Raw genomic sequence first — 122,281 nt, 5'->3', positions numbered from 1 at the left:
TCCTGGAAGTACGGAGAAGCTTTGGAGGGTATAAGAGGACTTTGCTTATAGATGGAGTCATGCATCTTTTAAAACTGTATAACAAATTATTTTATTTGGTCCTTTTAGATATTAAGACAGTAATAGTATATAGGTGGTTTCTATAAATGATTTAATTTAATCCTCATTTCAACTTTGAGCAGTATTCTTATTCCTCTTTTATAAATGGGGCTTGGAAGGTTTATTTAATTTGTCCAAGATCATACAGCTAGCAGGGGCAGATTCATACTGCTGCTATCTGATTCTACTTTTGGTGCATTTTTACATTTCCCCTAGAATGTGCCTGTCCACATAGAGTTGTGTGACACATGTGTCTTTCCATCACGTGTCATGAGTCCTACTATTTCTCTCTTATGAGGCTAAAACAACCCCTGCTGTCCAGTGGGATTAAGAAGGAAACTGAACTGTTCTGTTCAGGGAAGGCTGCTGGCCAAATGGCAGGGTGACCCAGTAAAAGCTGCTTATTGTTCTAGGTGAACAGAGAAAGTGGGACAGTCTCCCAAGGCAGAACCTGAGGGTTCTGCCTAGACATCCTTCTGACTGTGATCACATGGGAAAGCCCTCAGATGTTGGTCCAAAGAATGTACCCACATACTCCACAATAAGGAAAGAGGCCAGTGGGGCCCTAAGAAGGTGACCTGGGATGGAGTGTCTGGCCCAGTTGTTAAGAAGTAACTTCAAAAAAATCATGCCTGTCACTTCTGAAACTCATTTTGAATAGTGGTCGTGACCCCTCTTCAGTTCTGGGGTTTATGTTGAATAAAGCTCTGTGTGTGTATGTGTGTGCACATGTCCTTGCATACTTACAGGGGGCTTCGCCTGGTGAAAGAATTTGAGAATCAACCTCCTACATCAAGATAAGCCAGGACAGGGTGCAGTCTCGCTGGTGCACTGGTCACACTTTCTGGGACAGATGCCTTGTTCCAGTTGGCACTTTTGGGTTCTCCATTGGTTGAAGGAGTTTCCATGGTTTTCAAAGTGCCCCCAGTTCCCTCGAGGGAATCTGCTGAGAGACTTGGCTCAAAGGCCATGGGAGTAATGTGTTTTGTCATCTTTCTGTGTTCTTCCTATGCAACTCCAAATGGTTATACATTCTTTTAAAAACATTTTCCTTTTGGGTTCTAATTCTAAAAATTATATGAAAGAAAAATAAGATGGGAACATCTCAAAAAAAGGAAGAGTGAAGTGGCAGATCCAGCATTATCAGATATTAGGACATATAGCCACCACCATAACAAAAAAAACTAAAAAGCTAAAGGTTGGAGTTATTAAGTGTACAAAAGAAATAGACCTGGAGGACCACAATGTGAGCCAAGGAACACTCAGTGCTATATAATGGGGGACGCATGGCAATCAGTCTCAATGTGGGGTAGGGAGCCCAACTTCATAGATTGAACTAAGACAGATGGAAAAGATGACTTAGATTCAAAAGTCACGTCATCTACTAAAATTACATACAGCTTGATTAAATAAAAAAGCATAGGAAAACTGGTAGAAAATATATTATAGTTTTATCAGATCTACAGAGGAGTAATAACTTCCTCTGGCTGCCAGCAATTGACAGAGTATAACAAAGAAGAACTACAGTGTTGACAATATTGAAAAAGTTAAAACTTCTGTATAGTAACAGTGACAAAATTAATGTAAAAATAGGAGCAGTGGGGTTTCCGTGTACCTCTGGGACCGTGGTCGCTGCCCTGCGGGGAGCCTCAGGACATCATGGGCTCCCAGTTTTTCAACCTTGAAGTCTTCTACAATCAAAGCAAAGAGAAGATTTGTGGATGTTGAATATGCAAGGAGCTAAAGAGAGAGAGATTGAAAGAGAGATTTGTCCAGGTTGGGTGAACAAGCCTGCTCCAGAGCAGGATGGCTCTGAAATTGATTTGCCAGGGATTGCATCAAAGAGATCCCAAGAGGATGAATACCAGGATTCTACATTTGAAGAAAAATATGTATGTAAGAGCATGAAGGAAAACCCTCCCAGAGAGGTTCCTGGACCATGCCTTTTCCAAGAAGGTTTTGGGGGAATAACTTTCATCCACAAGGAAGCACCTCCAGAAATGACTAGACAAGAATATAATTTTGAGAGAAGCCCGCTTTTGACCTCAAGTCTTGTTACACATCTCAGGGTTTCTACAGAAGAGAGCCTACATCAGTGGGAGACAAGTAGCATACACACCAATGAGATTTCAGACCAAAGTAAATGTCAGACCCACTCTACACAGAAAAAATCTTGGAAATGTAGTGAATGTGGAAAAACCTTTAATCAGAGCTCATCCTTTACCCAGCATCAGAGAACTCATATGAGACCCTACACATGTGAGGAATGTGGGAAAACTTTTAGTCGTAGTTCATTCCTTGTTTGACATCAAAGAATTCATACCGGAGTGAAACCATATGGATGTGAGCAGTGTGGGAAAACATTTCGATGTCGATCATTTCTTACTCAGCATCAGAGAATCCATACTGGAGAGAAACCGTATAAAGGTAATGACTGTGAGAATTCCTTCTGCAATCATTCACATCTCACTGAACACCAGAGAATTCACACTGGAGAGAAACCTTATAAATGTAATAGATGTGGGAAGGTGTTCAGTCAGAACACACACCTCATTCATCATCAGAGAATTCACACTGGTGAGAAACCTTATTTATGCAACGAATGTGGCTCTTCTTTTCACAAACACCCAAATCTTACACAACATCAGACAATTCACACCGGGGAAAAACCCTATAAATGTGATGAATGTGAGGACTTTCCATACAAAGTCAAACCTCTCTCAGCATCAGAGAATTCATACTGGAGAGAAACCCTATAAATGTAAGGAATGTAGGAAAGCGTTTTGTCAGAGCCCATCCCTTATTAAACACCAGAGAATTCATACTGGAGAAAAACCCTATAAGTGTAAGGAATGTGGCAAAACTTTTGCTCAGAGCACCCCACTCACTAACCGTCAGAGAATTCATACAGGGGAAAGACCCTACAAATGCAGTGAATGTGGTAAAGCTTTCATTCAAAGCATTTGTCTTATTTGGCATCAGAGAAGTCACACCGGAGAAAAACCCTATAAATGCAATGAATGTGGGAAGTGCTTTAACCAGAATACCTGCCTCACTCAGCATATGAGAATTCATACTGGAGAGAAGCCCTATAAATGTCAAGAATGTGGGAAAGCCTTTGCTCACAACACGTCTCTTACTGAACATCATAGAACTCACACTGGTGAGAAGCTATATAAGTGTAGTGAGTGTGAGAAAACCTTCTGCAAGTATGCACACCTTAGTGAACATTACAGGATTCACACTGGTGTGAAGGCTTATGAGTGCATTGAATGTGGAAAATTCTTCAGACATAGTTCAGTCCTTTTCAGACATCAGAAACTTCACAGTGGTGAATAAACCTGGCATTCAGGTTATGACAGTTTCTCTAGAGAGAGTGACTAGGAATCCGGCTGGGAAAGAGGGACAGGAAGAGTTCCTAGAGGGAAGGATAAAGGAGCCTTTGATACTGCACTCAGGAGGGTATTTTGAGAAATGGAGGTGGGAGCTTGGAAAATGCACAGCCTACTTCAGGTGGGCATCTGGGAATACAGGAAAGAAGCTTCTACTTTTCAGAGAAATCCTTGCTCTTTGCCATTCCTTTGTCTCCATGGCACTCTCATACCTGGAGGTGCCATTTAAGTTAGCACTGTGTTTCCCTTATTACACCCCTGCTTCACCTTCCCAACTTGTCACCTGTGTTCGCTGGTCATAGGCTGAGGTGCTTTTCCATTTTGATTGTCAGCGTGAAAGAGGCAGCAGCTCTGAGGTAGTTCTGAGTAGCCTCCAGATGCCTGAGGCAGCTCTGACCATGCCACTGTGGGGAGGCTGCCCATCTGTGGAAGTGTTCCCATGAAGAGGAGATAAAAACAAGTGAAAACAGAATCCTTAGTCATTCATCTATTCAACAAATAAGGGGATATGTGGCAAGAGCTGGGCTGATTGCTACAGAAAAGTTGGTGAAGAAGGCTTTTATCAGGGTGAGGGAGAGCTTCCTGATCCTTTCAAGCTGGAGGGTGACTTGGGGCTAAGAAGGAAATAGATCAAGAGAGACTTCTCTTGAATGATGTCAGTTTGTGGGAAGGAAGTCAGATCTGCTCAGAGAGTCGCGGAGAGGAAGACCTAACCTCTGTCCCAGAGGAATATTATCTTACCCAGAAAGAAAATGGTTTGTGCTAGGCTGCTAGTGGTAAGAAGCCTCAGAGCAGGAAGCCTGCCTGTGACTGAGCAAGCCACCCACATATCCCTGTCCTGGACTAGGGTGTACACCTGTCTCTTGTAAGTTTGGCTGGGGCACTAGGGCACAGGGACCAGGGGAGAAGGGCCCACTAGGATTAACAAAGTGGGACTTGGTTTGTTAGCCTTTAGAGAGGAGAAAGCATTTGTGATGAAGTGGTCACCGTAGTGGGGACGGCTAGGTTTTGTGTAATCATGGCATTGGTGGCTCTAACCATGGATTCATTAGATCTCAGATATTTCTGTTTTTATTGGGCCTCTTATTCCAGGATATTTATCATTCCCTGCGGATTAGGAGTATCTAGGGAAACACCTCTCCTGGGATGAATTTGGAAAGAATTCTAGAGAGAATTACCTCTTTTTCAAATTCCTGAAAATTGAGATAACACGGTTTGCCATGACTGTGATGGTATTTTCTTCTTTTGAGAGAAAGGAAGGGCATGTTTCCCCTTTATTTCCCCATTCTCTTTCATGTTCTTAACTGCTACCCAGAGATTCAACTCTGGAAGATTAAGTGAGGATAGCCTTTGACTAGTATTTGAAATAGTTTCTATGCTCTGAAGCTTATATAGTTTTTAAAATATGACTATTAAAAAACTAAAGTGAGTTAATTCTGGAATGGTTATTTGGAACTCAGCATCGATTTTTTTCTTCCAGAGCAAGTGTATTACAAGCATTGGTTGAACAATTAATTACCAATCATGGGAATGTGGCAGAAATAACATACTTTTCCCTCTCCAGCTATAAATATTATGTTCTCAAACCTGCCATAGGGCAATTCATAATTGAGTAAATTAATATCTTATGGGCAAAAATAACCCTATGAAAACTTTATATTTTATGCTCATGGAAAAAAAATACAGTCTACTGAAAGCAAATGTTAATGTAATTTTTTTCTAAATGAAAAAAAACTAAACTCATTGCTAGCATGTAGTAAATGTTCAATAAATATTTATTTGTTGAATTAAAAATAATAGGAGCAGTGGATTGGGAAAACATTTACATAATTGTGACTACATATTAATACCTATAATATTCAGAAAGACCATTATAATTTATAAAAGAGTAATAAAGGATTTCAATAGACAATGTATGTGATAAAAATACAAATGGTGGACACATTCTAATAAAAATAATGAATGCCAATGTATTAATTTGCATCTATCACATTCACAAAAATTTTTAAAAATACTATCCAATTTTGGCAAAATTTTGGTGAAGCTGGTATTCTCAGAAATACCAAAAGTCATAAAGATGCTTATGCCCAATGACCTAACAATGTTATTACTGAGAATTTATCCCAAAGAAATCATTCAGAATAAGAAAATATCTGTTTAAGATCTTCATCTCATTGTTCTTGATAAAAACAACAACTGAAAAATGGCTGAAATGCCTTAGAATATAGTACTATTAAAAACAATTATGTTTAGTGAAAAAAAGAACAGAATAGAATAGAATAGAAATAGTAATAGAATAAAATATGGTAATATTAAAGACAACATGGTGAAAAAAAGACAGTTCTAGTACAATAGCATAATGGGATATTATGCAGCCAAGAAGACAATAAAATAAGTGCCAAAAAGTCACAACTTAGAAAAATGTTTGTTATAATGACTCAAAATTGTACGCTAGCTGATTAAAGCAACAGAAAAGCATGTGTGCACACAGAGGAGTACAGTGAAGAGCAGGGAAGGTGCAGTAGTGGAATGGAAGTGTTTGGGTGATGGGATTAGGAGAATATGCTTTATTTTGTTAAAAATTCCTTTACTTTTATATATTTCTTACATAATGCATTTTACATTGAAAATAAAAGATTGAAATAGCAGAGAGAACAAACAAAAATGATGACAAAGGTTTAAAGAAGCCTGTGCTCGAAAATTTAATTTATGAACACTTCTCTATGTACTTTTATTTCTAATTTCCTGTTTTCTTTATAGTAGAAAAGTCTTATAGGTTATTTGGCTTGTTCTGCTATTAATGAAAAAGAAGTTTCCAGGCATCTGAACAGTCTTGTTTCCAATGCTCTCAGGGCTGGCGTCAGCTCCCTCAGGGCCCTATTGCACAGTGTCATGGACCTCAAGGTTAGGGGATTAATCAAGTATGCAATGCAGTGAGAAAATAACAGTATTTACAACTTTGCAACTTCTTGTACTCTGCTGAACTCCGGTTGCTTATTTCCTCTTTGGAAAAGAAATGGGTGGCTACAGGTTCAAAATGAATCTAGTCTTCCTCCTTATAGGAAAGGACCTTCCTGGCTCCCTGGGTCTGTTTACTCATTTTGAGCCATATCTCATGAAGGACATGTTCATTTGCCTTAGGTGAACTTGACTGCAGCTGCCACTTGCTTTGTTTCAGGGCAAATGTCAGAAAGAACAGTACAGTCCTAAGGGACTCAGCTCATTGCCTGCAAACTGTGTCCATGTCTGGCTTCTGTACTGTACATCTTCAAACCTGACTGTACCTGAGAATCAACTATAGAGGGTGTTAAAAATAGAGGTCCACTGGCCTCAACCCTGGAGACTCTGAATCAGCAGGGCTGAGGTGAAACCCAGAAATCTGTACTTTTACCAACCTCAGCAGAGGATTGTATGTGTGGCCAGATTTGGGAACCACTGATCCAGATTTTTCAAGATTTTGCCTGGCTCTCCCATCCTTCCTCTCTGCCATAAATATTTATTAAGCTTCTATTATCTGCCAGCACACCATTTGTATGAGGTTGCTCAAACATACACACATTCATCACTAAATTGTAGAGCAAAATTGGACATCCCAACTCAACATGGTAAAGATGTCAATTCTCCCCAAATTAATTTAGAGGTCAAATGTGATTCCTATCAAATTCCCAGCAAAGCATTTTGTAGACATAGATAAGCTTATTCTAAAATCCATTTTATAAGTTTTATTTTATATTTTTAGTGTAATTTACATTATATAAAAATTTTTAAATGCTCTGAAAATGCACAAGCCCTAGAACAGCTAAAATAATCTTGAAAAGGTAGAATAAAGTGGGAGGAATCACTGTACTCAATATAAAGGTTTACCATATAGCTACCATAGTCTAGTCAGTGTAATCTGGCAGAGGGATAGACACATAGGTCAATGGGACAGAATGAAGAACCCAGAAATAGACCTGCACAAGTATTCCCAATTAATGTTTGACAAAGGTGCAGAAGAAATTTAATGGAAAAAGAATGGCCTTTCAACAAACGGACATCCATACACCAAAACCCCAAAAAACCAAAATAACAACAACAAAAAAACTCCATTGGTCCCATTAACTTTACACCTTGTACAAAAACAAACTCAAAATGGATCACAGACTCAAATGTAAGCGTAAAACTATGAGACTTTTAGAAGAAAAAAAAAGGAAAGGATTGGGTTCTAGGGCTAGGCAATGAGTTCTTAGACTTGACACCAAAAGCACAATCCACAAAAGGAAAAAGTAATAAATTGATCCTTTTCTCTGTGAAAGTTTCTATTAAGAGGATGAAAAGACAAACTGTAAACTGGGAGAAAGTATTTGCAAACTACACATCCAACAAAGGATTAGTATCTAGAATATATAAAGAACTCTCAAAACTCAACAGTAAAATACCAAAAAATCCACTTAGAAAATAGGCAAAAGACATGAACAGATATTACACTGAGGATTATATACAGATGACAAGTAAGCTCATGAAAAGATGTTAAATCTCACTAGCTATTAGAGAAACGCAAAGTCAAACCACAGATACCTCTATACACACATCAGAATGGTTAAATAAAAAATAATGACAACACCAAATGCCTGTGAGGATGTGGATAAACTGGGTCACTCATACATTGCTGTGGGAATATAAAATGGTACAGTCACTCTGGAAGACAGTTTGGCAATTTCTTATAAAAAAGTAAATATACAATCATAAGACTCAGCAACTGCATATTAGGCATTTATCTCAGAGAAATGGAAACATGTTCACACAAAAACCTGTACCTGAATGTTCACAGGAACTTTATTTGTAATACCCAAAAATTGCAAATAATCTGGATGCCTTTTAAGCAGGTGAATGGTTAAATAAACTTTGGTACATTCACACCAAAAGGAGTGAACTATTGATATATGCTTGGATGGATCTCTAGAGAATTATGCTGAGAGAAAAAGCCTGTCACAAAAGTTTTCACAGCATGACTCCATTTATATAACATTCTTAAAATGACAAAGTTATAGAAATGGGGAACAGATTTGTGGTTACTATAGGTTTGGGAGGAAGTAGGGGAGGAGATGGGCAGGTAGCAGGGAAGTGGGTGTAGTTATAAAAGGGCACCAGGAGAAATCCTGATGGTGATAGACTCTTCTGTATCTTGACTGTGGTGGTGGATACATGAACCTACCCCCGTGATAAAATTGTATAGAACTTTTTTTAAAATTGAAACACAGCTGATGTACAATATTATGTATGTAAATTTCAGGTTTTATAGAACTTAAAATACACATACAAATGAGTACAAGTAAAACAAAAGAAATCTGAGCAAGAGGGATGGATTTCATCAATGTCAATATCCTGGTTGTGATGTTGTACTAGTTTTGTAAGATGTTACCACTGTGGGCAAACTGAGTGAAGGGTACAGGGAATCATCTGTATTAGTTCATATAACTGCATGTGCATCTATAATTATCTCAAAATAAAAAAGTTTAATTTTGAAAAGTGGTCTTCCCAAGTCTGCTTTAACCATGCCGTGACTGCTCACATATTGGCAGGGCGGGTTCTACAGAAAGTTACAGATCCATCCACCGAGAGGGCAGCGTGAGGGTGCTCAGCCTCCACTACCAACTGTCTGAAGCAAACATGATTCTCCAACAGCCCATCTACATAGTCAGTGCCATCACTGTGGTACTTGTAGTATTTTAAAAAAATTTTTATTAATATATAGTTGATTTACAATGTTGTGTTAGTTTCATATGTTATACATATACATATGTATAACATTTTTAGATTCTTTTCCATTATAGGTTATTACAAAATATTGAGCCTTTCCCCAAATTCTGTATTAGGACACTCTATGTCTACAACTCGAAGGTAGAGACCGTTGCCAATCCTGATGCTTTTGGATTTCTGTTTCTCAACCAGGCTTTCCTTCACTGGAATTTTCAAATTTTCTTTTATCATTTTGAAATGGGAGGCCCAGTGTCTACCTGTGTTGTTGAGGATACAATCCTTTTCCTAAAGTACTTCTCAGCGAGAAGTTGGAAGTCTTAACTACCCCTGTGGGCAGAGGCCACTCTTCATTGAAGAGCTTTGTCAGAGCCTGGTGGGTTTGAAGCTCTGTGCCAAGCACTCTTGTGTTTAACCCCACCACAGGCTTGTGGGGTAGGTATTTGTGGTGGAGTGGGACCATGTGATTTGTTCTGACCAAAAAGTTGTGAGCAGAAGTAATGCATACCATATCCAGACTAACTGTAGACACATTCAGACATTTAATTGCAGGTGCTGAACCCTCTAGAGATCTCTATCCCCATCGGCCACAGTGATCACAGGGTGTGGGATGGTGAGTGCTCCATCAGCCTGCGGGTTGAAGTCAGGGATCACGGAGCAGAGCTTCCAGCTGACCCACATTGGATGTGCACTGAGAGCATGAAGCAAACCTTTACTGCTCTAAGTGACTAAGATTTGATGGTTTGTTTATTACAGCAGCATAACCTAGCTTATTCTGACTCATACATTCTTAGGGTCATTTTTATATATGAGGGAACTGAGACCCAGAGAAATTGAATATTTGTCTGAGGTCACAAGTAAGTAGTGATGCTGAAATAAAACCCAGGTCACTTGGAATAAAGCCGCCCCTTGCCACTGAGCCTCTGAGTTGGGCAGAGGGGCTGCTGGCCTGGCCTGGCCAGCCTGATTTCTCAGAGGGTCTGTGGATTGACACTGGTTCTTTTCATAAAAAAATAAAATCACAATTAAATCTCTCAATCACAATGCCTCCCTAAGAACTTGGCAAACCAAGGAGAATGTGTGGCTTTCAAGACTGTATTAGAAAGACTTTGAGAAATAAGAAAAAAAGTCAGAAATTTTTTATTCTTTTTTTAAAAGCAATTAAAAAAATTTTATCTATCTATCTATCTATCTATTTATTTATTTGTGGCTGCGTTGGGTCTTTGTTGCTGCGCGCGGGCTTTCTCTAGTTGTCGCGAGTGGGGGCTACTCTTCGTTGCGGTGCGCAGGCTTCTCGTTGTGGTGGCTTGTCTTGTTGTGGAGCACGGGCTCTAGGTGCGCGGGCTTCAGTAGCTGTGGCACACGGGCTCAGTAGTTGTAGCACACGGGTTTAGTTGCTCCACAGCATGTGGGATCTTCCCAGACCAGGGCTCGAACCCACATCCCCTGCATTGGCAGGTGGATCTTAACCACTGTGCCACCAGGGAAGCTCCAGATATTCTTTATTCTGATTAGAAGATCCTCTGAACATTGCTTATTAATGTTCTCAGCTCACACCAGAGAAGTCTCTACTCTCACCATGCCTCTCCACATTGCAGCCAAAAACAGCATGCTAAGGGCCAAACATGTACTCCCTTGATTAATACCATTTGATGGCTAATCCTATAGGAGAGCATTAAAATTTCTTAGCATAGTGTGCAAAACACTGCAGGATGTGGCTACAACTCGGTTCTCTGATTGCAATTCCATCTCTGACCGTCCCTCAAACTCTCTCTTCCTCATGCAGTCACATGGGGCTCCTAGAATACGCCACGCTTTCTCACGCACCTTCCTGTGCTGCTCTGTGCCCTACACGCCCATATAGGCCACTCTCCCTTCTTCATTCAGTTAACACCTACTCATGCTTTAAGAGTCACCTCCCCTGGCAAGCCAGGAGCACTGCTGATCACCCATCCATAGCCTGTGAGGGATTAGAGGGTAAGGAGGCCAGGAATGGAAGATTCCTCTGAGTTGTTGGAATGCCATGGCATTTTCCCTTCCACACCTGTTTCCCAGCCCTGGGGAGGAGAGGGGAGAGGGAAGGCAGTGCTTCTCCTCCTTCAAGACCTCTGCATGCATAACAGGAACTTCAGGAGAATAATTTATAAGGCTTGATATGTGTCTCCAGCAATCTGGGGGGACACAAGGGCTTGGTGTCTGACCCATGCCCAAGCAATCTAAAGATGAAAGGAGATGGCTGAAACAACATGCTTGGTGGTAGAGCAAAGAGGAAGAGGACTGCCCCAGACTGTAACTGCTGATACCCTTGGTAGGGGAAGGATGTGGAAGCCCTTCTTAGAGCCAAGTGGATCTACAGGTGGGGCACCATCTGGAACTGCCCTAAAACAAGCAGAAGGGACATGGACCCAAACAAAGAGAGACTCAGAGCCTCAGCTCACAGACGGTGGACTGGGGAGAATCACCTAAAGGCACCCTCCTGTGGCTGATGAATGACCCAAAGGTGGCCCTTCCTCCATTTGAGAAGCCCCTCATGGGGGCATAAAGCCAAGTCTGCATTTTGGCCTCCACCTACTCATTTGTCCGGCACCTTTATTCATGGTCCTGGAATGGGCCCATGGGAGGCAGGAACAGAGGGAGGGCATTGTAAACAACTGGCCAGTGGCAACATCACCCAGGCCATGGAGCTGCACTTGGAGATACCTCAAAAGGGAATTCTTAGGGAAACCATAAGATTTTCTCAGGCAAACAGCCAGCTCAAAATATCTGCTGAAGCCAGAGAGCCCTGTGTTGGATTCCAGCTGCAAAGATGTCAGGCACTGAGTCTGGAGGGTAGGATGTGGGTGTGAAGTTGGGTGAGAAAGGAGAAACTGATGTGCCCATTTCCCATGCCTATTTCCAGTCCAAAGCAGTCCTGGCCTCGAGACAGAGAAAGCCTAAGAGTTAGATAAGAAGTCAGAGGGAGTGACTGTTCTGGGTGCTCAAAGTTATAGACCTGCCCAAGATTTTATATTCAAGAACCCAGGAAAAAAATGCATCTGGGCACTGAGTTTGAATGACACTGAAAAGAAACAAAGAAGTTGCCTTCTGTGTGCACCCTATTCTGTCCAGCTAATAAGATGCAGTAAGATGGTGACATCTGAATTCTTGCTGTAAAGAACAGGGCTTGGCACAGACCAAGAGGACTGAATACATGAGGACTAAAAGGCATGCATCCAGCTCCTCTCTTAGAATTTGGCAGTGTTTGCAGTTCACTTTCTGCTGCATCATTATTTTACTGTTAATAAGCAGAGCTGGAAGTAGAAGGCAGGGCATTTATAGGCAAGGGTTTGTAGCAGGCTCACCTGCCAACTTAACAACTCTCCCATCAAAGCCTAAGGATTCTCTCTCTTTGTGGTGTGTGCAGGCAGAGTGGTGGGCTGGTCATTGCTCTGCAAACTGGTGAGCAGCCAACTAATGGATCAATCAATTGATATTTATTGGGCATTGCCCATGTGCCAGGCTCAGGAACTAGGCATCTGGGAATCCAGAATGAGGTAAGTGCATGTCCTTCTGCTTTCTAAATAAAATAGTGTTCAGCCTCTACTGGGATTTTTATTGGCCTTGTACTTTCCACAATTTATTTTTATAGAGTCTTTTATGTGAAGTGTCTCAAAGCTGAGCAGAGAGAAAGAAACACACAGACAAGCTCACAGTCCTCATCGACTCACACTTGATGGTGCTGGGTGTGAAGAACACCATCCAAAAATAAACGGGCTGCAAAGCAGAGGCCTGTACCAGGATGGAGCCGTGGAAGGGTAGTGCTGCTGAAATGATTCTTCTTTTTTTTTTTGGTCAGCGTTTCTTGTTCTTAGTTATTTGCTCTCCCCTGGCCCCAAGCCAGGTTTGGAAAACTCTGAACTTAATCATGGGCCTTAGGGGCTGTGAAGAAATGACTTTGGGTCCTGAGGTCCTGGGAACAAGCTGTCCACTAGGGTCTTGGAGGCCCTCAAGGGACTCTGTGATTGTGTCTGGAGACACACAGCTTGGGATGAGAGGCCATTTGGGCAGTAAATTCTTACACTTGAAAGGAGCAGATGGGTCTCAGCTCAGTGGAGAGCAGAGGTATGTCTGGCTCTCAGGGGCCATCCTGAGGGAGTCTGGGTGCTCAGACCAGGGTCAGGAATGCAGACTGTGAGATTCCAGAATCCGCATCACCTCTGTGCTGGTCACTGCTGCTACCCCAGTTGAGCTTCCCCAGGGATCCGCAGTGAGCCTGGGACCAAGTAGGACATGAGAAGGTGGTGTCTGGGGGGCAGCAGGGAGGGGACAACCAAGCTACTCTTCAGTCAGGCTAGAAAGGGGACCTTTCAGTAGCAGATCAGGGACTTAAGTCCAGGCCTGCAAGACTCCTTGCACTGCTGGTAATGGCAAGTCATAGGGATTTGAAAAGGCCTCCAAAGAATGGCAGAAATTTTGATAAAGAACTAACCTTTATAATTCTTCGAATTTTTCACTGGTGAAAACAGAAGCAGCCTTCTGGGTCGGTGGCCACTGGGAATATGATGTGGTTTAACAGTAAGTTGAGGGACATGATGAGACCTCCGGGTTCTCTCCCACCAAGTATTCATTCAGTCTCCATTTAGCGATTTCCTGATGCCGTGGGTGAAAATTCTGTGTGTGTGTCCCCATGACAGCCATCTACGTAGGAACACAACAATAGAACATTCTGATTCATTCGTGCTGCTCAGATTTGTGAAATAGTGATGGCATGCAAAGTTCTGACATTAGACGCTAGGAGAAACAACAGGCATCCCCTTAAAGGGGGCCCATCTTTAAGGAGGAACTCTACCTTGGGACGGGAGGGAGCCTTGGCTGCTGAGGAAAGGCAGGGCCTCTGGTGGAGAAAAGGCATCTGCTGTCAGTGACTCATGGAGCAGGAAGCTGACCTCTCCACGCCTGGACAGAGGGTGACTGTTTTGGCTCAGTCCCAGCTCAGCTCAAGGATATAGCTCTCCTGGAGCAGGCTGTGGGCTAAGTGAGGCAGGTCTCATCATGCCTTTAAAGGAACTGGATCCACCGGAGTGGCTCTGGTCAGGACCAAACGGAGAGAGGTGCGCTTGTTAAGATAAAAAGATTCTGGCTTCCTGTAATGAGGCAATGTCTACACGCTGAATTCCCCCTACACTGACCACCCTAGATGAAACTGTCTCACCCGACCTAGCAGCTAACTGACCTCACGTTCTGGCACAGTCTAGTGACTCCTTCTGTAATCGTCTATCCTGTCCAAAGTGCCCAAACACTACCTGCCCCTTTCTGACACTGCAAACCAGTCCTCTACCCCGGCCCCTCTCCAACTCAGTAGGGAGTTGAGGGGGCAGGTGTGAACCAGGCCATCACCCCTAGGGAACACAGTCCTCAGTGGTTCAAGATGTGGGCATGGCTCAGAGAGTTGCTGGCATTATGAGCCTGGCTTGGGACCAGGCACCACAAGGCATCCACCACCGGGTCCGCGGTAACTGCTGCAGTGCTTCCGGAGGCCAGCAGGGGGAGGCACTGCCGACCCCAGCCTGTTTGCAGAAGGCGCCGGCCCAGGGCGAGGCTCCAGTGCGCAGGCTCATGGGAGCCTCCAGGATTGGATGACACCGATCTCGCAGGGCCGGAGGGATCCCGCGCGAACCGAACTGGCAAGTGGGCTAGGGGCAGGTGTGTCGGTTGGAGCCAAGCTGGGCCGGCGGGGCAGGTCCAGGTGAGGAAAGGTGGCGGGGGCCCGGCGGGACGTGGGGGAGGGTAGAGGGGGCTGCTGCGGTGGGGCGTGAGCGAGCAGGCTTGGGCCCACCCAATGGCCTTGAGAGGAAGATGCCTTGATGCCCACTGAAGGAGTGGACTGTGGCTCCAGCCACCACAGGGAGGCTTCCTGGGCTGGATTCGGGCGGGCCCTGGGCAAAGTGAGGCCGGAGTCCGCTGAAGCCTTGCGGGGAGACAGCCTGGGCAGTGTGATGCCCAGCTGTGCTGTGACATGTGTGTCACAGGTTTGGGACAGGAAACACTGGCTCTGTGGTAAAGAAGGCCTTGAACTCTCGCTGAGGACTATGGAACCGCTGATTGGTAAGAAACCATAATCAGGTACTAAGACACAGTCTCTGCTGCCTGGGCTGGGGAGGTTTGGAGGCCAAGAGCTCCATTCTCACTAAAGGACAGTGAGGGCTGAAGGGCCTAGAGAGAAACAGAGCAGTAATTCATGATTAATTCCACAGCTATTTTTGAACACCTCCTGTGTGCTAGGACTGTTCTAGATGGGCAGGGCCCCTGCCTTCATGGAATTATATTCCAGGTGGGAGAGAGCCTGTCAAGGCTGAGTCCTGGGATTTTGCCTTGCCTACTTTTGCCCTGCTTTTTGATGAGATGGGGAAAACTGTAGGTGAGAGGTAGGTTTCATTTTCAGAATGGTTGGAATCAAAAATTGTTTTAGACATATTATGTTGAGATGCCTAGTAGGTTTTCTCCCAACATGCAGCATATGAACAATATACTTGGAAAGAATTTTACACTAAACTCCATACACCCACCACCTAGACCCTACCATTAATATTTAGCTACACTTGTTTTTTCACATGCCTGTTCATCTCACCATCCCTCTCTCCATCTGTTAATCACCTGGTATATATATATTTTTTACTGTGGTAAAATACACATAACATAAATTACCTAGTAGATTTTTAAGTTAAGATGTCATATAGGCCATTGGAATTTTGAGTCTGAAGCCCTAGGGGATGTTAGGGCTAGAATTGGTCTTTGGAATCATCACCACATAGGTGGTATTTAAACTAAAGGACTAGGTGAAACCACCTAGGTTGAGAGCGTACATAGAGAAGAGGAAGGAAGCCAAAAAAGAGGGAGGTGGTGGTCAACCATGGTGAATGCTACTGTGCAAGATAGTTTGGCAATTAGGAGGATTTTAATCATTTTAACAAGAACAACTTTAGTGGAGTAGAGCGGCCTTAAGGTCAAGTGGAATTTTGTTTTTAAGATGGAGGAAACTAGAATATGTTTATATGCCAGTGGGATTGAACTCATAGAAAGGGAGAAATGATGCAGATGAGGGGAACACTGCAGGGGAGGTAGGTAAACACCTGAGAGGGGAGGAGACTCCAGAGTAGGTGAGCAGTTGGCTTTGAAATGAACAGGAACACATATTCCGTTGTATCTAGAGGGAAAGCCGAGACAAATGCAGATGTGGACAGGTGGTCAGAGGCATCATCTGTCTGTGAAGGCAGTCACTGGCTGAGAGCAAGGGCAGCAGGGGAAAGGAGAAGAGGTGTTAGGAGACACATGTGACATAGTCCTTCTGGAGAACGGGAAAGTGAACTAAGTACAGAAATGGAATTGGATTGCTAGGCAGTGCTGAGTGCCCATTTGAGATGTGTAGTCGTGAAAGAGTGGGATCAAGCTAGTGGGGTTGTGTGGCTTCCCATGGATGGGAAGGGTGTTGTGAAGTTTAGGTGCGGTAATACATGGAAAACATTTAATACAGTGGCAAGCACATGATGAATGTTACCTGTTTGAATTCTTACTTTGTTTTTCTTTTGTTTATACAAATGTGACTGAGGAAGGCTGACATTTACCTCCTGAGAGGATCTTCTCCTGTGACATGTTCTCCAATCACACCAAAGTCCACCGCAGTTTGCAGCTACTTGGAAGTCTGGCTCCCAGTGTGGTTACATTTATACAGCTTGATAATTGAGTATGTTTGCTAAAAAGAGACAAACTATAGCAAATAGAGCTTTCCATTTTCAGACTAACTCATAGTCTTGGACTGGAGGGGCTGGGGGTTTGTCACAGTGGCAGTTCTTATAAGTTTTCATGAATATCTTTTATTACTGCATGTCTTATCGGATCTGATGTAATGGCAATCTACAGAATCTATGGATCTCAGATCACCAGGGGAAATTTTCAGTTTCATAGGTTGTAATTTCTCCATGACCACTTGGGCTGCATTATGATACAGATAATAATAATGGCTGACATTGACAGGTCTTAAAAGTGCCAGGCACTGTTATAAGCACATTATATGCATAATCTTGTTTAACTGTCATCTCAACTCAGTGAGGCAGGTACTGTTATTATCTCTATTTTTCAGATGCAAAAATAGGCTCCGAGGGGTTAAGTAACTTGCCCAAGGTACACATGGTCTGATCTCCAGTTTCTGCTGCATACTTCAACTTTTTTTTTTAAAGACCTTGGCCATCACTCATCTACACTGTAGTGGAGTAGGCAAGATAATGGACTGAAGCAGATTGCCTGGGTTCAAAAACTGCTACATACGAGCTCTGTAACTTTGGACAAATTATTTAACCTCTGTGTGCCTTTGTTTCTTTATCCATGAAATGGGAATAATAATTGTACCTGATGATAGGGTTCTTGTGAGGATCACATGAATTAATATACTTAATAAGCCTAAATTAATGCCTGGTTATGTAAATGCTGCACTACCACCTACCTGGTAGTGCAGCCATGGTGGTATGTGTACTGATTGATTGACTCCCCTAAAATCATTCTCTAAGGTTCCTACTACTGGTCTAGGTTGAGTTTGGGAATACTCCTAACTCGGGGATCATCTTTGTTTCCTCTGATTTTATTATCTCTCTGAGGGAAGCAAACATACCAATTTGCTTCTAGGTGCAGAAAACAACTTGGATTTCATTCAGATTCATCTGACCAGTGATGTTCATTTAATTTGTCCTGGCATTGCAGTACCACTTAAAGGGAAATAAGGCTTGGGGAGTAATGTGATTCCATTTTGCCCTTCCCAGATCAGCAGCCTATTAGAGGGATTTGGTTAGAAAGGCCAATGGGCTATATAACCAGTGCTCTGCACAGTGTATGGTAAATGATGTGGGTCAAGGGGCTGCACATGAATGTGTTCTGAAATGATCTGTAAAATTGAGACCTGCTGTGATGTGTTGCTTCAGTTACTAAAAGCAACTGAGCAGCCTTGGCATGGGAGGCCAGTGAAAGTTCTAAAAGATGTTTTCTGGTAGACAGCAGGTAGACTAAATGCATGGTATAAAGTAATGGTTCCTAATGGGTCTGCGTCAGGATAATCAGGAGAGTTTTATGAAGCTTTGCAAAATGATAGGCTTCATATTCACAGATTCTGAATCAGTAAGTCATGATGGGGTTCTGGAATCAATCTATTTTTTAAGAGCTCCCTGAATGACTCAAATGTGTACTTAGCATGGGATATCATTAATGCAAATCAGTGCTTTTCAGTCCTGTGTTTTAAAATCACTGTTCAGTTAGCTTTTTAAAAAATACTGATGCTCTGGACTCACCCCAGGGTTTCTGAGTCAATTGGCTTGGGCACATTCTGGACATTTGGTATTGGTATTTTAAAAAAATCTTCTTATGTAATTAACCTGCAACCAGGTTTGAGAATCGCTGGTGTAAATAATCAGCTAGATTTCCCTCCATAGTTTAGTTACTCCTAGATTGAACATAGACATAGCTTCAGGTATCATCTTATCAGGAGAGTGAAAAAATTAGTATTTCTAAAGTTTCCCAATGCAGATGTTCAATTAAATAATCAGGTAACAAAGATATGAATTGATGATTGAATTAGCATTTATCACTGGGCAATGAAGATTTCATCAGGTTTTCCCTGGGGAGGAGAATTAACATTTACTGAGACCTTTATGTGTAATCTCAATCTTTTTTTTTTTTTTTAAACTTTATTTATTTATTTATTTTTGGCTGTGTTGGGTCTTCATTGCTGCACGCGGGCTTTCTCTAGTTGCAGGGAGCAGGGGCTACTCTTAGTTGCGGTGAGCAGCTTCTTACTGTGGTGGCTTCTCTTGTTGTGGAGCACGGGCTCTAGGCGCACGGGCTTCAGTAGTTGCAGCACGCAGGCTCAGTAGTTGTGGCTCGCGGGCTCTAGAGCACAGGCTCAGTAGTTGTGGCACACGGGCTTAGTTGCTCCACAGCATGTGGGATCTTCCCGGATCAGGGAACGAACCTGTGTCCCCTGCATTGGCAGGCGGATTCTCAACCACTGTGCCACCAGGGAAGCCCCTGTAATCTCAATCTTACAACAACTCTGGGGGGTGTGTATTATTCCCATTTTGTAGGTGAGAATTTGGGGGCTAAGGGAGGTTAAGTAACTTACCCAAGATTTACACCTGGATATGTACAGCTCCATAGTCTAGGTTCCATTTCCTCAATGATTCTTAACTTTACACAATTGGATTACCTGGGGAACTTTAATGATCAATTCTTGGATCCCATACTCAGAGATTCTGATTTCATTGATTTGGTATAGCCAGGAATCGAGATTTTGCAAAGCTGTCTATCCAGATAATTCTAATGTGCAGCTGAAATTGATAGCCTCTGCATTATACCATGTAGCCTTCTGGTGGTCTAATCATTTTCCTTTACACCAGTAGGTTGTCCTTCTGTAGAGTGCTGTGACTGGGTTCCTTGCCTACATACATTCACATATCTTAGTGTCCTTTCTGCTCCTTCCTGCCTCTTAATAAATACGTATTGAGTGCCCAGTTTGTGCCATTTTTCTTGGTGCTGAGATGACACAGTGGTAACAAGACAGACCAAGTCACCAGCCTCATGGTACTTATACTGAGGGAGATACACAGTAAACATATGAGCAGATAAATTTTGACTTACATACGTAAGCAAACTTTAAGGTAATGCAAAGTGCTTTTAAGAAAAATAAAACAAGGTAATGAGTAGAGTGATCCTAACAGCAATGATGAGCATTCCAGTTGCTTCACATCGTTGCCAGAACTACTTTGTATTGTTTTGTGTGTGTATGTTTTATTTTAGACATTCTAATAGGTATGAAGTGGTATCTTATTATTGTTTTTTTTTTTTTGCATTTTTCTGTTGACCAGTGGTGTTGAACATCTTTTCATATGTTTATATACCATCTGTATTTTTTCTTTATAAAGTGTCTGTTGAAATTTTTCGCCCATTAAAAAAAAATTGGGTTGATTTTCTTCTTTTTGAGTTGTAAAGGTCTTTATATGTTTGGGATATAAGTCCTTTTTCAGATATGTGTTTTCTCCCAGTCATGATTTTTCTTTGTATTATTTTTTAATGATATATTTTGAGGAACAGAAGTTTTTAATGTTTATGAGTCCAATTAGCAAGTTTTCTTTTGTGGTTTATGCTCTTAATGTCCTGAGACATATATTCTCTCACTGTTTGGGAAGCTGGAAGTATGAAATCAAGGTGTCAGCAGGGCCATGCTCTCTCTGAGGGTTCTTGTGGAGCACCTTTTTTTCCTCTCCCTCTATTTTGATGGTTGCTGCCAATCCTTGGCAGCACAATTCAGTTGGTTGACACCATTCAAATCAAAGCAGTCTTCCCTCCACCCACAAAAGTCATGTCCTTACCATATACAAAATACATTTGCTCCATCTCAACATCCTCAAGAGGCTTGACCTATTCCAGCATCAACTATGAGTCTAAAGTCTCATCAAAATTTCATCAACTCAGAATGTCCCAAATCTTATCTTATAAATCATGCAAATCAGATATTTGTGAGACTCTGAGTATGGTCTATACTGGGGCAGAATTCATCTCCATTTGTTTATCTTGAAACCTAGAAGACAATGGTGTTATAGGCATAGGATAGACATTCTCATTCCAGAAGGGAGAAAACAGAAGGGGAAAAAAGGTTCACAGGTCCCAAGTGAGTCCACACAGCAGGGCCAGTTTCATTAGGTTTCAAGGCCTGGGCATAATTCTCTGGCTTGATCCACCCTCTGGGCCCATGGAGGCCCTGTGGGCCTCTGAGCTGCCCTCAGTGAAGTCGACTTAACTGACCTTGGCCTGCAGCAGCAGATGAGATGCACCCTCTGGATGGCCTGTTTCCTGATTGCAGAATACAAAAAGTCTGACAGCCTTCCTACATTTCATTCTCCTACATTTCGTGTCCTCCTTGTTCCAGGCTAGCAGTGTTTCTGCTGGGAGGGATGGCTGGATCCATGAGTCTTACACCTAATCTCTCTGGTGAAAGGTTGTCCAGCTGCTTCTTTAGTCCTGTTTCCAGAGCATGATATCTTGGACAGGTTGAGAATTTTACAGATCATCAAGTGTTGGTTCCTTTTTGCTTAATAATTTCTTCCTCAATTTATCTCTTTCCTCTTGCATTTTACTCTAAGCTGCAAGGAGAAACCGTGGTCACATCTTTCACACTTGGCTTAGGAATCTCCTCAGCTAAACATCCAAGTCATTACTTACAAGTTTTACTTTCCACCCAATGGCAGAACACAGTTTAGCCAAGTTTCTGCCACTTAGTAACAAGGATCACTTTTCTTCCAGTGTCCAATAATATGTTCACCATTTCCTTTTAAAGTCCTCACCAGAAGAACCTTTTCAAGTTTGCATTTCTAGCAACAGTCTGTTCTTGACGATACATGTATTCTCTAAGCATTCTCTATGCTTTTTCTAAAATTCCCCTCTTTTCTTTCTGACTGCTCACCAGAATTGCCTTTAACATTTGTATTTATACCAATAGTTTTTTTAAGGCAATCTAAGCTTTTTCTATTATGTGCCTCAAAACTCTTCCAGCTTCTACCCATTACCTGATTCCAAAGCCACTTCCACATTTTTTAGGTAATTATTACAACAGCACCACACTTTCTGGTACCAGAATATGTATTAGTTTCCTAGGTTTGCCATAACAAAGTACTACAAACTGGATGACTTTTAAAAAGGAGAAATGTATTCGTTCACATTTCTGGAGGCAAAATTCTGAAATTAAGGTACCAGCAAGGCCATACTGTCTCTGAAGTCTCTATGGAAGGATCTTTCCTTGCCTCTCTGTGACTTTTAGTGGTTGCCAGTAATCTTTGGTGTTCCTTGGCTTATAGACATATGACTGCAATTTTTGCCTCTGTTATCACATGGATTTCTTCCTCTGTGTCTGTGTCCAAATTTCCCTTGTCTTATAAGGACATCAGTCATTGGCTTAGGAACTCATCTTCACTTGATTATACCTGGAAATACCCTATAAATTTACATTCACAGGTACTGGGGGTTAGGACTTTAAAATATTTTTGGGGGGACGCAGTCACATAGGAGAAAATCTAGGTGGTCTTGGTTTTAGCAATGAATTTTTAGATACAAAACCAAAAGAAAGAAAAAATTATAAATTGGACTTTATTAAAATTAAAAACTTCTCTGAAAGATGCTGTTAAGAAAATAAAGACAAATTGTACACTGGGAGAAAATGTTTGCAAAACACATATCTGATAAAGGACTTGTCATAGAGTTGGAATTGTACAGTATATAGCCTTTTCAGATTGGCTTTTTTCCCTTAGCAACATTCACTTAAGATTCCTCCATATCTATTTCTGGCTAGGTAGCTTATTTCTTTTTAATCACTGAATAATATTCCATTGTATGGATATACCACAGTTTATCCATTCAACTATTGAAGTACATCTTGATTGCTTCCAGTTTTTGTTGATTGTGAATAAACCAACTATAAACATTTGAATGCATGTTTTTGTGTGGACATAAGTTTCAGATCAATTGGATAAATATCTGGGAGTACAATTGCTGGGTAATATGGCAATACTAAGTTAAGCTTTGTAAGGATCTGCTAAACAGTCTTCTAGAGTGACTGTACCATTTTGTGTTCTCAGCAATGAATCCACATCCTTAACAGCATTTAGTATTGTCACTTTTTTGAATTTTAGCCATTCTGATAGTTAGGTTGTAACATCTTATTGTTGTTTTAATCTGCAGTTCTCTAATGACATATGATGTTGAGCATCTTTTCGTTTGCTTATTTGCCATCTGTACATTTTTTTCTTTTTTGGGCCGTGCCACACGCCATATGGGATCTTAGTTCCCCGACCAGGGATTGAACTCATGCCCCCTGCAGTAGAAGCACGGAGTCCTAACCACTGGACCGCCAGGGAATTCTCTGACATCTGTACATATTCTTGGGTGAGGTGTCAGTTTAGCTTTTTTGCCTATTTTTAAATTGGGTTGTTTTCTTGTTGAGCTTTGAGTTCTTTTCTTCTAAGCCACCCAGTTTGTGGTACTTTGTTACGGTAGCCTTTGGGCACCAATACAGTTATCTTCTAGCAGTTATTTATAGTTTTTAGTTTTACATTTAGGCCTATGATCCATTTTGACTTAATTTTCATGAAAGTGTAAGGTCTATGTTTAGATTCTTTTTTTTTTTTGCATGTGGGTGTCCAGTTGTTTTTTGTTTTTATAATTTTATTTATTTATTTATTTATTTTTGGCTGTGTTGGGTCTTTGTTTTTGTGCAAGGGCTTTCTCTAGTTGCGGCGAGCGGGGGCCACTCCTCATCGCGGTGTGCGGGCCTGTCACTATCGCGGCCTCTCTTGTTGTGGAGCACAGGCTCCAGACGCACAGGCTCAGTAATTGTGACTCACGAGCCTAGTTGCTCTGCGGCATGTGGGATCTTCCCAGACCAGGGCTCGAACCCGTGTCCCCTGCATTGGCAGGCAGATTCTCAACCACTGCGCCACCAGGGAAGCCCCTGTACTCTTTTAAATTTGTTAAAGTATGTTTTATGGACCCAAATGTGGCCTTTCTTGGTGAATGTTCCATATAAGCTTGAGAGGAGCATGTATGCTAATGTTGTTAAATGAAATAGTCTATAAATGTCAATTAGATACACTTGATTGCTGGTATTGATCATTTCAACTATGTCCTTACTGATTTTCTGCCTGCTGGATCTGTCAATCTGATAAAAGGGTGCCGAAGTCTACAACTGTAGCAGTAGATTTGTTCATTTCTTTTTGTAGTTCTATCACTTGCCGCACATATTTTGACACTCTGTTGTTAGGTGCATACATATTAAGAATTGTTATGTCCTCTTGGATAAGGAGTACTTATCATTATGTAGTGTGCCACTCTTTGTCACTGATACTGTAATTTTCCTTGTCCTGAAGTCTGCTTTGCCTGAAATTAATATAGCCTCTCTAGCTTTATTTTGATTAGCATTAGCATGCTGTATCTTTTTCCTTCCCTTACTTTTAATCTGTCTCTATCTTTATATTTAAAGTGAGATTCTTGTGGACAGCTTATATTTGGGTCTTTTTTGTCTACTCTGATATGCGAATGTATTTAGACTGTTCACATTTAAAGTGATGTTAGCATAGTTAGGTTAATGTCTACATATTTGTAACTTTTCAACTTGTTGCACTTACTGTTTCATTATCTTCCCCCATTTTTCTGCCTTCTCTTATTTTAAGTGATCATTTTATCATCAATTAAATCATTTTATCTCCTTTTAATTAAAAAGTTAGTCTTTTTTTAGTGGTTGCTCCAGTGTTTGAAGTATACATTTACAATTAATATAAATCTACTGTCCAATAACACTATGTTATTTCACAGGTACAGCAGTTACCTTGTAACACGGTAGTCCCAATTTCCTCCTGTTGTTCTTTACAACATTGCTGTCATTATTTTCAGTTATCCATATGCTATAATCACCCAATACATTGTAGCTTTTATTACCTTGAAAAGTTATTTACTATATCAATTAACAGTAAGAAAGATGAAGGATTCTATTTCACCTTCATTTATTCCTTTTGTCTTGCTCTTCATTTATGTAGATCTTAGTTTCCGGCCTGTAGCATTTTTCTTTGTGCTGAAAAAACAAACAAACAAACAACCCACCCCCCCAAAAAAAGACCAAACAAACAAATTTCTTTTAACATCTCCTGCAAGGCAGGTCTACTAGTGACAAATTCCCTCAGTTTTTTTTTGTCTGAGAAGGCATTTATTCCTCCTTCACTTTGGAAGGATGATTTTATGGGATACGGAGTTCTAAGTTGGTGGATTTTTCTTTTAACTTTGAAAATATTCCACTCTATAGTCTTCTGTTGATCAGACTCACTGATTCTTTCCTCAGTCATGTCCAGTCTACTGATGAGTCCATCAAAGGCGTTCTTCATTTATGTTACAGTGTTTTTAGTTTCTAGCATTTTCTTTTTATTCTTTCTTAGAATTTCCATCTTTGTGTACATTACCCATCTGTTCTTGCACATTGTCTACAGTTTCCATTAGAACTCTTAGTTACTTTAAATCTCTATATGATAATTTCAGTATGTGTGTCATATCTGAGTCTGGTTCTCATGCTTGCTTTTTCTCTTCACATGTTGTTGTTTTCCTTTTAGAGTGCTTTATTATTTTTGTTGAAAGTCAGATATGTTGTGTTGAGTAATAGGAACTAAGATATTTAGGCTTTCAGAGTGAGGTTTTATGTTAATCTGGCTAGAGGCTGGGCTCTGTTTATGTTTCCTATAGCTGTAGGTGTCAGAGGCTGCAGTTTACTCTAGTTTACTTGTTTTTTTGTGTGTGTTTTTCCCTCTTCTACTGTCTTTAGTTTTCCCTAAGAATTCCTTCTTAAATAGAATTTACGACTTGCAACTTTTTCACTTATAGTCCACTGCTAACACACTGAAGCCCAATTGATATGGTAGGGTTTCGAGGACGAGAAGCATTGTATAACCTAATGATTAAATCTCAGTTTTTGTAGTGGGCCTGAGTCCTTGGGATGTGACATTTAGAAGTGTTTTCTTACTCTTTTTTTCTCCTCTTTACATGAGACAGGATGACTAGAGGGGGCTAGAGTTGACCAGTTGCCCTTCCTCCAGGTCAGATAAGGCTCTAATCAAGTACCTTTCTTGGGAGGGCAGGCTTTTTTTGTGGAGAGTGCTCTAGGTGCATTTCAAAATGTTTACTTTTCCCCTCCCTTTGTCTGAAACACAAGGGTATTTTTCTCCACTCTTCCCCATGAGAACCTGGTGCAGTATGGCAATGCCTCATGGACTGGGTATGGTCATAAGGGGATGGTAAGGAACAGCGAAAGACAGGGAGAACATGAACAGATGAAGTAGTGGTAGTAGAAAGGTTGCAACCTTTATAACTTCAGTGACTCGGAAAGAACACAGAATGCAGTGATTTCATACAAATAGCATGGTAAGGACCCATGAGGGGTGATAGTTCTCTCTCATTTCTATGATTGATTGGGTAACACCTATTTTTTAAATGTTTAAACTTTCATTAATAACTTGATTTTTAAATTATTTTTACGTAATTATCTCTGTTTTATTTTACTCTTATTGAAGTAGATTGTTTATCTTTTTATGGCTTTTTAAATATCAGCTTTATTGAGGTATAAGTATGTACAAATATCTTTATCTCATGAATAAAGATAATTTCATTTATTCCTTCCCAGTTGGAATACCTTTATTTCTTATTCTTGCCTGATTGCACTGGCCAGAACTGCCAGTGGCTCTTGAGGTGGCACTTCAGCACTTCATTCCTCCCTGCTTCACCCCGCTCCCAACACTCACACACTCATAGTGCAGAGGATGAGTAATAAACCGCTGAGCAAAAATGAAATTTCCTAGTGGTAATATGAATATTGCTTATCTTTATAATCAGAAAAAGCAACAACATTATTCCTTAAAAAAAACAACTAAACTGAAAATAATTGTTAAAAGGTATAAAACATGTTAAATAATTAATAATAGTCCAAGAAGCTTATACTAGCAGTTTGGTCACAGGAAATACAGACTTTACAGGAAGGAACTATTATCCCTGAGGTGACTTCAGGAAGGGGAGCAAGATTACTCAATATTGAGCATTTGGGGTTTCTTTCATTCTCTTCTCTCCAGGCCAGTATCTCCGAGAGTGGGTCGAGATAGAACTTTTAAAGGAATTGGGAACAGTTACGTTCCTGGGAGGTGGGTGTCTGGGGCCTCCACGTGGCAGCTCAGAGGTGAGAGGAGATGACTTCTGGTTTACAGAGAGAAGAAAAATTACCAAAGCACTTTGGCTCTTTCCGCGGTCCATCCGGGAGCATGCAGTGTCCTTGACCCGCAGATGGAGATGGTGGCTTGCTACCCAGGAAATGGAGCAGGTTATGTGCGACATGTGGACAACCCCAGCAGTGATGGCTGCTGTATCCCCTGCATCTACTATCTGAACAAGAACTGGGATGCCCAGCTACGTGGTGGTGGGGTCCTGCGGATATTTCCAGAAGAGAAATCGTTCATAGCGTACGTGGAGCCCATTTTTGACAGACTGTTGTTCTTCGGGTCAGACCACAGGAACCCACATGAAGTCCAGCCTTCCTATGCAATCAGATACACCATATGACTGTTTGGTACTTTGATGCTGAAGCAAGGGCAGAAGCCAAAAAGAAATTCAGGAATTTAACTAGGAAAACTGAACCTGCCCTCACTGAGGACTGACCCTGATCTGAAATACGCTGGCCTCATTCATTTTAGTAACAGTTCCTGAATTCACTTTAAGAGTTGAGATCCAAAGAAGGCCTCTTCTTTAGTGACTTGGTGATGAGAACCCCCCTGCTGCTTGCATCATTCACATCCCTGTCTTGTGTACAGTACTGTGTGTTTTCTTGCCAAGACTGCATCTACCTTCAGACACTCTCTTTGCCAGGTGAACTCATTTGCTAACTCCAGAAATACCTGTAGATGACCTAGCTGGCCAGCGGTTTAATTGTCAGATTTGGTAATCCTGGGTATCAAAGCAAGAACCTGGAAGCACGGGCGAGGGACTGAATCTTACTTGCACTTTATGTACACTTCCTGATTTGAAAGGAGGAGGTTTGCAAAGAAGTTAGACGGTGACAGATGCCACAGAGAGGCATCACTGAAGCCTTAACATCAGGAAACAGAAATCTGTGTCATCTGAACAATTTCCAGATGTTCTTAATCCAGGGCTGTTGGGGTTTCTGGAGGATTATCACAACTAATGACGTTATTACCTCTAGAAAGGGCTGCTGTCATAGTCATCAATCTCTAAGTATCCTGTGGGTGGACACTCCTTTTTCCTGGTCCTGCAAACTGGACTTTCTGCCTCTGCCCCATTTTGCTGAAAATATGACTTTCTCATCAAAGATGACAACACCATTTATTTTCTATTTTCACTTCTGACTTAGAGAACCTAATTCATTAATGTTCTGGTTGCTTTATTGAAATGAAATTTGAATTTAAATCAAAGGAGAAAAGAATCTTCCTGGTAGTTTAGAGCCAACAACCTCTGATAATGGTGTCGAAAGACCTGGGACTACTGATATACAATAAACGTGTGCATCTTGAACAATTTGAGATTGGAGATTGAGTCGGAAATGTGGGCATTGCTATTTTTCAGTTTTTCTTTCTATTGAGCTCACCCTTCTTTAACAAAATAAGAAAATCACGAAAACTAGGGCACTATATTTTAAAAAGGAAATAGAAATAAAACAAAAAATCCTGAAAAGCTGCTTGAGTTCTTCCACATTTTCTGACCCTAGTAACCTCTTTTCAACAGATTTGACTCTTCAGATTCACTGTGGTTAGCAGTGTGGCCAGAATCATGGAATTTGCTAGAACCGTGGGAAGCTCTGCTCCTACAGTAAGCACAGATTCCGCTGCCTCAAGAACTCTGTATTGAGCTCCTGTTTTATGCAAGTTACTTTTCTTAGTTTTCAATTCCATTTTCATATTTTAAAAATCCCTGTAATTTCTTGCTTGAAAATCCCATGAACATTAAGGGGCCAGAAATACTTTCTTTGGTCACTGACACATACATAGACTTTCCAAGAAAGAAGCATATTTTTATGTGTGTCTGGTTTTGGAAAATTTCCAGATAAGACTTGTCTTCATTCTCATGACTGCTCTGTTTTTTTTCTGTAGTATTCATCACCTCCTAACTTACTGTGTAATTTACTTATTTGTTATGTTCATTGTCTGGTATCCTTTCTCTAGAGTGTAAGCACAATGAAGACAGGGATTTTTGTATGTTTTTAATCAATGGAATGTATTCCCAGCACCTAAAATAGTGCCTGGCACATAGTAAGGGCTCAATAAATACTTGTTGAATAAACTCATTCTCCTGCCATAAAAAAAAAAAAGAATTGGAAGTAGGCTCAGCCCAGGAGGTCAGAATTGCCAGGGCAAGGTGCATCTTGCATCTAACAAAGTCGATATGAAGAAATGGTCTTTGCTAGCATGTGCTTTAGTTTTGAGAGAGTTTAAGATAGACTGAAAATAGTACCCCAGCTGAAAATTTGAGAATACATATAGTATTCATTGGCTCTTCTATGTCACTGTAACTCCTGAAGAAAAATGTCCTGCTTTTGTTGGCTGGGCAAACTAAATACATGTGTTTTCCCCCTCTTATGATCACGTGAGACCACTTTGTGTCATGTTGGAGCTTTTCTCCTCTATCTTCAGTGCTGTATTCAAAACCAAGTAATTTCTTTTAGGCTTCCCTCTTCTCAGGGTTAATTCCCTGATTTTCTACACTATAGCACCTTCTCCAGGAGTTGGAGGGAAATCTTTATTTTAGGGGTCTGACTTCTGTGTTCTTGAAATGGTTATGCAGATTGCCTGGTGATGCATACACGTTTTTCACAGAATTAACTAATTAGTTAATCCATCAAACACTTCTTGAGTGTGTAAAATATCTAGTCACTGAAGATACAAAAATTAAAAAGTTACAGTTCCTGCCCTCAAATGCTCATGGTTCAACCTGGGGAGATGTGTCCAAGACATCATTATAAACAGAAATATAGTAGAAGCACAGAATGGGCTTACTTAGCCAAAACATGGGGGGAAGTGGGTAATACAGTAGAAGCTTTCAACTATATTTCCTGAAAAGTTTTCTTTTGCTTTAAAAGAAAGTGAAGATTCTGTTTTTATTGTATAATTTACTTTTGTAGACTTTATAGACTGCCTAGGCATCAGTACACATTTGTTGATGGTGAATTCTACAGTCTTACACTATTACTGATTTACTACAGTGGTTGTAACTCAAAAACTGAAATAAATGTTAATCAGCTTAATATTGATATTATTTTGTTTATTTCTTCTATGATATACTATGTCAAATATAAGAGAAGAGAAATTCATCCAGTTTGGTTCTTGTGTTTCTATAGGGTTATCTCAAACTCACTGCACTAACAGACACCAGAAATGGGCATGTGTTTCTGATCAAAGCTGATTGTTCTGGAAGTACTGCTGACTCTTATGGAAGATTTGAAATTGGTGACCGTTGGTATAGATTGATATGGATTTCAGTCAACTCATCTCTGTGCAAGAGAGATCTTACTAATTTGTGTGTGTATTGTGCGTATGTGCATTTATATAAAGAGGATAAGATGTTTGGTTGCCATTCACATGTTTATTTGGTGGAATGCAGTGGATAGCATATTTAAACACTGGTATTTAAATAGTAAGAGTATCTCCAGTTATCAAGGAGCATCTTAAAACTATCTGACATTTCTGAAGGAAATTCATTTTAACTGTCTTTAAGATTGTATCGTTTAATGGGCAGAAGACCTAAATAGACATTTCTCCAAGGAAGACATACAGATGGCCAATAGGCACATGAAGAAATGCTCAACATCACTAATTATTAGAGAAATGCAAATCAAAACCACATTGAGGTATCACCACAGGCCGATCAGAATGGCCATCATTTAAAAGTCTACGAATAACAAATGCTGGAAAGGGTGTGGAGAAAAGGGAACCCTCATACACTGTTGGTGGAAATGTAAATTGGTGTAGCCACTATGGAAAACAGTACAGAGGTTGCTTAAAAAACTAAAAATAGAATTGCCATATGATCCAGCAATCCCACTCCTGGCCATATATCTGGAGAAAATTCTAATTTGAAAAGATACATGCACCCCAGTGTCCATTGCAGCATTATTTACAATAGCCAAGACACACAAGCAACTGAAATGTCCATTGACAGATGAATGGATAAAGAAGATGTGGTATATATAAATAATGGAATACTATTCAGCCATAAAAAATGATGTAATGCCATTTGCAGCAACATGGATGGACCTAGAGATTATCACACTAAGTGAAGTAAGTCAGGGAAAGAGAAATATCATATGATATCCCTTATATGTGGAATCTAAAATATGATACAAATGAACTTATTTACAAAACAGAAACAGACTCGCAGACATAGAAAACAAATTTATGGTTACGAAAGGGGAAAGGGGGTGGGAGAGGGATAAATTAGGAGTTTGGGTTTAGCAGATACAAACTACTATATATAAAATAGATAAACAACAAGATCCTATTGTATAGCACAGGGAACTATATTCAATATCCTGTAATAAACCGTAATGGAAAAGAATGTGTGTGTGTGTGTGCGTGTGCATGTATATATAATTGAACCACTTCGCTGCATACTGGAAACTAACACAACATTGTAAATCAACTATACTTCAATAAAAAATTTTTTAAAAAGATTGTATCATTTAAAATATTTTCAATCATGTATTTGCGAGGTAGAAGCTTGGATATCATTCTTGGTGGTTTTTATTTAACAATGAGGTCTTTGACGTTTCAGTGTTATTTCCAGAGGAGGCCTATCACTTAAGTCCATTACCTCAGTACCAGTCACAAGGCCACTGCTGTCCTTGTAAAAAGAGATTTTTTCCCCTTTGTCAAAGTAGAATTTTCAAAAATTAAAAATGTGACTCATTAAAATTTGAAATGAAACCATGTTAAGGATTTTATTCAATTTATTTATTAATGAAGCAACCAGGAAGGTGGCCAAGGTAGTTCAGAGAACATTTTGAGGAGCTAGGCTTTTATATGTATTTTGAACGAAGGTTAGAGTAAGAATGCTAGGTTAGATTTTAAAAGCCTGGTTAATGTGTGACAGGGCAATAAATTATAATCTTTGGTACCATCTTTTCTCTCAGAAATTATTTGTTTCCCAACTGGCTGAAAATCTATAGGTTAACATGTACTTTTACTAAGTCTAGGACTTTTAATCAACAGTAAACAATGAGTTGTACAAAGTACAATTTCTTTATATAATTAAATAATCCTTGGGAGGGCCTTTTAAACATCATCCTCATATAACATTGAAAGGATATGCCACCTGTGTTTTTGCTTTACCTCCATGTTTTAAATAATCTTTCTTAACATACTATATCAAAGTTTTAAAATATGTTTCCAAAAATTAACTTTTAGATTAAGATTATAGTAATCTTATTTCATTTGCAGGTAAACTAATTGAAAGAGTCACCAGACCAAAAAAACCTCTAGATTTCAACCAATGGGAGCAATGTAACATCATCTTACAGGCCTATTATGGCAAAGATTAGAAGAGAAAAAAATGTTTATCCTGTGTGAGGACATTTTATAGATTGAACATGACCTCCTTGAAGATAGGCTCTGAAGTTAATTCTTATCCTCCAATATCGAATCTCCAGCACCTAATTCAGAATAAGTTTGGCATTAAAAGAATTAACTCGCTGAGTTACAGTGACTAAATAAATGAGTAGTAATATGTCAAAACTGTGAGAACTCGAGTTGTCTAAAATTCCTTTACATTGTATGTTTGACCAGGTGAACAACAATTGTGTGCTGGACCCAGGATACTAATTCGACCTTCTGTCTGACTCTGAGAACACAAGGCTCAGTACCTGCAGAAACCTTTTACCCATCTCATCCGGGAATGGGGACAACATGTCTTCATCGGGGAACACTACAGCAGAGTCTGGTAGGTTCTTATGCATTGTGCACCGTGGTGGACATGGGCAGCAGGAGGAGCCAGAGCAGTGCTTCTCAGACGGTAAGTACGCATGAACCACCTGTGCATTTGTTAACCCGCGCGTTCTGATTCACTGGGTCTGTGGTGGGGCCCAAGACTCTGCATCTCTAACAAGCCACCATGCTTAGAATAGCAAGGATTAGACTCCTATATAAGTTTTATTTTACTCTGATCAAATAATGCTTATTTCTGATTGTAGATATAGTATATATTTATTGCAGAAATTCTTATGTACTTAGGAAAGTACATAAAAGCACAAAAAAGGAGGATTTTGGTATATAATACTAATGCAGTGTTTCAATTAGATGTTAACTGTCTCCCAGCTGACTCATGGTGTCATTGTCGTGCCTCACTCATTGGTAGCTTGCCATCAGTTCTCAACATTTCTTTTATGTCTTTTCTCTTCCATGTACAGCTCAGCTCTTGGTTCCTCTTCTACCCTGCCTCCCTGTAATCAGTGTTGTTCCCTTCCCCTAGGGGCTTAAGCCAGAGGTCTACATAGGGCATTCCCTGCCAGGCTGCTGCTCTAGCCTTGCAGGTCTGATTTCAGAAGTACTTCTGGTCCTGTTTACACTCCGAAAAGCCTGGAGGCAGCTTTCTTTCTCATCATGATATTACTTATCCGTAACACATATGTTGTTTCCAGTTTTTTTTCCCTTCAATTATAGATATTATTATTGACATGTTAATATTTATAGATTTTATTCTTTGGTTGAATTCTTTCTTCAGGATAAATTCTCCAGATTGGGATCCTTGAGCTAATGAATCTTAATTTTGTATCACTTTTACTACCTATTGCGATATTATTTTTAGAAAAGGTTAAGCACGTTACCAGCAATATATCAGTTATACTGTAACCTCACCACATTTGGTGTTACCACAGCAAAAAGAAATGTGGTTAATTTGTTAATTTACTTTTTATGAAATGATGCCTTGAGCTTCCTTTAATTTACATTGCTGTGATTACTGTCCAGGATTATTTATTTCCTTTTGTGTAACCTGACTTAAAAAAAAAAATCTGCTTGATACTTTTTCCATTTTGAGCTAACTGTGCATTAACAGTTCTATCAATTATCTTCTGATCTTCTATTCAAGAATCTGATGAAATTTAAATTTTATGTGAGTCTTTTAAAATATAATTTTGACTCGGCTTCTTTCTGTTACATCCTAAGCACTCCATGCCTTTGTTTTAGCTTCTGTGAAAAGGACAATAAAAGCATACAAAAAATAGTTGAGGCATTAATTTTCTTAAGACATTTGCAAATTAATATGCAAGTGGCCAAACTGGGTGGGCTTCCGTAAAAGAAATTAAAATAAAATTAGCAATTCTCATATTTTGTTGTCAGAACTTTTCATGAATATATTTTTCTGTATTCAAAAAGTACTACATTATATTGTAGTAATTTATAGTTTTATTCTTTATTGCCACCTAGCAAATTATCTCTTTTCTCAAGGAAAGAGAATGCTTTGCAAAATTGAAAAGTTAATCATATAGATGGATTTAAAGTCCACAATAAGAGAGACAGACAGAGCAAGAATCAAGTTACTTTATTATTATTATTTTTTAAATTTTTATTGGAGCATAGTTGATTTACAATGTTGTGTAGTTTCAGGTGTACAGCAAAGTGAATCAGTTATGCATATACATATATCCACTCTTTTTTAGATTCTTTTCCCATATAGGTCATTACAGAGTATTGAGTAGAGTTACCTATGCTATACGGTAGGTCCTTATTAGTAATCTATTTTATATATAGTAGTGTGTATATGTCAATCCCAATCTTCCAGTTTATCCCTCCCCCTACCCCTTACCCCCTGGTAACCATAAGTTTGTTTTCTACATCTGTAACTCTACTTCTGCTTTGTAGATAAGTTCATTTGTACCTTTTTTTAAGATTCCATATATAAGCGATATCATATGATATTTGTCTTTCCCTGTCTGACTTACTTCACTCCGTATGACAATCTCTAGGTCCATCCATGTTGCTGCAAGTGGCATTATTTTGTTCTTTGTATGGCTGAGTAGTGTTCCATAGTATATATGTACCACATCTTCTTTGTCCATTCCTCTGTTGATGGACATTTAGGTTGCTCCCATGTCCTGGCTATTGTAAATAGTGCTGCAGTGAACGTTGGGGTGCATGTATCTTTTCAAATTATGGTTTTCTCCAGATATATGCCCAGGAGTGGGATTGCTGGATCATATGGTAGCTCTATTTTTAGTTTTTTAAGGAACCTCCATACTGTTCTCCATAGTGGTTATACCAGTTTACATTCCCACCAACAGTGTAGGAGGGCTCCCTTTTTTCCACACCCTCTCCAGCATTTGTTGTTTATAGATTTTTTGGTGATGGCCATTCTGACTGGTGTAAGGTGATACTGCATTGTAGTTTTGATTTGCATTTCTCTAATAATTAGTGATGTTGAGCATCTTCTCATGTGCTTTTTATCCATCTCTATGTCTTTGGAGAAATGTCTATTTAGATCTTCTGCCCATTTTTTGATTGGGTTGTTTGTTTTTTTGATATTGAGCTTTGTAGATTAATCCCTTGTTGGTTGCTTCATTTCCATATATTTTCTCCCATTCTGAGGACTTTTTGTTTTGTTTATAATTCCCTTTGCTGTGCAAAAGCTTTTAAGTTTAATTAGGTCCCATTTGTTTATTTTTGTTTTTATTTTCATTACTCTAGGAGGTGCATCGAAAAGGGTCTTGCTGCGATTTATGTCAGAGTGCTCTGCCTACCAAGTTCCTTTAAATGGATCAAAATCTTTAGTCACAGACACAGTCCCCAAATCACTTATTATCCCTTATTGAAATTTATAGTTTTTATGGAATTCCAGCTGGAATTTGTATTCTCTTTTCTTGGCTCCCATACGCCTTTATTTATATCCTTATTGGAGTGTATGTTTTATTGCCTCATTCATTTTTATATTTTCTTATTGAACTGCAAACTCCTTGAGGATGGAGATTGAGTCTTTTTCCTCTTTCCTTAAGCAAGCTCAGTACTTTGTGTATTGTAGATGTTTAATAAGTGTTTGTTGGTTTGAACATGATCTCAGAGCTGCTCTTAGCGTTGACAGGAAACAGAGAACAGAGGAGGTACTAACCTGTAGTTTCTGCAATATGCTGTCCTTCAACAATTGACAGATTAGCAGTTTTGACTTACGGTAAATTTCTGTTACCAAACAGATGTTTGTAATAGAAAGAATGAAGTGACCTTCAAGCCCTTAGGAAAGAATGAAGTGATCTTTAAGAACTGACTGAGTTTCACTAAGAGCAAGATAGGTTAAACCAGCCTCTAACTAGAGTAGTCTAGAGCAGCCCTGGATCAAGAGGAAGCTCTCCTTATCCTAATGGAGTAAGCATTCTTCTTCCTGGTCACCCTAAGATTAGAATGACTCAAACCACCAAACCCCCGGGAATTCTTTGCTTGGAACACCTGGTGGCCCTAAAGCCTCCCTTGGAACCCTATTGCAAGGTCAAATAGTTGCTTGAGCCTAGCAATGCATGCTGAAATTAGAAATCATCCTTTTATAATTCTGAAAAATTGTGGAGTACGCAGGAGATTCATTTACTAGTTGAACTAGTATACTAGTCACTTAGATGTCCCATTGGCAAAATCTATGTGAAGCTCCTTGGCCTTCTTCATGTTTCAGGCACCTTTAAAACTTAACCACAGTGACCTGAAATTTCTGGTTATCGTACTGCGTCAGGTCCAAAATCTGAATTATGTGGTACCATGTAGGACCTGAGCTAGCTAGCCCAGGGTTTATGCTGCTCGCTGTCAATTCCTGAGTATCCTGGAGGAGAACACAGTTCTCATTATAGTAAATATCTATGCCAAAACAGACCACTAGGTTCTTTGTGCTGGTTCATCTTTAGTTTTTCCAGTCAACCCTACTTTTTCTTGAGATAATTTTTTTCTAACCTTCCCACTCATGTGTCTGAGAGAGGGCCACATTTGTAACTTGTCATTTTTAAGACCTTATAAGTTCATGTCCATCTATCAATAAGCCAAGTGGGGTATTTAAAGGAGTCACTGGGAAGTACTGTTGGTACTGTGCCTTTAATATGGGTAAAATGACAGGTTACCTAGCTCCCAGAGGCAGGGTTAATGAACAACAGGTAGTTAAATCAGTCCACACATCTTTCATGGTAATTATGTCCTTAACTCTTAGTTCTGTAGTGTATCTAGAGCCATCCTGACTCTGGCCATTGGTCAAGGAATTTCAATTCACAAGAAGGGTTTATAGGATACCACATGAGGGGCTGCTAGTAGGCCTCAATTGACATAACATTGCTCACCAGTAGAAAGCATCCCATAGTCAACCTAGACTCACTCAACTCCCATATAATCTCTATCACCTGACCCTTCAAGAACATTGAAGACTGCATTCTGAACTCTTCCTGAGTCACTGAAGTTATAAAGGTTGCTACCTTTCTACTACCACTACTTCATCTTTTCATGTTCTCTCTCTCTTTCACTGGTCCTTACCATCCCTTTATGACTATACCCAGTCCATGGGGCCTTACCATGCTGCCAGGACTTTCAGGATGTGCTCCACAAATAGCCTCCACCAGGGCTTGCTCCAGTGCCGAGCCAAGGAGAAAGTCTGGACACCATAGGAGTTCATAGGAACGTGAGGTCAAACAAGCTTTCTTAGGGGCAGGATCTCAGACTGGACAAAAAAGGGACACCCCTTGCCTTATCCCAAGGTTAAGGTATCTAGGAATGAGTAGGAAGGGAGAAGGGGGTGTTCTATGCAGCCTGGTGCTTTTAAACTCTCATATCTGCCCCTAAGCCACACATGAGCACACATAAAAATGGCTCTCTGTTGCCTTTTCATTTTTCATGGACCCCATTAATTTATGGCCTTCTATGTCTTATATGACTTCTCGTCTCCTAGCTTTCCACTTCATATTTCATTCCTTGAACTGATGCTTAGCACCCCTTCTCCAGTTTTGACCTGTTACTTTCCTTATTTGATTCTGATTTGGACTCTTCTGGCCAAGTGATTATCATGATTTTGAGAAAATACCTTGTTTATTCTAGTCTACTAATCTAGAATCCATGATGGAAGGGCACATCCCCTACTACCATAACGGAAAAGCTTTCCCTGTTGCCTAGCATCTTGCATTTGTCCAAACCTTGGAAAAATACTCTTATTGCTAGAGAAACATATAATAAGATTGATCACACAATGACAATTGCTAACAAAATTCATTATTCCATGGACATTTTTCTACTGCATGTTCTGGCCTGGGCACTGTATTCTAGGTTGGAAATAGAGAAGTGTAAGCAGAAATGAAAAAATTCAAGAGAGGAAGATAAAGTTGGATATATCTTTCAGAAAATAAAAGAAAAAGATAAAGAGATAGAAAATAGAAAAAAGATAAAGTTAGAGCATGAATCTAAGAGCCTGCATTTAACTAACAGGAATTCAGAAAAAAAGTGGAGACTGAGGAGCTAATTATTAAAGAAAAACTCCTAGACTAAGATGAGTTTCCAGATTGAGAGTAAGTTCCATTACCCAGCAAAATGAAAGAAAAAAGAGCACACCAAGGCACATTATTGTGAAACCTCCAAACATGGAAAAGATCCTAAAAGCTTCTAGTGGTGGAGAATAAAGCAAGTTACATATAAAAGAATGTGCTCTAGAGTGAAATTAGCATCAAATTGTCAGTTTATCAAATTATCTCACTGGAAGCTAGAATAAAGGGTTTCTCAGACATGAAGTAAGTGTCTTCACGTTTATTTTCAATGTAGAATAAGTAAAAAATCTAAAGGAGTGATATAAGGAGCTAAAGATGTTTACCCTGGAGAAGAGAACCTAACAGTAGGTATTACACCAGTGTGCAAAGATGCCAGGAGCTATGGCGGGAGGACCCACTCTGTAGTGCTCCAGAGTGAGGAAGCCAGAACAAGGATTACAGAGTGAGACTCTGCCTTAACATGTTAATGGCCTGTGATATTCAATGATGAAATCATGATCATCTAACACAAACCTATGCAACATTGAATAGAATTATATAAGGGAATCTTCTTGAGGGATTGCTAGACTATTTAATGTAAAATCTAACTAGACAGTAAGATGCCATTATGACAATAAATACCATTTTATTCTTTAAATTAGTAGACAGGAAGCTGTCTGGCATAGGCTAAAAAAGTGGGTCAGAAATCTAGAAGGTTTTTGTTTTAGTTAAAAAAAAAATCTTAACAGAGCCCTGCATTCCTTTAGAGAAGGTAGGTTACTTAAAAAGTATATACAAGGTCTGGTAAACTTGAGGGCTCTTCATTTATTCAAATCAAAATTTGAAAGCTCAAAATTTGACAGAATTCACAAAAGCATCGTAGCCAAGTAGACACAATCCTTTTTTCCTAAAGGTTAAAATCATATATGCTTGAAAAAAATCACTCTGCACTTAAGTGTCAGTTCATTTAGCTACCTTATATTAGAGGAAAACCCATACAAATAAATATAGGAAGAACCTGTCTCAAATAATTTATTCAACTCATTAAATAATCAAGGAATAGTGAGAGGATAAAAGCTGGTTGAAAGAGCATTTTTGAGAACAGGGTATGTTTGATCCACTAGGAAGGGAATTTTGAAATAAGTTTGCTGAATTAGAAATAAAATTGATTAATGTTCTACAGGGTATTGAAACTATAACCTTTTCTGTCAGACAGACATCTTAACAAAATGATATTATTAAATTATTAACTTTACTTCTGATATAACTTTCACATATATGACCCGCAACTTTAGTTCTTCTTTTTTTTTTTAAACATCTTTATTGGAGTATAACTGCTTTACATTGGTGTGTTAGTTTCTGCTTTATAACAAAGTGAATCAGTTACACATATACATATATCCCCATATCTCTTCCCTCTTGTGTCTCCTTCCCTCCCACCCTCCCTATCCCACCCCTCTAGGTGGTCACAAAGCACCGAGCTGATCTCCCTGTGCTATGCGGCTGCTTCCCACTAGCTCTCTATTTTACGTTTGGTAGTGTATATGTGTCCATGCCACTCTCTCACTTTGTCCCAGCTTACCCTTCCCCCTCCCCGTATCCTCAAGTCCATTCTCTAGTAGGTCTGCATCTTTATTGCCGTCTTGCCCCTAGGTTCTTCATGACCATTTTTTTTTTTTTAGATTCCATAAATATGTGTTAGCATATGGTATTTGTTTTTCTCTTTCTGACTTACTTCACTCTGTATGACAGACTCTAGGTCCATCCACCTTACTAAAAATAACTCAATTTCGTTTCTTTTTATGGCTGAGTAATATTCCATTGTATATATATGCCACATCTTCTTTATCCATTCATCTGTTGATGGACACTTAGGTTGCTTCTATGTCCTGGCTATTGTAAATAGAGCTGCAATGAACATTGTGGTACATGACTCTTTTTGAATTATGGCTTTCTTAGGGTATATGCCCAGTAGTGGGATTGCTGGGTCATATGGTAGTTCTGTTTTTAGTTTTTTAAGGAACCTCCATACTGTTCTCCATAGTGGCTGTGTCAATTTACATTCCCACCAACAGTGCAAGTGGGTTCCCTTTTCTCCACACCCTCTCCAGCATTTATTGTTTGTAGATTTTTTGATGATGACCATTCTGACTGGTGTGAGATGATATCTCATTGTAGTTTTGATTTGCATTTTTCTAATGATTAATGATGTTGAGCATTCTTTCATGTGTTTGTTGGCAATCTGTATATCTTCTTCGGAGAAATGTCTATTTAGGTCTTCTGCCCATTTTTGGATTGGGTTGTTTGTTTTTTTAATATTGAGCTGCATGAGCTGCTTGTATATTTTGGAGATTAATCCTTTGTCAGTTGCTTTGTTTGCAAATATTTTCTCCCATTCTGAGGGTTGTCTTTTCGTCTTGTTTATGGTTTCCTTTGCTGTGCAAAAGCTTTTAAGTTTCATTAGGTCCCATTTGTTTATTTGTGTTTTTATTTCTATTTCTCTAGGAGATGGGTCAAAAAGGAACTTGCTGTGATTTATGTCATAGAGTGTTCTGCCTATGTTTTCCTCTAAGAGTTTGATAGTGTCTGGCCTTACATTTAGGTCTTTAATCCATTTTGAGTTTATTTTTGTTAGGGAGTGTTCTAATTTCATTCTTTTACATGTAGCTGTCCAGTTTTTCCAGCACCACTTATTGAAGAGGCTGTCTTTTCTCCATTGTATATTCTTGCCTCCTTTATCAAAGATAAGGTGACCATATGTGCGTGGGTTTATCTCGGCTTTCTATACTGTTCCATTGACCTATAGTTCTGTTTTTGTGCCAGTACTGTACTGTCTTGATTACTGTAGCTTTGTAGTATAGTCTGAAGTCCGGGAGTCCGATTCCTCCAGCTCCGTTTTTCTTTCTCAAGATTGTTTTGGCTATTCGGGGTCTTTTGTGTTTCCATACAAATTGTGAAATTTTTTGTTCTAATTCTGTGAAAAATGCCATTGGTAGTTTGATAGGGATTGCATTGAATCTGTAGATTGCTCTGGGTAGTATAGTCATTTTCACAATGTTGATTCTTCCAATCCAAGAACATGGTATATCTCTCCATCTATTTGTATCATCTTTAATTTCTTTCATCAGTGTTTTATAATTTTCTGCATACAGGTCTTTTGTCTCCTTAGGTAATAGTTCTTTACTTTAGTTATTATTTATAACTAATTGTGCTGTACCTCCCAAACTGTTTTGACACTGTAGAGCTTCATCAAGTTTGAAAGCCTTTGAAAGGGCAGTGGGATTGAAATTAGGGGAATTTAGGATAGTCTCTGAAAATCCACAACAGGACTCAGTGGTGAATACAGTCAGAGATGAATTGGTTGCAAAGAGAGGAGACTTTTTGGGAAGCTGCTTAGAATTCCATTTTATGGATGCATCTTAACTTACCAACTGTCCTATAATTGAAGGACATTTTTTCCCCCAATTTTTATGGCCACAAATGGTACTAAAAGAAATATCCTTGTTCTTTGATCAGTTTTTACATGTGTGAGTATTTCTGTATGAGAAATCTAGATGAGGAATTTCTCGTTAAAATTAATGCACATTTAAAGGAAGTTGATACTATTTCAATTTACATTCCCTTTAATCTATTTCCCTTAACCCTCATCAGCAGTGAATTTTATCCATTTTAATAATTTTTCCCAACTGATGAGTCAAAGTGATATCATACTGTTTTAATGTACATTTTCCTGAATGCTAGCAAGGTTGTCATCTTTTTTGTTTATTGGTTATTTCCATTTCATATGAATTTTCTGTTCATATCTTCTGCTTTTTTTTTCTACTAGGTTGTTTGCTTTTTTTTTTTTGCTATTGAGTTTTTTTTTAATTTATATTTTTTATTGGAGTATAATTGCTTTACAATGTTGTGTTAGTTCCTGCTGTACAACGAAGTGAATCAGCCATATGTATACATATATCCCCTCCCTCTTGGACCTCCCTTGCATCCCCCCCACCCCGCCCATCTAGGTCATTAAGAGCACGGAGCTGAGCTTCCTGTGCTATACTGCAGGTTACCACTAGCTATCTATTTTACACATGGTATTATATTAATGCCAAACCTAATCTCCCAAGTCATCCCACCCTCCCTTCCCCCCATGTGTCTGCACATCTGTTCTCTACATCTATGTCTCTATTCCTGCCCTGGAAATAGGTTCATCTGTACTATTTTTCTAGATTCCACATATATGCATTAATATACAATATTTGTTTTTCTCTTTCTAACTTACTTCACTCTGTATGACAGACTCTAGGTTCATTCACATCTCTACAAATGACCCAATTTCATTCCTTTTTATGGATGAGTAATATTCCATTGTATATATGTACCACATCTTCTTTATGCATTCATCTGTCAGTGAACATTTAGGTTGTTTCCATGACCTGGCTATTGTAGATAGTGCTGCAGTGAACATTGGGGTACATGTGTCTTTTTGAATTATGGTTTTCTCAGGGTATATGCCCAGTAGTGGGATTGCTGGGTCATATGGTAGTTCTATTTTTAGTTTTTTAAGGAACCTCCCTACTGTTCTCCATAGTGGCTGTATCAATTTACATTCCCCCCCAACAGTGTAAGAGGGTTCCCTTTTTTTTACACCCTTTCCAGCATTTATTGTTTGTAGATTTTTGATGATGGCCTTTCTGACCAGTGTGAGGTGATAACCTCATTGTAGTTTTGATATGCATTTCTCTAATGATTAGTGATGTTGAGCATCTTTTCATGTGCCTCTTGGCCATCTGTATGTCTTCTTTGGAGAAATGTCTATTTAGATCTTCTGCCCATTTTTTGACTGGTTTGTTTGTTATTTTGATATTGAGCTGCATGAGCTGTTTGTATATTTTGGAGATTAATCCCTTGTCAGTTGCTTCGTCTGCAAATATTTTCTCCCATTCTGAGGGCTGTCGTTTTGTCTTTTTTATGGTTTCCTTTGCTGTGCAAAAGCTTTTAAGTTTAATTAGGTCCCATTTGTTTATTTTTGTTTTTATTTTCATTACGCAAGGAGGTGAGTCAAAAAGATCTTGCTATGATTTATGTCAAAGAGTGTTCTTCCTATGTTTTCCTCTAAGAGTTTTAGAGTGTCTGGTCCTACATTTAGGTCTTTAATCCATTTTGAGTTTATTTTTGTGTATGGTGTTAGGGAGTGCTCTAATTTCATTCTTTTACATGTAGCTGTCCAGTTTTCCCAGCACCACTTATTGAAGAGGCTGTCTTTTCTCCATTGTATATTCTTGCCTCCTTTGTCATAGATTAGGTGACCATAGGTGCATGGGTTTATCTCTGGGCTCTCTATCCTGGGTTGCTTTTTTTTTTTTTTTAGTTTGTAGGTTTTATATATTATAGCTAATCTTTTTTTTTTTTTTATTATAGCTAATCTTATCTTTAGTATGTAAGTCAAAAATCTTCTCCCGGGCTCTAGATTGTCTTTTTTTTTTTTTGTATTTTTATTGAAATATTTCTTCTGACTTTTTTTTCAGTTAACTAATATTTGTTTAGCTGTATGCAATCTAATGTTAAATTCACCACTGATGTCTTAGTTTCAGTATTAGTCTTTCTATTGTGTTCCTTTCAAACCATAGAAGTCTTTCTTCGGTTTCTTTCCTAGATTTTCATTCGTCTTTTATGCCTTAAACATAGAACATTTAAAGTCTCTATTTGTTAATGCCAGTATCTAGAACTCCTATCTGTCTGTTTCTATTATCTGTTATTTCTCTGGCTTCAGTGTTGAGGATGTATTGGATGGATAGTAAGAGTGAAAATAGCAGGCTTGTTAAGAGGCTGTGGCAGTAATTAAGACACATGGTGACAAATTGGACAGTGGTTGTGGCATTAGAAAAGGAGAGTAACATTCAAGAGGTCAAAACAACAAGGTTGCTCTCATAGGTGGGGAAGGGAGGTAGCTCTGCTTCCTAGACAAGGGAGTTATATATGTACATTATTTGGGATTGCCCTATAAAGAAGATTTGTTTCTACTCCCCTACTTATTTATTTATTCAGTCATTTGTTTATATCAGTATGGACTCAGTATATGTATTTTGTACTTTATATTATAATCTAGTTGTTATGTTATTTACTTTGTTCAAATTGTTCTAGTCCAGGTCCTTGGGAGCTCTTTCAGGTTGACTCCTGGAGTCTGTCAAAAGACCCATCCTTTTGTTTTTTGAGCACTTTATTGCATTACAAGATACTCCAGGCTTATCTTGCATTTCCTCCTGTCCCAGCCCTAGATGCAGCCATTTCTCCTAAGAACTTAGTTTTCTCTTATTGGATAATAGCATTTAGGAACCAAGATATGGGCACGGGGCATGTTTGTTGCTGATGTAGTATCATTGTTTCTAGGCTCTGGATATTTTTTTTTTAATAAATTGAAAAATAATCACATGGTTTAATGGAATAAATATTTCTTGAAAAATGTAAATGAAGAAAATTAATTCTGGAAACTCGAATAGTAGTAACCAACTTACTAAATGCTGACCCTGCGTCAAGTGCTGTGCTGAGCACTTCATGTATATCTTGTTTAATCATTGTGACATCCTTGTGACATAGGTACTGTTAGTATTTCTATTCTGTAGATAAGGAAACTGAGGCATAGAGAGCGTAGGGAACTTGGCCTAGATCACACCAAGTGACAGAACTGGGATCAAAGCAGACGCAACAGGAGGGAGGCCATCTACATGCCAAGGAGAGATGCCTCGGAAGAAACCAAACCTGCTGGAACCTTGATTTTGGACTTCCAACCTCCAGGACTGTGAGAAAATAAATTTCTATTGTTTAAGCCACCCAGTCTGTGATATTTTTTTATGACGGCCCTAACAAACTAATACAGTAGTGTTTACCTCATAAAATAAGGTGAGAAGTGTTTCCTTCTTTTCAATTTTTTTGAAAGTTGGTGTAGAATTGGTATTTTTTTCCATGAATGTTTTGGTTTTGACAGTGAAACTCTTTGGGCCTGGTGTTTTCTTTGTGGGAGAGTTTTAAATTATGAATTCAGTTTCTTTACGAGCTATAGGGCTATTCAGATTATGTGTTTCTTTTTGGGTGAGCTATACTAGATTGTGGCTTTCAAATTATTTGTTCATTTCATCTAAGTTGTCAAACTTACTAACTTAAAGTTATTCATAATATTTCTTTAATATCCTTTAAATTTCTATTGAAAGTATTACAAGGTCTTTCCTTTCATTCCTGAGATTGCTAGTTTGTTTCTTCATCTGTCAAGATACTTACCAATTTTATAGATCTTTTCAATGAACCAGATGTTGGTTCCATTTTCTTTTTCTCCTTATTTAATTGATTTCTTACCAACATATGCTCTTACCAACATATCCATTTTTCTGCTTCTTTGAATTTAATTTTTTCTTCTGTTTCTAACTTCTTAAGGTGGAAGTTTAGATCATGGATTTTAGGCCTTTCTATTTTTTTCATAGAAGTATCCAGTGCTGTACATTTACAAAAACATTACTTTTGCTCCCTCTTTAAAATTTCAATGTGCTGTTTTATTCACCTTCATGAAGTTTAAGATATTTTCTAGATTTCCTGTGATTTCTTCTTTGACTCATTGGTTAAATAGAAATTTGTTGTTTAGTGTCCAAATATTTGGAGATTTACCATGTATCTTATTATTACTGGTTTCTAATTTCATTGTGATTTGAGGATATTTACATGATATATTTTATAATTTATATGATAAACTCTGTATTATTTAATAGCTTAGAAATTTATTAAAAATTGTTTTATGACCCAGTGTGTGATCTTTGAGAATGTTCCATGTGTGCTTGAATGGGTATTCTGTTGTTTTAGGGTGAAGTGTCTATTCTTTTAAATTAGGACAATGTGAATTATAGGGTGTTTCAAGTCTTCCATGTCTTTACTAATATTTTTTTCTATTTGTTATGTCAGTTGCTGAAAGAGAATTTTGTGGATATGTGTCTTTCTCCTTTCAATTCTGTTGGTATTTACTTCATGTAATTTTAAGTTTTGCTATTAGTTATATACATATTTTGAATTGTTATATTTCTAATGAATTAACTTCTTTATCATTATGTTATGTCCCTCTTTATCCCTGGTAACATTCTTTGTTCTGAAGTCTATTTTTATAATAATCTAGCCATTCCAACTTTCTTTTACTAGTGTTAACATGGTATCTCTTTCCCCTTTTTTTTCTTTTAAAGTTTGCTGAATCTCTGTTCAGTCTCCTCCCCACACTGGCCCCCATGCTTCATTTTTGGATAGTTTCTATTGCTATCTGTTGGCATACACTTATCTTTTCTTCTCTGCTTATCTGCTATTAATTCCATTCGGTTCATATATTCTTCATTTCATTTCTAGAAGTTCCATTTGGATCTCATTTTTACACTTTACATTTCTCTTCTCATTACATGATGTTTTCTTTACTTCCTTGAACACCTTTATAAAAGTTATAATAGCTTGTTAAAGGTTCTTGTTTACAAATTTCATCATCTGTTATTTCTAAGTGTATTTCTGTTAATTGACTTATCTGGTTATGGGCCATATTTTCCTGTTTCTTTACTTGCCTGTTAACTGTTGACAAGATGATGGACATTGTGAATTATGCAATTTGGGGTTCTGAATTTTTTTTTTTTGGTATTCCTATAAAAAAGTTAAGTATTTTCTGCCTTGCAGTTATGTTACTTGCAGTTTGGGTAACTTGATCCTTTTTGAGGCTTGCTGTTTAACTTTTTGTAGGTGGTCCAGAGTAGCTTTTATTCTGAGGATAACTTAGTTTTACTACTAGGAGGTATCTTTTTTGTGCACTCTCTCCAGTGCTCCCATGTTTTGCAAGTTCTTATTCTGGCTGTGAGAACATACACTGTTCCTAGCCCTTACTAATCTCTAGGAATTGTCTGGCTTGCTGCTTTCCAGCGACTCTTCCTGGGTGTCAGGGTTTGTCCTCTACATAAAAGCAGATCCATATTCTGTAAAGGACATGAGAGGATTTCTTTGCCAATATTCAGACTTCTCTTGTTCTGTACAGCTAGCTCCCTTCTCTCTGATATTCTGCCCTACAAATTCTGCCTGCCCTGATCTGAAGTTTGACGTCTTTCTTCTCAACTCAGTGAAAGAAAGATCAGACTCTCAAGGTTCCTTTCCCTGATGTCTAGCCTGGAAACTCCTTGAGGCCTTAATCTGGGGTAATCATAAGGCTCACATCATTTGTTTTCCCTCTTTCAGAGATCACAGTCTGTTGTACAACATCTGAAAATTGTCATCACATGTATTTTGTCCTATTTTCTGGTTATGAATAAATTTTGCAACACTAAATCCCTCATGGGCAGAAGTGAAAGTCAGTGGTAGGTTATTCTATTTTCATTTCTTTGTTTATTAGGTGATGGTGGACATTTTTTTCATATCTTTATTGGCCTTTAAGTTTTCTTCTTCTATGAGTTGCTTGTTTATAATTCTTCTAGACATTTTTTTCCCCTTGTAACTGACCTCCCTAGAATTTGAAGCTCCTTCTTAGGTTTGGAGAGCTCCCTGTCCTTTAAATCTTGGTATGAGGCAATAGTGGCAGTGATATCCAAAGTCAAGGACTTTAGGAAGATATGGTGCAGTTTTAGCATTCAGCATCAGGAGTGTTAGACGTGCACCCCACAGCATTCAGAGGACAATATCTTATCGCTCAGCTTTTTTGGTGGTTAAAGGAGTTTCCCAGAGGACATGTGGTAAATTTTTTTTATTCTTCAATCAGCGATAGTTGGTTGCTTTTCATATTGAATTTTAAGAATTCTGTATATATCCTAGATAAATTCTGTCATCTGTTGTATCACTTTTCCCTGGTAAATGCTTATTTTTTGTTGATAGTGTCTTTTAATTGAATATTCAAACTTATCAATATTTTCTTATACCATAAATTGTGCTTTCATAATTCCAGAATCCATCCCTAACCTGAGATAACAAAAATAGCCTCTTTTATTTTGCATATTTTGGTCTTTGATCTTATGCTGTGAGAAAGGGATATGATCTTTTTTTTCTGGTAGGAAAGCTAATTGTCCCAACCCCACTTATTTTAGTACTTTCCCCACTTGATCTGCACTGCCGTCATTATCAAATGGCAGGTGCTCTTATATGCTTGATTGAGACTGTTTTTGAATCCGAATTCTCTTTTATTGGTCTACTTTTCCATCCCTACACCAATTCACACTGTTACTCTAGCTTATAATAAGTATTGATATCTTATAGGGCAAATGCCCCCTCTCTGTTCTACTCTTCCAGAGTTGTCTTTCTTGTTCTTAGATTTCTGTTTTCTAGTTTGTCTACACATATACATACATACACACAAATACACCCACACATCCTGCTTGAATTTTGAGTAGATTTTCATTGAATCTATGGATTAATTTAGAAGATATTTACCATAATTATGATAGGAGTTTTTGCCTATATGAATATAGGTTATTTATTCTATTTTTTGTACCTTTCACCAAAATTTTGCAATTTTCAGTATATATTTTTGGTTCAATTTATTTCTAGTTACCTTATATTCTTATGTCTATTGTGAATGACATATCTTCTTTTGTTGCAATATCTGGCTGGTTATTGTTGGCCTATGGAATGTTTCTAATTTATTGATCTTGTGTCATCTCTTCTGTCAGACTTTTTTATTATTATTATTATTTCTAGTGTTCGACCATGGAGTCTCTTTAATTTTCTATGTAGACAATTACAATATTTGCAAATAACAGTTAACTTGCTTTTTTTCCAGTCCTTATGGCTTTTATTTTTCTTTCATCTTTCTTTTCATTGCTTGGGCCCTGTATTATACAATGTTAAATAAGTAGTAGGCTTTCCTGTATTTTCTTTAAAACAGTAAGAATATTTCTAAAGTTTTACCATTAAGGGTAATGTTGGCTCAATATTTTGATAAGATAACCTTGTCTATAAGTTAAAGAAGTTTTCTTCTATTTCTACCTTGAAAGATTATTGAATTTTTCAGATGATTTTTCTTTATATGTTCAGATGATAATATGATTTCTGTCTCTTATTCTGTTAACATTTGTTAATATGCCGATTTACATTGATAGATTTTTATGAAACTGAGTATACTTTGAATTCTTGAGATAAATCTTAGTCTATGCATTTTTTCCACTGCACCATTTAGTAATATTTTATTTAGGACTTTTGCATCTATGGTCATTTTTGAGTTTGGCTTACAATTTTTCTTACTCGTATATTACATGTTTGGTTTTCATGTGAGGATTTACTAACCTTTTAATATAAATTAAATACCTTTACTTAAAAAAAATTCTCTAAATCAGTTTGCATAAGGAAGAGATTTTTGTTCATTGGAAGTTTGACAAAATCTCATCTGGAAATCTGTTTGGGTCCAGATGCCTTTTTCCTCCTTGGTGTGAGACTTTTGATTATTGGTTTAACCTTTTAAATAGTTATTATACTATTCAGGCTTTCTGTATATTCTTGAGTAGATTTTGATAATTTATAATTCTATAAAAGTTTCCATCTTATCAAATTTGTCTAATTGTAATTTCTTATTAGTTCTTAAAATGATAGTTGGATTTGTGGTTGTGCCTTTTCTTCATTTTGATATTATTGAGTAGTGAAAGAGTTTTGTATATTTTTAAGTCTTTGATTTCAAAGAACCAGTCTTTGATTTTGTTGATTATTCTATTGTTTTATCTTATTTTCTATTTGCTGTTTTTCTTTATGATATCTTTCTATTTTGGGGGGCTTCCTCAGTTATTCTTGGCCTTTGTAATTGAATACGAAACTAATTTTTGTCATTTTCTTTTGTCTTTTTAAAAATGTTTTCAAAACTATACATTTCCCCTTTAAACACTGCTTTAGCTACTTCACGTTAGTTTTGATATGTTGTCCTTTCATTGATATTTCTTACTATATACTTAGAAAATTAATTCATATGTTGTAATAGTTCATAATTTCTATTTGATTTCCTTTTTGGCACATTAAGAAATGCACTTTTTAGTTTCGGAAGTACTTGTTTACTATACTTTTACTATACTTTTTATTGTTGATTTTTTTAACATGCTACATCATACATTTCTAAATCATAATATTTAAGGCTGCCACGATATAAGAAACAGTACTCTGAGTGCTCAATTCTAAGATCAGAGAAAAATATCTCCCTTGGCTACTATATGAAAGATTCTGTGCAGTGTAATTAACAGAGTAATTAATAAAAATCTTAAAATAAAACCAACAAAGAGTTTCCTAGAGATGATTCATATTACATTCTTCAATAAAGTCTAAAACAACTTTCTATGTACATTAACATATTACTAATGTATTTATTATTAACAATGTAAGATGTAAAAATGAGACACATAACATACTATTCTTTATCCAAGAAGGAGACTCTGAAACACAGAAGAATTGAATTCTTTAGATCCCAATGCATAGGTTTTGTAGGTGGTATATATTTAGAATTTACTTGAAGGGTACTTTCTTTTTTTTTTTTTTTAATAAATTTATTTATTTTATTTATTTATTTTTGGCTGCATTGGGTCTTCGTTGCTGCACGTGGGCTTTCTCTAGTTGCATGAGTGGGGGCTACTCTTCGTTACAGTGTGCGGGCTCGCAGTGGCTTCTCTTGTTGCAGAGCACGGAATCTAGGCACGCGGGCTTCAGTAGTTGTGGCTCGTGGGCTCTAGAGCACAGGCTCAGTAGTTGTGGCACATGGGTTTAGTTGCTCTGCGGCATGTGCGATCTTCCCGGACTAGGGCTTGAACCCATGTCCCCTGCATTGGCAGGCGGATTTTTAACCACTGCGCCACCAGGGAAGCCCAAGGGTACTTTCTTGAATAATATGGAAGTAGGAACAAACGGACTGCTCAAAAATCCACTTTCTGAGGATGATCCTAGAAGAAGGATCATGTTTGCTATGTTATTTTTTCAAAGCAGGGAGAACAATGATTAATATAGGAGATAAAGATGAGATGACTAAAACAGGAAAAGTAGGTGAAAATTCCCCTCATGTAGCTTGGCTTTTCTCACTAAGGCTCAAACTGTCCTTCTCTGTCACACTTTGCATTTGATCAGTTCTTTCCTTTTCTTTGTTCAGGCAAAGATTGGAAGGGAGAGGACTCTGATATGAAAAACCTGGATCTATGTTTGCCTACATGGTATCATGATAACTTGCCTTCATCAAGTCATGACAACTTGCCTTCATCAAGTCATGACAGCTTGCCTTCATCAAGTCAGGAAACGACACCTATATCAGTGAATTGTGAGGTAAAACTAGAAGAAGAGGGATCTCTGCTAATTAACTATGGCTGATACCTAAATCACTGACTGAGCTCTCTGAAGAATAGATGTCTAATTTATCTCCTTACTGCAATGATTTCTCAATTCTCTGTCACTCTGATATTGAAGATGACCAAAACAGGGATTTGGAAGAGTGGGACTTTTGCAACTGAAGAAAACCCCTTTCACTGTTCTTTTGGAAATTTTACTTATTTTAGCATCTATTTTATTTTGTGCTACTAATAGGGACACAAAATAAATTTCACATAAAATTTGAAGCACCTTTAGATATATTGATGATAGAATTTTTAATTGATAGGGACAGCATGGTGCAGTGTCTCCAAACTATGGAATAGTAGATGGCTGTGAAAAAATCTGGGGCAAAATCCTCACCTTGATATATTACTTTCCTTGTGAAGATACTGCCAGTGTTAGAGCACAGAAAGGGAAATATATTTTCATCTTATGGGTGCCTTGTATTTTTTTTTTCTTATCTAATCTATTGGAGCTTTGGGACTTCCATCATGTTACTGTCCTCATACTCACTCTCTGTAGGTTCCAGCATTAATAGAGATAAAAATCAGTACCAAGAATAGGCACTGCCTCCCCTACTTTCCCAATTTGGCTGCCACCACTACCCAAGGCTGACAGTTGTGCTGCTGCTTTGAAAAACAACATTGTATTTTGGTTGTTCTCTCATGTAGGAGTCTGTCCATTCCTCCGTGACATGCAAGGTGGCCGTATCAAGACCACCATCACATCTCTGGCTGGCAGTTTCTCTTAGTGTAATCCAGGGTTCTCAGCTCCACTGTTGATACTTTTCTCTGATCAGAATGATTTTCTACTTGGAGAGATATTTGGAAGTGAGAAACTTCACAGAATGTCTTGAGTAGATGCTTTATATAACCATACTGACTCCCTTCTAGAACTGAGTATATTTTATGCTTTGGGTGTTTTCCCCTATATTTTATGGCTTGACTTTTCTAGGATGAGTTTTGATATGCTTTAAAGTTTACTTTTAGAAAAGAGTATCTTAGAACATTTCTGGGTATTTTTTAGAATATGTTGTTTAGAATAAAATCGCTAGTTTTATTAGAATTTGCCTTGCTTATATTTCATGAATTAATTTGATGTTATAGTTGCTTGATGCCCTTTCAGTTATGATGCTGTCCCTAGGAATTGTCTAGACTTCATAGACTTGTATGTAGATGACTAGATTTAGAAGATAGATCAATTAATTTTTATTCCAACCCTCATCTTAAAGGTGAAGAAACTAATTCCCAGAGAGCTGAAATGATTTGTCTGTGGTCATACAGCTCTTCAGTCACAGCGGAAAGACCAGGAACCAGGCTCCTATCTCTTAGTATTACTGTTTACACTTTGTCCTCATAAATCTTTGCATATGCAGTGCAGAAAAGTTAACTTAGGCTCCTTGGAAAATTTTATCCAGCCTTTTCTTTGACATTACTTTGATTCAGTGAGCACTCTCCAAAAAGACCTGGTATCTTGATAATTTAGACTATTTCTCCTTGTGCCTTCTTGATACTGTTAGCCAAATCACATTTCATTCAGTCAAAGACATGTTAGAGTCCTAAGTGAGCCTTATTTGAATTACAACTATCTAGAACAGTTTGCTTCTTTGATAAATATAATCAAGTTTATTTGGAAACATGACTTGAAATATGTCTCAGGTTTAAATTATGCTAGGACTTCTCACTTGGGTGATGTCACTTTTTCTTAGTAAATGAGTTGTGCGCAAATGACTTTTTAATGTCTTGTTGGAGATGGGAGGGATTGTGTCAGTGTATAAGCATTGCTCCATTTCTTTTCCTCTGTTCCATTTCATTCATAATCTCCACATTCCTACCGTAATTACCTGAAATTAATTTTTAGAGATTTGCTTTACCAATTAGTGTTGATAAACTATTTTTCAGGACTAGGTCAACTCTGTAGAACTCATTTCATTTAATTTATTGGTCATCCACGTAGTTTAATGAGAAGGAATCTTTGGGAACATTTTCCCTGGATATTTTAAAGTAAAAATTAAAATACACAGAACAATACTAACAAAAGAGAGCTGGTATAGCTATAGAGAGATCAGAAAGAAGAGACTTAAAAGCAAACAGCATTAGGCATTAAGAAGTCACTGTATAATACTAAAAGGTTTAGTTCACAAGGAAGATATAAAATTCTAAAATTATAAGCACCTAATAATAGCTTCAGAATATATAAATCAGAATTACAAGTAGTAATTGATAACTTCACTATGATAGTGGGCCATTTTAAAATATCTCCTTTATTAATAGACTAGAAAGTTAGTTAAGAGTATAAAAATTTTTTAAAAAGTCAATTAGCAAGCTAGATATAATGAATGTATATAGAATTGCATCCAAAAATTAGAGAACACATTTTTTTCAAGCATACATGGACCATTTATAAAAATTTATCATGTACCACATCAAAATATATCATAATAAATGTCAAATAGTCTTTATAGTACTGACTGTGGTCTCTGATATAAAGAAATTCAGTTAGAAGTCAACCACAAAAAGATGAAGCATACATTTGGAATTTAAAGACACGTACTTCTAACTCATGAGTCAAAGAAGAAGTCATAATGGAAGTTTAAAATTTTAGAATATAATAAAAACAAAATTACTATCTATAAAAACTTGTGGTTTACTCACTATGCAGTAGTTAGCATATGTAATTATATAATCTATACCAATACATTTATAATGATACCAGCTATGAAGTATGTAGGAGTAAATCTAAGAAAAGGTGTTAATTGAGAACATTATAAAATGTTTTGATGGCTAGCCATATAATATTAATGGATAATAAGACTTAATATAACAAAGATAACTTTTTTTCTTAATTTTAAACCACAAAATTAATTTAACTTAGTTTCAATACAAATTTCAAATTTTGTCTGTTTGTATGTGAGGGAGAGAAAGATTTAATCAGCTGATTCAAAAATTTACTTGGGAAAACAGAAGGCCAAGAATAGGCAGTATTAGGACAGGAAGGTAAAGTGTATATGTGGTGGAAGGACAACTGGGATAACTGCAGGTTATCAAGACTTGTTATAAACCTATAGGAGTTGAGGAAATGTGGTACTAATATAGGAAGTGGCAAGTAAGACCAATGAAACTGCATAGAGATTCCAGAAGATGACCCATGTATATATGGGAACTTTTTCTGTGACCAGTGGCATTGTGGATCGAATGGTCTATGCAATTAATGGTGCTGGTACAATTGGTTATTCCAATAGGAAAGATAAAACTGAATTACCACCTGTGAGTAAAGGTCGACAGAACATTTTCTTCTTTACGATGAGAAAAATGATCTTGTGTTAGCCTTCTAACACCCTGTTTCTCTGGAAGCCTGAAAAATGGTAGACTATCAGTTGTGTTACCAGGCAGCATTGATTATGGTAAAACTGACTCCTGGGCTAGAAGGATTATGACTAGGACTATAAACGCCTTGCTGAAAGTATTGATACAAATGGGATGAATGTGGGAAGCTCCTTGCTGCAGTCTCTAGAGGTTAGGCTCACGAGTTGTTACAAGAGGTCCTGCTTCCTGTGTAGCTTGAGGCTTCTAAGCCAGGGTAACTGGTACCCACCCATGTTATCTCACTTCCCTCCACTTGAGGTGACACTAGAATGCCATTAGAACTCCTGATGAGGGCAAGCCTTAGGCTATTCTGCTGACATGTATCTCCCTTCCTGTATCCTTCTGCAAAGCTCTCCTAGTGCCAGGTGTGGCCTCCTGGATCTTGTGAATGTCTTTTGAATGCAAGATCATTGTTGGTGGTTGAGCAGAATGGGCAAGGTACACTTTACACTGAAATTTATTCTAGGTGAATGAAATCCCCAAATATTAAAAGCAAAGCTTAAAAAAGTTTAGAAAAATACATGAGAAGTGATATCTTTTTTTACCCGCATAAGGAAGGATTTTTAAAATTTATGTTTTATGTTATTCAAAATGGCAATTAACCAATTCACTAGAATTTAATATATTCTAAAATGGTCAAGTTATTGCTAAAGTATAATTTAACTTTATATTTTAGGCAATGCTTATTTATGTTAGACTAAAAACTTAATAAGTTATATGTTTTGACTTGTCCAGCGAAACGAATATGCTTGATAAGAGTGCTAGGTAGTTGTTTACATCTTTCCATTAATATGCTTGCTTTTAAAATCGATTGTGCTTAGGTCCATATTTCTGTAATGATGTCTGTATATATGCCCACAAGCATATATATGCCCACTAGGAAGTATTCCAAGTCTAGGAAATTTCATGGAATTAAGCAAAATATATACCCATGCATATACACTAACAAGAAGGGACAGGATTAATAAGTTTCACAAAATAAGGATCATCAAAAGATGCTTCAAAAAAGATGAAAAGACATAACACAGAGTGTGGAAAGACATAACACAGGGTGTGGCTAGAGATGCTGCATGAGAAACAGATGGGAGCTGAGGGTGGGAAATTAGGCAGAGGCCAGACCACGGCAGGCCTCCCAGTCTTTGGACCTGTTGTTCCTTTTGCTCAGGATGCTTTCCTGTCTCTTTGCCTAGCCCTTCCTTCCATCTTTTAGGTACATGGTGGTTAAGTATCACCATACTCTGTTACTGCATTAACATTTATCACAGCTGTAATTTTTTACGCTTGCTTGTGTATTTTCTCTTTCCCCATCAGAATATATGTGCTCCACAAGGGCAGAACACACGCCTCTTATTCAGTGTTTTATCCATAGCACTTAGAATAGTATCTGCATGTACTAGGACCCCCAGAAAAGAACTGTCAAATGAATGGATTAATTGAAGCAGAATTGAGGGCTAAAATATTGGTAACTAAATCTTTATTTTAATGTGATTTTTCCCTTTAATTATATTCAATTTTGTCTATCAGTGGGCCAGGTACTGTATAGAATGGTGCAAAGGCAACAAAGTGGACTAAAGTCCATTGGGCAGGACAAAATCTTGTGGAAGAGACATACCTAGAATTACTGGATTAGATTACAAGTGCTAAAATAAAGGTAAATAAAGTGTTAGGAATTTTATTTTCACAATAAACTAAATGTGATAAGCATTCATTATAAGAATCTCTTCTGGGCTGTAGTAATAATCTGTTTATCTGTTTTGTTTTTAAGAAAAATGAAGTTTATTTTTATGAACTTTTGGAAAATAACTTGGGTGATTCAGTAGAAATAATTTATATGTGCATAGTACTCTACACTCTGTTTTGACAGATTGGAAAATATTTAATAGGGAGATACACATTTCAAATGATTTTCGAGGAGTAGAAATCACACTGTGATTGTGGTTTTAATTCTATTATTGAATACCTTATTGCTCTTCTTGAGAAGCTATAGAAATCATTTTCTTTAAACTATATATTCTTAAAATCATAGCCATAATTTCTTCCTTTCTTATGCCTGTAGGTTTTTGAAAATGAAGTTAACTCAGGGGAAGTAAAATTGTTTTCTTCAGGATTTTCAACATAGTGATGATTTTGAGGATCAGTTTAAAAAGGAGACAGAAAGGTATAACTAATATGCTTATTTAGTGAGTTTTTTGCTTATTCATATTCATAGCTAGCCCTCTGAGTGGAGACAGTGAATAATGGCCCTCAGATGTTTGATTAGTTTTAAAAATATAGTTCTTTGTAGTAAGTACAACCTGATTTGTCTAAAAATAGGGTGTATTTATGATCTCATAAATATGGTATTAACACAAGAAAAGATATTCCTAAAGAATTAAATTTCTCTGTCATATCAACAATTACCCAGTTCCAAAGCCTTTGTAAATGTGTTTGGAGCTCTTGGAGGGGGCAGTGTACTTGAGGTAAGGTAAAGCTCAGTACACAACTAAATTTTATGAGACATTATATGCTTCCAGAAAGAAAATAATATACTAGAAATGGAATTATTAGCATGGTGAATACTTGGTACTATAAATGAAAAAAATTTTAAAAACTGGGAGAAAAGTAAATTTCCATTAGAAAAACAAAAGAAACAGCAGCTTTCATGCTTATAAAATGTTCAAATTTAGGTGTTACGTGCAAAAACATCAAATAAGGAAACATTTTTTTGAGCCGTATTTTCTTAGAGATTTATAAGTAATGTTAGCTACAGTCACTGGAAGAGCACTGCATAATAATGTGTATAGTATGCAACTTGTGTAAACAACTTTCACAAGTGCATTAAGTGAACAAATAATATTAATTCAAAAGGCGTTTTGAGATAATATTGTATGCTACTAATATATACTAATTAGTAGATACTAATTATATACTAAGCACTGTATACAAATACAAAGTATTAATAGTTCTTGCTCTCTAGTTTATAGTTTAATTGGGGACACAGACATGTAAAAAACAAATTTAAATACAGTGTAGTAAATATTATTATAGAGTCAGAGTCCAAGGATTGTGGGTACAGAAGACAGAGGACTATGCAAGGGGGAGAGTTCCCCACCATGTTCTTTGAAGAAAAGATATTTTGGTTGGATTTAGGATCGGATCTTAAATAAATAGAAATTCAGCAGGTGAAAAGGGAGGGAAGAAAGTTTCAAGCTGTTGGGAGAAGTTTGAGCAAAGGTAAGGAGCTATGAAAATATCTTATTAATGGTGAGAAATGTGATGTGTCAGGAGTCATAAGGTATACGTGAATTGGAATGCCAGGAAGCTTGAGAAGATGAGAGACAGAGCAAAAATATAATGTGGGCCAGAGTGTGAAGGAACTCAATATATGTGAAACCAAGGAGTACACATTTTATTCAGTCTGTTAGAATGAAAATGAAGCACAGATGGAGTCTTTTTTGCATTTTCCTATCTGTCTGTCAATCACCTATCTGGAAGGAGGATTGCTGGTAATGAGGTGAAAGATAGCTGGCAGGAGATGGAGAACAAGTTGATGTTTACAGTAACCCAAGAAAAGGTGGGAAGGAGGAAAGAGCAAGAAACCTGAAATTACCCACAGAAACAAAAGGAAAAGACATTTACTTTGTTAAGGCTGAGGCATAAAGGGCATAAAGGAAATTAATAGAGATAAGGATGAAAAAGTAGGCAGGGGACAGACTACCAGCATCCTCAATTTATGAGTCCAGTAAGGAGCCTGAGTTTATCCTGACGTTGGTGAACAGGTATAACAATAAAATTTGAATTTTGGGGAGAATTTTCTCTAGAAATTGGAGATTAGACCCAGAAATCAAATTAGGAGCCTTTTGCTAAGTGGAGTTGCAAATGAAAGTGCAAAGAGAGCCAAGCAGATAGCATAAGTGAGTAAGCTAAGTAGTGAGAAGTTGGAGAGGAAACAGAAAGGGAGTGTGGGCTCATATTTGAGAAATCTGTTAGAGTATATAGAGCAGTTATTTAGACAGAGATAGAAAGATTAAAGGGTCTTCTGTTTTTAAGGTGAGAGAGAATCAAGTATTCTTATGATATTGTGGATAGGGAGAATTTGTAGATAGGGAGAAATTAGTTATATATAAGCAAAGATAATTTTAGAAAAATCTCTCAGAGGAGACAGAAGGCATAGAGAACATGGAAGGATTAATTCTGAACGTGGAGAAAGTCAGGAGTAGTGAAGAATGTTGATGCATTTTTAAAGAGAGTAAGTTGAAAGAGTTCTTACTTTCTGGCTTACATTTTATAGAAGGGACTACATTTTTACTAAAGCAGAGACTTGAGAAGGGGACTACATGAGGGTGGTAATACGGCAGTTAGGAATGGTAGAGGAAATGGAATAGAGACGTACCAGTGTTTTCCAGATGGCTCTCTGCTGATGCTAGAAAACCCAGGACTCCAGTACTCTTCTTCCGCCACAGCCTGGATAAAGGAGGAAAGAAAGTGAATAGGTGGCTTGATCCAAGGCAGCTAGTTTGCAAGCCAGGTGAAAGGGAGAGGAGTTGGAGTTTGTGATCGGACATTCGAACTTTGGAATTATCTCTTCGAAAGTGGGCCAGTTCCAGGGGCTGACAATGGAAATGGGTGGCTGAACTGAAATGGAGGTGAATGTCAATTGAATAATTAATATAGATTATCAGAGATTCTTTCTTAAATGTATACATTCTCTGAAACCATGAACGAATATAAATTTCTTTTCTAGTGAGAGTGACCCCAGCTTGTGGACAACCAGTAGCTTCTTTCTAAAAAAGAAGTCGAGCAGTGAGGATGAAGAACTTGCAGGGCCTTCCCATACTGACACCCCTACACTTCAGGATATGACCTCATCCCATTTTATTAGCAGATTCTTGAAGAGGCTATATTTCAGAGGTATGCACAAAGAAATTTCTAATATAAATGCAGGTCCTGAGCTAGGAAAAACTTTTTCAAATGGGGAAAACATGATTTTCTAGGATTTTCCTTTAAAAATGAAGAAAATGCTCCACCCCTCACATTCATAAAGGGCACATTTCTACCCTTTCTTTAAATATTTTAGTATAGCAAACATGTCAATTTAATAAAATGATCTGTTTGTATTTCTTAATGATTTGTATAGCCTTGAATATGACCTGCTTCTTCATTTTCTTAATTTTAATTTGTTGTACAGTATATACTTTGTAAATAAAATAATAACTTTTTTTTGGATTATACATTATCATATGTTGTGGGAAAAAAGAAAATACAGGTATGTATAATAAAATGAGTCATAATACTGAAGAATATTCCAAATTTTTTCTGTGTATATGTATTTACATTTGTATATAATATAAATATAACTGTGGAGAAAAATATACATATATAATTATTGTGTATAAGGTTGAAGAATCACATACATACCTCAGAAACCTTGGAGTCAGAGAAGATCTTAGAGGTCACCTTTCAGCCTCTCATCAAGTGCCAGAATCGTCTTCTCTGATGACTTTTTTTAATCTGAGGAATGTCAAATCTAATTAAGGCAATATCACACTATATAATTATTAAAGTACAGGTCTCACACAAAAATAGTTTACAAGAAAATACTTTTTAAATACTGAAGTATAACTTATATACTGTAAAATTCACCCTTTTAGCATACAGTTCTGTAAGGTTAGACAAAGGTCTACCACTACTGTCAAGATACAGTACATTTCCTTCACCCCTCAAATTTCTCTTGTGCTCTTGTGTAGTCAGCTCCTAACTCCACCACCAACACCTGGCTACCTGTAATCTGTTTTCATTCTCTTTACTTTTGTCTTTTTCAAAGTGTCATGTGGATGGAATCATAAATATGTTGCATTTTGAGTATTTTGCACTTAGTGTAAAGCTATCCACACCATTGCATTTACCAGTATTTAATTAAAAAAAAATTTGCTAAGTAGTATTCTATTATATGGCTACACCAGTTTGTTTAGCCATTTACAGTTTGAAGGACATTTGAGTTGTTTCCAGATTTGGCAATTATGGATAAAAGCATTACAAATATTCACATACCGGTTTTGTGTAAACCTAAGTTTCCATTTCTTTAAGGTAAATATCTAGGAGTGGGATTTTGGAGTCATAAGTATATAAATGACAAACTATTTTCCAAAGAGGCTGTACCAATATGCTTTTTACTTTCTTTTCCTCCTACTCTTTTTTCTCTTTGTGTTTCAGTTAAGGCAATTTTTATTGACCTGTCTTCAAGCTTATTAACTCTTTCCTCAGCTGTGCTGACTCTACTAATGAACCCACTGAAAGCATTTTTTTAGCTCTTTTATAATGTAATTTTTTTATTGTTAACACTTCCATTTGACTTATAGTTTTCATCTCTGTTCAAATTCTGTATCGGGAGGGTGAGAGGGAGGGAGACGCAAGAGGAAGAGATATGGGGATATATGTATATGTATAGCTGATTCACTTTGTTATAAAGCAGAAACTAACACACCATTGTAAAGCAATTATACTCCAATAAAGATGTTAAAAAAAATTCTGTATCAGTTCATGCATGTTGTCCACCTTTTCCACAAGAGTTTAAACATATTAACTATAGTTATTTCAAATTCCCTCTCTGATAATTCTAATAGATGGGTTATTTCTGAGTTTTTTTGTTTTCCTGTTGATTGTTTTGTTCTTTGACAGTGATTTTTGCTGCTGTTGCTGCTGCTGCTTCTTTGTGTGTCTCACATTTTGACAGTATTGGTGTTTGTGCACAGGTGAATACAGTACAGTTGGAGATAGTTGTGCCTGTTCCTCTGCTAGGTCGTTAGGTCATTGATTCAGCATGTTGAGGACATGAACTGGATTTTGAACTGTAGTGAACTACTGACTTAAAATTTCTCAAGGTTTAACTTGTACTTAGGTGGCAACTGGAATGTTAGAGAGTTTCTTTTACCATTCCTAGTCCATCCCTAACTTTAGGTCTTTCCCGTGTGTCTGGGCTTTAGGAGTCATCTCCCTACCCTTGCCCTCCCTCCAGCAGTAACCTGGTGCTTGTTGTTGTAGCCCAGTCTCAGCCTGGCGGTCCTCTATCCCAGGATCTAAGCGGTGGGATCTAAGCAGGTGGGGCTGCCTCTCCTCTCTATGGCATTCAAACTCTGCCTTATATTTTTGCTAAGTCTAGTGTGGGAGAGGGTTTTCTGTCCCTTGCTTAGTGGTAGGAGACTCATTATAGTATTGGTATAGGATCCTGGGATCAGGGATGTTTCCGGCCCTCCTCCAGGAGTGGAGGGTTTTTCTTCTTCCCTTTTTCCAACTGTACTGTATTCACCTGTGCACAACAGGGTTTGCTGCTATTCCCCCTGCAATTGAAGACTTTTGTTCTGTTGGGGAGGTAGGTCCAAGTGGGGCTTTTCGACAGCGGTGGCAGTAGCTCTCCTCCTCCAAGCCTATGCCACTGAGAGAACGGTTCCTTCCATTTCCTATCCTGTCTCCAGTCCTTCTTATGAGCACTTATGGAGGTCTGTTGAGTCTGTGAGGTGTGCACACTCTCTGTATCTATGGCTTCCTGGGGTTCTATATGCTCACACTAGGCTGAATTGCTCATTCAGCCTTTAGCAATATATTGGGCTTTTTTGAATCTGAATGCTTTCTGTATAGTATCTGGCATCTCGTTCACCCCTCAGGTGCCACAAGTGAGCCAGTGTGCCCTCCACACACTGTGACCGCCACAAGTGACCTTTCGCTCCTTAGGAGGCTGTCTTTCCTTAGATTTCAGAATACTTCGTTGGCCTGTAACCACAGCTCTCTGATGGGTTCAAAAATTTTTTTATTTTGTTTTTTTCAACTTTTATATGTTGTTAGCATGTGAGTGATGCTCATACTACCTTTCTACATTTTAGGCAGAAGTGGAATTTTGAATATAAATGTATTTAAAAAATAAAAACAAGAGCATATTCCTTTGTAAACATGTCTTTTTAATGAATATATATTTATATTTCACTTTTTAAAAGCTAAATAATGTTCCATTGTATGACTACACAATTATCTGTATAGTCGATCTCTTCTGGTTGGTCACCTAGGGTAGTTCTTTTAAAAACATTATAATGTACAGTGATATGATAAATATCCATGGAACTCAATCTTTGGGAATATTCTTAGACTGTGTTGAAAAAAAGAACGAAACTATTCAAACTGCTACTGCTGCAGCAACAGTAGGAAGTCCATGATCTAAGATCAGCGTCTAGCCAAGCAAGTGGTTTTGAGGGGTTTTAAAAGAAAAGGGGTTTATATTCTGAGTGATAGAGGAACAAGAAACTTGTGGTTAGTATATCTAGGATTATTCTTTTGAATTCTGTTTGTGTTCAGATATAAAGACTAGATGATTTTGTTTTGCTTTATTATGGTCTCCTAGTGACAACTAATATTGGTGCTGTATGATGTTTGTTTCTGTACAGCAGGAGAATGTCATGGCCTAGCTGCTTTTCCTTTCTTAGTTCCCTCATTTTCAGTTTCATCTTAGGACTAAGGTTAAGCCCCTCTTGGGGTCTGTTATTAAGGTCTGCACTAAAAAAAGATTAATGCCCAGAAAATATAAATAACTGCAAATTAATAAGTAAAAGACAAATAACCCAATAGAAAAATGGGCAAAAGACATTGCTCTGGACTGTATTTTTCTGTTCCCCCCAAATTTATATGCTGAAGTCCTAATCCCCAATGTGATAGCATTTGGAGATGGGACCTTTCAGATATAATTGAGTTTGAATACATCATGGGGGTGGAGCCTTCCCAGTGCAAATGGTGCCCTTACAAGTGAATAAAAGGACCAGAGAACTCTTTCTCTCCACCAAGTGAGGATATAGCAAGAAAGTGGCCATCTGTAGACCAGAAAGAGGGTTCTGTTCTCACTGAAACCTGACCATGCTGATACCATGCTGGCTTCTGGCCTCCAGAACTGTGAGAAATAAATGTCTGTTATTTAAACCCAGTCTGTGGTAATTTGTTTTAGCAGCATAGCAGCCCAGGATGACTAAGACAGAAATTGGTATTGAGAAGTGGAGAGGAATTTTGCCTCAGATGATTCTTACTTCCAGTTCCACCCATATCTGGTTTAGTTGATATTTAGATGAGATTTTGGATTTTAGACCTGAGAGTTGATTCTGGTTAAGTTAAAACTTTTGGGGCTGGTGGGATGGAACAAATGCATTTTGCATGCAAGAAAGACACAAACTTTGGGGCCAGGGAAGGAATGCTATGGACTGAATGTTTATGTGTCGTCCCCCCTGCCCCAGGCCAGTTCATATGTTGAAGCGCCAGTCTCCAATGTGATGGCATTTGGAGGTGGGGCCTTTGGGAAATAATTGAGTTTGAATAAGGTCATGAGGGTGGAGCCCTCACAATGAGATTGGTGCCCTTATAAGGGAATGAAGGAACTAGAGCTTTCTCTTTCTGCCATGTGAGGATGCAGGAGGAAAGCAGCCATCTGTAAACCAGGAAGAGGGCATTCACTAAGAACCCAACCGTGGGTTGGGACCCTGATCTCAGACTTCTAGCCTCCAGAACTGTGAGAAATAAATGTTTGTTGTCTAAACTACCCAATCTATGGTAATTCGTTATAGCAGCCCAAGCTGACCAAGACAGACATCATCAGGCACTTCACAGAGGAGGAAATATGAAAAGGTATTTAACCTAATTTTGAATCAGGGAAGTGAAAATTAAGCCACAGTGAAATAACAATTTATAGATTAGATTATTAAAAATTTAAAAAATATGACAGTAGTAAATATTGGTGATATGGAACACAATGGAAAACAACTTGGCATTTTTTTTTTTTAACATCCTTATTGGAGTATAATTGCTTTACAATGGTGTGTTAGTTTCTGCTTTATAACAAGGTGAATCAGCTATACATATACATACATCCCCATATCTCTTCCCTCTTGCGTCTCCCTCCCACCCTCCCTATCCCACCCCTCTAGGTGGACACAAAGCACCAAGCTGATCTCCCTGTGCTATGCGGCTGCTTCCCACTAGCTATCTATTTTACATTTGGTAGTGTATATATATCCATGCCACTCTCTCACTTCCTCCCAGCTTACCCTTCCCCCTCCCCGTGTCCTCAAGTCCATTCTCTATGTCTGTGTCTTTATTCCTGTCCTGCCCCTAGGTTCTTCAGAACATTTTTTTTTTTTTTAGATTCCATATATATGTGTTAGCATACAGTATTTGTTTTTCTCAACTTGGCATTTTTTAATCTGTGCATACCCTATGCCCTAGCAGTTATCTTTCCTAGCTATTTACCTTAAAGAAACTCTTTCCTTTTGGCACCAGAAGACATATGCAAGAATATTCATACTGTCCTTATTTGTAATAGCCTTAAACTGTAAACAACTCAGATGTATTTTAATAGACAATACCAGGTTCCTTTCCTAAAAGAGCAATTTATTCTTGCTCCAGCTGTTTGGAAGGGTCCAGTTGCTCACATTCTTATCATCACTAGATAACCCTTTTTCTAATCTTTGCTAATCTGATGGATGAAAAATAGCATTTCCTTATTACTCTAATGCACATTATCTTACATGTTTATTAGCCTCTTCTTTCATTTGCATATTTATATCCTTTGCCCATTTTTTTCTTATTAACTTGTATGAACTTTTAACATGTTAGAAATCTTAACACCTTGTTTGTCTGACAAATATATTATAAATTTTCCCCCTGTCCCACATCTTAAGAAGGGCGACCTTCATAAACATTCTGGTTTTCTAGAATGTTTAAAAAGGTCTTCTTTACTGAAAGAATACACAAATATTCTCCTGAATGTTCCCAGAATTTCCATTCATTCATTCATTCATTTTGTTTAGATCACTAATCTACGTGCAGTTAATTGCTAAATATGATAGAGGTATAGGAAATTGACTGGACAATTATACCAGCATCATTGACTAAATAAATGACCTTTACCAACTGAATTTAAATGTACTTTTATCACATATTACATTCCCCAAAATGTTTAGATTCTTTTCTGTCCTCCAAACATTTTCGCTGATTGAACTGTTTGTTCCTGTGGACATGTTACTCTGTTTTGATCATCACAGTTCTAAGTAATATCTAGAAAGGCAAATCCTCCCCCTTATTTTTGAAAAGTAAATTTTTGTAGGCTATTTGGGCAAGTTATTGCTACATATGAAATTTTAAATTATTTTGTTCATTCCCATGTAAACCCCTTTGAAGTTCAGATTAGAGTGACATGACATTTATATTCGTTTGGGAAGGATTGGCATTTTTATGATACTACGTTCTTCCCGCTATGTAAAGAATGAGATGAGTCAGGAGATCAGCTACAGTGTGTGTGTGAGCTACGCAATGGCTATTGTTTCAGGTTTGCCTTCCAAATCTCACACAAGAACCTCTCTTGCGGACCATCTTAACTAGAAACGTTCAGGAAATGGAATTCTGGGAAGAGTAGTTCAGCCTAGCCATGTTGACACATTGCAAAGCCACCACAGTCCATCCCTTGTCAAGTTGGCCCTCATATATTATCTCTTTAAACCATACTTAATCTCCAAATAAAAACAAAATTATGCTTCCATCTATAGTGATGCAACTATCCTGTCTGCAACCGAAAACATACTCTCAGCCTGTCCCCAAAAGAGGATATAAAGTCTCTTTGTCTTTGAGTGATGTTCTTGTTTCTTCAGCAGATTTATACTGTCCTTCAGTATCATGTAAAAGAAAACAAAAATATTTGGTGTATATATGTAAGCCAAATATTTTTTTGTGTGTATATGTGTGTATATATATATATATATATATATATATATATATATATATGCCAAATATTTTTTTGTGTGTGTATGTGTATATATATATATATATATATATATATATTTCTCCTTGAGTCTTCATGTGGTCTTCCCTCTATGTGTATATCTGTGTCCCAATCTCTTCTTCTCATAAGCATACCAGTCATACTGGATTAGGGTGTGCCCTAATAACCTCATCCTAATTACCTCTTTAAAGATCCTATCTCCAAATACAGTCATATTCTGAGTTACTAGAGGTTAGGACTTCAACATATAAAATTTGGGGGGATACAATTCAGCCCATAACAATATTCAGTGTCTTTAATTGATATAGGACTATTAGGTTATCTCTTTTCTTTTTTTAAATTTATTTATGGCTGTGTTGGGTCTTCGTTTCTGTGTGAGGGCTTTCTCTAGTTGTGGCAAGCGGGGGCCACTCTTGATTGCGGTGCTCGGGCCTCTCACTATCACGGCCTCTCTTGTTGCGGAGCACAGGCTCCAGACGCGCAGGCTCAGTAGTTGTGGCTCATGGGCCCAGTTGCCCTGCGGCATGTGGGATCTTTCCAAACCAGGGCTTGAACCCGTGTCCCCTGCATTGGCAGGCAGATTCTCAACGACTGCGCCACGAGGGAAGCCCAGGTTATCTCTTTTCTAATGAATCTTGGTAGTTATGTCTCTCAGTGAATTTGTCCCATCCATGTAAGTTGTCTAATTTTTGGAAATAGAGTTGTTCAAAATATTCCCTTATTAACTTTGTAATATTTGTAATATCTGAATTGATACCCTCTCTTTGATTTGGAATAATGTGTCTTTTTTCTTTGTTTCTTGATAAGTTTGGTTATTTATTGATTTTGTTGGTGTTTTTCTTTTTTTAAAAAATTTATTTATTTTATTTATTTATTTTTGGCTGTGTTGGGTCTTCGTTGCTGCTCGCGGGCTTTCTCTAGTTGTGGTGCGTGGGGGCTACTCTTAGTTGCGGTGCACGGGCTTCTCATTGCAGTGGCTTGTCTTGTTGTGGAGCACGAGCTCTAGGCACGCAGGCTTCAGTAGTTGCAGCACGCAGGCTTAGTAGTTGTGGCTTGCGGGCTCTAGAGTGCAGGCTCAGTAGTTATGGTGCATGGGCTTAGTTGCTCCGTGGCATGTGGGATCTTCCCGGACCAGGGCTCAAACCCGTGTCCCCTGCATTGGCAGGTGGATTCTTAACCACTGCACCACCAGAGAAACCCTGTTGCTCTTTTCTAAGAACTAGCTTTTAGTTTCATTTATTTTCCCTATTGTTTTCAATTTCATTGATTTCTTCATTGATATGAGTTCTTTCTTCTTTTCAAATATAAGCATTTAATACAGTAAATCTTCCTGTGAGCACTGCTTTAGTGGAATCCCACAAATTTTGATGTGTTTTTATTTACGTTCAATTCAAAATATTTGCTCATCCTCAGTGGTCAAAGCTGGAACAATTTGAGCAAAAATGCAAAGCAGCATTGGATTATAACCCAAAGTATAAAATAAGTATACACGAGGCCATACTAATATAATAAATGAATGAATATAATAATAAATGGGGAGAGGAGACAAATCTCCCATACAGAAGAATTCTAAATAAATTATGTTGATATTCCACTCTAAGGAAGATGGAGCGTAACTCCCCCATCCCTTAAGTAGGGCTGCCATAGTGATTTTTTTCTCCCAAAGAGTACAGTATGGAAAGGGGAATAAAAAAGTAACTTTGTAGTGGAGAAATCTGAGACAAGCTGCAGCCAGTGATCAAGGTCAACATCAAGAGTTATAAATCATGTTAATGGTAGGTACCCTTGGTATGATGTGATGAATATGGCCCTTTATCTCTGTGATTTTCCCAAAAATCTATAAACCCAGGCTAATCATGAGAAAAACATCAAATTCCAATAGAGGGGCATCCTATAATATATCTGATCAGTATTTCTCAAACTGTCAAGGTCATCAAATTCAGGAAAAGTCTGAGAAGCTGTTACAGCCAAGAGAAACTTAAGGAGACGTGAGAACTAAACTTATTGTGGAATCCTAGATGGGATCCTGAAACAGTAAAAGGATATTAAGGAAAAGCTAAGGAAATCTGAAGTATGGACTTCAGTTAACAATAATATATCAATATTGGTTCATTAATTGTAACAAATGTGCCATCCTAATGTAAGATGTTAATAATAGGGGAAAGTGTGGCAGAGGGTATTGGGAACTGTATGTACTATCTACTAATTATTTTGTAGAGATAAATATGTTCTAAAAAATAAAGTCTATTTTTAAAAATGTTCTCTGATTTCTCTGTGACTTCTTCTTTGATCCATGGGTTATTTAGAAGGATGTTATTTACTTCCCCCAAATTTGAGGATTTTCCAGATATCTGTAATTGATTTTTAGTTTAATTTTATTATGGTCTGAGGTCATACTTTTTATTAATACGTTTTAATTTTTTTTTTTGGTCCCGCCATGCAGCTTGCGGGATCTTAGTTCCCCAATCAGGGATTGAACCCAGGCCCGCAGCAGTGAAAGCGTAGAGTCCTGGACCTCCAGGGAATTCCCCTTTTTAATTTATTAAGGTTTGGTTTTTGGCCTAGAATATGGTCTATCTGGTGATGGTTCCAGGTACACTTGAAATGAATTTTTATTATGTTGTTGGAAAGAGTGTTTTATAAACGTCAATTAGGTCAAGTTGTTCATTTCTTTTCTGTCCCTATTGATTTGCTCTGTACTTGTTCCATTTATTCCTGAATGCTGAGTATTGAAGTCTGTTTTGTCTGTTTCTCCTTGCAGTACTATCAGTTTTTACTTCATGTGTTTTGACATTCTGTTAGGTGCAAACACATTTCGCACTGTTATGTCTTTTCTGTGAATTGATCCTTTTGTCATTAGTGATGCTCTTTTTTAACAATAGATTTTATTTTTTGGAAGTTTTAAGTTCACAGCAAAACTGAGCAGAAGGTGCAGAGATTTCCCATATACTCCCTGTTCCCACACATGTATAACTTTCCCTGCTATCAATATCCCCCTCTGGAGTGGTATATTGGTGATGAACCTGCATTGACACATCATCACCTGGAGCCTATAGTTTACTTCAGGATTCACTATTGGTGTTGTACATTCTATGGGTTTGGACAAAATGTATAATAACTTGTATCCATCATTTATAGTATCAAACAGAATAGTGTCACTGCCCTGAAAATCCTTTTACCTCCACTTATTTAACCTTCTCCCCAGGAATGATGTTTTTATCCCTGGCGATGTTCTTGGTCTGCAGTCTGTTGTGTTGTTGATATATTCTCTGATATTAACATAGCCACTCCACTTTCTTTTGATTAGTGTTCCCATGGTATATATATTTTCCATCCTTTTACCTTGCCTGTGTTATAGTATTTAAAGTGGTTTCTTGTGGGCATTGTATGGTTGGGCCTTACTTTTTCACCCAATCTCCAATCTCTGTCCTTTAATTGGTGTATTTAGGCTGCTTTTATTTATATCTACTATCTTAGATTTAACTCTACCATCTTGCTCATTGTTTTCTGTTTATTCCTTCTATTCTTTAAATTTTTTCTTATTTTTATGCCTCCTCTTGGATTATCTTCTGATTCCTTTTTTCTTCCCAATTTGCTTATTATTTATACCTCTTTTAAAAATGTGTTCTAGGCTACCCTAGGATTTACAGTATACATCTTTAATTTCTCAGTTTTAGTGTCTTCCTAATTTCTCCTGTCCATCTTTTTTGCAGTTGTTGTCAACCATTTTAATTTTACATAATAATCACAAAATACATATTTACTATTTTTGTTTTAGATAGCCAGTTACCCTTCAGAGAAGTGAAAATTAAGAAAAAAAGATTTATTTTAACTACATTTATGGAATTTTCAGAACTCTTCATTTCTTTATGTAGATTCAGTTTCCTATTCTGCAATATATTTTTTTCTGCTTGAAGATCTTCCTTGAACATTTCCTATAGTGCAAGTTTGCTGCTAATGAATTCTCTCAGTTTTTGTTTGTCTGTAAAAGAGTTTATTTCTCCTTCATTTTTTTCTGAAAGATATTTTTATTAGTTATAGGATTCTGGATTGTCTTCTGACTTGTGTAGTTAATGATGAACTTTTGGATCTGAGGCTTGGTGTCTTTTATTCATTTTTGGAAAATTACCAGCCATTATTGTTTCAGATATTTCTTCTGCCCAATTCTCTCTCCCAGTCTCTCTCTCCCCCACTCTCTCTCTCTGTCTCTCTCTCTCTCTTTCTCCTATTTTGGAATTCCAATGACAAGAATATTAGTCTGCTTGATTTTGGCCTTTAGCTCGTGGATGACCTCTTTTGTGCCTTTCCCCAACCACTCTTTTCTCTTTCAGTTTGGGTAATGCCTATTGACCTGTTTTTAAGTTCTCTGATTTTTTCCCCCCCTTGCCTTTATCAAGCCTATTGATGAGCCCTTTGATGGCATTCTTTTTTCTATTTCAGTATTTTTTATTTTTAGCATTTCTGCTCAACTCATATGGCTTCCATCTCTTTGATGAAATACCTCATTTTTTCATGCACGTTGTCCACTTTTTTCAGTAAAGCTTTTGGGATTGATCTTAGTTATTTTAAATTCATTGTCTGATAGTTTTAACATTTGTGTCTTATCTCTGACTGGTTCTGTTGACTACTTTGTCTCTTGACAGTTTTATTTTTTCTTTTTCTTGCTTCTTTGTGTGCCATATAATTTTTTTGCTGTTGAAATCCGGATATCTCATTCCTGGAGACTGAGGTAAATAGGAAAGGACATGCTTCTTTCTTCAGTAGGCCTTCATTGTAAGGAGTTGAGTCAGTTTAGTCAGGAATTGAGTTTGAGTTTCGATGTTCCTGTGGTTACTCTCAGTGCACCACCGGCTTTAAATTCCTGTATTGTTACCTTGTGCTTAGAATGGAAAATGGCATCCCAGAGGGTTTACTTCAACGTATACTCTACCCTCTGCTTTAGGTTTCTCCATTAGGCCTGCATCTCAGAGAGGGTTCCTGTCCATGATTTTGTCCATTCCCCAGTGACAGTGCTCTTATTTGAAATTGTTTTGCTTGCTAACCTGGTGAGAGGTGGGAGTAGCATTCTCTGTTATCCTTGTTCAACCTCAGTCTTAGGCAGGTGCAGTGTCCTTGGGTCTTAGGGGTAGCACTTTCTCAGTTACCCAGTCCCTTCTTCAGGAAAATGATATATTATGGTCGGAGCCCAGGATGCTTTCCTCCTCTCTCTACCCACAGTGTTAGTGGGTCTTAACATGTGCTTTGAGGCTAGTATGTTTTGCTGCCCTTTTCTCGACTTCTTATGCTTTCGATCCTTAGGGAAGATTGGGTGGGACTTCATGCCTTTCCTGCAGAAGCTGCTGCTCCCCTCTCCCATCATAAGGGAGGATTTCTTGAGTTCCTCTTGAGCTTCTGATGAGGTCTTTATATGCATTATCTTTTGCTGTTTGCCACTTCTTCTCTTCATTAATTTATGTACGTATCTTTTTCCTATGAATAAGTTTATTTTCAACTGTCTACTTTGTTTTTTGCAGGGTTTGATTTAATTATTAGTTCTATAATCAAGTCCTTTTGGCCTTTAATTTATTTTCTTAGGTCTATAAATTTATTTTCCACCTTATTCTTTTGTTTACCTCATTTTGAACTCATTTAAAATAATTCATATTTTTATTACTTCTTTCTGCAGATGGTGGATTTACAATTTATTTTAGGTTCCATTCAGAATGGATTAAAAATCTTTTGCATGACATATTGCATTACTGACTTTTTCTGCATCTCATGTTTTATTTCCATCTTGTTTACTAACATGTATAGCTCTGCATCTCTTTCATTTTGCTGGTTGAGCATGAATGAATTCTTCTGTCTCTCATTCCATTTGATTTGAGTCTAGTTATCTTCCACTATAAACTACGCGTTGAAGGCTGGATTTAGCCTGAGGACAATGACAAGTGTGCCGAAGGTTAAGAGGAAAGGACCAGAAAGCTCAAAAGGTGTGGATGAATTGTTATGTGACAGATATTATAGATCAGTTTACTCAACATTGATCACACCCTCCTCTTAGCATACCTTCCTGTATGGTCCAGGCAGAAAAACTAAAAATTATATTTCTCAGGCATCCTTGTAGCTATTGTGGATTTGACCAGTCACGTGCACTTAGCCAAGTCTTAAATGTGTAGAGAAGCATCCATGTTGCTGGTACACACCATAGCATGCATGGCATTCCTAGTGCCTCATTATAGCTAAGGTGGTACATTACAAGAGCCAGCAGTTGAGGTGGCGACTTCTAATTCCTCTCTGGTTGCTAAGGTAGTGTCACCCAGGAGCCAATGGTTAGAGCAGTGGTGTCCAGTTTTCTCAGAGTCCTCACTGTGGCAAATGTAGCAGTTTTCCTGGCAGACCATTCTGCTCTGTTATTTTTGGATCATAATGGGGGAAGCACCTGTTCTTCACACCCACCCAATGTTGTTTGTTGGCACCAAATAGCTAGAGAAAATTCCTTTTCTGTAAACTGGCTTTCTGCAAAAATTCTGTTATATAATAATTGCCCTTATTTATAGCTGAAGCCTGACCTGTAACACTTTGATTGGAATTCTTGGACCAGGCTGCAGTCAAAAGAAACCAAATTGAAAATGATGTTAACAATAAATATATTTTCTGCCATAATGGAGGTCCAGAGATGGGAAGTATTCTAGGTTCAATATGATCAGTTGCTCAGTGATGTCATCAAGAACATAGATTCTTTATGGGTTTTTTTTTCGTATTTGCTATACTCAACTCATTCCTTCTATGATCACAATAAGGCTGCTTGTGGTAATTGGTGCCTTTTGCTTCTGTGTTTCAAGAGATTGAGGTGGGAGAGAGCCTTGCTTCTCTTGCCCATAAGCCTTGAACAAACTTCTTTTTGCTTCCACTTGACCCAAATCACCTACCTATTACCAAACTATTCACTGGTAAGGGAATTATTGTGGAATGATTAGAAACGGCTTTAACTAACCATGTGGGTAGAATCAGTGTTGAGGAGTCAATTACAGCGTCCATTGTAGTCATTCTACCTTTTCTTTCCTTATCTCTCTGCCTTCTCTCAGCTTTTTTTTTTTTTTCCCAGTAAGGCTAGAACACAGTGGGAAGCCAAATTGGTGTTTCTTTTGGGGATCAAAGATGATCAAAATGGCTTCTAGTGGGAATTTTGTCTCCTCTTCTGAGCTTCCTAGACCTCTTCTTATCTTATTAGAGATACTTGTGCGAAATTTTAGGATTTCTGTGACTGTCTTTCCCAACCAACAGTCCCTCACTTCCACCCCTAGAAAGAGCTTTTGGATATAGTAGGGCTCCAGACAAGATGAGTTTCCCAGGGCAGTGCAGATTCTTAGAAACTTCCATCTCTTTTTTATGCCCACTCTTTTGCTTAATTGCTTCTTGTCTATTTTTGCTGTTATTTACTTGATTTTTGTTATATATTTAGCTTTGGAAAGAGATTTCACTTGAGCATTTTACCTCAAAATTCTTTTTTAAAATATTCTTTTAATATTGACTTTCTAGATTTATTGCATTTTGGCCAGTGTACATGATCTGTAAAATTTTAGATATCTGGAATCTAGACTATCAAGTGACCTAAAAGACCATTATTTTTTCAAAAAATTCCCATATATACTGTTAAATAGAATGTATTCTCTTCTGTTATGATTGGTTATAAGTATATAACTATATAATATATATCTACATCTATAGTACAATATATCATATATAATTACTTGTAATTGTATATAGCATATAGAGATATATATTATATATATATATTTTTAGTGCTATTAATTACATCATATAGATCTTCTCAATCCGTGGGGTGTGTGTGTGTGTGTATGTGTACGCACATGTGCATGCTTGATCTGTTTTAGAGTTAGAGGTGCGTTAGACTCAGCACATACTCTCATCTCAGACTCTAGGGACTTCCAAACGCTTGGTCCCAGGGAGGGCAAAAGTTCTCTCTTTTTCCCATCCAAGTCTTGTACGTGCTTGCCTTGGCATAATTGTCAATACGTACCCTCAATCACATTATAAAACAGAACACTTCTCAAACAGTGTTCTCCAAGAATAGTGGATTTTGTGTAATTTCAAGGTACATAGTCATGATTTTTCCAAAATAAGGATCCTTCCTTTCAAAGTAATAGACTCTTCACCTCTGGAAAGACAAAATTCCATTAATTCTTAAGTGGCTGAGTCTTTACTTAGGAGAAAACAGCAACAATAAAAATAAAATCTCCCTTCACATATATATGTTACAAATATGAATTTTTCTCTTTCTTAGGTATGGAAATTGTTTCTGAAAGGGAGCTAGCTCAGTTGGCTCTGGTTCGACCATTAATATTCAGTATTCATGAGCAATCAACCATCAAGAATTATTTTAAAATGCTTGAGAAAAAAGTATCAGAGTATGAAATCACCCAGGAATTTATGGTAAATATTTTGGTCTTAACCAAAGTCTACATGTGATTTCTTTTTCCACGTCTCAACTAGAAGATTTCTATTCTTTGTTTTCTTTTTCCTTTTTAGATTGAGTATGTTGTTTTTATTTTTAAATATTAAATTGGTTTTTAAAGTAATAGGTGTACATAGTAAAAGAGTAACAGCATAAAAGGTTATAAAATGGATAAAGTCTCTTTTTCTCCCTTGACTCCTTAGGCCCCCTTTCCACTATTAAATTTGTCGTATAAACTTTCAAAAAAATTGTTGACATGTACTTTACTATTTTACCCTTTCTTTCCTTTTTAAAAGGAAAGGAAAGAAAAAAAAATTCCACATAAGAAATAATTCCCAAATATATTATGAGCACATATCTCATTCTTTTTAAGTGTTGCAGGGTAGTTAATTATATGAATAAAGACTTTCTTTTCTTTAAATAGTCCCCTATGATGGACATTTAGATTATTCTAGACATTGTTATTATGAACAAGAATCACCCCTCTTCATGTACATATGTGTGAGTATTTTTTAGAGCAAAGTCCTAGAAAGACAATCAGTATTTGTGCTATCAAATTTTTAGATCTTTGTTCATCTTTTAAATGACAAATGATTTCTTGTTGATGATCTGATTGGCATTTCTTAATTTGAGAACAAACAGATAGCTTTCCATATGCTTTTAAGCCTTTCATATTTATCTTCAGTGAACTGCTAATTCCAATTGTTTGCTCAATTTTCTATTTATTCTTTTTCATATCAATTAATAACTATATAATGAAGAAATTATACCTTTTGAACGTGTTATACTTATGAAAATTTTCCACTTTGTGTTACACGTATGCGTGCACATACATTTACTGAGAAGAAATAGCTAATTTTTAGTTGTTGGATGTGTCAGTTTTTTCTTTTTGGGCTTCAGGGTTTTCTCTGTCCTTTAGGAATTCCCTTTTCACTCTAGGAGCATAGCAATTATTTCATGCTTTTTTTTTCTAATATTTTACAGTTTTTTCAATATGTAAATCTTTCACCCAGCTAGAATTTAATTTGTTGTAAGATATTTGGTAGGGACCCAGCATTCTATAGCTAATCAGTTGTCCAAAGATCTTCTTGTCCCAGCTTCTCTTCAGTAATGTGAAATGCCACTTTTTCATATACTGAAGCCACACATATATTTTAATTTATTTTTGTGCTTTTTTTTTCCCCATTGATTTGTTTATTCATGTACTGGTACCAAACTTCTAAAATTAGCATAGCTTTATATTATATTTTACCATTAATTAAGACTAGTCTTCCCTCCTTACTCTTCTTTTACAAAATTGTTCTGATTCTTCTTACAGATATTTTTTTTCTAGATTTATTTTAGAATTGGTTTGCAGAAAGATTAAAATGTACAAATCTGATCATATTATCCTATGGCTTAAAACCTTCTCTGACTCCTCATTCCCCATGGCAGTAGTTGCCAACACTAACTTATGGTAGTGCCAAGTTGGCTACCCAAGAATTACTGAAGAGCTTTTAAAAAGTCTAGACTCTCAGGCTTTATCCACAAATATTCTAATAGGATAGGACTGGATACATATCAATTCCTTTTGTGTATGAAACACGGCCTTCCTAATTAGTTTTAGTTTCCCTTTGGGCTAAATCATGTGCACTGTGCTGTTGTTAACATACTATTAACTGTTACCCCAAGAGGACATGTATGCCTCCATGCCTCTATTACAGTTCTCCTACCTGGTATGATACCCATTCACCTCTTCTTTCCTTTCACACACACAAATTTCCATGTGACTAACTTCTGATGACTCAGGAAGGCTCAGTTCAAGTGCTACTTTCTTTCTAGGAGCTTTCCTTCCCATCCCTTCAAGTACAATCTAGTGCTGTCATGTATACTAGTGTCTCTCTACATTGATCACACGGCCACCTCTCTAACTGCTGTTAACTTCTTAAGGATGAGGCCATTTTCAGATTCATCTTTGTATTTCAATATCTAGAACAGTGATAAGCACATACTAAATATTCAATTAATGTTGAATTCACAGTTGGTAGAGAAAGTTTTTTGAAAAGAAGAATTCTTTAGTGTCATAGCTATAATTTCTTCATGGGGCAAGGAGTAAATTGTGAGACTTTATATTTTTGTTTATATATTTTGTTGCTGTTATTTTATTATTTTTGTTTATAAAATGATAGATTTAGGGGTAGGTCCTAAGAAGGAAATATTCTGTATTGGTTGTTTTTTTTTTTAATTTTTAATGAAAAAGAAAAAATCTTGAAGTTCAAGGAAAAAAGTATCTCCAGAGAGTTGAACATTTCCTTATCAAGCAACTTGTTGATTGACATCTCAAATTTAAGATATTTTATATAGGACTTTTCCAATGGGGCTCTGACTTCTCTACTTACCATACAACACGTTTAACATCAGGACATGTCATGAAGGGACTTAAGGATTATGAACACTACACAAAAACAAATTTGTTCTTTTCCTTTTTTTTTCTTTTTTTTCTTATAGTAAATACATGACTTATATTTCTTACCCTTTAAAGGCTTTAGAACTTAAGAATCTTCCAGCTGTGTTCCACTCTGGGAATGAACTACACAACAGAGACAAAAACAGATACCGAGATATTCTTCCATGTAAGCTAACAATGGTTTTAATTATTTTCCTATTTACATTTGTGAAAAGGTAAAAAGTGGGTTGTATGACTTTCAGTATTAGCCATTTTGACCTGTGACCATGATGAAGAGCTCTGGTAGCTAGCAGTGGATGACCTGGGCATATTCTTGAATATGCTAGAACATGATGAAGGTCAAGTCTTCTATCTCAGGTAAATCTTCTAGTCACTGTCACAGGGCTGTTTTCATAAGTCCTTCAACCTTGTTCTTATGTATTGCTACTTCTCAGGCCATGAACCATCTAAAACATAAAGTCTAATAGTCTGAGACATCTGCCACATTTGATACCCCAAGCCCTTACCACCTTCCCTGGCCATTTTGTTTAGACACACAAATACAATGGAACTATTTATATTCATTGTCCTGGACATTAAAGCTGTCAATCTACCCTCCAACAAGAGTCTGCCCTTTGATTGTTGCCAAAGGGTTACACATAGCTTTCCTGTGCTGGGTAAAGCTAGTGCTGCACCCCTCCCCACCCAGTTGCAGATTTGTCTGTCTCAGACCATCCACAGAGCAGAAACAAAACAACACCATTTTACTCTTAGGCTGGAAATCTCATTTTTATGCCTCACATTCCTTTCAAAGTCAGAAATTTTCCAAATTAAATTACCATTTTTCTTCCTACAATGTGACCTTCCTCCTTTATTCTATATCTTATCTAGTTTAACCACTCATTTGTCCAAGCCAGAAAACTTCGAGTCACCTGCAGTATCCAAAATGGTCACAAAGTCCTTTTGCTTCTACCTTCTTAATACCTCTAGAGTCCTCCCCCATCTCTTGATTCCCACTGCTGCTAACTTAGATGGAGCTTGCTTTATCTCTCAGCTAGTCTCTGTCTTCTTCACTGCCTCCACTCCCATCTACTCACAGCAGCTACTGAAATGACTTCCCTAAAATGCGAATCAGATCACGTTACCCTCCTTTTAAAGCTCTTCTTTGGTTGTCTGCTACTATCATGGTAAAGTTCTTTAGCATGGCATAAATTTCACCTCTCTAGCTTCAGCTCTCCCACAGAACTTTTTTTGGTTTCTGGGATTCATCCTTGTCTTTCTCTTGTCCCCAAGCCTTTCAATCTGCAGTTCTTGCAAGAACCACCCACCCTCCCTTCTTTGCTGAGGTAATTCTTGTTGTCTTTCAGAGCTAGCTTGGCCAGACTTCCCTTATTTTCCTCAAAGCTAGGTTTGGTGTTTCTCCAGTAGTCTCATACTGTCTTGTGACTACCCTTCCCCACTTACTGAACTGTGTTTTAATTATCTATTTACATTCCTATGTCCCCTATTAGACTTGAGGTGGTTGTCATAAAAATCAGAGTAGAACACAGTGACTGCTATCATTGGATAAATACTTTCATGTTTAGTTGGTTCATTCAGATCTAAAATAACTTTATGGTTATAAAAGTAATAAGTACCTTCCCAAGATAGTTGAAATAATTTATTATGCTGTCTTCTGTGGGGAGAGTGTGCAGAAGTGCATTGATGAATATTTCTGAAATCGGGGTGATAAACCATTATTAGACAGTTTACGAGATAATGCCAACAATTTGGTGCCACTCCAAGAAGTCAAAGGTCCCAATTATATAATTATATCTCTATCTCTACGTATAGGCCGTACCACATGTCAGGTTCTATGACTCCTGGCCCAATACTTTTTCTGTTACTTGTCTTTAAGTCAGGGTATACTCAGAACTAACTAATAATGATAGTGACTTAGACTTCTAGTAGTTTTCCGCTTTTCAGAGCACATTTACACATATCTCATTTAGTTCTTTCTACAATCACATGAGGGCAGAGCAGATGTTAATATCTGAATTTAAGGATGCAAGTCAATAAGGAAAGGATAATCTTTCAACAGATAGTTCTGAACAACTGCATATTCGTATACCAAAAAATTAACTGTGACCCTTACCTCGCACCTTATATAAAAATTTACTCAAAGTAGATCATAGGCCTAAGTATAGGAGTTAAAACCATAAAACTTCTCAAGAAAACCAGAGAGAAAATTTTAATGTACTTGGATTTGGCAAAGTTTTTCTTAATAGGACACAAAAACCTTGAACTGTAAAAGAAAAAAACAAATTGGACTTCATCAAATAAAAAAAAATACCTATATTGCTCTTCAACACACTGTTATGGAAATTAAAGGCAAGCAACAGACTGGTAGAAAAATACATTCAAAACATTTATCTGACAAATGACTTGTATTTAGAATATAGAAAGAGTTCCTATAATTGATAAGAGGACAAATAGCCCAACATTAAGTGAGCAAAAGATTTGAGCAGCCACTTCACCAAAGAAGATATACGAGTGACAAATATATGAAAAGATGCTCAAATCATTAATCATTAGGAAAATGCAAATTAAAACTATAATAAGGTCTCATTTCATAACCCACTCTAATGGAAGAGAGTTTAACAGTTCCTTATAAAATTACACGTATACCTACCATATGACTCAGCATGTATTTGTGAAGGACTTAGATCAGTGCTGGGCACACTTAAACCTATTACAGAGGAGATTAGGAGTTTAGGACACTCAAAGGCACCAGGGATGCATGGGCACAGAGGGAATGTGAGGCCACGTGAGAACACAGCAAGAAGGTAGTCGGCTACAAGCCATGGAGAGAGGTGTTAGAAGAAACTAACCCTGCTGACCCCTTGATCTTGGCCTTCCAGCCTCTAGAACTGTGAAAATAAATTTCTGTTGTTTAAGTCACCCAGCCTGTGGTGTTTTGTTATGGGAGTCCTAGCAAACTAATGCACTGTATAATTCCATTTATATAAAATTCTAGAAAATTCAAACTAATTTGTATTGACATAAATTTGATCAGTGGCTGCCTTGAGGGCAGGAGTGGAGCAAGATGGATAGATTACAAAGGGACATGAGAACCTTTTAGCAGTGTTGGAGATGTTCAATTATCTTTATTGTAATGATGGTTTCATGGGTGCACATGTGTGACAATTATACCTCAATACACTGTTGAAAAAGGTGGTTTGTGAGTGCAAAAAGTATATTACACTTTTTATATTTTGTATAGTTTACCATTATAATATAGATAGCTAGAAAAATATAAGCTTTCTAAGGGAGAGATTCAACAAGCATCCATACATTAGCGAAGTCTCTGTTTCTATTACTATCACCACCGCCAATAATAATAATGGTAATAGTAGTAGCAATTGTTGTTTTTGTAATATCTTTATATGTATCCCACACTAAGTCCTTCATAGGTAGTAACTCATCTAATCCTCACCACAACCCTATGATGTTGGTACTCTTAGTATCTTTGTTTTACTGAAAGGCTAAAATAAATGACTTTCCTGCACCTCAAATAGAAGACAGACTGGGATTCAAACCTAGGCTTACCCACTCTACAATAGCGCTTCTCTATATTAATTCTTTTTCCAGACTATTAATAGGTTTTCCTGTGAGTTATATTATTTTCTACTTCAAAAAATCATTCTTAGCACTTAAATGATCCATTCTCAGTCATTCTTTATGTAGCTATACAACTATATTTTGCAAGGCTTTTCGTTCTATACTGTTTCATTTTCTATCTTCCTTTAATCTGAGGTCTCTGTTCTGATTAATTAGTTGTTTGGTTAGAGATGGGCTAAGTAGTTAATGTGTTATCAAACTCTGCCTATCTGCAGCTATCTCCTGTTTTTAAATCCTGATAAATGAATCTTTGGTGATTTTAGGATTGTGAGATTTCAGTCCTCTTCTCTCAATTTTCTCTGGGTGTTACTCCACTGTCCTCCAGCTTGCAGTGTTTTAGATGAGAAATATAATGATAATCTGATTCTTATTCTTCTATAAGAAACATTTTTTTTCATTCTGAAACCTTAAAACATTTTTTTTTTTCCCCCTGGAATTCAAGGAATGTTACCAGGTGTATTTCATTTCATCGGTCTTACCTACAACTTATAGAACCTTTTAATCTGCAGACTCGATCTTCTTTTGTAGGAAAGTTTCTTCAGTTATTTAGTAATTGCTCTTTCTCAATCTACTCTTTTTTCTTTTTCTGGAGCTCCTATGATTTATAGGGTTGGTCTCCTGAATCTATCTTCTAAGGCTTATACCTATTATCTATTTCTTTACTTCTGCCTCTTTGTAGTCTTTGCATGTACTTTTTCTTTCTCTCTCTAGTTTGTATTCTTATTTTCTTTCTTTCATTTGGTCTTCTAGGGAATTAATTTAAGTTTCAAGAAAGACCTTCCTCCTTCAGATCATCTACTAAAATTTTTAGCTTATATGATGATTTATTTTATGTGTCAACTTGGCTAGGCCACAGTACCCAGATATTGGTCAAACACTAGTCTCGATGTTGTTGTAAAGATATTTTTAGATTAACATTTAACCAGTAGACATTGAGTAAAGAAGATTCCCCTCCATAATACAGATGAGCTTCATTTAATCAGTTGAAGGCTTTAAGAGAAAAAATTTGAGGTCCCCCGAGGAAGAAGCTATTCTGTCTCCAGACTGCTTTTGGACTCAAGACTGCACCAGCAACTCTTCTCTGGATCTCTGACCTGACAGCCTGCCCTGCAAATTGCAGACTGGCTAGCCCCCATAGTAATGTGAGCCAATTCCTTAAAGTAAATCTCTTTTACTGTGTATATATAGCCTATTGATTCTGTTTCCCTAGAGAACACTGACTAATACAAATTTTGGAACCAAGAGTGGTTCTAGAGGAATAGAATCTTAAGGATAGGTTTTATGAATTGGTTCCCTAATCTGACAAAATTTAAAGGCATTAATGACTTTATTTCTAGTAGTAAAGAGAGCACTGGTAATTCATGGTGTGATATGGCAATAGAGATACACAAAATCTCACCATTGGATATTCCTACTCAAATACTTATAAGAGGCAAGGTTCTAGATAACTGTGTATTTAATACCTTAGAGTATTTTTGTCAAACTAACAAGTATAATGAGATTGGCTGGTTGCCGCTAATTGCACTGGACAAAGTAGGGAAAGAAAGGGTTTCAAATTTCCGGCTCAAGCACCACATAAATGACCTAAAAGTTTTATGTCTGCCCTGAAAGAAACCCCTATCTCCTATAGTCATGGAGCTGAGACATCTGAAAATCTAACCCAGAGTCTTATGTGCAAATGGCTAAAATACAATGGAAATTGAATTCCCAACCTTGCAGGGTGTTTTCTGTTCAAGTGATGACATTGAGTGAGAAGGAATGTGATCCTGAAAATTGGAACAGAAACATATGGGAAGATCCTGGTGAAGATGCACACATCAAATCCCTAAACTCTGAAGAATCTTCTTTGCCAGTGCTACTGATACTGGCACTAATGTGACACTAATTTCAGGAGACCCAAAGCATCACTGTGGTCTACCAGTTAGTGGTGCTTATGGAGGTCAGATAATGAATGGAGTTTTAGCTCAGGTCCATTTCACAGTGGGTCCAGTGGGTGCTGACCCACTATGGTTATTTCTCCAGTTCTGGAATACATTATTGGACTAAATATACTCAGCAACTGGCAGCATCCCTACATTGGTTCCCTGACCTGTGGAGTGAGGGCTAATATGGCGGAAAAGGCCAAGTGGAAGCCACTAGATCTGATTCTACCTAGGAAAATAGTAAACTAAACGCAATCCTGCATTCTTGGAGAGAATACAGAGATTAGTGCCACCTTCAAGGACTTAAAGGATGCAGGGGTGGTGATTCCGACCACATCCCCACTCAACTCACCTGTTTGACCTATGCAGAAAACAGATTTTAGAGAATGACAGTGGATTATTGTAAGCTTAAGCAGGTGGTGACTCCAAGTGCAACTGCTGTACCAGATGAGATTTCATTGCTTTAGAAAATCAACACATCCCCTGGTACCTGGTGTGTACCTGTTGATCTGGCTAATGCTTTCTCTCCATACCTGTTAGTAAAGACCAAAAGAAACAATTTGCTTTCAGCTGGCAAGGCCAGTGGTACATCTTTACTGTTCTACCTCAGGGAAATATCAACTCTCCATCCCTATGTCATAGTTCACAGGGATCTTGATCACCTTTCCATTACTTAATATTATCACAGTGGTCCATTATATTGATGACATCATGCTGATTGAACCTAGTGAGCAAGAAGTAGCAACTGATTGCTCTAGACTTACAGGTAAGACATTTGTGTGTCAGAGAGTGGGAAATGAATCAAAAAATTCAGCGGCCTTCTACTTCAGTGAAATTTCTAGAGGTCCAGTGGTGTGGGGCATGTCAGAATCATCCTTTCTAAGGTGAAGGATAAGATTTGCATCTGACCCCTTCTACAGCCAAAAGAGGCACAGTGCCTAGTGGTCCTCTTTGAACTTTGGAGACAACATATTCCTCATTTGGGTGTGCTACTCTGGCCCATTTACCAAGAGACTCAAAAGCTGCTAGTTTTGAGTGGGGCCCAGAACAAGAGAAAGCTCTGCCACAGGTCCATGCTGCTGTGCAAGCTGCTTTGCCACTTGGGCCACAGGATCCAATAGGTGCAATGTCAGTGGAAGGTAAGGATACTGTTTGGAGGCTTTGTCAGGCCCTTATAGATGAATCACAGCTCATGCCCATGGGATTTTGGAGTAAAGCCTTGCCAGTCTCTGTGTATAACTACTCTACTCTTGAGAGCTGTTCCTTTTGAGAAACAGCTTTTGACCTGCTACTGGGCCTTAGTAGAGGCTGAACACTTAACCATGAGCCTGAAAGTTGGGCGTGCACAGCAGCATTCCATCATCAAATGGAAGTGGTGTATACAAGGTCGGGCTTGAGCAGGCTCTGAAGGTACAAATAAGTTACATGAAGTGGCCAAAATACCCATGGTCCCCTCTCCTGCTACATTACCTTCTCTTTCTCAGCCTGTACCTGTGGCTTCGTGACAAGTTCCCTATGATCAATTGACTGAGGAAGAGAAAACTGGGACCTGGTTTACAGATGGTTCTGCACCACACGCAGGCACCACCTGGAAGTGGACAGCAGCTGCTCTACAATGCCGTTTTGGGGACATGCCTGAAGGACAGTAGTGAAGGGAAATCTTCCCCATTGGTAGAACTTTGAGCAGTGCACTTGGTTGTTCATTTTGCTTGGAAGCAGAAATGGCCAGAGGTACAAATCTTTACTAATTCATGGCCTATAGCCAATTGTTTAGCTGGATGGTCAAGGACTTGGAAGAAACATAACTGGAAAATTGGTCACAAGGAAATCTGGGCGAGAGAAATGTGTATAGATCTCTCTGAAAGGGCCAAAAACATGAATATATTTGTATCCTTTGTGAATGCTCATCAAAGGGTGATTTAAGAAGAGGTTTTAATAATCAAGTGGATAGGATGACCTATTCTGTAGATACTGGTCAGCCTCTTTCCCAGCCACTCCTGTCATTACCCAGTGGATTTATGAACAAAGTAGACATGCTGGCAGGAATAGAAGCTATGCATGGGCTCCTCATCAACATGGACTTCCACTCACCAAGGCTGACCTTGCTATGGCCACTGCTGAGTGCCCGATCTGCCAGCAGCAGAGACCAACACTGAGGCCCCAATATGGCGCCATTTCCCAGGGTGATCAGCCAGCTAGTTACTTGATGGCAGGTTGATTACATTGGACTGCTTCTGTCATAGAAAGAACGGTGCTTTTGTTCATAATAAAATAGACACTAGATATGGATTTGCCTTCCTCGCATACAAGCTTCTACCAGATCTACCATCTGGACCTGCAGGATGCCTTATCCACCATCATGGTAGTCCACACAGCCTTGCTTCTGATCAGGGAACTCACTTGGAGGCAAATTATTTGTGGCAGTGGGCTCATGATCATGTATTACTATCTCCTTTTTGAGGGGAACTTTTCTCCTATGACTACTTGAGTTATTTCTTTCTTGCTAAATACAGGCATACCTGGTTTTATAGCCCTATACTTTATTGTACTTTGCAGATACTGTGTTTTTTACAAATTGAAAGTTTGTGGCAAGCCTGTGTTGAGCACATTCTTCCAGCAGCATTGCCTCACTTCATGTCTCTGTGTCACATTTTGGTAATTTTCGCAATATGTCAAACTTTTTCATTATGATTATGTTTGTTATAGTGATATGATCAGTGATCTTTGATGTTACTGTTGTAAAAAGATTACAACTTGCTGCAGGCTCAGATGATGGTTAGCATTTTTTAACAGTAAAGTATTTTTTAATTAAAATACGTATATTGTTTTATAAACATAATGTTATTGCACATTTAGTAGACTACAGTATAGTGTAAACATAACTTTTATATGCACTGGGGAACAAAAAAATTCATGTGACTCACTTATTGCGATAGTACATTTATTGTGGTGGTCCGGAACCAAACCCACTATATCTCTGAGGTATGCCTGTGTTCCATAGTTTGTTTCTGAAATTCCTTCCTTTTATATATTCCTTTTATATGCTCTGCATCCTTTAGTATTTTAATAATTATTGTCATTTTTTTCACTTTTTTTTTTTTTTTTGAGTTCTGGGAAAATTCCTTAAGCTGGTTTTCTAAATCACTAATTTGTTTTTCTGTTCGCTTCTCATGTTAGGGATTTTAATTGAGCAATTGTGGTTTTTATTTGAAAGCAAGCTTTTATTACTTTAGATTGTTTCATTTTTACATGTTAAATCTCCCTTTTGAAAATAAAAAAATTACTTTCTTCTGCAAAATGGTACATATTCACTATAAAAATTTAGATAATAAAATAGTCACTGCCAGCATTTTGATGAATACTTGCCAGGTTTTTTAATCATATGTTTATATATGATATATATGTATACATACAGATATATGATGAAAGATCTCACTTTAATGCTCTTTTACCTCCTTTATAATTTAATAATATAACAAATTTATGTCAATAAACAGATATACATCATTCTTTTAAATAATAAAATAATGTTTGCTCAAATTTCATTTAAAATACAAATAGGAGTTTTTAAAGTATTCTTCCCTCTTATAGAAAGGAAGACATTTGCTGTGATTTCTCAGAATGATATACTTTTGTGAAGTACTAGATATCTTTATATATCTAGTGATTGTTTTTTCTATTTATTCATATTTACAAGGAGAAATTTATGTTTGCTATTTTGGAATTTGAGAAAGGTTCTGTCAGAAATTGTGTAAGCCCTCTTCAGTGATCTTGGTCATAGTGTTTTTGGGAGATAAGTGGGTCACATGACCTTGAGTAATGGAGAGGAACTATTGGTGAGACCACTGCATGGCAAGGAAGGACCCTCCTTTTATTCTCTCTGTGGGAGCAGTGGTGGAACCAGAGCTCCAGATGTCTGTGTAAAGTGAAGAGAGTTCCTGGGCCAGTGGAGTTTATTAGTGAGCCAAGTAGTTGGATTTTCCCCTCTCCTATTTGTTATAATAGTCCATGTTGGACGAATCCCATGTTACTTGGAGCAAATCCCCTTTGTAGCATCGTTTTGACACAATACCTTTGATTAGCATGCCACTTCACCACGTGAAGGCTGGGAATGGACATAAAAGATGGCTGCCTTGTGTGTGGGGCATTGGTAGAATTACAGTAATCCTAGGATTTGTATCTGCTCAAGTACCCCAATCTTTTTTTTTTTTTTTTTCCCTCCCTCTTGGCCCTACTGCTCTGGGCTTACAAGTTCTCCGGATTTGTAGGAGAATGTCATTCACTCACTTGCTCCCTCAGAGGCCTACTCCTTTGCTGTGTTCAGTCATAGGCTAGGAGGTACCTCCCTTGGCCTATTCCTACCTGTGCCATATGTAACAGAAATCTCTCAGAATGTCTGGATACCAATAGCATCCTTCTCTGTTCAGAAACTGATTTTTTAAAAAACTACCTTAACCTAATTGTATATTTCTTAGGTCACGCCAGCAGGTTTTGGGGAGGGAAGAATTTAAATTCATGGACTGAAATAACCCTTTGAAAAGAAACTCCTATGCCATCTTCTCTATTGGTCAAAGAGATAAATGGATTTACCTGTGTGAAAGGGTTTCATGAAATCTGGGTGTATTGCATCTCCTGCTTTTCCTTTGTCTGCCCTATGTTTCTGTGTTTGTAATAGGTGATGCAACACGTGTTCCTCTTGGAGAAAACAAGGACTACATCAATGCTAGTTATATTAAAATAGTCAATTCTGGAAAAGAGTATTACTATATTGCTACCCAAGGACCACTGCTAACTACCACAAATGACTTTTGGCAAATGGTTCTGGAAAATAACTAATGTTATTGTCATGATAACCAGAGAGGTAGAAGGTGGAGTTATCAAATGCCACCATTACTGGCCTGTTTCTATGAAGAAACCTTTGGAACTGAAAAATTGTCATATCTTCCTGGAGAACTACCAGATACTTCAATATTTCGTCATTCGAATATTTCAAGTTGTCAAGAAGTCCGTAAGTTAAAAAAAATCAGTGTTAGATGTATATTTCATTATATAAGCACACGTGTCAGGACGAGAAGTTAGGAGTAAGATGGAACATAGCTGGGGATGCTTTTTAAAGTAACTTGTTTTTACTTCTCCCTGGTACCAGAAACTAAGACAACAGCCCTTCTACTTCTGCCTAACCAAACTCTGACTGGAGAGATGAAAAAATTGAAAAGGGGAGTTAGGGCGGTTGAGAGTGAGTGTTGGAAGTTGCCTAATCCTGGGATGTACTTCGGCTGCTTCTGCTGAGAGTGACAGATATGTGTGGAGTCCTTAAGATCTCCTGATAATCACTGTGCCAGGCACTGTTGCTCCTTACTGAGTAGCAAAGAGGGCGGCGAGCTCACTGGTACCTCCAGTTAACTGTGCTCAATGAATGTGGTAATATTGAGATTTGTATGGGGTGCTTTGGGAGCTCAGAAGGGAAGTACTTAGCTCTCCTTGGGCTTGAGGGGAAGATTTGCTAGAGAAGGTGACATCTGGATTGAGAATCACCCAAATGAGAAAGCTGGAAAGAGGAAGTAGATGATCAAGGTATAAAATAGCATGGGATGTGTATAGAGAGATACAAGTAGTTAAGTGTTTCTGGACTGTAAAAGTTCAATGCCAGGGAGTAATGAGAGGTGAGATGAGGCTATAGAAAATAAGTAGAGAAAGCCAGAACATGAAGTGTCTTGGATTTCAGCTAAGGAACATGAACTTCATTATGAAGATAATTGGGAGACATTGAACAATTTTAGTAAGAAGGTCCATGATCAACTAGGGCAGTTAACAATTAGATAGAAAGCAAAGACTTTGGTGTTTTTCAGATAAAATTGACAGACTTTATGTGACTTATGACTTGTGACTTATAAGGAGTGTTCAAAAATAATGCTGTCAAATGCGATAGCCACATTTGGCTATTTTATATTTAAATTATTTAAACTTACATAACATAACAAATTCAGTTCCTCATTTGTAGTATCCACACTTCTAGTATTTAATCACATGTTACTAGTGGCTACCATATGGGCAGCAAAGATACAGAGCATTTGCATCATTGTAGAAAGTTCTGTTGGGAAGTATTGGTCTAGAATAATTCATAGAATAATTCATTTCTTGCTCTAACAGACTCAGAAAGTAGAAAAGGAATGATTTATAGGAGAAAGTGATGTTACATTGCTCTAAGTGGATTTGATTAGCAGGTAGGTGATACATGTGTTCTATAGGAGTGAAGGGGATGGGAGTTAAACTGGAAACTTGAAAAGAGTGATGAGATTTTGAGTCATCATCAAAGAAGTTGATTGGAGCACAGGCAATGATCAGGAAAAGGGTTGCTGGAGGTGCTGAGGTTGGAACCCATAATTTTCAATAATAGTAAAATATGCAACTATGTGATTAATTTTTTCCTAACCATGGGATTCCTGACCACAGGTTATGAGACTTACCCAGGGAGGGATGTTGCTTAGTATATGTGGCAGGATTCAAAGGATGAAAGGAGTTGACAGTTTGGTAAGAGAATGATTTAGATAATCAGCTATGAAGTCTAAATTTAGGGAGAAGGATGGAATCAGGGGCTAGGAGGAAATGGAGGACAACAAGGACAGGAGAGCTCTATTTAGTCACATTGTTGGAGTTGAAGTGGGGCACAAATGAGGTGGTAGAATAAGAGCTTCTGCTCAGAAAATGATGTTGGAATCTAAGAACTGGAAGATTTTTGATATTGGACATTATAGGTGATGGTGAGTCCAAGGAGTGATCACATTGTGAGGACTAGAAGAAAAAAATGGTCTCCTCTGCAAGAGAGAAATAAAAATGTGAGGTTAGAATGTCTGTTTGGCTGTTGAGATCCCAAATTTGCCCAGTCAGAATCTGTGGTAGGGTGATAGTGATAAGAAGGTGAAGCTAAGAGGTATGAAACTCAAAAGGAAGAGAGGTTTTTGTACAAAGAGAAGGAATAATCAATTGGAAATAGCATTGGGCAGCAAGGGGTATGCAACCTAATCTCTAGGCTCTGTGGTACCTGGAGTACAGGAAAATAGGTGGCCTTGATTAGAGAGGGCTGCAGAGTGCAGTGCCCATGGGAGGCAAGGCCAGGAAGTGGAAGAAGCATTTAGGAAAGTGATGATGGTTTCCACAAGTTTACTGTGGGATGGGGACCTGAGTGCAAAGGGAGATGTTGAAGAGATAGAGAAGTGGGGAGGGAGGGGAAAAGATAGAATTGAAGAGCATGAGGATCGGAGCATAGAGTGGTGTGACCAAGGAGGCCAAGAATAGTAATAATGGCGGACATTGATGGAGAGCTTGCTGGCTGTGTGCTAGGCCCTGTGCTTGCTCTGTACACCTGAGGATTTGCCTGATCCTTAACTCTCCTAAGACTTGTTGATTCCCTCCTATTAACCAAGTATTGTGCCAGATGCTGGAGATAGAAAACAGACACAGTCTCAACTCTTAGAGTGCTTACAGTCTAGTGGGGAAGGAAAACACCAGTTCCAAATGACGTGTGATACATGCTATGGCAGGAGAAGGACAGCATGCTTGGAGAATATAGGCCAGTTGGGAGGGCCAGAGGAATGATCTGTCTGCAAGGATTCAAATGCCTGGTTCCACTTGTGCACCCTTGACAAGGGCGTCTAGGATGGTGACCTTTGGGCTGAGGCCCACAAGCCTCAAAACCATGGGGTTGCTGTTTGGAGAATTTGCATCATAGCACTGTGTCAGGAAACCAGTGAGGCCCACCTTTGTGCAGGTTCTCAGTGGTCAACAGTGCATGAAAGATTTAATCCCTAAAATATGTGATGGAGTGAGAGCTATCCTCAATTTGGTGCCTTCACAAGATTTTCAAGTATCGTTTTCCTCATCCAATTTCATGTACCGATGATTCAAAATTGAGGTTTTCTTTTTGGAACTTAGGAAAATTGTATTTCTATTTGGAACGTAGAAAAAAGTGGTGCATTAGGGAGAAGCAGAGGAGCAGTGAGAAACCCTTCCTGAGTTTTTTCACGAGGGTGCCCAGTGAAGTAAAATGAGGGCTCCACATTGGGGAAAGGGTGAACCCTCTGGAAAGGATGATCAGTAAACTCAAAGTGCTTTATCTGTCAACACTGAGGAGAGTTCCATGGCTCCACTTTCAGGGGGTTCAACACAAGAGTGGGGACCAAAGTCTACTCACATGGTCATTAACTGCCCTGTCCACATCACCAGAGGAGGTTGTCCCCCACCAAATCCCGGTTAAGCAACTTGACAGCACTTACTGTTTTAATTAAATCTAGTATCATAATATTTAAGCCAAGATAGATTGCTTTTCTATCTTATTCCTAACATGTTAGCTCATCTTTCATCCTAAGTGTTTTGGATTCTTGGTTTGTTTGGACTCTTCTACTTTCTCATGGTGCAGAAGAAAGATGGTAGAGTTAGATTTGGGAGGACTACATTATTGTCCCAGCTCTAAACATATGAGCCTTCTGACCTAGCATACATCTATCAGTCAATCAAATTCTTACTTTTTCATCTGTAACCTGAGGATATCACAGTGCTTGCCTCCCCAGGGTTGATGTGAAGATTAAATGAGATAATGTGTGTGAAGTCCTTAGCACAGTACCTGGCACAGAGTAAGGGCTAAATTCCTGTCACCTGTTAGTATTTTTATTTTTATTATCCTATTACCGTATAGCAATTATTATTAACTATTTCTGGCATATTAGAAATTAAAAAAAGATCTCTACTATAAGACGTTGATAAACCTCTCCTCTCTCTCTGCCTTCCTCTCTCTCCCTCCCTCCTTCTCTCTCTTTCCCTTTCTCCCTCTCTCCCTCCCCACCCCACCCCCACAGACAGGAGCTAGTCACTTTGTAAAACACTTGCAGTTCACCAAGTGGCCAGACCATGGCACTCCTGCCTCAGCAGAAGGTTTTACAAAGTATGTTCGTTATGTGAGGAAGAGCCACCTTACAGGAACCATCATTGTTCACTGCAGTGCTGGTGCGGGCCGGACAGGGGTGTTCCTATGTGTGGATGTTGTGTTCTGTGCCATTGAAAAGAACTTTTCAGTAAGTGTGTGAATTAAGCAGATAAACTGATGCTGTTAGTAAACACTATACTTTTAACAGCCTTCTAATAGCTGAAGACTGATATTTGGCCTTCAAGAGCAACTGAGTAAATAGAGAGCCTGTGAGCTTTGGATACCTGCTTCTCGCTTAACTGCTGCAGGTTCTTGGAGGTGGTTGTGAGGATTAAAGTACACAATGCAAATGAATGGCTTCAGACAGTGTCTGGAGCGTGGTAGCTGCATCGTAAACATGAGTTCATTTTCCTTTTCTTTCCCTCCACCCACACATACAGTTTTTAGAATCTTGTTAGAGAATGTTGATGATGTGTGCCTATTTTTAATGAACAGAAATACATGCATGTGAGCACATTGGGAAAAAAAAGTAGACTTCAGAGTTAATGAGAGGTCCCTGGGTTTGACTGCCAGTTTTGCCACACATTTTAGATTTTGGTGACTTTCTGCAAATTGCTCATCTTCTCTGAAACTTAGTTTTCTCATATGTAAAATAAGGATAATAATATTGTTGGGTTTGAGTCAACCATTAACAATTCTTTATTTTCCTCCTAAATTTGGAACCAGCTAAGGGATAAACACAAGAATTAGACATATGGTGATTCTACTATGATCTTTATTACTGATTAATTAGGGAATGGGACTTTAGATCTGTGCCCCAAAAGGCCTACTTTTACTGAACTGCTTTCCTGTGCTGCAGAAGTGAGGAGGGGAAGACATTTGTTTAGTTAGCAGGCACTGTGGGGTGGGGGGGAAAGCGGCTCTCACCATGCCCACAAGGAATATGAAAATCCACACCTCAGTCATAAGATAACAGGGGCTACGAGGCATTTGTCCTGGTAGGCAAATTTTGCAGAGTTATCTTGTTATCAGAACAAATGTTAAATCTCTGCTCTCTTAGGCATTATGTAGTTATACCCCAACAGTGACAAACTCTCCCTTGTGATAGCAAATTGGCTGCATGGGTTCTACAACTCTCCATTCTAAGGTAGTATTACGTCGGGGGTAGAAAAATGTCCTCTCCCAGAAACTCCCTGGAGGACAGAGGGAGTTTCTTTTTCTCAGAAGCTTGAGACAATATCTCCTAGCATTTCACTGTTTCCGCTTCAGTTATAGCCCTTTCCCTAAACTGATCACTGTGGGAGATGCTGGTCCATTAAGGTCTGTCAGGACTACTCCAGGCCATATGGCTGAGAATGAGAGAGGAATGGTTTTCCAAAGCAAACTGAGAGTTTTTTTTTTTTTTTTTTAACAAATAATGAATATAAACTGGGTGGTAAAAAAATGACAAATGTCCCCAAAATGCTGAAAATTTAAGTAGTATGAATCTGATGTTACCTGTTCCTATAATTAATGTTGTTTTATCCTTTTAACAGAAAATGCATTAGCATACTTTTTATTTTATACATTCTTCATCATAATTAATTTGTTTATATTTGTCCTTATTTTATATTCCTTATAGAAACTGTAAAAACTATAAGTATTGTATTTTGTGATTCTGAGGAGCACTTTTTTTCCCCAACATTATACCTTCTTTAAACTCAAAATGTGTTTTATGATAACTCATCTGTCAGCCTAATTGACAGTGTTTTTCTTAGCGGTATGTAAAATAGTGATGTATTTTACAATTAAGGATGCTTAGATTCAATGGAAAATAGTGGTTCAAAAAAAGGAAATGCATCCATTGTTGCCTTATTGGCTTTTCATAGAGCCTTGAGCTGTCAAATGTTCTTACTTATGCCCCTCTCTACTCTTTTCAGAAATTTTGTCCACCAGAGCTACTCAAAGTATGGTCTTGGACCAGCAACAATCTGTGTTATTTGCAGAAAGATAAGTTTTCTGAAATTGAGAGTAAGCATTTAGAAACTTTCAAAGCAGTTTGATATATTGCTGTGACATCCAAGAGCATGACAGTGGGTTGGCCTTGGTGAACAGGATGTAGACCAGTTTGTGCGTTGTGGAAATCACACAGGGAGTCTTACATGCTGCAAGCTGTATACCAGCCGTGTGTGGCTGACATTCTAAGATTAGTTTATCAATTATAACTCTAAAGGATATGAAAATCTGAGAATATGTAACCATTTATTTCTTTTTATTGTTATTTTATAGTTGTTTTTATTTTTAAGTAAGCCTGCTTAAAAATCCTTAAAACATTGGGAGCAAACTGGCTCTTCTCTTGCCAACACTGATATTGCTCTGTAGTTGAAACATTCTCGATAGAACTTTCCCCTCTAACAGTTGTTAATTATGTTACCATATTATCACATAATGAAGTGAGTAATCCAAAATTTAACACATTAACCTTTACGAAATCAAAAATTCTTACCACATCACTAAACACACTGTCCAGTTCATCTGGCAGGGTTCTTTTTTTTTTTTTTTTTTTTTTTTGGTAGCAAGACTTTCTTGATGAAGCAGTGTGTTGGTTTATCTTTTGGGATAAATTCTTTAATCTGTATAACTACCTCAGACTTGTTTTCTTGTCATTGCAGCTCTACTACCAGAACATAATCCTACACAAAACTTAAGCTCCAAATTACATTTGATGACAATGTAGCACTTTGCATTTTTATGCAGTTTAAGACTAGTTAGTTGTGTTTATCACTAATCAAACTGAGAAAAGGAAGAATTCTTCCTTCTTATCACATCACTTTCAAATCAAACATATACTGAATCACTATGTTAGCAATAGCTGTGCAGTTAGTAAGTTGCAACGGTAAATACTTTGTTACTTTTGTTTCCTGAGTTGTTACGACTTCTCATCACTAGCCAGTCCCTGAATTCGTCAAGCTGTGGCTTCATTAGAAAATGGTACTTTAACTATCTTTTTTTGCTACACCTTCAGCCCAGATTTTCAATATAGCACCTTCAGTACAGTCTGTCACCATTATCTGGCAATCGTGTAAGGGTTTTTAGTCTTAGCAATTCAAAGTGCTATTTTGTAAGTCTGCAGAGTATTAATGTTACATGTGAAATGTTGAACGTGAGCTTTTTATTTTAGTATTCTTTAAAATAATTCTTTTGTCTTGGAACTTACTTCTTTTGTTCTGTAAGTAACAAGCACATTTTAATGGTTTCTTTGCTTTGTTAGCCAGTACATCTTTGCAATTAATACAAGTGTGGTTTTAGCAATTCACAATTAATAATGGCTATAAAACTCAATGTATGAGGAATCATAATGCTAGGTAAAATTAACATGAACTCTTTTGGTCTTCATTTCTTTGTAGTTACTTCCACTATTATCATTTGGTTAACCACTACAGCTATATTCAGAAAAGCTGTGCCTTTTCTTGTCAAGACAATCCAGTGCAGCAGCTTTTGCCATCAGTAAATTAAGGTTAAAAATGAATAATACAAATATATTTTCATAATTTGCCTAATCTTAAATTACAAATTAACAGACTTTCAAGAAACAATGGTTTTTAAATTCATTGAAGTTCCATTTTATAAATATTTCCTTTTATGGATCATGCTTTTGGTGTCAAGTTTAAGAACTCCTCAACTAGCCTAAAGAATTTTTAGGTCCTAAAGAATTTTTCCTATGTTCTTTTCTAAAGTTCTGTAGTTTTATGTTTTACATTTAAGTCCATAGTCCATTTTGAGTTAATTTTTTTAATAAGGGGCAAGGTTTAAGTCAAAGTTCACTTGCTATTCTTCCTCCACTGAATTGTTTTTACACCTTTGTCAGAAATCATTGGGAATATTTGTATGGGACCTATTTCTAGTTCTATATTCTGTTTCATTGATCCATGTGTCTATCCTTTCGCCATTATCACACTTTGGATCCCTGTAGCTCTATAGGAAGTCTTAATATCAGGGAGAGTGATTCCTTCACTTGCAAAATTGTTTTAACCATTATAGGTCTGTGCCTTTCCATATAAATTTTAAAATTAGCTTGTCTATGTTTACAAAAAAGCTTGAGGGATTTTGATAGGATGAATTGACATTTTTACTATGTTGGATCTTCCAGTATGAATGTGGTATGTCTCTCTATTTAAGTCTTCTTTGATTTCTTTCATCAGCATTTTGTCATTTTCAGCATATAGCTTCTGTACGTGTTTTGTTAGATTTATTTTATTTCATTTTCTTTGAAGCAGTTGTAAATGGTACTGTGTTTTTACTACCATGTTCATTGTGTGTACACGTATGTATAAATGCAGTTGAGTTTTGTGTTTTTAAAAAATATTTATTTACTTATTTGGTTGTGCCGGGTCTTAGTTACAGCACATGGGTTCCTTAGTTGTGGCAGGTGGGCTCCTTAGTTGTGGCATGTGAACTCTTAGTTGCAGGATGCATGTGGGATCTAGTTCCCTGACCAGGAATCGAACCTGGGCCCCCTGCATTGGGAGCATGGAGTCTTAACCACTGCACCACCAGGGAAGTCCCCAAATGCAGTTGATTTTTGCATGTTGATCTTGTATCCTATGATCTTGTTGAACTCACTTATTAGTTCTAAGAGGTTTTTTTGTCCTGTTTTGTTTTGTTTTCAGATTCCTTGGGATTTTCTGCATAGACAATCATTCCATCTGCAAGTAGGGACACATTTACCTCTTCCTTTCCAATTCATTTGCCTCATATTTCTTTTTTCTGGTCTTATTGCGCTACCTGGAACTTCAAGTGTGTTGAAAACAGGTGGTGAGAGCAGACATTCTTGCCATCACTAATATTAGGGGGAAAGCAAATTAAAGTTATTTGTTATATGAAAGATGCTATGAAGTGGATGAAAAGACAAGCTACAGACTTGGAAAAACTGTTTGCAATCCACATATCCAACAGAGGTCTCACATCTAGAGTATATAAAGAATCCTCAAAACTCAATAGTAAAATAAATAAATAAATAAATAGGCAAGTAATTCAGTTAGAAAATGGGTAAAAGACATGACATTTCAACAATGAGGATGTATTGATGATAAATAAGCACATGAAAAGATGCTCAGCTTCATTAACCTTTAGGGAAATAAAATTAAAACCATGATATTGAGCTGCATGAGCTGCTTGTAAATTTTGGAGATTAATCCTTTGTCAGTTGCTTCATCTGCAAATATTTTCTCCCATTCTGAGGGTTGTCTTTTCGTCTTGTTTATGGTTTCCTTTGCTGTGCAAAAGCTTTTAAGTTTCATTAGGTCCCATTTGTTTATTTTTGTTTTTATTTCCATTTCTCTAGGAGGTGGGTCCAAAAGGATCTTGCTGTGATTTATGTCATAGAGTGTTCTGCCTATGTTTTCCTCTAAGAGTTTGATAGTGTCTGGCCTTACATTTAGGTCTTTAATCCATTTTGAGTTTATTTTTGTGTATGGTGTTAGGGAGTGTTCTAATTTCATTCTTTTAAATGTAGCTGTCCAGTTTTCCCAGCACCACTTACTGAAGAGGCTGTCTTTTCTCCACTGCATATTCTTGCCTCCTTTATCAAAGATAAGGTGACCATATGTGTGTGGGTTTATCTCTGGGCTTTCTATCCTGTTCCATTGATCTATATTTCTATTTTTGTGCCAGTACCATACTGTCTTGATTACTGTAGCTCTGTAGTATAGTCTGAAGTCAGGGAGCCTGATTCCTCCAGCTCTGTTTTTCTTTCTCAAGATTGCTTTGGCTATTCGGGGTCTTTTGTGACAAAGGATTAATCTCCAAAATTTACAAGCAACTCATGCAGCTCAATATCAAAAAAACAAACAATCCAATCCAAAAATGGGCAGAAGACCTAAATAGACATTTCTCCAAAGAAGATATACAGATTGCCAACAAACACATGAAAGAATGCTCAACATCATTAATCATTAGAGAAATGCAAATCAAAACTACAATGAGATATCATCTCACACCAGTCAGAATGGCCATCATCAAAAAATCTAGAAACAAATGCTGGAGAGGGTGTGGAGAAAAGGGAACCCACTTGCACTGTTGGTGGGAATGTAAATTGATACAGCCACTATGGAGAACAGTATGGAGGGTCCTTAAAAAACTTAAAATAGAACTACCATACGACCCAGCAATCCCACTACTGGGCATATACCCTGAGAAAACCATAATTCAAAAAGAGTCATGCACCACAATGTTCATTGCAGCTCTATTTACAATAGCCAGGACGTGGAAGCAACCTAAGTGTCCATCGACAGATGAATGGATAAAGAAGATATGGCACATATATACAGTGGAATATTACTCAGCCATAAAAAATAACAAAATTGAGTTATTTGTAGTGAGGTGGATGGACCTGGAGTCTGTCATACAGAGTGAAGTAAGTCAGAAAGAGAAAAACAAATACCGTATACTAACACATATATATGGAATCTAAAAAAAAAAAAATGGTCATGAAGAACCTAGGGACAAGATGGGAATAAAGAAACAGACCTACTAGAGAATGAACTTGAGGATACGGGGAGGGGGAAGGGTAAGCTGGGAAAAAGTGAGAGAGTGGCATGGACATATGTACACTACCAAACGTAAAATAGATAGCTAGTGGGAAGTAGCCGCATAGCACAGGGAGATCAGCTCGGTGCTTTCTGACCACCTAGAGGGGTGGGTTAGGGAGGGTGGGAGGGAGGGAGACGTGAGAGGGAAGAGATATGGGGACATATGTATATGTATAACTGATTCACTTTGTTATAAAGCAGAAACTAACATACCATTGTAAAGCAATTATACTCCAATAAAGATGTTTAAAAAAAGAACATGATATCACTAGACATCCATCAGAAAGGCTAATATAAAAAATAATAACAACACCAAATGCTGGTGAAGGTTTGAAAAAACTAGATTACTCATATGTTGCTTATAGGAATGAATGTAAAATGGTATATCCAGTTTGGAAAATAGTTTTAAATTTTCTTTAAAAAAAAGAAAAGCAGAACTAAACTAAACTTACCATATAACCTTAGCAATAACACTTGGGTATTTATTCCATAGAAATGAAAACTTATGTTCACACAAAAACCTGTATGTAAATGTTCATAGCAGATCTATTTATAATAACCAAAAACTGGGAAACAACCTAGATGTTCTTCAACAAGTTTAATGGTTAAAAAAATTGGTACCTGTCCATACTGTGGAATACTATTTAGCAATAAAAAGGAATGAACTACTGATACACTCAATTTGGATGAATCTTGAGGCAATTAGACTAAATGAAAAAAAAGTTAGTCTCGAAAAGTTAGATATTACATGATTGCATTATGTAATCCCCTTGAAATAACAAAACTATAGAGATGGAGAACAGATTACTGGTTGCCAAGGGTTGGGGGTTGGGGTGGGTGGGTAGTTCTGATGGATAACAGGAGGAAGTCTTGTGGTGGAACTGTTATGCACCTTGATCGTGGTTGCAGTTGCATGAATTTTCACGTGATAATATTTTATAGAACTATACATACTCACACATACACGCCCACTCTCACAAATGATTGCATGTTAAACTGGCAAAATCTGAATAAGCTCTGTAGATTGTACCAATGTCAATTTTTTGGTTTTGATATTATACTCTAGTTGTAGAGGATGGTATAATTGGGAGAAACTAGGTGAATGATACACAGACTCTCTCTGTACATTTTGTGCAACTTACTATGTATCTATAATTATTTCAATATAAAAATTTTTAAAGGCTTAATTAACATTTTAAATTATAGAAATGACAAATTATATAAATAAAGGAATGCTTACATTTTCTCTGATTTTTATGTACTTTTGGATTATAGTTGACAGTTGACAAACCTTAAATTTCTTGTGGTCTTGCTGCACATGACTCGTCCTCAGCTTACACCACATGTGACTTTTCAGGCAAGTTCAGCAACACCTGAGCTGGTCTATATCTTGTTCCACTGTTGAGGCTGCTCAATGTTACACCACTGTCAGATTGCCGTAAGAGTTTCTAAACACTTATTACCAGTTTCTGGACTCATCTCATTGTGGTCTAGCAACAGCCCTTTGCAGACCTGCACCAGCTTAGTGACCACACTGGGTAGTGCTGGTCTCCGTGCACAGGTGCAGAATCTGGTGTTGGGCCAACTGTTGCTCGGGGTCTCCATTTGAGTTGAGAGGGCTCTTTATATGAGAAACAGCTGCGTTACTGTTGTGGCCAGAAAAAGTCTTCTATGCTTCAGACTTTTGCAGAATCACAGTGCTGCTTTAAGTTCTCCCTTCTGAGAACAGAAAAGTATACACAGGGGCAAATTTGTTGTTATTTCTGTTGGAGAGCATTTCTTATTATAAATGATTGCTTCCTGCTTTTTCCTGGAAACCCATTTAAACAAGTCTTCCTTATCCATTAGACAAGGTTAAACATAGTACATTTTCTTATGACTGAAAATGAGAACTTTCTGGTTAAATCCTGAGATATCTTTTACTGGAAAAAAGTATGAAAAAAAAAAAAAAGAAGTATGGTGTACTCCTTTGGCATCTGTGGGTTTTGTGTTTTCCCCCTCTATGGATAATACAAAATTACTGTCATCCTGTTACAGTTCAACATCATGAATATAGTGGGCCAAATGAGAGAACAACATTATGGAATGATCCAAACAAAGGTAAGTCTCACCACATAAATTCTAATAAGAACAATAATGAATATAAAGATGAACATTGTATAGCACATTACAATTTGTAAAGCTCTTTTGCCTACACAGTTTCATTGAATTCTCACTGTTTGAGGTAGACATTAGTTATGCTCTGATATTACTGATGAAGTACTTCAAGTTCAGAGCAATGAAGTTTGTTCCATAATGTCATTCAGACAGCAAGTAGAGGAGCCAAGACTGAAACTGAAGTCCCCTATGCCCAAACACATCTTAGTCCATAATGCCATTTTAAGTAACATATCTAAAGTTATTTTCCATAAATTTCTGGATGGCAATTTGGGGATATTTATTTGCAACTAAAATATCAAAGTCACTGACATGTCATAAAAAAGAAATCATTTATGTCACAGATTAGTTATATTAATCACTGGGGGATCAAGAGAATATGGATAATGAAAATAAACAGGTACCCCTAAATCTTTTTTAGGGTTTCTTTAGGCAATGTTCAATGATATGAAGTGTTTCATTTGAACTAGGCTACGTCTAAAAAATAAGTTTAAATTTGATTTATCCAGTGAAGATATAAAGAGATTGAGATTGAGTCAGTTTCCCTTCTGTTCAGTTAAGCTTCAGTTAACTAGTTCTAGACCAAGAATTATATTATTATCATTTATCTTCCTGATATTTTAAAAAATGTATTTACATAAAGAAGTTCTTGGTTAAATGTTTGCTCTTTTTAGGCACTTTTCTTTGTGGTTGAAAAGTACAAATGTGTTTTCTGAAAGTGGATATTGGTATTCAATTAACATTCCATTGTTTTTTGTATATATATATATATATATATATATATATATATATATATATGTGTGTATTTAGGAGCAGTATATCTTTTGTTATAAAATTGTGCTTGAAGTTCTTCAGAAGTTTCTGACTTTAAAGTAAGAAAGACTTCTGTTGCTTCACTCTTGAAATTACCAAGTGTCTTGGAGCCTCCTCATAAAGAACACGTTCGAGCTGTGCTGAAGGGCTTTGCTTATGCAAATGCGCTGTCTTGGTGTATCATTTGACTTTCTTTCTGACAACTCCCTGAAGGCAGCATCATTTGGTTTGGGGTGGACAGTGTTTACCCACTGATCTTACTTAGGTAATATCAAGTACCCTCCCACATTTTCCAATGAAATGAAAGTTACATAAAACAACTGCAGCCTATTTGGTTGAAGGGGTTACAGAACCCAATAAAGGACTTGAACTGTATTATTTAAGATTTTATTTGGAAAGACAGCTGAAGGGAGCTGAGGATTCTGCAGATCACAAGATCACAAGATCATATCATGACCTCTTACAGGCATCTTCAAGACAGATACGTATCCATGTTTTTTAGCTAGAGTCTGTACTTGTAGGTGGTGTTTGAAAAACTTAGGTCACTAAAGAGTCCAATAGGATGGGTTAACTGTCTATGCAAATTGGCTTCCATTTTCCTATACTCCTACACTCCTCTGGGGCCCCAGGGACCTCAGAGGACAAGCTGCCTTTCTAGAGCAGCTAGACAAGGACCTGTTGGTCTGGGAAGCATTTTCATGGGTGGGCAGAGTTCCTCCTCTCCATCACATGAGCACATTGGTGAACGGTCCAAAACTAAAACAGATGTTTATATAGAAAGTCCAAGAGGAAATTTTGCCCATCTCGAGTTCTTTCCTATCCCACCCGAACACTTAACATATTACTCAGTCTGCTTTGTTAAAAGCAAATATTACATTCTACTTGCCTCTTACTCTCTGCCCTTTAGCTAACCAATAAACTTTGATATAAGCTGTATTACATACTTCTGAGTATCTGTTACACCAGATATATTTTTCAAACTAAAATCTATGATAATTATTTTTTTCTTCAGAGTTCCATTAAATCATTTATTTCCATTACTGCCCGACCTCCACTGTAACATTTAGAAGTTGGCTTTGGGAACCAGATTTTGGAAAACCAAGTTCATAGTTGTGAAAATGAAAACTTCCATATTCTGTTTTTGAAAAGATATGGCCATTATTATATTCATCTTATTATAGGACTTTGCCTCATACAATTACAGTGATATTTTGGTCAAGAGATTTCAGTGACCAGTTATACTTGATTATAAACTATAAAGCAAGTGATACATGTCTCTGTATGATATAATTCAGTGGAGATCAGAATAGTCTATGCATTATACTGGGAAAGTTTCTAATATTAATCTGTAAATCTTGAATTTTTAAGAGAATTATTTTGTTCCCTTAGCTGAATGAATACTTGAAATGGTTGAATTAAAATTGATAATTCTCATTTTAAAAATAATTATATGCTGGAAATGTACTTTATATTAAATGGAATTGATGATTTTGCCTATTTGCATTGTATAAATAATAGTCTGTGCTAAACATTAATTTAATTTTGATGATTGGCTTTTAATATTTGTATTACTAATTTTATTTTCTCTCTATTATTATAAAATAATAGATATAATGTACATAATATTTCTGAGAAGGATTCTATGCTATTATTTAAATTAAAAGATTTACTATGGATTGCCTGAAATATTTTTATTATTTGGGCCTTGAAATGTTCTTGCAAAGAAAAATTCCACAATTCTCAATGGTAAACCTGTCTCTTCTTTAATGTGTGCCTCATTTTTATAGCTGGACTAATTTTTAGTTTTTCAGGGAAATTAAGTAAATATGGCAATACTGATTACATTTGTTTTTATTTCATTTTTGGGATGTGAATTCCAAACTGAAAAATTTTTTTTAAATTAATTAATTAATTAATTAATTTATTTTGGCTGTGTTGGGTCTTCGTTTCTGTGCGAGCACTTTCTCTGGTTGCGGCAAGTGGGGGCCACTCTTCATCATGGTGCGCGTGCCTCTCACTGTCACAGCCTCTCTTGTTGAGGAGCATGGGCTCCAGATGCGCAGGCTCAGTAGTTGTGGCTCATGGGCCTAGTTGCTCCGTGGCATGTGGTATCTTCCCAGACCAGGGCTCAAACCCATGTCCCCTGCATTGGCAGACAGATTTTCAACCACTGCGCCACCAGGGAAGCCCTGAAAATTTTTGACTAATTGAAATACTAAGTTTTGTACCAACAATAAATCAATTTTTGCCTAGGATATGAATATGAAACTCCCATTGACACCTTTGTGAGTAGATGAATGCTTATTTAGAAGAAATTTTAAAATATTTAAATATATATTTATAAGCATATATGCATATATTAACTTTCAACTTCGAATACATATTTTTTAAATTGTATGTGCTTGATGAACTTATATGTTGGACCCAGACTTTTCAGGAATAAACATTGTAGGTTTTATTCTCATATAAGTCTTAGCAATTTATTTTTCTTTGCACCTTTCACCTCCAATCTGTCTAAAACACTGTTGAATTTTCAATTAAGTTTACAATTGTTACTCAAAGGTCATTTCAGTAATTTATTTATGTTGAAAAATCTCAAAGGAAAACACCTTAAATAACTCTAAAACAAATAAGTTTCATTTCCTACTTACTTTTTCTTAATCCCTGGGAAGAATTAATTTTCTTCTGTGTTGTCTTGAGTTTCAAGTAATTGAACCAAAAAATTGGAAAACACTAAGTAAAAACAGGTCAGTGGTGGGGGTGATGGATTGCTCAGTGGAGTACTCAATTAGTCCACAGCCACAATCAAAAAGCAATAACCGATGACCTCATAATGAAACAATTTGAATTAGAAGGAATCTTAAAAGATATATAATCTTTTAACCATCTATCTAACCATCATATCTAAAACTTGAACATTTTTTAGACACTACTAGCAAGCAACATCATATTTGGAGCTGAAAAAATAGAGCCTTCCGATTAACAAAACAATACCTCCTGTTAGCACTATAGGTGAGTACTGCTCTAGAGTTAACCAGCCAATGCAATAAGATTACAAAAAGGTATAATTGCTATAAATATTGGAAAGTTGGAACACAGTAATCTTTTGTTTGGATATTTTGCCCACATAGAAATAGTAGACTCAACTAAAGTATAGTATTAGAAGATTGATTACGAAGTATGGATAAAAGATACCTATGCACCAAAAATCTTTCTCTCTATCAGGGGTCAGCAAACTATGGCCCACAGGCCAAATCTGACCTCTTGCCTGTTTTTGTAAATAGAGTTCTATGGCCATTTCTTTATATATTGTCTGTAGGTGCTTTTGTGCTACAATGGCAATGGCAAAGTGGCAGAGATCATATGGCCCATAATGCCTAAAATATTTATTATCTGGCCCTTCAAAGAGAAAGTTGGCCAACCCCTTTTATATATCTTTAATAGGAAAAATATCTCTGAGCAATAGGGATATGTACCATATATATTTTATAAAATGTATAAAATACTTAAGATTAAACTTACCAAGAACTTGACCAGTTCATATTCTGAATGAATAGTAAATGAATAGTAAATGCATGAAAAGAACCATGATATTTTTGAAAAGAAAAATTAATTGTGAGGAAGGGAGAGGGTTTCCCTTAGCAATAATCAAAGTATTGTCTAAAGTCACAGTAATTAAAACAATGTGAAACTGGTACAGGGATACATAAATGGCTCAATGGAACAAAATAGTCAAGAAGTAGAGTCCACAGACTCATATATATTTGTGAATATTTAATGTATATTGTATGCTAAAGATAGCATTCCAAATCCAGAGCTTCAAAATACATGAAGCAAAAACTGATAGAACTGATAAAACTGGAAAGATAGAAAAATCTGCAATTATAGTTAGAGATTTCACCTCTTAATTGTTAATAGAATAAGTAGAAAGAAAGTCAGTAAGGATATAAAAGATTTGTATAACACTATCAACCTGCTTGACCTAATTGACATTTGTAGAGAGCACTTCACCAAACTACAGCAGAATATACACTCTTTCAAGTGCACGTGGAACATTCACCAAGAGAAATTATATTGGGGGTTCAAAAAGTCTCAATATAACTCAAAGGAAAGGAACTGTATAAGTATGCTTATGGAATTAAGTAGAAATCAATAATATAAAAATATTTTAAAAATTCCAAGGTATCTAGAAATTTAACAGTATACTTCTAAATAACTTATGGGTCAAAGAAAAAAAGAGAAATTAGAAGATACTTTGAAATAAATGAAAACACAACATATCATAACTTGTGAGATGCAGTGGCAAAGTTTAGGGGGAAAGTCATATTCTTGGTTGGGCTATGCTGAATTTGTTATGTCTGTGGGACCTCCAAGTGTCTCTGCAAGTCTAATGTTAAAAGGATTCCTGGGCTTCCTTGGTGGCGCAGTGGTTGAGCGTCTGCCTGCTGGTGCGGGGGACGCGGGTTCGAGCCCTGGTCTGGGACGATCCCACGTGCCGCGGAGCGGCTGGGCCCGTGAGCCACAATTACTGAGCCTGCGCGTCTGGAGCCTGTGCTCCGCAACAGGAGAGGCCACGATAATGGGAGGCCCGTGCACTGCGATGAGGAGTGGCCCCCGCTTGCCGCAACTGGAGAGGGCCCTCGCGCGGAAACGAAGACCCAACACGGCCATAAATAAATAAATAAATAAATAAAATTTAAAAAAAACACTCCCTTCTTCAAAACTATCAGTTTAAAAAAAAAAAAAAAAGGATTCCTGAGCTGAAGACCTAGATATTAGAGAGTGTTTGCCTTGAAGGTGATGTTTGAAGGCATGGGAATGGATGAGCTCCCTAAAGGAAGTGAGATGGAGGCCAAGGGCAGAGCCCTGGGGAATGTCAACATTCATTCCCACTTTGACTGCCCTTCATGGCCCAGCCTAAGAGCCACGGTTCTTCCATGAAGCCTCCTAACACGCATCTCTCCCTCCTCTGATTCTTTCATCAGTGCTTTTCAAAGTCTGTGGTGAAAGGCCTGTTTTATTTACAAACAGATAGACCCCAAAATAGCCAACAGATATTTACTGGAAAGTGTGGTGGGTTAACAGCAATTGAAACTGGATGAGTATCACTACCATCCACTTCAAAAGTGAGTAAGTGCAAGCAGCACTTGGTAAGGCCTAAAGAGGTTGGAGCAGTCTAGTTCCTATCTACTCTAAAAGCAGACCAGCCAAGACTCTTTTCCAGGACAGAGTCCCACACTGAGGAGAAACTGTAGAATCAGAAGTGAGCAGAACAGGGATAATAGGGATGAAGAAAAGAGAAAGTCCATGTAAAAGTGAGTGAGGGGAACAGAGCTGGAAAACCTTTTTAATGTTTTGAAATATAAAAAAGTTACAAGAGAGAAACTATAGTATGCAAATGACTATATGACCTAACAAGGTAGATATAGTCACTTAAAATGGGTATACTATAGGCAAAAAATGTTTAAGTGATTTTGGTAATAACTGGTAGAGTAGTATTGGATTATCATTTTGAGCCTATTGTAATACTGGGTAAAGCAAATGAGTAATTGTGTGATGTTTGAATTCAGTTATCCTCTGTGTCATTGTGAATGAGGACTCTAGATGTAGAAGAAAAAAGATACAGGTGTAATACAGAAGTTAAGTAAAAACCCTATAGTTCTCAATTGAAAATAACAATATGAACCCAGGAAGTATTTAGATGCTAGATAGATAGAGAGCCAGATGCTTTGTCAACTTAAATGTCCTAGAAACAGTGACCAACTTAGTAAAAATGAGCATCCCTAGTGCCCAGATTTTGATTTCTAAATCTTGCAAGAATGAAAGTGACATAGACATTTTCAGACACAACAAAACAGAGAGTTTGCTTCCAGCAGAGTACCCTAAAGGAAATTCTAAAAGTTAAAATGCCAGAAAATTATCCCAGATGAGTTAAAGATGGAATTAAGAGCAGAGAATGGGTTAAATGTTTTGTTGGGTTTAAAATACACACATTGAATTAAAATACATTACAGGGACTTCCCTGGTGGTGCAGTTGTTGGGAATCTGCCTGCCAGTGCAGGGGACACAGGTTCGAGCCCTGGTCTGGGAAGATCCCGCATGCCGCAGAGCAATGAAGCCTGTGCGCCACAACTACTGAGCATGCACTCTAGAGCCCACGAGCCACAACTACTGAGCCCACATGCCACAACTACTGAAGCCTGTGTGCCTAGAGCCCGTGCTCCGCAACAAAGAAGCCACTGTGATGAGAAGCCCGTGCACCACAATGAAGAGTAGCCCCCGCTTGCTGCAGCTAGAGAAAGCCCGTGTGCAGCAACAAAGACCCAATGCAGCCAAAATTAATTAATTAATTAATTTTAAAAAATACAATACGACACTAACATACTGGTTGGGAGACATATAAATAGATTTAAAATGTTCTGAGGTTCTTGGACTATTCAAGAGGAGGGTAAATTTATCAACTAATATTAGATTTTGATAACTTTAAAATGCTTCTTATAATTTCTATTGTAACTACTAAAAGAACAGGAAAAGTGTATAAGTTCCAAATTAAGAGAAGGTAAAATATAGGCAAGACAGGACAGAAAAAGAAACAGAATGTGGTGCAAATAAAAAGCATATAAAAAGAGTAGACTGAAGCCCAAAGATATCAGTAATTATAATAAGTGATAAGTGGATGAAATGCTCAATGTAAATGATGAAAAATATCAAGAAACAAATTTAAAACATAAGGATACAAAAAGGCTTAAAATAAAAGGGTGTAAAAACGGATGCAAACACTAGGCAAAAGAAAGCTGGCATGGTATATTACTTTTAGACAAAATAGAATTTTAGCAAAAAGCATTACTAGAGAGGTGTTCTGGAAATATATGACCACTCTAAATTTGCATGCACCTAATAACAGGGCCCTAAAATATATAAAATATATATACAAAATAAATGAAGCATATATATAAAATAAACTATAAAGAGAGAGACAACTACAAAATAATAGTGAGGGGTTTAAACCTCTCTTAGTAATTAATAAAACAAGCAGACAAAAATCAGTGAGACTATAGGAAGAAGACAGCCATCTACAGGCCTCAGAAGAAACCAACCCTGCCAACACCTTGATCTTGGACTTTTACCCTCCAGAATTTTAATAAAATAAATTTCTGTTGTATAAACAAACAAACAAAAAAAATCAGTGAGACTACAGAAGAACATGATGTACCCAGTTGACCAAAGAACATATATAAAACATTGCATCCAAGACTGCCGAATATACTTTTTTTCAAGCTGTCATGACACTTATACCAAAAATGACCCTGGGCCAAAAAGCAAATTTCAATTTATTTCAAAATAATTAAAATCATAAGCAGTGTGTTTTCTAAACCAAATGCAATTATGCTAGAAATTAGTAACAGAATGATAACTGGAAAAGCCACATATATCTGAAACTTAAGAAATGTACTTTTAAATAAATAATGGGAACAAAGGAAAAATCATAATCGAAATAAGTTTGAACTGATAATGAAATTAGTACATTTAAAAACTTTTGTGAGAGAGCTAAAGCAATATTTAGAGGAGAATCTATAGCCTTAAATACATATATTAGGTAAGAAAGGACAAAATTAGTAAGCTAAATAAGCATTGATCTCAAGAAGTTAAAGGACAGCAAAATTAACCAAAGTAAAGTAGAATGAAGTTTAGACTAGAAATGAATGACATAGAAAACAAATATATGATAAGGGGAATCAACATAGCTTGATCAAAACTGGTTCTAGTAAGACTGATCCAGAAAAATGAGAGAAGGAACAAATAACAAAAAGCAAGAATGGAATCAAAGGTATTTCATTATAGAATCTGGAGACTTTAAAAAAAGAAAATGCAGGCTCTAAAAGCAAAGGCGATAAAAGAAAAAATAAATAAGTGAGAGTATATCAAACTAAAAAGCTTCTGTACAGCAAAGGAAACCATCAACTAAATGAAAAAGGCAACCTACTGGATGAGGTAAAATATTTGTAAATCATATATTTGATAATGGATTAATATCCAAATATATAAAGAACTCATACAACTCAATTGCAAACAACAAAAACAAACAAATGATAAACAAAAAAACAAGCAAGCTGATTTTAAAAATGGGCAGATGATTTGAATAGACATTTTTCCAAAGAAGATACAGATGTCCAACAGGTACAAGAAAAGATGCTCAACATCACTAATGATCAGGGAAATGCAAATCAAAACCACAATGAGATAACACTCACACCTGTTAGAATGGCTATTATCAAAAAGACAAGAAATAACAAGTGTTGGCAAGGATGTGGATAAAAGGGAACACACATGCACTGTTGGTGGGAATGTAAATTGGTGCAGCTATCACAGAGAACAGTATGGAGTTTCCTTAAAAAATTAAAAATAGAACTACCATATGATCCAGTAATTTCACTTCTGGGTATTTATCCAAAGAAAACGAAAACACTAATTTGAAAAGATATATGTACCCCCATGTTCATTGCAGCATTATTTACAATAGCCAAGATATGAAAACAAGCTAAGTGTCCATCGATGGATGAATGGATATAGAAGATGTGGTATATATATACACAATGGAATACTATTCAAGAGCAAAAAAGAATGAAATCTTGCCATTTGCAACAACATGGATGGACCTTGAGGGCATTATGCTAAGTGAAACAAGTCAGACAGAGAAAGACAAATACTATATGACCTCATATGTGGAATCTAAAAAACAAAACAAAACAAAATAAAAACCAAGCTCATGGATACAGAAAACAGGTTTGTGGCTACTAGAGGCAGGAGTTAGGGGTGGATGAAATGAGTGAAGGGGGTCAAAAGGTACAAACTTCCAGTTATAAAATAAGTCATGGGGATGTAACATACAGCATGGTGACCATAGTTAATAATACTTTATTGCATATTTGAAAATTGCTAAGAGAGTAGATTTTAAAAGTCCTCATCACAAGAAAAAAATTTTTTAACTTGTATGGTAAAGGATGTTAACTAGACTTATTCTGGTGATCATTTCACAAGATATACAAATATCAAACCGCTATGTTGTATACCTGAAACTAATATAATGTTATATGTCAATTATACCTCAATAAAAAAGCTGAAAAAAAAGAAAGTGAGAGAATATCAATAAGTTTATGCCAACACACTTGAAATGGACAGATCCCTAGAAAAACTAACAATCAAAATAGAAAATCATAATAGGTAGGTCTAAAATTTCAAAGAGGGGCTTCCCTGGTGGCGCAGTGGTTGAGAATCTGCCTGCCAATGCAGGGGACACGGGTTCGAGCCCTGGTCTGGGAAGATCCCACATGCCGCGGGGCAACTGGGCCCGTGAGCCACAACTACTGAGCCTGCGCGTCTGGAGCCTGTGCTCTGCAACAAGAGAGGCCGCGATAGTGAGAGGCCCGCGCACCGCAATGAAGAGTGGCCCCCGCTCGCCGCAACTAGAGAAAGCCCTCGCACAGAAACGAAGACCCAACACAGCCAAAAATAAATAAATAAATTAATTAATTTAAAAAAAAAACACAAAAAAACAAAATTTCAAACAAACTGATTCATAATTAAAACCATTCCACAATAAAAAAGTAGGTGGCTTCACTGGCAAGTTCTAAAAAATAATTAGAAGTGTCTCCAATCTTATACAGTTCTTTGATAGAAAAGAAAAAGTTTAGCATAGCATTGATACCAAAACCCAAAAAGGAAACTATGAGAACACATCAGGTCAATTTTGACTCATGAACATGTATGCATATATCCTAAACAAAGTAGTAACAAATTGAACCTAGAAATGAACTGTTAGGGGATAATTTTTAAAGAAAGCATAATTATTTCTTTCATAATATTAAATATACACAAGTCAAAATTTGTATTTAATTCATCAATTAATGAGGGAACCCATAAGCTAGTTCTCAGGAAAATTTTAAAATATCACACATAATTAGGTATACAGTAAGCTACAAGGATATATTGTACAGCACAGGGAATATAGCTAATATTTTACAGTAATTATAAGTGGAGTATAACCTTTAAAGTTGTGAATCACCATATTGTACACATGTAACTTAAAAATTAAAAATTAATTAAAAATTAATATTAAAATACATAATTAATTAAAATTAATACAATTAATAACAAGTTTTAAAATTACACATAAATGCTGAAATTTACAAATAGATGATAAACTGGCTTTTACCATAATGGGTGAGAAGAAGAATGAATTGTCTCTCCACTGGGCAGATTTAACTTACGTGTCTATGGATCAGAATCATTTGTATTGCTATCAATTATCTGCAATTGCAGAGTTGTAAAATAGCTCAAAGACTATGAAAGGTACAGTACCGATAAAAATCAGAAAACCTAAAATTAAAAAATTCCTAGTTTTCCATTGAGAACACCAAGTAATCCTTTTGGTCCATTTCAAAGCTTTTTACAGTTTTTCCTGGCAATATAAAAAGGATAAGATATCATGATCAAATTGCATTTATTCTAGGAATGCCAAATTGGTTTAACAATGTAAAATCAATGAATGTGATTCATCACACTAATGGATTAAAAGAGAAAATCCTACAGACAGCTCAATAGATGCAGAAAAATTCTGATGAAATTTGATATCCATTTTTGATTTTGAAAAAGAAAATCCTTAGCAAACTAGGAACAGAAGGAAATTGCTTTAATCTGCTAGCGGATAGCTGCAGCAAATTTACAGGTGATGTTCATTTAATAGCAAGACATTCTTCCCTCCTACAAATCAAGGGCTGTCTTGGACTTGCCTTCTGAAAAATGGGTAGGCATGGAACTGGGAAAACTGAGTCCACTACACAGTCAGGCTTGGATAGAAGCCCCAAGGAAACAACTAAATATCTCTTGATGCAAAAGATCATGCCTTCCTCACTGGTGATGATTCTTAAGTTCTTTCTCAGATATAGAGGGAGTAGATTTGGTTAATTTTACGCCATAGAGCACCTTCAGTATTCTCTAACAGTATCCTTTCTGCTCAGGATCACCACTGTGATGTCAGCAATCCAGAACCAATCCTCTCACAAACCCAATGTAGAAAAGGTACTTCACAGGTCAAATAGAAATGCCTATGTTAGCAGTATTTTATTCTCTAGGAAAGTACATCTGAAGAGCCCAGTACTCTAGTGTTAAGGTGCTTGTTTACAGGGAATTCTGCCTGTATGAAGCTGAAAGCAAAGCAGAGTATTAAAGCTCTTTGCAACAAAGGGCCAAATCAAAGAGACACAGCATTCCAGAGTCTGAGCGTTACCAGCTCTACAAAACAAAATGGTGCGTGGGTCCCTTAGTGACTGTCCAAGCTGGTCTGCCACTGAGCACCGGGGCATGGTAGGGCCTCCCCAGGATGCCTGGGCTGACATGCTTGTGGGAGCAGCTTATTTTTATGAGACTTCTAATGACCTCTCAGTGGAGATAATGTCTGTGCCCGCTGGCACTGACAGCTGCCTCCAGAGCTAAGTGATGGCATTTGGGCACAATGGCCACCCCCTAGATTCTCAGGTCAAGTTCTGTGGAAAAGAGTCGTCCAGGGGGTAAAGAGACTGCCAGGCTCCTGCAGGAACCATGAGTAAGGGATTTTGTAAGGGAGGCCTGGGGTTGACCAGGGTTGCTCACGTTTTCTCTGGCTGTTGACCTTCTGGGAACGTATGTCAGGTTGAGGAAGGGTTGATGGAACAATAAGCTGTAAAAGCAAGTCATATAAAGCAGTGCAATAAGAACAAATAATCTGGGAATACACTTTTGTCGGGGTTCATCAGTGGTTTTAGTGAGAAGAAAAGAGGCCTCCGCTCATCACGGTAATGACAAGGCCAGGGCTGGATCTGCACCTGTGCCCAGGAGGGTGTCCTTTCCCGAGGGAGAGTGTGAGGAGGGCAGGAACCTGAGGGGTAATGCTGGGACACAGGCTGGGAGATCCTCCATAGATCTGTGGGCAGAGGGGCACCCTGGGAGGAGGCTGGTTTGCCATAGTCTGGTTTGATTGAGACTTCTACTCCTGGAGAATCACAAACATACACTTCTAGTGCCCTCACCCTTTAGTCTCACTCATGCGCTCGCTGGTTGCCCACACCCAGATGCATGGACAGTCACACAGGTGTGATCTCCTGGCACTTCTCTGCTTTCCCTACCACACACCTTTCTTCTGAGCAGGGCAGGAGGGGACAGTGTCGTGTTCCACTTATAGCCCTGTCCTTGAAATAGGTGCAGATTTGTGAAGCATTATACACTTTTTTTTCACTCTCACCCCTAGACTCTTAGAGTGACTGTTTGTACCACTAATACTACAGCAAACACAACATTATATAATTATTAATTGATGACTTTCCTATGAGCTCTCATGGCTTGCCTGTGCTTTACTCTGCTTTGAGTCACCATTACCTAGCATGATGCCTAAATAGAGTAAGTCCTCAGTAAAAGCTAGATGAATGGAGAATGAATGAACAGAAAAATTGTGATTACTTACTCATCATGTAATGTCAGTATTTTGGAGTGTTGTTCATATCATAGGCATTGGTTTATGACATGAGCATACTATCCTGAAATGCTTAGTCATATTCCGCAGAAACCAGTCCCATGAGAGTCGGTAAGAGAAGGGTTCTTGGGAAATACTGCATTCCACGTGCTTCTGTTGGAGTTCCACAGTGCACATTAGTATACTAGCATCAGACAGACCAGGAGGAGGACTTGCACGTAGAAAATGCCATCCCTCTCTTAGCCTCTGGTATGAAATTATGACTCTAGGAAGAAGGATGAGTGAATTAAATATTGGAATGTAATAGCAAACTTGCTTTTGTCTCTTTAGTGGATATATAGGAATTCCACTACATTGATTAGAGTTCATCCTCCAATAGTTTTTCCAAGATGAGCTCATGAATTCTGTATTCTCTGATGTCTGGTGTATTTGAAAATGTCTTTATCATGCATGACGTTTGGCTCTGTATAAAATTCATGTGTTATTCTTTTCTCACTTGGAGGGTTTTGTAGACACTGTAGACATTTTGTAAACATTCACCTACCTTCTCATAGCATTGAATGTTGTTATGGAGGAACTTGTTGTGTTGAAAACAATTCTCATACAAATAGACAGGGAGCACAGCTCATTGTTTCATTTACCTCATTAATGGCCGAACCAGCAGGAAGACCAAAGGTCTGGGTGGGATTATTTCCCCAAGCACCACCAACTCACTTTTAAACTGCTTTTATTCTCCTATTACCTTTTTCTTCTCCTTCTTCTTCTTCTTCTGTTGGCCTCTCTCTCCTTTAGTTCTTATTTTGTGGAATCATAATTCTCATCTAGTGAGTATTCTTCAGCTGCTGGTTGCCTGTTTCCTCTCCTCTGGTGTCTGAATGGTATCCATGGTCGTTCCTTTCCACTCTGACAGGAAGCCCTTCTCTCTACAGTGAACACTGAAGGGTGGTGTTGGTGTTGGTGTTTTCAGGGCTGGCAGCTTGGACTTCACTCTGCTGTCTCTAAGCATGTCCTCACCAGTGCTGTCCTCTGTGTCCCTGCTCCTCAATTTCAAATAGTTCATATTTTTGAATGAGTGAATGAATGTCAATACCTTATTTTCAGGGTACGTTTTCCTAGTGTTTTGGTGAACCAGGTCACCACAAATGCTCGTTTGCTGTTAGAGAAACTGAGTGAACTAGTAGCTTAGTATTGTCACAGAGGCCCTTAGGAGTTCTCCTTTATTGTGGAGTGAAAAGAGATGCTTTGCACTCTCACGATGCATTGCCGACGACTAGAGTTGTTAAGTAGATAGCATTTGACATTCTCTTGCAGATCATCTCCCAGGAGAGGCAAGCTGGTAACAATGTACAGTCACCATCTTGACTGCTGTTGCTGTTTGTATAAGGCATTTTGGGAAATCTCTGTTAAGCGAATCCTTCTGAACTTGGAAATTCTCTTTTGCTTAGCTTTTTCTGTTGATAACAGGTAAACCAGAGGTGGCTGGCTAAAAATAAAAAAAGTCACGGTGTAGGTCAACGCTGGGTTCTGCACTCCATGTGTGTAGTTGCTCAGATATGTCAAAGTGCCTCACCCTTTGTGTGTGTCCCAGAGCTGATGGTGGAAGGTGAACATCCGATTCAGAGCCCTGCTCATGCTGGAACCTGAGCAGACATGACTCCCTCACTGAGAACGATCAGAGGGAGAACAAGGAGAGAAAGTGACAGTCCATGAGTCAACATAGGGGCTCACCATGCCCCTTCATAATACTGTTGCCAGGTGTAGCACACTGTCCACATTGGCCTGGCTTTTGCATACTTGGCCTTACATGGGCCCAGTACACAGTGTCCTCTTGTGTGGTTGTGGTCTGTGTGTGTGTCCCTCCTGTAATGGGAAGTAGGATCATGGCCATTCCTTAAGTAGAAGTGGTTGTTCATCTTTCCACAGACAGTAGTGAGACTCTGAGGCCCATTCCTCGTCCCTGGGCCAGAGACACTTTGATCCACCCAGAGGACAAGCCATCCTTGTGTTCCAGGCTGTTGAGAAGGAAAGGTGGGTACCAGGCTCGGCGGGACCTGGTTACCAGGAATAGCTTTCATTTGTCTCTTTCTCGGGCGTATGCCAACTTCTTTCTCACCCAGGGTCCCTTCAGACAGGGCAGGTCAGCACCGGGCCGGGCTTAGAGCAGGCACAGCTCCCCTCAGAACTGTTATTCTCTAATTTCCCACGTGATTTTCCTCTTACAAACCAATCCATCCCACCTGAGAAAAGAAAAAAAAAAAAAACAGACCACAATAGTAAAAGTTTACTGTTGGGATGATAATTTCACTACTCACCTCTGGATTAACCTTGGTCTAATGTATTTCCAATTTGACTGCATTCATTCTGTATTGTCTGTGCTTAATGTATTTTCTGGCACCCAGTAACATTAATTAAATAAGTGGCTATATAAATGACATAAGAACAGGCAGCAGGGCGAGTTAATCCTAACTCTAAGTATTAGTTGAATGCCTGTTCTTTGCGTGACCCGTCGGGGAGAGCAGTGCCAGCCACCTCGGGACGTGAGGGCTGTGCCTCCCTGCTGAGCAAGATCGCAGCACAGAGGATGCTCTCATCCATTACCCCATCGGAAGCTCACAGGAACCCCTGAGGGAGAGGTTTAGTGGTCCTTGTTGGAGATGAGGACTCTAAGTCACATGTAACTACAGCCAGAGCTGGCTGCTGTGGTTCTCCATCCCTCCACGCTCCCTCCGCTCTCTGGTGGGGCTCAGGGTTCCCCTGTTTTTCTGCTTGGATTTGGAGCTGACAGTGAGCCTCCTGCTGGACAGAAACACGGCCACCCTGGCACTTCCTGTGTGTGCCGATTCTCCACCTGCCAGCAGCACTGGCCCCCAGAGCCCATGGAGCCCAGAGCACCTACTGGTGTTGGCTCCAGGTGGCTTCTATGGGGCCGGAATCCCCAAGTTCTCACCCCTCCAGGCCGCTCATCCCCATCCCTGGTCAAGACTGGCCTGGAGTTACAGGCAGCTTCTGCAGTGAGGGGAATCTGCGGTGAGCTTTGAGAGGGTGGGTTGTGCTCTATCAAAGAGGGAAGGTGGGAGGCCATCGATGAGGGCTTGCCTGGATCCTTTATCACCACCTCTAAATGGTTTCCTGCCACTAAAGCCTGCCCCCATCTTTGTCAGCCCCCTCACCACCACATGGTACCCACACGCCCACGCCAGCAGTCATCGTGTGTGCCCGTCTTGGGGAGCCTGCACCTCTAATGAGGTCACTCTGCTCGAAGTTTGGCGTGGCTCCACGCCACGTAACCAGTAAGTTCAAACCTCCTGGGTAGGCCGACTGTGCACAGCCTTCTGCCTCCCGGGGAAGGAAACCAGTGGAGAGCAGCCCTCACATCTAGGTCTGGAAGGGGTAAGCTGGCAAAAAAAAAGTCTGCTTTGAGGTCACTGGGTCAGCCTCCAGGACAAACAGGCCCTGCTTACCCTGGGCCCAGGCCCCAAGGCAGGGGCAAGGCTGCAGGGGCCGCAGGCCAGAAACAGCTGCCCATGGGGCCTCCAGCTTACAAGGCAGTTGCTCAAGCCAAAGAATCTCCATGACCCAAGGCCGTGCTTGGACTCTCAGGGCGACAGGAACAGCAGGCCAATAGCTTCCAAGGCTTGGAGACAGATCCAGCATGAGGGCAGCCCTGAGCCCCCAGGGGCACTTCAACCTGGAGGGTCTCCGTGGAGGTCGTACCTGCTGCCTGAGGTGCGGTGCGGTGCCCTGGCCGGCTCTCCCCTCTCGGCCCTCCCGTGGAACTGAGCGCGCTGCTGGCACTCAGCAGATCATAAATCACCGTCCCGCAAGGCTTTCAGCTGGGATAACTCCACAGCTGGAGGAACTTTCTTTTTTTCCCCCAACCTTAACACATCATAAAACACAGCCGTTTAGGGAATGAGAACAACCAGGAGGTATATTTGCCTCAGAGGCTCTGGTCCTAAGAAAGCTTGGAAGGTGAGGTTTGGAGTCTAATACATCAGCCTCACCAGCAAGCATGAGAACAGCCATTTCCCCGGGTCCCCAGGCACCTTCTGAACAGCAGGCTGGCTGCTTGACCAGGGCCAGCCAGGCCTAGGGCAGAAAGAGGTCCTGGCACTCTCTCCAGGGCCATCTTGAGTTTGTGACAGGTGGGCTTGCTGTAATCGAGTGTAAGTTTGTCCCAGAATTCAGTCCTGAGTCTCCTCATCCCATTCAGAATCTGTTGGCATGTGACCCTGGGCTCAGCCGGCCAAAGACAAGGCCAAGTCCAGAGGAGGGCTCAGAGGGCCCTGCCTAAAGTTTGGTCAAGGAGGGAGTCTTTGCCAAGCCACAACTTCTGTTTCTTATCAGATCAAGATTCTCCAATATGGGTACTGAAGACTTTACTTTCATTTGTTCATTCACTGACTTACTCTCTTTTCCCCGTTTTTCTTTCATGTAGTAAATATCATTGAGCATTTCCTAAGTGTCAGGGGCAACCTAAGAATCAGAAGCAGATAGGTGCCTGTCCTCATGGTGTTTTCAAACCCTTCTGGAAGATTACAGTGTCTATAATTTAAACATCTTTAATTTAAACATCTTAAAATAGTCATGATGACTATTTGAGGAGATTAAAGGTATGAAAGGAAGCGGGTGCCAGGAGAACATAAGGCAGAGGAAGTGGACCTGTTTTCAAGGTTCAGGGCCAGTGCCATGGGGGGAGTGATGTTTGAGCTGAGATCTGCAGGGCGAGTGAGAGTTACTTTGCTGAGTGTGCCACCGGGCGTGCCAGCAGAGACAGAGCCACCTGCAATGGGCCCTTGCAGGGGGAGCAGGCTGTGTCCGGGAAACTGAAAGAAGACCAGTGCCGATGGTCAACGAGGGTGGAGGGTGAGAGCTGAGGGCGGACAGGGGCTGGGCTCAGGGGCTCAGCTGCGGACTGTATACCAGACAAGGGTTCCCCTGGAAAGTAGGGGCAGGGTCACCTGCTTGGAGCGAAGGGGAGTGTGCACAATGGGAGAGTTTAGGAGAAGAGAGGTTAGCAATAGTCATTTTGGAGGGCAGGAGAGCAAGTTGACAAGAAAGACATGGTAGGTGTGAAATATAGGACATTTGAGATACTGAAATGTGGGTCCATAGTGGAGTCCACTTTGTTTCTCTTTCCTTTATATACATCTCCATATATATGTGCATCTCAAACTTCATATATATATGGTTCTGTGTACAGATGTACATATATGGTTATACATATTAGGTTTTATACATATTAGGATTATGATCTTCATATATATATAATTTTTTAGTTGATGCAAGTAGTGTGAGAAAAGGTGCAGAGGAGAGAAACGTTGTGTTGCATTCAGGAAACTGCGAGCTGATCAGCTTGACTGGAGCCAAAGGTGAGGGGGAAGGGCTGGCTTAGCTTATGTCCCTGGGGGTGACTAAACAGAAGGAACCGATGGGACATATTAGTTTCTCTGGACAAAGCTCACCTTAATTGGAGGCTGGGGATGATTGCATGCTAGTGAAATAGGCGCTGGTCCTGCTGATGTGAGCTGACGTGACTTGCAGGATGCAGGAGGACCCACCTGCTTATGCACGGCCCCACAGCCTCTTGAGAGCATTGCTCTTAGACTAAAGTGTTCTTCGTAACCATCAATTTCATGAGTCTGAGAAAAAAAGGCCAAGTAAATTACAAAAAAACAAACAAAAACAAAAACAACCTCCAGACTCCCTTTTCCTCTCCTTGGGAGGACTGTCTTTATTAAAGGCTCCTTGGTATCTAAAGCTGTGAGAAGTACTGTAGTTCAGCAAAACTGTAACTGTTAAACCCAGAGTCATACTTGTTTGTTCTGCATAATGCCTATTAGCATCCCAGGAAGCTTGTGTTCCCGTATCATGGGAAACACTAGCTAAAATGTCATGTTTCCCAGAAGCTTCTGTTCTCATTTAAACATGTTGCCAGGGAGTAACACATTGGTACATTAACACACATATATTACTCTGGAGGGATGCAACAGAATTCAGTCTAAGAGCATCCATGTTCAGCAGAGAGGTTGCCCCCACCCTCTGCTCCCACGGCTGAACCAGAAAAGAAGACGGGAGAGATGTATAAGGCTGAAAGCAGCTGAGGAAGTGCTGGAGGGTAGGGGCACTGTAAACTCTGCAGGGCCCCAGCCTGGTAGAGGATGACTCAGGTGTTTGCAGCAAACAGCATTGTAATGGGGCCTTGAGCTGGTCTTTGATAGGTGGAACTGGGGAAGAAAGGGCTCCAGGTGAAGGAAAGGATGGGAGTAAATGAAGTAGCAGGCAGAGTTCAGGAGTAAAGGGGAGGCTGAAGTTAAGGATACAGGTTTGGAATCAAGGTATTAGGTGTGTCAAGTCAGCATAAGTGGTGGCGACCTGCAAAGCAGTGGTTCTCACGTTTCCTGTTCTCACACACATGAGAAATATGGCACGTGCATCAGTAGCTCTGGCTCACTGAGATAGTTATTCTTACCTGGGGAGGTAAGCAGAGGGTGGAAGTAGTGCATCTTCCTCTTCCTGTCAGTCTTGGAAAAGTCTCTTCAGTGACTCTCATAGACCCTCGTATTGATCATGTCTTTTGTTTTCTGTATTCTGATGCTTTGACACCTTGGGGCCTTGTTGCCCCTCCCAGGGTCAGCCAATTCCTGAAGATAGTAAACAACTCATCTGAAAGTATGCTTTTCAACTGCAACCAATCCAGGGCCCACACCCCAACTGCCTCCTTTATTGGCTCTCACACTTTGGGCCACTATCAACCTTCCCTAATCACCCAGGGCCACATACCAGAAACGTGCCCCAGAGCTACTAAAATTGTTCAAACTAGCCAATCCTAAGCAACCTCACCCTGCCGTGCCTAATCATTCCCATGAAAACCACAGTAAATGCTTTTGCCCATGTTTTCCCCTCTTTCTCTGCCTCCTGATCGACTCTGGTGCTTCCCCTTGTGGCCCTACATGGCAGGCTGTGCCTCCTGTTTCTAGGGATTTGTGGATATAACAACTTTTTCTTTCATGACAATCATTTCCAGGACTGCATGTCTTATTATACATGATTAAAACAAATCCTAGGAACCCTTACAACAGCCCTATGGGTAGGCTGATCAGGACTGTCCTGATTGACACCTGTTGCTCTACATAATTATTAATGATACGGCTTTCATTCTCTAAAGTGTCCCAGTTTGGATGATAAGTTTTAAAGGGCCGTACCTTCCTGTTGAGAAACACAGGTGAAATATAGCAAGAGAGGAGGGTCAAGGGCAGAATCCTAGAGATTTGTGGTAAGGAAACTGAGGACTGATACGAAGTGGGAGGAGAGCGTGCACTTATCACATCGGAGAAACTGAGACTTGGGAACTCACAAGAGTAACAGGTTGTGGAGAAGGCAAAGGGAATGAGAACCATGAAGGAGCCACTGCACGTGGTCTTCCATGGGTGTGGAGGGCAGGGGCACAATGCCTGCGGGCCAAGGGTGGATGGAGGACAAGGTGGGAAGTAGTGACTGCACAGTTCACTACTCAGGTTTACAATCATGAAGAGAAGCAGGGAAGGAGATGGGCAGGAATCTGAAAGGCAACAAGCCTGAGGATATGGTTTGTTTTAAATTGATAAACTCAGTTTTCATGAGTTTTGTGGATGAAGAGAAGTCACAAGACAGAAAACACATGGGGAAAGGATAGTCTCTTCAACAAATGGTGTTGGGAAAACTGGTTATCCACATGCAAAAGAATGAAATTGGACCCCTATTTTACATCATAAATAAAAATCAACTCAAAATGGATTAAAGACTTAGATGTAAGACCTGAAACTATAAAACTCCTCAAAGAAAACATGGGGTGGGGGTGGGGAACTTCTTGACACTGGTCTTGGCAATGACTTCTTGGATTTGATACCAAAAGCACAGGAAACAAAACCAAAAATAGACAAGTGGGACTATATCAAACTAAAAAGGAAAGGAAACAGCAAACAATCAACAAAGTAAAAAGGCATCCTATAGAATGAGAGAAAATTTGCAAACCATCCATCTAATAAGGGGAAAATATTCCAAATATATAAGTATCTCCTTCAACTCAATAGCAAAAAAACCCAAAAAACAAATAATCCAATTAGAAAATGGGCAAA

General features: G+C 38.2%; 1 protein-coding gene across 1 annotated transcript; it reads left to right on the top strand.

The window, feature by feature from the left end:
• Positions 1–15,032: 15,032 nt before the first annotated feature.
• Positions 15,033–117,113, top strand: PTPN20 (protein tyrosine phosphatase non-receptor type 20). The gene is given in 8 exon segments (XM_082407151.1): positions 15,033–32,834; positions 72,608–75,171; positions 77,715–77,805; positions 87,876–88,032; positions 88,034–88,208; positions 92,053–92,268; positions 100,727–100,789; positions 101,657–117,113. Coding segments are annotated over 7 exon segments (915 nt in total). The 5' UTR covers positions 15,033–32,834; positions 72,608–75,024; the 3' UTR covers positions 101,723–117,113.
• The last annotated feature ends 5,168 nt before the right edge of the window (positions 117,114–122,281 follow it).

Source organism: Balaenoptera borealis (assembly GCF_965194805.1).
Source record: "Balaenoptera borealis genome assembly, chromosome: 10".
Classification (NCBI taxonomy): domain Eukaryota; kingdom Metazoa; phylum Chordata; class Mammalia; order Artiodactyla; family Balaenopteridae; genus Balaenoptera; species Balaenoptera borealis.
Note: the sequence above shows the minus strand (reverse complement) of the source record. Positions and strands in the feature narration are given on the sequence as shown.